Here is a 132,523-nt window from a genome sequence, read left to right on the forward strand (position 1 = left end):
CTCACTGGTACACTGTGTGTACGTGAGACTCACTGGTACACTGTATGTACGTGAGACTCACTGGTACACTGTGTACGTGAGACTCACTGGTACACGGTGTGTACGTGAGACTCACTGGTACACTGTGTGTACGTGAGACTCACTGGTACACTGTGTGTACGTGAGACTCACTGGTACACTGTATGTACGTGAGACTCACTGGTACACTGTGTGTACGTGAGACTCACTGGTACACTGTATGTACGTGAGACTCACTGGTACACTGTGTGTACGTGAGACTGGTACACTGTATGTACGTGAGACTCACTGGTACACTGTGTGTACGTGAGACTCACTGGTACACTGTATGTACGTGAGACTCACTGGTACACTGTGTGTGCGTGAGACTCACTGGTACACTGTATGTACGTGAGACTCACTGGTACACTGTATGTACGTGAGACTCACTGGTACACTGTGTGTACGTGAGACTCACTGGTACACTGTGTGTACGTGAGACTCACTGGTACACTGTATGTACGTGAGACTCACTGGTACACTGTATGTACGTGAGACTCACTGGTACACTGTGTGTACGTGAGACTCACTGGTACACTGTATGTACGTGAGACTCACTGGTACACTGTGTGTACGTGAGACTCACTGGTACACTGTGTGTGCGTGAGACTCACTGGTACACTGTGTGTACGTGAGACTCACTGGTACACTGTATGTACGTGAGACTCACTGGTACACTGTGTGTACGTGAGACTCACTGGTACACTGTGTGTGCGTGAGACTCACTGGTACACTGTGTGTACGTGAGACTCACTGGTACACTGTGTGTGCGTGAGACTCACTGGTACACTGTGTGTACGTGAGACTCACTGGTACACTGTGTGTACGTGAGACTCACTGGTACACTGTATGTACGTGAGACTCACTGGTACACTGTGTGTACGTGAGACTCACTGGTACACTGTGTGTGCGTGAGACTCACTGGTACACTGTGTGTGCGTGAGACTCACTGGTACACTGTGTGTGCGTGAGACTCACTGGTACACTGTATGTACGTGAGACTCACTGGTACACTGTGTGTGCGTGAGACTCACTGGTACACTGTGTGTACGTGAGACTCACTGGTACACTGTGTGTGCGTGAGACTCACTGGTACACTGTATGTACGTGAGACTCACTGGTACACTGTGTGTGCGTGAGACTCACTGGTACACTGTGTGTGCGTGAGACTCACTGGTACACTGTGTGTGCGTGAGACTCACTGGTACACTGTGTGTGCGTGAGACTCACTGGTACACTGTGTGTGCGTGAGACTCACTGGTACACTGTGTGTGCGTGAGACTCACTGGTACACTGTGTGTGCGTGAGACTCACTGGTACACTGTGTGTGCGTGAGACTCACTGGTACACTGTGTGTGCGTGAGACTCACTGGTACACTGTGTGTGCGTGAGACTTACTGGTACACTGTGTGTGCGTGAGACTCACTGGTACACTGTGTGTGCGTGAGACTCACTGGTACACTGTGTGTGCGTGAGACTCACTGGTACACTGTGTGTGCGTGAGACTCACTGGTACACTGTGTGTGCGTGAGACTCACTGGTACACTGTGTGTGCGTGAGACTCACTGGTACACTGTGTGTGCGTGAGACTCACTGGTACACTGTGTGTGCGTGAGACTCACTGGTACACTGTGTGTGCGTGAGACTCACTGGTACACTGTGTGTGCGTGAGACTCACTGGTACACTGTGTGTGCGTGAGACTCACTGGTACACTGTGTGTGCTTGAGACTCACTGGTACACTGTGTGTGCGTGAGACTCACTGGTACACTGTGTGTGCGTGAGACTCACTGGTACACTGTGTGTGCGTGAGACTCACTGGTACACTGTGTGTGCGTGAGACTCACTGGTACACTGTGTGTACGTGAGACTCACTGGTACACTGTGTGTGCGTGAGACTCACTGGTACACTGTGTGTGCGTGAGACTCACTTGTACACTGTGTGTGCGTGAGACTCACTGGTACACTGTGTGTGCGTGAGACTCACTGGTACACTGTGTGTGCGTGAGACTCACTGGTACACTGTGTGTGCGTGAGACTCACTGGTACACTGTGTGTGCGTGAGACTCACTGGTACACTGTGTGTACGTGAGACTCACTGGTACACTGTGTGTGCGTGAGACTCACTGGTACACTGTGTGTGCGTGAGACTCACTGGTACACTGTGTGTGCGTGAGACTCACTGGTACACTGTATGTACGTGAGACTCACTGGTACACTGTGTGTGCGTGAGACTCACTGGTACACTGTGTGTGCGTGAGACTCACTGGTACACTGTGTGTACGTGAGACTCACTGGTACACTGTGTGTGCGTGAGACTCACTGGTACACTGTGTGTGCGTGAGACTCACTGGTACACTGTGTGTACGTGAGACTCACTGGTACACTGTGTGTGCGTGAGACTCACTGGTACACTGTGTGTACGTGAGACTCACTGGTACACTGTGTGTGCGTGAGACTCACTGGTACACTGTATGTACGTGAGACTCACTGGTACACTGTGTGTGCGTGAGACTCACTGGTACACTGTGTGTGCGTGAGACTCACCAGTACACTGTATGTACGTGAGACTCACTGGTACACTGTGTGTGCGTGAGACTCACTGGTACACTGTGTGTACGTGAGACTCACTGGTACACTGTGTGTACGTGAGACTCACTGGTACACTGTGTGTGCGTGAGACTCACTGGTACACTGTGTGTGCGTGAGACTCACTGGTACACTGTGTGTGCGTGAGACTCACTGGTACACTGTGTGTGCGTGAGACTCACTGGTACACTGTGTGTGCGTGAGACTCACTGGTACACTGTGTGTGCGTGAGACTCACTGGTACACTGTGTGTGCGTGAGACTCACTGGTACACTGTGTGTACGTGAGACTCACTGGTACACTGTGTGTGCGTGAGACTCACTGGTACACTGTGTGTGCGTGAGACTCACTGGTACACTGTGTGTGCGTGAGACTCACTGGTACACTGTGTGTACGTGAGACTCACTGGTACACTGTGTGTGCGTGAGACTCACTGGTACACTGTGTGTGGGAGGAGAGATTTACCAATACTTTGAATGTTTATGTGTCATTTTGGATACTATTTTTTATCCTATCTTTCACATTTTAGAATAACACTCTTTCCTCAATAAACCATCGATTGTAATAAAGTTGGTAGAATTACCGACAATATGTAAAGTAAAAGGACACAAGTGCAACTAATGTGACATTTATTGTGGCAACGTTTCGCTCTCCAGGAGCTTTATCAAGCCATTACAAACAATACATGGACACAGAGGGTATATAAAGGCTCAGAGTGAGGGGCAATACTAGTGAGGTACCATTTCGATGTTCACTAGTGGTAGTAGTAGTAGTAGTAGTAGTAGTAGTGGTAGTGACAAAAGTAATACAATATGGTAGAACAATTAATTCGTACATGAGTAAAAGGATATAAAAGCTATTACTTGGGTAACATAAAAATAGGTTGGACAAATATAAACTGGAATGAGGCAGCTTGTTTCAGTGTTCACTCTCTGTGCTTTGTGTAGTATAACAGGAGAGACTATGTGATGGCAGGGTTTACTGTTTTCAGGAGGATTCTTGCTAAGACTTCGGAGATGGTGAAGCTGCCGTTGTTTTGTTTAATTGTATTCGAAACAGCGATCAGTGCTGATTCGAGGCAATTGCGTCTGGGGAAATTAGTTTCAAGCGTCACTTGGTTACGTTACGTGGACGATGTCCTCTTAATAACTCCAAAACGTTTTGATGTACGGGATCTTCAGGCAAGGCTCAACGCAGTTGAACCGGCGATCCAGTTTACACTAGAAGAAGAGTCCAATGACAAGCTACCTTTCCTCGACGTCCTCATTCACAAAGTAGACAACAACCTAAGATTTCAAGTTTATCGGAAACCCACCAATAAAAATGATCTCACACACTTCTATTCCAGTCAAGATACCAAGACCAAAAGAGGCATCATCATCGGGTTTTTCCTAAAAGCATACCGAATTTGTAGTCCTGAGTTTCTTGACGAGGAGTGTACATACATTCACCAAACATTCACAGAGTTACACTTTCCTTCTTTTTTCATCAAAGACTGCAAGAAAAGAGCTCTTCAGATCATAAATTCTCCACGCATCAACACCACTCCCAGCAAAGTTATAATTCTTCCCAACAGTCAGGTTGTACTGAACGTCTCAAAAGTACTTTCACAAGCTAACACCAGAGTCGCCATCGCTTCTAGCACTTCAATAAAGGATATAACCAGGACAAAATCCAAGCACCACGAACCAGTCAATGCAGGAGTTTACACTATACCCTGTGGAGGCTGTGACAAGATTTACGTAGGTGAAACAGCCAGAAATCTCGACACCCGCCTCAATGAACACATTTACGCATGTAGGAACGATAACCTGAACAACGCCTGTGTACAACACCGAAATTCCACCAATAATCTCATGAAATTCAGAGACGCCCAATTAGTGATCAAAGAAACTAATTTCCGCAGACGCAAGTGCCTCGAATCAGCACTGATCGCTGTTTCGAATACAATTAAACAAAACAACGGCAGCTTCACCATCTCCGAAGTCTTAGCAAGAATCCTCCTGAAAACAGTAAACCCTGCCATCACATAGTCTCTCCTGTTATACTACACAAAGCACAGAGAGTGAACACTGAAACAAGCTGCCTCATTCCAGTTTATATTTGTCCAACCTATTTTTATGTTACCCAAGTAATAGCTTTTATATCCTTTTACTCATGTACTAAATTAATTGTTCTACCATATTGTATTACTTTTGTCACTACCACTACTACTACTACTACTACTACTACTACTACTACCACTAGTGAACATCGAAATGGTACCTCACTAGTATTCACCTCACTCTCAATAAACCATCGAGTTTAGACAGATCCTGGTAGGTAGTTATATCTGAGCATGGTCAAGTTAAGGTTGGATCAGTGTGAAGCAACCCCCTGGGTGAGTGACACATCTGCAGCCACCTGGGTGAGTGACCCATCTGCAGCCACCTGGGTGAGTGACCCTTCTGCAGCCACCTCGGTGAGTGACCCATCTGCAGCCACCTCGGTGAGTGACCCATCTGCAGCTACCTCGCTGAGTGAGGTCATCGTGATGTAAGTAGCAGGCACAGTTGTGACACAGACATTCTGCTTCTGACTCTCGCCTCGACAGGTCATAGCAGCTCTCCTTACTTGTTCAGTCTCCCTACGATCCCCGTTGGGGAGGGGGACCTCTACCATCTCCACGATGTCTCATCGTGTGAGAATTAAGCCCAAGTCTGCCGTCGTCGACGACGCCAAGTTCTCGAAGATTACTTCACTGAAAGGAGCTTTCATCGTCACCTTTCTCGATGATGCTGAAACCGACAAAGTACTTACACATACAGCCATGAAGACCTTAGAAGACAGCGGCTTTACCATCTCCACGTCACCATACATGCTTGCAAAATGGTCTGTGGTCATGAAACGCCTTGACAGGCTAATCACGAGCATGTCTATCGAGGAAATTACGTCATCACTTGAAGACCTCAACACCTGGGCCAAGACTGACTCTGTTGTAAAGATCCCCAACGCTTCCTCGACGCTCAAGGTCACGTTTCTGGACGTTACCATGGCGACCAGAGCAGTCTGATGGCCTGGTTATCTCTTACTACTTCACCAATCCTCGACAGATTGAGCCTGAACGCTTCACTTACATAACACCTTGTTGGACATGCTACTCGTTCAATCACTCTATTGCCGACTGCCACGTGAAGAATAAGAAGATATGTTCCACCTGTGGGTCTGCAGGACACGATTTTCGTTCTTGCTGCTCCCACCTGCATCATCTCTAAGAAACTGAAAGAAGACAGTAAGAAGTCATCTGGAAACTCTCCTACATACGCTGCAATTGCCAAGATTCAATCTACAACATCCAAGATTCTACAAGCCACTGAACAGTCGTCACCACCACCTCTCACTACCTCACCTCCACCAGGCGATATCTCTACCAAATTCTATTACTGCATGATGTTTGCTCACATGCAAAATGCTGCAAAACCTGGCTCTTTCAACACGACTATTAGTGAGCTTCTTGCACTCAACAACATGCCATCATTTAACTTCCCTGCAAGTCCACTCTCAGCTGAGATTTTGAAAATAATTCCAAAGATCGTCAGTTTCGAAGCGCCAGATGACTTGAAGGAATTAATAATTGATAACGATGACGCATTCTCTTTTGAATCCTCCAATCAACATTCACCTGTGCCTCCACTCACTACTACACAAATGGACCAATCAGAAGCCACGATTCCACCACTCCCCATTGAAACCAACCAATCAGAGACCTTGCCACCAGCAACATCTTCCTACTCGTCCACTGAAGCCAACATTGAATCTTCACCTGCGGGACACCACCTTGAAAGAAGCTAACGTGTCAAGTAATTCTTTACGAACTGTCCAGTTTACCGCCTTGTCTTGTCGTTTAAATATTCGTTATGCAATTGCAAAAAAAAAAAAAAATAGCAATTGCACCTTGTATATATACTACCAATAATTCAGAGTCATGTACCTATATATCTGTTATATCTATGTGACTGATGGGTTAGTTTTATACCACTTCAAGAATATTCTATTATTCCACATACACTTTTTAAATTGCACCAAAGTGGTTGTGTCACTTACCTTTTATATCCTACCTCACTCTTCCCTCCCATCCTTTTCCAATATTTCTATCCTTACGCATCCTTCTTCCTTACCCATCTTACCAAAGACTGGTCATAAAAAGAAGAATCTTCACCTCCACCTTCATCACCGCATGCCAAGAAATCTAAACCCATGCCAACAACACCATCTTATGACTCTCGACATGATACAATTCAAGCTGATGAAGCTGATTCTTTTTATCCATGGAATGGAATCACTTTCTACACCACAGCTCACTAGTTTAATTTTAGTTTAATATGTTTATTATGCACCCCATACCCATCCTTTGGGCGGTAGTCAAAATATTACAGAGGTACATAATTGGTCCAGGGACTGGACTCCAAAGTTTTGATAGCTGAGCAAGTTACAGAGGTAATGAACTCACAATTACAAAGGTAATGAACTCACAATTTACAAAGGTAATGAACTCACAATTTACAAAGGTAATGAACTCCTGGTAGGTCTGGTCACAATCATGACAAGTTACAAAGGTATTTACAGATTACAGAGGTACGTAATACCTGGAGTTTACCTGGAGAGAGTTCCGGGGGTCAACGCCCCCGCGGCCCGGTCTGTGACCAGGCCTCCTGGTGGATCAGAGCCTGATCAACCAGGCTGTTGCTGCTGGCTGCACGCAAACCAACGTACGAGCCACAGCCCGGCTGGTCAGGAACCGACTTTAGGTGCTTGTCCAGTGCCAGCTTGAAGACTGCCAGGGGTCTGTTGGTAATCCCCCTTATGTATGCTGGGAGGCAGTTGAACAGTCTCGGGCCCCTGACACTTATTGTATGGTCTCTTAACGTGCTAGTGACACCCCTGCTTTTTATTGGGGGGATGGTGCATCGTCTGCCAAGTCTTTTGCTTTCGTAGTGAGTGATTTTCGTGTGCAAGTTCGGTACTAGTCCCTCTAGGATTTTCCAGGTGTATATAATCATGTATCTCTCCCGCCTGCGTTCCAGGGAATACAGGTTTAGGAACCTCAAGCGCTCCCAGTAATTGAGGTGTTTTATCTCCGTTATGCGCGCCGTGAAGGTTCTCTGTACATTTTCTAGGTCAGCAATTTCACCTGCCTTGAAAGGTGCTGTTAGTGTGCAGCAATATTCCAGCCTAGATAGAACAAGTGACCTGAAGAGTGTCATCATGGGCTTGGCCTCCCTAGTTTTGAAGGTTCTCATTATCCATCCTGTCATTTTTCTAGCAGATGCGATTTATACAATGTTATGGTCCTTGAAGGTGAGATCCTCCGACATGATCACTCCCAGGTCTTTGACGTTGGTGTTTCTCTCTATTTTGTGGCCAGAATTTGTTTTGTACTCTGATGAAGGTTTAATTTCCTCGTGTTTATCATATCTGAGTAATTGAAATTTCTCATCGTTGAACTTCATATTGTTTTCTGCAGCCCACTGAAAGATTTGGTTGATGTCCGCCTGGAGCCTTGCAGTGTCTGCATTGGAAGACACTCATGCAGATTCGGGTGTCATCTGCAAAGGAAGACACGGTGCTGTGGCTGACATCCTTGTCTATGTCGGATATGAGGATGAGGAACAAGATGGGAGCGAGTACTGTGCCTTGTGGAACAGAGCTTTTCACCGTAGCTGACGACTACTCTCTGTGTTCTGTTAGTGAGGAAATTATAGATCCATCGACCGACTTTTCCTGTTATTCCTTTAGCACGCATTTTGTGCGCTATTACGCCATGGTCACACTTGTCGAAGGCTTTTGCAAAGTCTGTATATATTACATCTGCATTCTTTTTGTCTTCTAGTGCATTTAGGACCTTGTCGTAGTGATCCAATAGTTGAGACAGACAGGAGCGACCTGTTCTAAACCCATGTTGCCCTGGGTTGTGTAACTGTTGGGTTTCTAGATGGGTGGTGATCTTGCTTCTTAGGACCCTTTCAAAGATTTTTATGATATGGGATGTTAGTGCTATTGGTCTGTAGTTCTTTGCTGTTGCTTTACTGCCCCCTTTGTGGAGTGGGGCTATGTCTGTTGTTTTTAGTAACTGTGGGACGACCCCCGTGTCCATGCTCCCTCTCCACAGGATGGAAAAGGCTCGTGATAGGGGCTTCTTGCAGTTCTTGATGAACACGGAGTTCCATGAGTCTGGCCCTGGGGCAGAGTGCATAGGCATGTCATTTATCGCCTGTTCGAAGTCATTTGGCGTCAGGATAACATCGGATAGGCTTGTGTTAATCAAATTTTGTGGCTCTCTCATAAAAAATTCATTTTGATCTTCGACTCTCAGTCTGGTTAGCGGCTTGTTAAAAACTGAGTCATATTGGGACTTGAGTAGCTCACTCATTTCCTTGGGTCCAGGGACTGGGCCCCCAAAGTTTTGATAGCTGAACTAGGTACAAAGGTAATGAACTCACAAGTTACAAAGGTAATGAATCCTGTAGGAATGGTTACGTTTATACATGGCTACAATCATGAACAAATTATAGAGTAATGAGCAATTCACACTTCCAAACCCGGTCACAACTGTAATGAGTTATTGGTTGCTGTTATCTGAACTACACAGTCACCCTACCAACAAGACAGTCAAGTTTACCACTGATCCCTCTTTCAAAGGAGCTGGTATCATTACACTTTCATCTGTACTACAGCATATTCAAGATAACTCTAAGATTCCCGGCAATCAACACCTGTTAACACGTCTCATGATCATCCCGATCCAACGATTTAAACGTCTTATGAATGGATCTGAAATCAACAAGATTGAAGTTATGGTTAAACAACGACATAATTCGAAGTGAACACCAACTCCATGAACTGACCAACAACGATAAGCTGGAAATATAAACACATATGCAGTATAATGTGATCCTTTATTGACAACGTTTCACCCACACAGTGGGCTTTTTCAAGTCACACACAGATCTACCTGGGGTGGAAGGTACGGGAGTATTTATAGTCATGTTCAGAATGTTGAGGTCAGGTGGAGAATGCTGCATCTGATGATCTACCGGGTGGAGTTATAGTCTTGGGTAGCTTGGCAGGGGTATTGGACAAGTTGTGAGTAGACCTTCTGCAGTGTTCTATGTTCTTATGTGGGATAGCGATGAAGAAGTTTCTTGGCGAGTGGTTCAGCTATGTTATAGAAGCCGTTGTTCTGGTTGAAATTGTTGGTTATAGAGATAAGCGATGATTCCAGGATTCTTCGGTATTGAGTGTTGTCTTCTGTGGCGATAAGTCTTGAGTTTCTGTAGTTAATTAAATGGTTGTGTGAATTGCGATGTTGTACACAGGCATTCCTTGTATCGTCAGTCCTGCTTGCATATTGGTGTTCTGAAATACGTGTTTGGAGGTCTCTTGATGTTTCGCCCACATACAATTTGTTGCAGTCATTACAAGGGATTATGTATACCCCTGCAACAAATTGTATGTGGGCGAAACATCAAGAGACCTCCAAACACGTATTTCAGAACACCAGGAGGACTGACGATACAAGGAATGCCTGTGTACAACATCGCAATTCACACAACCATTTAATTAACTACAGAAACTCAAGACTTATTGCCACAGAAGACAACACTCAATACCGAAGAATCCTGGAATCATCGCTTATCTCTATAACCAACAATTTCAACCAGAACAACGGCTTCTATAACATAGCTGAACCACTCGCCAAGAAACTTCTTCATCGCTATCCCACATAAGAACATAGAACACTGAACACTGAACACTGCAGAAGGTCTACTCACAACTTGTCCAATACCCCTGCCAAGCTACCCAAGACTCTATAACTTCACCCGGTAGATCATCAGATGCAGCATTGTGTACGAATGGTATATAATACCGACAAGATGAGATTAAGACACATGTGCAACATCTGCGTATCTTTATTGTAGACGTTTCGCCATCCAGTGGCTTTATCAATACAAATTCTAGGACATAACTTGAAGACAGTAGAACTATGTACAGAAGATGAGGTAATCAGTCCCTCAACCTAGGAGTAGGTGCGAAGAGCACCATAGTCGTGGAGATTCTGAAGCAGAAGAAAGGAGCCTGGCGCTTATATAGTAACGTCAGGTGTATCAGACGAGGGCATAGTCACTGGTAGGCGGGATTCCCCAGTGGAAGTAGGTCCTTCCCAAAGAGATGGGTTAGTTGTAGTAGTAGTTGTCGTAGTCGTGAAGGTTACGTACATGTACATCTCATCTTGTCAGTATTATATACCATTCGTACACAACTTGTCAGACACTGCAACATCATGGAATCTTAATTCTGAGGACATGTACATAACCTTCACGACTACGACAACTACTACTACAACTAACCCATCTCTTTGGGAAGGACCTACTTCCACTGGGAAATCCCGCCTACCAGTGAATTTGCCCTCGTCTGCTACACCTGACGTTACTATATAAGCGCCAGGCTCCTTTCTTCTGCTTCAGAATCTCCACGACTATGGTGCTCTTTGCACCTACTCCTAGGTTGAGGGACTGATTACCTCATCTTCTGTACATAGTTCTACTGTCTTCAAGTTATGTCCTAGAATTTGTATTGATAAAGCCACTGGATGGCGAAACGTCTACAATAAAGATACCCAGATGTTGCACATGTGTCTTAATCTCAGATGCAGCATTCTCCACCTGACCTCAACATTCTGAACATGACTATAAATACTCCCGTACCTTCCACCCCAGGTAGATCTGTGTGTGACTTGAAAAAGCCCACTGTGTGGGTGAAACGTTGTCAATAAAGGATCACATTATACTGCATATGTGTTTATATTTCCATTGTGTCGGTATTTTATACCATTTATTTCCAACGATGAGCTTCTCCCTTGTCGCCTACAGCCACCTGTCACCAGCAAGTCTCAATTTCTTCCATCAAGCGAGATGCAGTCAGCACCTGCAGAGTTCCTGTGCCTTCTACATCGTCTTCGTCTTCGTCAGTGTTTCTCCAGGCTTAGAAGTTGGGTCTAGTCCTGACTCTTCTCTCTCCGACTCAAGACATTCCTCTCACCGTCTACTCTTCGACATGTCCCCACTTCCCCTTGGGTCCTTACCTGTGAGTCCTCATTCACTCATTCAGTTGTGACTGACTCAAACTTGGAGGAATATGGGAAATTAGTGCTTTTTGATTTAGGCACGAAGGACAAGAGTCTAATCGGTTTGAAGTCTTCAGAGATACTCATTCGCTCTCATTATCTGCTACTCACCCAGTCACTGGCTTCTTCACTGACTAAATTGCAATTTGGCTTATTCGTTTAATGACAGTTGGGCTGTTAGACTGGTGCCATGAACTCTCTAAATAACCTCAATAAATTAATTCAAGTGTTTATCTCATAATGTCCGTTACCTAGTGAAGCATTGATATGTGTTTTGTTTCTCTAACACAGTTCAAGCCAATTACCGACTGTTCATTCCTACCGCCATATGTATTTATATTTTTGTTTGATGAAGAATATACTGTAATCTCTAAGCTTACTCAGTTTAAGTGGGCATTGCAGAACGGTTAGGCTTGATTTCCCTGCTAACACTGAGTTTGAGGTCAAGTTTAGATGGTTTTACGAAGCTTCATTAGACAACCCAGAAAAAAACCTTCGGATTCGCTTTCGTCATGACGAGGATAATTACGTTTTCGTTACTAACGACCCAACATTCATAGAAAAACTTCTTACTCATAAATATGCTAACATCCAACTCCAAGCTGCCCCACCAAGATCACCTAAAGTACTTATTGTTATCCACAATGTCAATAAGTACATGGATCCTAAATTCCTGTTGTCAGATCAAGTTGCAAACCCTCGTCGACTTCCAAATGATCTGATATTGGCTGAGTGGATTGGTCAAGGGACTCCACCATCATATATCTACTCTCGTGCAGCGCTTAACAGGAGTTACAAAATAGCTTTGTACAAACCACCTCACCGTAGATGCTACAAGTGTCAGCGCTGGGGTCACGTTGCTTTTAAATGCTTTAGTAAGTCACACTGGTGTGCAGTGTGTGCCAAGGCCCATCCTTTTCACCAGTGCTATGATATGATCAAGAAACACCAGACCGTTGCATTAGAATGTATCAATTGTAAGACTCCAGGAGTCACAGCTGCTCATGCTGACTGCAGAGCGAAAGCTGCCCACATCGCCAGCCGCAGGGCTCCCGCCTCACCCATCACCCCCCATGATGAGGCAATAGGCCTACCAGATACTTCATGTATGAATACCGACCCATGCCTGAACTCAGACAATATGGTTGAGCGAGTCACTCTGGGAGTACATCAACAGAGCACGATCACGTCTGCTATCAACACTAGTAATGCTGCTGGTGTTGACACCATCTGTCTGGCTGAGTCAGCTGTCAGTCATACACCTGACTCAGCTGATCGGGACTTCATACTTCCTGATGACGCTAGTCTTGCTGGGATGGTACACAACATGCAGCTGCGCATAACAGTACTGGAGAAGCAACAATGGTGTTTGAAACAACAACTTGAGCACCACGAGGAAAAACTTACAGAGGTTGCAAATGAGTACATCAACCCACAGATTGTCAGCCATTATGAAAATGAGTGTGGTGATGATGAACAAACTGATGATTGCAGTGGTGTTAATAATTACAAAAACGATGAATCTGATAGTGGTGTTTACAATCACAGTGAAGATGATAAGGGCAGTGAAGACCATCATGATAGTCAACCTGATGAGTGTAATGTATTGATAGATACTGAGTGTGGAGATGACCCGGTTGTTGATAATGGTGTATGTATCACTGGTCATAATGATGAGGGAAGTGATACATGTGATGATAGTGATGAGTGTAATAAAAGCGGAGAGGTGAGTGCGAGGGATAGCGTCACCTTCCATACATTCACAGACAAAGAGCGCAGTGACCTCTGTGTACAAAGACTCCCAAGAGGTCTCACTAATGGAAGTGCACTTAGGAGACTCATGGATAAGGATAATACTGATGATATTGATATTGATTATGTCTGTTTGTTATTTAGTAAGTTTTTTCATTTTGCTGAGAAATTGAATACTATCCCTGGACTTTTATAATGGAACCAAACTCGTATAAACTATCCATTTTAAGTTGGAATATTGCGTCACTTAGAAAAAGATTTTCTGACCTGCATCATAAAGTAACCACTGAATCCATTGATATTGTGTGTCTACAAGAGTGCAGAGTCCCTGAAAAATCCCAACCCCCTAAATTGCCATCGTTTGTTGCATATAACCTCAAATCTACTAATTCTTGTGTTCTATATATTAAAAAATCACTTCCCCATCAACTTCTTGCACATAAGAAAACAGAAGGGCTACAGTATCACGGTGTTAGGATTTATATTGGGAACTCTGCTCTCAACATATTTAATTTGTACGCTCCTGCTGATAAGTTTAATTACTTGGAGCTCCCAACTTGTGCTCAGTCTGAACCTACTCTCAGTTTGGTAATCGTAATGGCAATCAACTGTTGTCACTCTTAAACAGTCATGATAATGTGCAAATTGTAGGTGACCTTGAACCCACACAAATCTATGGAGGTGTCCTTGATCTGTGCCTGGGCTTCAACATTACTTCTGCCAGCTGTGAGTCTTCCATTCTAACAGATATAGCGTCTGATCATTTCCCAAGGCTAACCTCTCTAGATATTGGTAATACTATTCTCCCTGGTGGGATATTCAAACGGAAACGTCTTAATGTTTCCCCTGATCAACATGATGACTTTGTTGCACATGTGACTGACTGGTATAATTCCTATGAGTGTACCTCTGTCGAGACTTTTAACAATGACCTTGTGAGCAGTATTCAGAACTTCTTAGAGCCGCCTCTGAAACCTCCTACTACTCTAAATCCAAATGACTTCCATAATAATCATAAGTCTTATAAAAATCATACCTATTACAATGATTCTAAACTTCGAACATTGAAACGTACTGCTCGCAGACTAGGCCTAGCCTATAGAAACCATCGTACCCCTGAAATGCTGAGCCTCTTCCAAACTGCCCTTGCTGCTGCCAGAGAGCGTATGACAGAGCTGCGGCAAACAGACTGGGAACAATTTGTCAATGGTCTCAATGCTCACACCCCACTTAGCCGGGCATGGAGGGACATAAATAGAATTAAGGGTAACAGAACTGGGCAGATCGCGCACCCTCATCCCTTGCATAGGGCGAATGAATTAGTCAGTGCTTGGGCTGCTACATCTAGCTATGACAGTCTTCCCAGTACCACACAGGCGAAATTAATGGACAAATATGATGCAAGGGAGAGACTTGTTTGCTTTATGCTCAGCAAGGCAGATGACTGCAACATTCCTTTCACTAATTATGAACTTGATGCAGCACTAACTAAGGGCAACTCCACGTCGCCTGGTGAGGATGGTATTACTTACAACATACTCAGATTGCTGTGTCGAGTACCAGGTAATCCTTTACTTGAATTATATAACATGAGTTATGTCACTGGGGAGCTCCCTAAATCATGGACCAATAGCCTCATTATTCCCATTCCAAAGCCCAATCAACAAAACTCATTTCGCCCAATATCCCTTACTAGCTGCTTGTGTAAAACATTCGAAAGGATGATTCTTAATCGTCTTATGCACAGAATTAAGGAATTCTTGTCACCTCGGTTGCATGGCTTCATGCATGGAAGGAGTGTGCATCATTGCATTACCACCTTTCTCACTCTGCACACTGACAGCTCATACACTACGTTCCTTGACCTTAAATCCGCTTTTGATGTAGCCAACAGACATGTAATCATTAGTGAACTTGCCAGAATGGATGTTGGAGGATGGCTTCTCCGCTGGATTAAAGGTTACCTGTCCAACAGAAAGTCGTCTGTGTTGTTCCAGGGACATAGAAGTGTAACTAAAGATTTTGAATTAGGAACCCCACAGGGAGGTGTGCTTAGTCCCACCCTTTTCAACATTTTGATTAATGCCTTACTTAATGCCATGCCTAGCCAGCCCCATCATTATATGGTTAGTTTTGCTGATGACATAATGATTCACACTACCGGATTCTCCAACACCCAAAACATTCTTAATCATGTACTAGCCTCGTGTCAGGACCTGGGGTTAATAATCTCAGGGGATAAAACAAAGATACTCAACAGGCGTCCTCCTCGGCAGAGAGGCACAGTTCGTCAGATCCAGTTGCATGATGGGTCTCTTCTAGAATATGTAAGCAGATACAGGTATCTAGGCTTTGAGGTTCCACTACTTGGACCTGTTGTAACGAGACTTTGTCGCCAATACAAAGAAAGGCTGAGAGCACTTAGAGTTGTGGCAGGTTTTCATCCCAGGTATGGTGCTAATGTTAAAATTGTGAAAATGATGTATCTTGCTTATATTAGATCATTGGTTGATTATGCGGCGCCACTACTTGCACTCGTGTCTGACTGGAAGCTTGGAGGGCTGGAAAAACTGCAAAACGAAGCAATGAGGATCATCCTAGGATGCCCTCGTACTGCCAAAATTTTAAATATGCGGAAAGAACTTAATATTCCAAGCATTAGAGATCGTGTTACTGAAAGAAATATCCTTATTGGGGTCAATATGCTTAGGCTAGCCCATTCAAACCCCTGCACAGAAGCCCTCCAAACTTTCCTCAGCACTGGTGAACATCCTTCCAGATGGATCGAAAAAACTGGAACCGACCTCCGCATGAACCAGCTACATGATCTATATCAAGTTAGACAACAGAGACATTTCCCTGCTCCATGGGATATTACCCCATTCCAAACTACCATTCCTCCATTTCCCCCCAAAACTCTTCATAAATCACAACCAAAGCTTCGTCTTGAAGCCAAACATGATGCCTTAAGCTGTATTGATAACTTAGTCACACAGAACACTCTTTCACAAATTATTTACGTCGATGGTTCTGTTCACCAGTCCACTGGTGCAGCTGGTAGTGCTGCTGTTGTCACACAGAGTGATGGCTCTCATAAAGAAATTGGAGCACGCATCAATAACTGGGCCTCTACCCTTCAAACAGAACTGTTTGCCATACTCCTTGCACTCAAATGTGTCCATGTATCTAAGGTTGACACTTTAATTGTAACTGATTCTCTGTCATCCATAAATGCTCTCAACTCATTAAGTATAAATTGTGGCATGCTTGTGTCAGAAGCCAGACATAGATATGGTAAGATTGTGGACAGTGGAGTCAGAGTGCACATGCTGTGGATTCCATCTCACATTGGTCTTCAGATGCATGATAGAACTGATAAATTGGCTAAGCTGTATGCTTTCAAAGAGGGGGTAGATTACAATCTTGGGTTGTCAGTTAGCAGTTTGAGAACAATAATACGAAAAGAACTTCAAATGAACTTTACTGACTTAAGACTTAGGGAGATTGACACAAGTCAGTCCATCTATCATCATTCCATCATGCAGGAGGAGCCACATGTCAATGGTGCATCCAACAAGATAAGCAGACTCTTGGATGTCACTACTGCCCGGCTCCGGCTGGGTTACAAGTATCTTTGGCAGGTTAAATCACCACCACCAGATGTAGACCAAACGAAATGTAAACTTTGCCAGATGGACTATTGTCACACCTTGCGTCATTATGTACTGGAGTGTGATCAAATTAATGAATTTAGAAACAACTCACTCAGAAATGTTCAAGAAATGGCAAAGTATTTTATCCACAGTGGTATATTGCAGACCATTCTGGAGAAATACCCTGACTTTGCTAGCTGTAAATAAAGTATTACCACATGTGTGCACATGTGTGTGGGTGTGTGTGAGGGTGTGTGTGTGTGGGTGTGTGTGAGGGTGTGTGTGTGTGTGTGTGTGGGTGTGTGTGTGCGTGTGTGGGTGTGTGTGTGTGTGCGTGTGTGTGAGGGTGTGTGTGTGGGTGTGTGTGAGGGTGTGTGTGTGGGTGTGTGTGAGGGTGTGTGTGTGTGTGTGTGTGTGTGTGTGTGTGTGTGTACTCACCTATTTGTACTCACCTATTTGTGGTTGCAGGGGTCGAGTCTTAGCTCCTGGCCCCGCCTCTTCACCGGTTGCTACTGGGCCCTCTCTCTCCCTGCTCCATGAGCTTTATCAAACCTCGTCTTAAAACTGTGTATGGTTCCTGCCTCCACTACGTCATTTTCTAGGCTATTCCACTGCCTTACAACTCTATGACTGAAGAAATACTTCCTACTATCTCTCTGACTCATTTTTGTCTTCAACTTCCAATTGTGGCCTCTTGTTTCTGTGTCCCCTCCCTGGAACATCCTGTCTTTGTCCACCTTGTCTATTCCACGCAGTATTTTATGTCGTTATCATGTCTCCCCTGACCCTCCTGTCCTCCAGTGTCGTCAGGCCGATTTCCCTTAATCTTTCTTCATAGGACATTCCCCTTAGCTCTGGAACTAACCTTGTCGCAAACCTTTGTACTTTCTCTAGTTTCTTGACGTGCTTTATCAAGTGCGGGTTCCAAACAGGTGCTGCATACTCCAGTATGGGCCTGACATACACGGTGTACAGTGTCTTGAATGATTCCTTACTAACGTATCGGAATGCTGTTCTCAGGTTTGCCAGGTGCCCATATGCTGCAGCAGTTATCTGATTGATGTGTGCTTCCGGAGACATGCTCGGTGTTATACTCACCCCAAGATCTTTCTCCTTGAGTGAGGTTTGCAGTCTTTGGCCACCTAGCCTATACTCTGTCTGTGGTCTTCTGTGCCCTTCCCCTATCTTCATGACTTTGCATTTGGCAGGATTAAATTCGAGAAGCCATTTGCTGGACCAGGTGTCCAGTCTGTCCAGGTCTCTTTGAAGTCCTGCCTGGTCCTCATCAGATTTAATTCTCCTCATTAACTTCACATCATCTGCAAACAGGGACACTTCTGAGTCTAACCCTTCCATCATGTCGTTCACATATACCAAAAATAGCACTGGTCCTAGGACCGACCCCTGTGGGACCCCGCTCGTCACAGGTGCCCACTGTGATACATCATTACGTACCATGACTCGTTGTTGCCTCCCTGTCAGGTATTCTCTGATCCATTGCAGTGCCCTTCCTGTTATATGCGCCTGATGCTCTAGCTTCTGCACTAATCTCTTGTGAGGAACTGTGTCAAATGCCTTCTTGCAGTCCAAGAAGATGCAATCAACCCACCCCTCTCTCTCGTGTCTTACTTCTGTTATTTTATCATTAAACTCCAGAAGGTTTGTGACACAAGATTTGCCTTCCGTGAATCCGTGCTGGTTGGCATTTATACTCTTGTTCCGTTCCAGGTGCTCCACCACTCTCCTCCTGATAATCTTCTCCATAATTTTGCATACTATACACGTCAATGACACAGGTCTATAGTTTAGTGCCTCTTTTCTGTCTCCTTTTTTAAAAATGGGAACTACATTTGCCGTCTTCCATACCTCAGGTAGTTGCCCAGTTTCCAGGGACGTGTTGAAGATTGTGGTAAGTGGCACGCACAACATATCTGCTCCCTCTCTAAGGACCCACGGGGAGATGTTGTCCGGTCCCATTGCCTTTGAGGTATCGATGTCCCTTAGCAGTTTCTTCACCTCCTCCTCATCTGTATGTATGTCGTCCAACACTTGTTGGTGTATTCCTTGCTGGTGTCCCCATCTGGTCTGTCCCCCCAGAGTCCTTCCTGTCTCTACTGTAAATACTTCCTTAAATCTTGTGTTGAGCTCCTCACATACCTCTTGATCGTTTCTTGTGAGTTCTCCACCTTCTTTCCTCAGCCTTATCACCTGGTCCTTGACTGTTGTCTTCCTCCTAATGTGGCTATACAGCAGTTTCGGGTCAGATTTGACTTTCGATGCTATGTCGTTTTCATACTGTCGCTGGGCCTCCCTCCTTATCTGTGCATACTCGTTTCTGGCTCTTCTACTAATCTCCTTGGTTTCCTGGGTCCTATGCCTCCTGTACCTTTTCCATTCTCTGTTGCACTTAGTTTTTGCCTCCCTACACCTTCGGGTAAACCAAGGACTCGTTTTGGTCTTCCTATTATTTCTGTTTCCCTTGGGAACAAAACTTTCCTCTGCCTCCTTGCACTTTGTTGCCACATATTCCATCATCTCGTTTACTGATTTTCCTACCATTTCTCTGTCCCACTGAACCTCCTGCAGGAAGTTTCTCATACCTGTCTAGTCCCCCCTTTTATAGTTTGGCCTGTCCCCTTCAGTTCCTGTTACCTTCTCCACTTGTAACTCTACTATATAGTCAAAACTCAGAACCACGTGATCGCTAGCTCCAAGGGGCCTCTCGTAAGTGATGTCCTCAATGTCTGAACTGCTCAGGGTGAACACAAGATCCAGTCTTGCTGGTTCATCCTCCCCTCTCTCTCTGGTTGTGTCCCTGACATGTTGATGCATGAGGTTTTCAAGTACCACATCCATCATCTTGGCTCTCCATGTTTCGGGACCCCCATGTGGCTCCAGGTTTTCCCAGTCGATCTCCCTGTGGTTGTGTGTGTGTGTGTGTGTGTGTGTGTGTGTGTGTGTGTGTGTGTGTGTGTGTGTGTGTGTGTGTGTGTGTGTGTGCGGGGGTGTGTGGGTGTGTGTGGGTGTGTGTGCGGGTGTGTGTGAGGGTGTGTGTGTGTGTGTGTGTGTGTGTGTGTGTGTGTGTGTGTGTGTGTGTGTGTGTGTGTGTGTGTGTGTGTGCGTGTGTGGGTGTGTGTGTGCGTGTGTGCGTGTGTGGGTGTGCGTGTGTGGGTGTGTGTGTGTGGGTGTGTGTGTGGGTGTGTGTGAGGGTGTGTGTGTGGGTGTGTGTGAGGGTGTGTGTGTGTGTGTTGTGTGTGCGTGTGTGTGTGTGTGTGTGTGTGTGTGTGTGTGTGTGTGTGTGTGTGTGTGTGTGTGTGTGTGTGTACTCACCTAATTGTGGTTGCAGGGGTCGAGACTCAGCTCCTGGCCCCGTGTGTGCGCGTGTGTGTGTGTGTGTGTGGGTGTGTGTGAGGGTGTGTGTGCGGGTGTGTGTGTGTGTGTGTGTGTGTGTGTGTGTGTGTGTGTGTGTGTGCGTGTGTGGGTGTGTGTGTGCGTGTGTGGGTGTGTGTGTGCGTGTGTGGGTGTGTGTGTGTGGGTGTGTGTGAGGGTGTGTGTGTGGGTGTGTGTGAGGGTGTGTGTGTGGGTGTTGGTGTGTGTGTGGGTGTGTGTGTGTGGGTGTGCGTCCTTTTGTGTATGCATATATTTGTACGCTCGTGTGCACATGTCCGTGCGTGCGCCCTCGTGTGTGTATGTGCGCGCGCGCGCTAGTGTAGGTGTATGATCCACTTAATATTTGTATTTATAACTCATTACAATTGTGACCAGGTGTGGACGTATCAGTGGTTCATTACTTTGTAATTTGTTCATGACTGTAACCATGTATAGGAGTGAAGCTGATTCATTACCTCTGTAACTTGCCATGATTGTGACCAGATCTACCTGGAGTTCATTACCTTTGTAACTAGTTCAGCTATCATAACTTTGGGGTCCAGTCACTGGACCCATTATGTACCTTTGTAATCTTTTGACTACCGCCCACAGGATGGGTATGGGGTGCATAATAAAGATATTAAACTAAAGTGTGTGTGTGTGTGTGTGTGTGTGTGTGTGTGTGTGTGTGTGTGTGTGTGTGTGTGTGTGTGTGTGTGTGTGTGTGTGTGTGTGTGTGGTGTGTGTGTGACTCAACAATCAATATTTGCACCAATAACTCATTACAGTTGTGACCGGGTGTGGAAGTGTGAATTGCTCATTACTCTATAATTTGATTGTAGCCATGTATAAACGTAAGTAACCATTCTTACAGAGTTCATTACCTTTGTAAATTGTGAGTTCATTACCTTTGTAACTTGTGAGCTCATTACCTCTGTAACTTGCTCAGCTATCAAAACTTTGGAGTCCAGTCCCTGGACCAATTATGTACCTCTGTAATCTTTTGACTACCGCCCACAGGATGGGTATGGGGTGCATAATAAACATATTAAACTAAAAGTTTAAGTGGGCTTAGTGATGTAACAGTGGATCACGTTTTCCCTGTACTACCTGAATAGTGGCAGTGATTATGACAAAATAAGTGACCCACTCTGCGTGGTGACTAGACCTGCAGGTGATAGATTTGCAACTACTGCAAGGAGTAGTGAAGAGTATTAATCATACAGGAGAGACTCACTGACGTACTGTGGATGTGAGAGAAAAGATTCGGGTGCACTGAGTGTGGGAAAGACTGGTGCACTGTATGCATGAAGAGACTCACCGGTGCACAACGAGACTAAACTCCCAACAACAATGGTGAACATGATGCCAATAATTCCGGTGTAGCAGTAAGAGATCTCGTAGATGGTGTTGGAGTCCAACCTAAGAGAATAAATATTCTTTTATAATATATTCCCTCTCAAATCAGCTTTACTATTTCACAGTAAAATTTTATAGGTGTTTATTAATCATGAAATACTGTTTGAATAATTATTTTAAAGTTATTTCAGTGCTTTGAATTTGCAGACGTGTTGTGTTTACTGACTAGGCTCTCACACTGCAGTGTTATGTTACTAAGATATTTCAAAAGGGACTGATGATGATGAAGCGCTTTTGATTCAAGGAATTAGAGCTATCCTGCTTGGATGAAATCTACCTCCAGTTACAGAGGTGGTATTGAAGTGAGAGTTGCTGCAAGGTACGTTGAGAGGGAGAAGGGACTGGTCTTAGTGATGGTTGTGTTTAGTTTGAGTAAAAGTCGTAGTGCTAGTATTGTTATGAAACTCCTTGTATTCTGAGCTATGGTATTGCTGGTAGTGATTACTACACACACATTCCTTGTGTGATACTTCTTGAGGTTATCCCAGCATAAATTTTGTTTCAAAACTCACATGGAATTGTGTAAACCCCGGCATTGATTGGTTGGTGTTGTGTGTTTTAGTAGGTAAGAGATCATTAATGAAGTTGGAAGAACGGTATGCTATTTTGGTATCACTCTTTAGTAATGTAGTGTTTATGTTCTCAGTTAACAGTTATATTCTCGGCTAACAGGCAGGACGACGAATCTTTCCATTTTGCATTGTTATTTAGCTGTGTAGCGATCTTTTCTGTTTTTCTCCTACAGTGAGTGATAAAATGGGCCCGGTAATTGAATTAAAAAAAAAAAGTATATATATTGCAGTCTTTTAAATAAAGTGTGCTGGAGATCCCCCAAGGCTGTGGTGAAATGAAATGCAAAAGGTCATCTTGTTTATTATTTTTCTGTAAACCTTGAACTTCATTCAATATGCTGTTATTCTTTGAGTACGATGTCTAGAAAAGGTAGACAACCATTATGTTCCTTTTCTATGGTGAACTTAATGGGAATCTTTATGCAGTTTTTTGTTGAGGAGTCCTGCAGTGTTGATGGGTCTGGGGGCGATGACCTTAACCATGTGACACAGGCTGGTATGTATGGTTTCAATCTTTTTACTCCAGCTGCCATGCCGGATGATTGTCGGCATAAATCTATGCCCTAGGAAAACCATTTAAAATTAACAACGTTCAATAATATCATGGAAACCTTTGGTTGGTATATGAGGGTCTAAGTCGGGTATCCGTAACTTAAATTTTTGAATGAGATTTCCTTGTTCAGCATTCCCTCGCGATATGAGAACTTTTGATACGCAATTTCTCCGATACGTGCAGCTTTCTTTAGTACCCAGCATCAACATACATGAGCCCTTTTTTGCAGATACGAGAATCACATATGAGCGTTTTCGTGCAAAAACGAGTGTATAAACTGTGTTGCACATTAGCGGTAATGTGCGACACGAGAGGCCTCTCACGGCCTACACGTTAGTCTACCAGCGTCTCCTAGGTGTTGTGCTTCCGTTCTCAATATATTCATTTTTATCTTTAAATTTCTTTGTAATAAGTGATAATTATGGTCCCAAGAGTGAAAAAAAAAAGTTACTGAAGAGTGAAAAGAGGTTGGCAGGACTAGAAACACTGTAGCTGCTATATGTTCCTGCCATCACACACTGCGGAATGTAAATCTACGGTGCTATAACTGTTAGTTAACTGTGAGTTATTACACCTTTCGTAATTTTTTATATGAAACATACTTAATTTTTAACGTGGAAAGTAATGTTCAATACGTTTCCATGATACGAATTTTTACGTTGCAAACAATCTTATAGGACACATTAATCTCAAAACTGGGGGAGGGGGGGATTTACTGTCGTCTTCGTTTCCTAATAAGAGAAAAAACAAAGTGGAATCCTTTGAGGTTTGTTTCTGAGTGATGGTAGTATGAATGAGTCCGGTAGTTCATCACTGTCCAGAATATCTTAGTCTTGTACGTAATTTGTATATTAACACTGGATGGCATATTCAAGATGCGCTAAATATGTCTGGTACACTTTGTTATTAAAGTTTCTAGCTATGAAGCCTAACATTCTGATAGCCTTGCAGCTCTCAGAAAGGCATTACTTAATATTTTTGAGGTCGCGGCTTACATAGCGGCAACCTGTTGAGATCACTAAGAATATTCAATCTGCTTAGGATGCTGCACTTTTTCCCAGTATGGTGTTACCAGGAAGTTATTCTATATTTGATACTGTTCCTACCTCTAGTTCATTTATGTAAGCTTTGAACTAAGAACTGATCCATGGGGAACTCCACTCTTTACGGAAATCCACTCAAAAGTCCTCTTCGTAGAGTACCACTCTCTCATTCCTCCATGTGAACCTGACACTAACCCAGGCATGAAAGAGAAGAGAGAGAGAGAGAGAGAGAGAGAGAGAGAGAGAGAGAGAGAGAGAGAGAGAGAGAGAGAGAGAGAGAGAGAGAGAGAGAAAGATAAGCGAGTTAACCATACATGTATTACTCGCCTTTCATTCTCGGTGAAGTTGATATATATAGCATCTGTTAATGAGATGTTGATGACGGAGTGGCTGAGGGTGGTGTTAGAAAGGTAACTGACGGTGGTGTTGGCGAGGTGCTCCAGGCTCTCTGGGCATCCCTCAGTAGAGAGAGGCAGATGAGCAGGAGACCCTCCGCCTCGATACAACTTTCCAATAACTATCCATATGTTGAAGATTAGCGACGTGACGAAACCCACTATGGCGCCCTGCAGTAATAAAAATAATATTAAAAGTAGTAATAAAAATCATATTATTTATTACGAAGGACAGGTGTATTATGGCATGCACACCTTGTGGTAATGCGATAACCAATAGTGGAACAAACAAATGACAGCAGAGCTTATATGACTTGTATTTCCTTCATGAAAGAGGTAAACAGTTATTGACATTATGCACAGTAATGTAAGAGCAAGCATATAACACGGTGGTCAAAAAGAGGCAAATGCAACCACCAGACAGAGCACCATGAGTGACCAGCAGCCCAGACATGTCTGCCAAAGTTCGTGTCACAAGTGACCCACATTGCTTCACAGCTCCGGAGGGCTTTCCTGTGATTGGCCGATGAACATAGGTACTGATATAACGACGGGACACCTATTAGAGCGTTAAATCCTTAGCAACTGGTTCGTTAGTCGGGAGGCATGCCTATATGGGAGTGTGACAAACGCCAAATAAATTTTGACATACTCGAAACATGCCACATTATTATTATTATTATTATTATTATTATTATTATTATTATTATTATTATTATTATTATTATTGTAAATTAAGAAAGAAGATGAATTATTTACCTTTGCGTTGATCCAGGGAGCACAGATTCCAGCAATAAAGACGCCATTAAGAGGAGCGAAAAGCGCTGAAATTAGAGTGTTGGACACGAGGAAGATGCTGCCCAGCTTGTCCACCATCAAGCTGAGAGACAGGGCCACCAGACCGACTATTGCAGCTGGTGTGTACAGAAAGATAGAAGTTATCATAAGATAAGGTAGGATTTTATTTGGGTTTTTAACCCAGGGAAATAAGTCACTCTGCCTTTTTTTGGGTTATCCCAGGTTCTCTACACATATGCTGCTATGTATGATAATCTATGTTTGTGTATACCTGAATAAACTTACTTGCCGCCCAAGACAACTTAACAGAGTCAGTACGTTATCAGGGACTGTCTGTCTTATTGCCACTGGGATCCTTTAATCTTGTCCCATAGGATGTCACCCACAACAGTCGACTAACACCCAGGTACCTACTTACTGCTAGGTGAAAAGGGCAATAGGTATAAGGAAACATGTCCAATGTATACTCCCACAATGACAAGGTTTTGGTTTTCGATCTTTACTGCCAAAACTTCAACTACATCATTTGAGGTGTTTAGTAGTTCTGTGCATATGAGCGACTCTGTGACATACAGGCCAGCTCCCCCTTGTTGCCTGTTTAGTCTGTCGCATCTGAACAGGTTATAACCTTGGATCCATATTTCGTTGTCATAATGATCCTTTATGTGGGTCTCTGTGAATGCTGCAAACATTGCATTTGATGTAAGGAATTTTGTTGTTTTTTGACGGCTTTAGACCCAGTATGTTTGCAAAGACAAATGTCGTATTGGTGGAATTTAGGGGGGTTTTATTTGCTGACTCTATTATCTGTCGTTTTGGGGTAGAGGCCAATGTCCGTGCCTCTGTTCCAGAAGTGTTTTCAGGTGGTATAGGATTATTGTCATTTCTTGCCAGTCTTTTATCTCTTCTGGTCCTAAAGAACCTCTGTCCCTGGAGAGGTTGTGGCTCCTCACTTTTGTTTCCCATAGTCTGGCTGGTCTGTGTCTCCTAGTCCCCTTTAGATGATGTGCCTGGCAGTATGCATTGTAGCATTTTCTTTCATGGATTGATGAGTGACACATTTCTGGGTGAAATAAGTTGCAAGAAGGGAAGTTGCACTCTCCTGTTGTCATGTGGGTGCGGCATTTTTTGGGATGGTCAAAGGTGCATGTCCCACCTGCTTTACCAGATATACCGTGCCTGCAGATACCCAACGCATAGTATTTACATAGATTGTACTTTTGTTTGCTAAGATTTATTGTAGCTGTGTTCACTGCTTAGGTTGAAATCCCCCAGAAGCAAGATGTTTGGGGCAGAAGCTGAAAGATTTTCCAGTTGTCTATTTTCAAAAGCTGTTCCTGGAATTGTTAGGAAGTTGCACTCGGAGGCTTGTATACATATGTGCAATTGGGCAGGTATTGTGGTAGAGCGCCCCGTGTCTCGTGACGCCTCGCTCAACATGTGATTTTGATAATTCTGCTGAGAGAAGGAGGAAGCCCTTTTGAGAGGGCTAGCCATCTCTGAGAGGGATATCCCTCTCTGAGAAGGCTACCCTCTTTGGAGAAGGTCATTACCCCCCCCCTCAAGAGAGGGATATCGCCCCCTTCATAAACTGGAGATTTTTCTCCACAAACAGGGTTTACAAGTTACTCTAAATCCACAGACACTGTGAAAATTATTTCACCAATTCAGCACCATAAGAAATCCTCTTCCCAGCTAAAATCCTCACGACTGTGATCATAGTAATTGTAAACCGTCTGTCACACCTGTTTGTACCAGTTACTCGTCAACCTTCGCTCCGGTGTGTTTATATTAATACTTTTTGACAGCTCGGGGATTGTTGTAATTTGCTCAGTCACTGACAACGTGTGTTTAGGTGAACTAGCAAAAGGGAAGGCACAATACCGTGTGTCGTAGGTGTTATATATATAACGCTTAAAAGTTTTGAGTTTTGGTGACCTCCACAGAAAATGGAGCTGAGGATGTGTGGCAGATGCGCATTGTTTAACTCGGCCCTAATTAACCAACTTGGTTGTGGTTTATTCATATCAGTACCTTTAGTATCTAAATTCCACGATTTATCAACTGATTCATTAATTTCTTCCAGTAATGATAATATGCTGTGGAACATAGTCAGTGGTAATCCCAGTAGGAATATTTTTCTCCACTTGTATTAATATCAGCTCCTGTCTCACCCGTGGGTGAGAACTGACCATAAGCAAGTGATCTCCAGCTTTTGATAATAAGTGAACTAGTGTTTACTTAAAATGTTTCATACATAACAGTGGTAGTCATCCAATATGTCTTGTGTGACATATTGGAGGTCATAACAACCTGGCTGTCGGAAGTACTGAGGACATGCTTGATATAAAAACAAGATCCTTTCCTCCTTGGACATTTATAAAAGTGTTGTTGCATATTCAGCTCCGCAGTTCTTCTCTGTAAATTTACCAGCGAATTTATGTCCATTCTATGATATACAATATGTACATATGCGTCACATGATGTAAACGAGGCCTCACTAACGCTGTCTGTAACTGTGTAAGGGTAGTAATATTAATTAACAAATTATTTGTACTTACAAAGAAACTTGATAACGTTGGTGGCTCTGGCATCGCTGAGGCCTTTGAAGTATTTACGTTGTTTAAGGAAGTCCTCCCATACAAGACATGCCAACGAGTTCCCGCAAGATGAGTGTGTGCTGCTTGGGAAAGTACAAGAATGTTAAGTATTTCATATCACCCCGTATTTTATGCTAGTTTCGGTTTGCTAGTATGACCTTTCTTATCTAGCAGAAAATTGAAGTGAGTCGATATTTCTGATGTATGCCCTGTTATTTATGATATATTAAAATTTCCCAAACACTATACTGGTGACTTCAAATAATTATATTCAGAGTAAGTTTTGATAGTTCAGTATCTCCCAGGTGCACCCAATGCCTTGTATGATACTAAATATAAGGCGGTTAAAGAAATATATATTTTGACTCAGAGAAGTCATGACCTGCCTGAGGACACCGCCGTAAATTGCAGCAACGAAGAGCCCAGCCATTCCGGTAATGTAGTTCAATTTATCCGTTACTAAGAAGGTGAGAATCTGGTCACGTTTCTCTATTTTGCCTGAGGTGAGCGGGTCACAGTCTCTGTAGGTAGCGTAGGCGACGAGGCCGGAGAACAACAACACAACCCACAATATGTACAACCCCACCTGGACGGCAATAATCATTCTGCAAGAATATATTTCTTCAGAGAGGCTAGTGAAGACTCACTGATGTATTAAATATGAATAGGTAAATATATTTTTTTCTGATATTTTGTATTTTCTAATTAGCGTAACCTTAAATTATTAGTTCTCACAATACTTTGACAGAAAGTAACTTTCCTTGATTTATCAACTTGATATCTACAAGGACTTAGGGAACACCTGTCAAATCTTGATTGGGGTTATCTAGCTAATGATTCTATTGACGATGATCATACTTATGATTACGAAGGGATCTGCTTTTATGATTCTTTTCTTAATAATGTACACCGTGCTCAGAGTATATACATTCCCCAGAGAGAAATTAGATCTGATAATAACGATCCCATATGGGTTACCAGGAGGTAGTACAAGAATGGTATACCAGGAGGGGGTTACCAGGAGGCTAAAGCATTTATTAGGGGAGAAAAGGGGAATATATAAGCGCATCAGAAAGGGAGAGATTAACCTTACTGACCAATATGTTCAGCTTAAAAGAGAAGTAAAAAATGGGATTAGAAAGGCTAAACGTGACTATGAAATTAGAGTTGCTAATGAATCAAAGACAAATCCGAAGGGGTTCTTTCAAGTGTATAGGACGAAGGTGAAGGAAAAAGTAGGACCTCTGAAAATTGGGAATGGACAGCTGACGGATAACGAACTGGAAATGTGTTCCATATTTAATGACTATTTTTTGTCAGTTTTTACACAGGAAGACATAAATGAGATTCCAGAAATTAACAATTATTCAGTTCCTGACGAATTCAAATTGACTAATATTACTGTCACGAGGGACATGGTTATCAAACAGATAGATAAACTGAAGCAAAGTAAGTCCCCGGGGCCCGACGAGTTATTTCCCAGGGTACTTAAGGAATGCAAGATGGAACTTAGTCAGCCATTAACGAGTTTGTTTAATGCATCCATCCTTACTGGTGTTGTGCCAGAGTTGTGGAAGATGGCCAATGTGGTTCCTGTATTCAAATTAGGGGATAAGTCCACTCCTTCAAATTACCGTCCAATAAGCCTGACATCTATAGTTGGCAAATTACTAGAATCAATTATAGCTGACATTATTAGAAGTCACCTTGAAGAGCATAACTTGATAAGTGAATCTCAGCATGGGTTTACGAGAGGTCGTTCCTGCCTGACAAACTTACTGACATTCTTCAATAGAACATTTGAGGCAGTAGACAGTGATAAAGAATATGATATTGTTTATTTGGATTTTAGAAAAGCCTTCGATAGAGTACCTCACAAGAGACTCTTAAGAAAAGTGGCAGCTCATGGTATAGGAAGTAAAGGTAAGACACATATGCAACAGTTAGGTATCTTTATTTCGAAACGTTTCGCCTACACAGTAGGCTTCTTCAGTCGAGTACAGAAAAGTTGATAGGAACATAGGAAAGGAGGAACACTGCAGGAGGCCTGTTGGCCCATACTAGGCAGGTCCTTTACAATTCATCCCACTAACAAAACATTTGCCCAACCCAATTTTCAATGCCACCCAAGAAATAAGCTCTGATGTGAAAGTCCCACTCAAATCCAACCCCTCCCACTCATGTACTTATCCAACCTAAATTTGAAACTACCCAAAGTCCCAGCCTCAATAACCCAACTAGGTAGACTGTTCCACTCATCAACTACCCTATTTCCAAACCAATACTTTCCTATGTCGAAATATAAACACAAATGCAGTATAATGTGATCCTTTATTGACAACGTTATATACTGCATTTGTGTTTATATTTCCATTGTGTCGGTATTTTATACCATTTATTTCCACTTTCCTATGTCCTTTCTAAATCTAAACTTATCTAATTTAAATCCATTACTGCGGGTTAGAAGCAGAAGAGACTTGAAGACGATGTAATCAGTCCATCACCCTTAAAGTTTTGAGGTGGTCAGTCCCTCAGTCTGGAGAAGAGCATTGTTCCAAAGTCTGAAACAATATGAGTTGAAGTAACGAACGAACGAACGAAAGTTCAGGTAAGATCCCAAATGGGATGAGCGGGGAAGACGGGACAGACGAAGAATAGTGCTGGAGAGGAGTGTTCTTAGTTGTAGAAATAGAGCCAGGGCTTAACCCAGCAGCTAAGTCGATCGTGGGACAGACATTGAGAACACACATAGCAGGCTCTTCTGTTGCGACTCCGGTGGGTGAGTGGGGAAGTGTGGACAGACGATGAACAGTCGTGAGAGGAAGGTCTTGAGTTGTAGATGAAAGAGCCAGGGCTAAACCCAGCTGCGTGGCACTGCGAGGCTGTGTAGAGAGGGCATGTTGAGGACATAGAGGAGAGAGCAGACTGCAGACAGTGCTCGCCGACTGATATGCTTCAGGCTGAGGTGAAGAGCTGGTTTGGACGTCAGGTGTTGGGAAGGGTCTTGTGTGTTTGGCTACACTTCGCTGGTGATGGAGCCACTCTTGAGTCTTTTGAAGTCTCTCTTGAACATGTGGAATAGTTGCATTCTGAGGTTAGAGCAGTTCAGATTCGCCACGAGGTAAGATAGTGCGTTTTCAAAAGGAATTTGGTGAGGTTTGGTGCAGGTGTACTTAACAGCTCCTTCTTTCATTAAGTGGAGCATATCAGCTGCGCTCATTTCGGTTGGGAGGTTGGGGGTGGTGTAGAAGGTTAGAGACCCATTAAAGGCTTGGCTTAGGTAACGGTTACCTGTGGTTTCTTCTTCGACTACTACTTCGTCGTTGTCCGAGGGTTGTTCATAATGTTCTGGTACTATTTCGTCTTCTGTGACTGTGTTGAGAGGAGGCAGGGAGTGTTGGTCGGTCGTGATTTGTTGGGCTGGTGGTGGGTGGTGAGAGGTGGCAGTAGACGGTGGTGTTGGTTCTGGAGTAGAGTCTTGGTCAGAGATACGAGTAGGACCAGGGGTTGAGGTGAAGTTAACAATGTCTGGAATTAACTTGAGGAGGTCTTGTGATGGTGGCGAGTCTGGAAAGTTGAAGTTTGGCATGTTGTTTAGGCGAAACAGTTCATTGATTGTTGTGTTGAATGAGCCAGGGTTTGCAGCATTAGTAAGGTGTGCATACATCATACAGTATAGCACCTTGGATGGAGCAGCGTCAGGAAGAGCAGAGAGGGACTGGCTGGGTGGAGACGATTGTTGTGTAGCTTGAAGGAGTTCGGTGGTATCTGATTGAATTTTTGCAATGGCGGCGTATGTTGGCGATTTAGGGTTGTTCTTCTTGGTTTCTTCAATGATTTTCTTAGATAGGACTTCTTTACGTAAAGGGCATTTTGCTGCAAGGGTGTGGTGAGTACCCTTGCAGTTGAGGCAGGTAGGAGAGGTAGTGGTAGTAGAACATTCCTTGAAGTTTGTTTACAATAATTTAATACTAAACAAACACAGTGAAATATATTTTCTTCGTTAGGCTCAGAATGATTTTGGCGAAATTGTTGCATACACAAATTTTCTCTTGTCCTATATGGCAAGATGAACGTTGCTATTTAAGTCAAGATCACAAGTTCTGCCTATTCGGAACGATATATATAAAATATATATATATATATATAAATATATATATAAAATATATATATATATATATATATATATATATATATAAAATTATATATATATAAGTAGTCAAGTTTTCTTCTGGAGCATCCCTTCCGGTTTAGGGCCTTCCACTGGGGCATCCCTTCCGGTTTAGGCCTTCTACAGAGACATCCCTTCCGGTCTAGGACCAGCAGCTGGAGGGTCACCTTTTCACACCTAGGTGTTACTTCCGGTTTTGACCATGACCTCGCCCTCGAGACTACCTCCCCCTTGACCCCCCCAACCAATACCCCCGCCCACGACCCCCCCTTCGCGACCCCCCGCCGCGCGCCCCGCCCGCGCGCCCCGCCCGCGCGCCCGCCCGCGCCCTTCGCGACCCCCGCCCGCGCCTTCTGCTGCGCCTTCTGCAGCGTCGTCCGGATCGCCCCCGCGCCTCGAATTTTTTTCCGATTTTTTTCGATTTTTTTTTGAATTTCATTTTCTTGTGCTCTCCATCTCCTCGGATCAAATTTTTGAGGTTCCCCCTCCCACTTTCACCCCCCATCCCCCCAAAATTTCTCAATATCAAAGTCTCCACTTCCTCGGATCCCCCAACCCCAAAAAATTTCTCGATAATACAAGTTTTTGGATTCCCCCCCTATGGGGTTTTCGAAATTCTCCATCTCCTCGGATCAAGTTTTTTGGATCCCCCCTATGGGGTTTTCGAAATTCTCCATCTCCTTGGATCAAGGTTTTTGGATTCTCCCCTATGGGGTTTTCGAAATTCTCCATCTCCTCGGATCAAATTTTCTCGATAATACCAAGACTCCATCTCCTCAGATCAAATTTTTTGGATCCCCCTATGGGGGTTTCGAAAGTCTCCATCTCCTTGGATCAAGTTTTTTGGATTCCCCCCTATGGGGTTTTCGAAATTCTCCAATTCCTTGGATCAAATTTTTGGGTACCCCTCCTTTCACCCCAAATTTTCTCGACAATACCATGACTCCATCTCCTCGGATCAAGTTTTTTGGATCCCCCCTATGGGGTTTTCGAAATTCTCCATCTCCTCGGATCAAATTTTCTCGACAATACCATGACTCCATCTCCTCGGATCAAGTTTTTTGGATCCCCCCTATGGGGTTTTCGAAATTCTCCTTGGATCAAGTTTTTTTGGATTCCCCCCTATGGGGTTTTCGAAATTCTCCAATTCCTCGGATCAAGTTTTTGGAATCCCCCCTCTGGGTATAAGCATTCAAAATAGACTCCTCCTATGGGGGCATGCTTACTACAGGTCTAATGAAGGGTGTTTACTCGGCGGTCAGTGACGTCACGCGCACACAGGTTGAATCTTGTATACCCTTTTAATTAATAAGGGGACATAGCAGTGACGTCACGCGCACACAGGCTGAATCTTGTCGATCCTTTTAGTTCATTCAAGTTAATAAGGGGACACAGTACATCAGAAAGGCACATTTTTTCGTTAATACCCACAATTTCTTTACAACACAAGTCTAGACATTTTTTAACTATTTCATCTCAGGTCACTCCCCCACGAAGTAACCTCCTCCCCACCCTCCCGAACCCTCACACTCCAACCAACACCTCACAATTTTCACTCATAACCCCCAATTTTTCTCGTTTTAACCCTTTTAGTTCATTAAAGTTAATAAGGGGACACAGTACATCAGAAAGACACCACAACACTTATAACCACTTTTCGATAAATTCACTAGTCACAATTTTACATATTACGAAGTTAATACGCACTTTTACTTTGAACACCTTCAAAACACTCTCTTAAATCATTTGAATACTCACAAAAATACCTTTATACATTTCCAAACAACACTGAAATACTCCAAAACATCATTCGAACACCCCCAAAATCACCTCTGAATACTCCCAGAACACCTTCATAAGTACTCTTGCACATCATTTGAACACCTTCATAAGTACTCTCATAATCATTTGTACACCTTCAAAAAACACCTTTTGAATACTCACATAAACACCCTTGAACACCTTCAAAACACCTTTGAATAACCTCAAAACACCTTTGAACACCTTCAAAACACCCTTGAACACCCTTGATCACCTTCAAAAAAAAACAACATTTGAACACACTCAAAACACCTTTGAACACCTTTGAACATTTCCAAACAACACTGAAACACTTCCAAAAACACCATTTGAGTACTCCCAAATACACCACTGAATACTAAAACACCACTGAATACACTCAAAACACCACCAAAATCACCATGAAACACTTCCAAAAAACACAATTTGAGTACTCCCAATTACACCACTGAATACTACTAAAACACCGCTGAATTCAATCAAAACACCCTTCAACACCTTCAAAACACCTTTACCTGGAGAGAGTTCCTTTGAACACCTTTGAACATTTCCAAAAACACTATTTGAGTACTCCCAATTACACCACTGATTACTACTAAAACACCGCTGAATTCAATCAAAACACCCTTCAACACCTTCAAACACCCTTGAACACCTTCAAAACACTCTTGAACACCTTCAAAAACACCTTTGAACATTTCCAAAACACTATTTGAGTACTCCCAATTACACCACTGATTACTACTAAAACACCGCTGAATTCAATCAAAACACCCTTCAACACCTTCAAACACCCTTGAACACACTCAAAACACCCTTCAACACCTTCAAAAACACCTTTGAACATTTCCAAAAACACTATTTGAGTACTCCCAATTACACCACTGATTACTACTAAAACACCGCTGAATTCAATCAAAACACCCTTCAACACCTTCAAACACCCTTGAACACCTTCAAAACACTCTTGAACACCTTCAAAAACACCTTTGAACATTTCCAATCAACACTGAAACACTTCCAAAAAAACACAATTTGAGTACTCCCAATTACACCACTGAATACTACTAAAACACCGCTGAATTCAATCAAAACACCCTTCAACACCTTCAAAACACCTTTGAACACCTTCAAAACACCTTTGAACACCTTCAAAACACTCTCATAATCATTTGAACACACTCAAAACACCTTTGAATAACCTCAAAACACCTTTGAACACCTTCAAAACACCCTTGAACATTTCCAATCAACACTGAAACACTTCCAAAAAAACACAATTTGAGTACTCCCAATTACACCACTGAATACTACTAAAACACCGCTGAATTCAATCAAAACACCCTTCAACACCTTCAAAACACCTTTGAACATTTCCAAAACACTATTTGAGTACTCCCAATTACACCACTGATTACTGCTAAAACACCGCTGAATTCAATCAAAACACCCTTCAACACCTTCAAACACCCTTGGACACACTCAAAACACCCTTCAACACCTTCAAAACACCTTTGAACACCTTCAAAACACCTTTGAACACCTTCAAAACACTCTCATAATCATTTGAACACACTCAAAACACCTTTGAATAACCTCAAAACACCTTTGAACACCTTCAAAACACCCTTGAACACCCTTGATCACCTTCAAAAAAACAACATTTGAACACACTCAAAACACCTTTGAACACCTTTGAACATTTCCAAACAACACTGAAACACTTCCAAAAACACCATTTGAGTACTCCCAAATACACCACTGATTACTAAAACACCACTGAATACACTCAAAACACCACCAAAATCACCATAAACTAAGATCAACACCCACATCCCACAACACCCACAACCCACAACACCCACAATTTTTTCTCGTTTTATCTAATTTCATTAGAAAGTCACAACACCCACACCTCCCATTTTTTTCTCGTTTTAACCCTTTTAGTTCATTAAAGTTAATAAGGGGGCACACTACATCAGAAAAAGTCACAAAAACAACCCACTTATAACGTCTTTTCGGTATCTCTAGTTCGACAACAACACCCACATCCCACAACACCCACATCCCACATCCCACACACACACACACAGACACACACACACACACACATCCCTAACCTAGCCTAACCTAACCTAACTTATCCTAACCTAACCTAACCTAACCTAACCTAACCTAACCTAACCTAACTTATCCTAACCTAGCCTAACCTAACCTAACCTAACCTTACCTAACTTATCCTAACCTAACCTAACCTAGCCTAACCTAACCTAACTTAACCTAACCTAACCTAACCTAACCGAACCTACCCTAACCTAACCTTACCTAACATAACCTAACCTAGCCTAACCTAACCTAACCTAACTTAACCTAACCCAACCTAACCTAACCTAACCTAGCCTAACCTAACTTAACCTAACCTAACCTAACCTACCCTAACCTAACCTAACCTATCTTAACCTAACATAACCTAACCTAGCCGAACCTATCCTAACCTAACCTAAAATATATTGGAACACTTCCAAAATACATTAGAGTACTTCAGAATTACTTTGAACGACTCCATTTTTTTGGATATTTCCAAATTAGTTTTGAAAACTTTATCGTAAAATCGAACATTATTTTCTTGTTGGTAAACACACTCAACGGTAGAAATATTTACTCGATTTCCGAATAGAAACACTTTCCTCGCTCTGAGAGACTCATTGTGGGTCACCCCTTTCCCCCCCAACACCACTGGGTAATGCGGTTCACACCCAAGGTAGATTTAAGATAATCATGAACACCTGCGTCAACTCAGGACAGACAGACGCCATGAAATGCGGGTAACATCCAAGGTAGAAAATCATCTCTTTCCAGACCAACTGTCTATCCTAACCTAACCTAACCTAACCTAACCTAATTCCTAACCTAACCTAACCTCACCTAACCGAACCTAACCTAACTCCATCAATCACCTCTATCCTAACCTAACCTAACCTAACCTAACCCAACCTAACTCCATCAAACACCTCTATCCTAACCTAACCTAACCTATCCTAACCTAACCTAACTCCATCAAACACCTCGAATACTACCTAACTTAACCTAACCTAACCTTACCTAACCTACCGAACCTAACCTAACCTAACCTAACCTATCCTAACCTGTCCTAACCTAACCTAACCTATCCTAACCTAACCTAACCTAACCTAACTTATCCTAAGCTAACCTAACCTAACTTATCCTAACCTAACCTATCCTAACCTAACCTAACCTAAAATAACGAACCTAACCTAACTTATCCTAATCTAATCTAACCTAACCTAACTTATCCTAACCTAACCTAACTTATTCTAACCTAACCTAACCTAACCTAAAATAACCTAACCTAACTTATCCTAACCTACTCACTTTACTTTGAACACCTTCAAAACACTCTCATACATCATTTGAGACCCCCTTTTCTCAATATCTCTCATCCACAACCTTTATCATCTCACTACAGAACAACCCCAAGATTACTTCGAACACTCTCATAAAGCATTTGAGTACTCACATAAACACTTTTGAACATTTCCAAACAACACTGAAGCACTTCCAAAATATCATTTTGATTACTCCCAAATAAGATTTGACAGCTCTAATTTATCTACACTTACACATTTCATTAAATTACATCTCATCCCCCCAAACTCCTCCCTCATTCTCCAGACTTTACAACATTAGCACAAAAAAACTAACTCATACACTTATGACATGAGACATTACCATATCTAACACACTGACTAACTTTGAACCAACTCTGAACACCACTGATCTTCTTCAAAAAATGCTCTGCACATCATTTGAACACCTTCAAAAAAAAACACCATCAAACACCTCCGAATACTCCCAAAAAAACACTACTGATTACTACCAAATCACCACTGAATACTACCAATCACCGTCAAAATCACCAGAAACTAAGTTTAACATCACCTTCTAACATCCTTTTTATAGAAATCCCCTCAAATCACTATAACCAAGAAGTCCCTCCCCATTTGGCGCATGAAAAAAAAAAAGCATGAACACAAACCTAATACGCAAACACTTAGTACATGATCACCATCAACTGAAAACATATCTTGCACACACACATAATATAAGACAATCACCAACTACAATCACCCATGTTCACTTACCTCAAAATCACTAATATCACAGAAAACAATCATTTTTATAAACATTTCACACACACACACAAAAAAAAAAAAAATCATATTTGACAATATCTAAGCGCACTCACCTCACTACCACCAACACACGATGCCTCACCTCACAGGACCGACGAGCTCACCTCCAGTGACGTCACACTCCCATTGTGTTACTTGGTGGTTGGTAACATCACACCTAACCCCCCTTGTTTCAACCTGTTGTACCCTACATTATCTAAGAACACTATATCCAAGACGATTACCAGATTTTATGATCCCCAACACCAAGAACACAGAAAACACACATTTTTATAATTATTCACACAAAAATCACGATCACCAATTCCATATCATGTTTACCGTCATCTATCAACACTAATCACCAAGATCACCAAAAAATCTAAGATCATGCATCTCAAAACTACTATGATCACTGAAAACACTTATTTTAAACATTCGCACAAAAATAAGACATACACAAAAATACCACAACACTTCCACCAACATCTATAACATAACATGAGCACTATAACATATCACTATCACAAAAAAAAATAATACACAGACACCCATATATTATACATTTCAATTGCAAATTTAAGACATGAGACATTCACCTCCAACTAAGACATACACATCACCCCTAAAACTTCCTTCCTTATTCATTCCGTATATCTCCTAGAGCTGTTTTAACCCCGACGGACCCATCACGACGTAGGAGCCAGAGGAACCATCACCACTCCAACACCACCTACTACACTCTGGCTCCTACGTCGTGATGGGTCCGTCGGGGTTAAAACAGCTCTAGGAGATATACGGAATGAATAAGGAAGGAAGTTTTAGGGGTGATGTGTATGTCTTAGTTGGAGGTGAATGTCTCATGTCTTAAATTTGCAATTGAAATGTATAATATGTGGGTGTCTGTGTATTATTTTTTTTTGTGATAGTGATATGTTATAGTGCTCATGTTATGTTATAGATGTTGGTGGAAGTGTTGTGGTATTTTTGTGTATGTCTTATTTTTGTGCGAATGTTTAAAATAAGTGTTTTCAGTGATCATAGTAGTTTTGAGATGCATGATCTTAGATTTTTTGGTGATCTTGGTGATTAGTGTTGATAGATGACGGTAAACATGATATGGAATTGGTGATCGTGATTTTTGTGTGAATAATTATAAAAATGTGTGTTTTCTGTGATCTTGGTGTTGGGGATCATAAAATCTGGTAATCGTCTTGGATATAGTGTTCTTAGATAATGTAGGGTACAACAGGTTGAAACAAGGGGGGTTAGGTGTGATGTTACCAACCACCAAGTAACACAATGGGAGTGTGACGTCACTGGAGGTGAGCTCATCGGTCCTGTGAGGTGAGGCATCGTGTGTTGGTGGTAGTGAGGTGAGTGCGCTTAGATATTGTCAAATATGATTTTTTTTTTTGTGTGTGTGTGTGTGAAATGTTTATAAAAATGATTGTTTTCTGTGATATTAGTGATTTTGAGGTAAGTGAACATGGGTGATTGTAGTTGGTGATTGTCTTATATTATGTGTGTGTGCAAGATATGTTTTCAGTTGATGGTGATCATGTACTAAGTGTTTGCGTATTAGGTTTGTGTTCATGCTTTTTTTTTTTTTCATGCGCCAAATGGGGAGGGACTTCTTGGTTATAGTGATTTGAGGGGATTTCTATAAAAAGGATGTTAGATGGTGATGTTAAACTTAGTTTCTGGTGATTTTGACGGTGATTGGTAGTATTCAGTGGTGATTTGGTAGTAATCGGAGGTGTTTGATGGTGTTTTTTTTTGAAGGTGTTCAAATGATGTGCAGAGCATTTTTTGAAGAAGATCAGTGGTGTTCAGAGTTGGTTCAAAGTTAGTCAGTGTGTTAGATATGGTAATGTCTCATGTCATAAGTGTATGAGTTAGTTTTTTTGTGCTAATGTTGTAAAGTCTGGAGAATGAGGGAGGAGTTTGGGGGGATGAGATGTAATTTAATGAAATGTGTAAGTGTAGATAAATTAGAGCTGTCAAATCTTATTTGGGAGTAATCAAAATGATATTTTGGAAGTGCTTCAGTGTTGTTTGGAAATGTTCAAAAGTGTTTATGTGAGTACTCAAATGCTTTATGAGAGTGTTCGAAGTAATCTTGGGGTTGTTCTGTAGTGAGATGATAAAGGTTGTGGATGAGAGATATTGAGAAAAGGGGGTCTCAAATGATGTATGAGAGTGTTTTGAAGGTGTTCAAAGTAAAGTGAGTAGGTTAGGATAAGTTAGGTTAGGTTATTTTAGGTTAGGTTAGGTTAGAATAAGTTAGGTTAGGTTAGGATAAGTTAGGTTAGGTTAGATTAGATTAGGATAAGTTAGGTTAGGTTCGTTATTTTAGGTTAGGTTAGGTTAGGATAGGTTAGGTTAGGATAAGTTAGGTTAGGTTAGCTTAGGATAAGTTAGGTTAGGTTAGGTTAGGTTAGGATAGGTTAGGTTAGGTTAGGACAGGTTAGGATAGGTTAGGTTAGGTTAGGTTAGGTTCGGTAGGTTAGGTAAGGTTAGGTTAGGTTAAGTTAGGTAGTATTCGAGGTGTTTGATGGAGTTAGGTTAGGTTAGGATAGGTTAGGTTAGGTTAGGATAGAGGTGTTTGATGGAGTTAGGTTGGGTTAGGTTAGGTTAGGTTAGGTTAGGATAGAGGTGATTGATGGAGTTAGGTTAGGTTCGGTTAGGTGAGGTTAGGTTAGGTTAGGAATTAGGTTAGGTTAGGTTAGGTTAGGTTAGGATAGACAGTTGGTCTGGAAAGAGATGATTTTCTACCTTGGATGTTACCCGCATTTCATGGCGTCTGTCTGTCCTGAGTTGACGCAGGTGTTCATGATTATCTTAAATCTACCTTGGGTGTGAACCGCATTACCCAGTGGTGTTGGGGGGGGAAGGGGTGACCCACAATGAGTCTCTCAGAGCGAGGAAAGTGTTTCTATTCGGAAATCGAGTAAATATTTCTACCATTGATTGTGTTTACCAACAAGAAAATAATGTTCGATTTTACGAAACTTACCACAGGTCAGCTGTTTTAATAATCTTCCTGGCCTGCTAGTGTACTCGCATATAATCTAGTGATACCAGTGAATAGCAGAATACAGTGTTGTAGTAGCAACTAACCAGTATTATAATGGTACTTAGTGGAGTGGAGTGACTTTCATTAGTTTCTTTTTCTTGAAATACGAGACGTTACTGTGAATTTCATATAACCTGTAGTTACCAGCGGTCGCAATATACACAACGAGAAGCAATTATTATTACAGAAAAAGCGCCCTTCCTCCAAAATTTGCACCAGTCAACTATAGTGATAATATAGCATTTATTGTGGTGGAGACGGAAAAAAAAAAATAGAGAAGCTAGATACAGCGATTGATAAACAAAGGTGGTGGCTCGACCGTTCGTCATTGTAGGAGCTGCCAGCAGTCACCGGCTCTTCATCACGCAAGTTATACTTTTGTATCAATCAAATCACATATTACTCGGGTAGATAATTTCCAGTAGATCCTTCATGTGTTAGCTCAAATCACCGACCAGTATGGTTTAAATAAGTGACCCACTGATCAGATCAGATAGACTGGTCCGAACCCTTGACTGGTCCGAACCCTTGAATGGTCCGAACCCTTGACTGGTCCGAACCCTGGACTGGTTTCAAACGGTTTCGTTGTGCACCTAGCAGGTTATTAATAGAATATTCAAGAGGTTGCTAGTAGAATTGCAGTAAATCAACCATTCAAATCATTATGAAGCTGTGTGTAGTCTGTGGTCAGCCAAACAAACGGGCTTCCACATGCATAAATTGTCATTTCTGTGGAAATTGGTGTCACGCCCCTTGTGCAGATATCCAAGAACTAGCTACAAGCAGTATTAAAACAGGGAAGTGTTTTTGGGTATGCCCAAATGAGATAAATCTGTGGACTAAAATCACAAGGGTATTAAAAGAGGTCAACATCAAAGCTGCTTTCATAGAAAACCTGGAAGCTTTCTACAACAGATGGGAACATAAAAAGTCCGGGCTGAATGGTACTGCCCTTGATACTGGCCATGTAGTCAGAAACTGTAAGGCTGGAGATGATGTCCTGGTAGTCAGTAAATGGGGGGCTGATAGTGCTGTCCTGGGAGACAGTAATGGTGAAGCTGGAGGTGCTGTCCTGGGAGACAGTAATGGTGAAGCTGGAGGTGCTGTCCTGGGAGACAGTAATGGTGAAGCTGGAGATGCTGTCCTGGGAGACAGTAATGGGGAAGCTGGAGATGCTGTCCTGGGAGACAGTAATGGTGAAGCTGGAGATTTTGTCCAGGTAGTCGGGAATTATACGCAGGAAGGAATACATATGAATGACCTCATAGGGGACAGGAGCCATAGTAGGGAAACAAGTGTAGTCAAAGATAAGATAAAACCAATATTGCAAACTAGAAATACCGCAGGAAATAGCAAACAAGAGGACTCCACTAGCAATAGTGAGGATATATTACCAAAAACAAATGGTGGGAGCTCCATTGTTGGTGCTAGGGAGGATAGAAGTAAGACAGGGAAACATGCACCAACAGGGAATACAGTCACAGAAACCCAAGGCAAACGGAAACCAAGCCTGTGCACATACTATGCACTCGGTATCTGCTGGCATGGGAAATCTGGAAAAACAGATGGGACGTGCAACTATGACCACCCTAGGAAATGCCATGCCCATATGACAACAGGAAAATGCAAACTCCCTTCCTGTAAGCTTTTTCACCCTGAACTGTGTACCTCTTCAGTACAGGAAAGACTGTGCTATAACTTAAATTGCCAGGCATACCATCTAAAGGGGACAAAAAGATACAAAACATCCAGGCCATGGGAAAACCTGGGTAGCCACAGCCACTCAAGAGGGAGAGGTTTTTTAGTGCCAGGAAGGAAAAAAAACTGGCAGGAAATGGCAGAAATCGTACACCAAATCCAGTCATTCCTGGAGTGGAACCACAGTCGATGGCCTCCACTCCAAACCAACAGATACAGATACTAATGCCGGAAAAAAAATCCCCCCCCAGTACCAACAATACCACCAGTCCGATAACATTCTTCTTTGCAAATATACAGGGTCTAAAGCCAGCAACAAACAACAAAATACCTTTCATCCGTGGACTGCTTGCAGAGGCAAAGGCAATGTTCGCGGCTTTCACTGAGACCCACATAAAGGATCACTTGGACAACGAAATATGGATCCCAGGTTACAACCTATACAGATGTGACAGAGTGAACAGGCAAAAGGGGGGGGTTGGCCTGTACATTGCAGAGTCACTTGTTTGCACAGAACTGCTAAATGCCTCAAATGATGTAGTGGAAGTTTTAGCAGTAAAGGTCGAGAACCAAAACCTAGTCATTGTGATAGTCTACAAGCCTCCGGATGCAACATCCCAGCAATTCCAGGAACAGCTGTTAAAAATTGACCACTGTCTGGAAAATCTCCCAGCTCCTGCACCCAATATCTTGCTCCTGGGGGATTTCAACTTAAGGCACCTAAAATGGAGGAATATAGCAAATAATATTGTTGCAGTAATAACACCAGGAGGCAGCTCTGATGAAAACTCACACTCACGCGAGCTTTTAAATCTCTGCACAAAATTCAATTTAAACCAGCAAATAATAGAGCCTACTAGACTGGAGAATACACTAGACCTCATCTTCACTAACAATGATGATCTGATAAGAAATATCACCATATCAAAAACAATATACTCAGATCACAACATAATTGAGGTTCAGTCATGTATGCGCGGAGCCCCAGACCGACATAAGGAGATTAGTCACGAGGGAGCATTCACCAAATTCAACTTCAATAACAAAAACATAAAGTGGGACCAAGTAAACCAAGTCCTAACCGATATAAGCTGGGAAGATATACTAAGCAACACAGACCCCAACTTATGCCTAGAACAGATTAACTCGGTAGCACTCGATGTATGCACAAGGCTTATTCCTCTAAGAAAAAGGAGGAGTAGATGTAAAACAGAAAGAGACAGGCGCTCCCTTTACAGGCGACGGAAAAGAATAACAGAGCGGCTAAAAGAGGTCAATATATCTGAAATGCGTAGGGAGACACTGGTCAGAGAAATAGCAAGCATCGAACTTAAGCTAAAAGAATCCTTTAGGAGTCAGGAATCGCGGGAAGAACTAAAAGCCATAAATGAAATCGAAAGAAACCCAAAGTATTTCTTCTCCTATGCCAAATCAAAATCGAGAACAACGTCCAGTATTGGGCCCCTACTTAAACAAGATGGGTCCTACACAGATGACAACAAGGAAATGAGTGAGCTACTCAAGTCCCAATATGACTCAGTTTTTAGCAAGCCGCTAACCAGACTGAGAGTCGAAGATCAAAATGAATTTTTTATGAGAGAGCCACAAAATTTGATTAACACAAGCCTATCCGATGTTATCCTGACGCCAAATGACTTCGAACAGGCGATAAATGACATGCCCATGCACTCTGCCCCAGGGCCAGACTCATGGAACTCTGTGTTCATCAAGAACTGCAAGAAGCCCCTATCACGAGCCTTTTCCATCCTATGGAGAGGGAGCATGGACACGGGGGTCGTCCCACAGTTACTAAAAACAACAGACATAGCCCCACTCCACAAAGGGGGCAGTAAAGCAACAGCAAAGAACTACAGACCAATAGCACTAACATCCCATATCATAAAAATCTTTGAAAGGGTCCTAAGAAGCAAGATCACCACGCATCTAGAAACCCATCAGTTACACAACCCAGGGCAACATGGGTTTAGAACAGGTCGCTCCTGTCTGTCTCAACTATTGGACCACTACGACAAGGTCCTAAATGCACTAGAAGACAAAAAGAATGCAGATGTAATATATACAGACTTTGCAAAAGCCTTCGACAAGTGTGACCATGGCGTAATAGCGCACAAAATGCGTGCTAAAGGAATAACAGGAAAAGTCGGTCGATGGATCTATAATTTCCTCACTAACAGAACACAGAGAGTAGTCGTCAACAGAGTAAAGTCCGAGGCAGCTACGGTGAAAAGCTCTGTTCCACAAGGCACAGTACTCGCTCCCATCTTGTTCCTCATCCTTATATCCGACATAGACAAGGATGTCAGCCACAGCACCGTGTCTTCCTTTGCAGATGACACCCGAATCTGCATGACAGTGTCTTCCATTGCAGACACTGCAAAGCTCCAGGCAGACATCAACCAAATCTTTCAGTGGGCTGCAGAAAACAATATGAAGTTCAACGATGAGAAATTTCAATTACTCAGATATGGTAAACATGAGGAAATTAAATCTTCATCAGAGTACAAAACAAATTCTGGCCACAAAATAGAGCGAAACACCAACGTCAAAGACCTGGGAGTGATCATGTCGGAGGATCTCACCTTCAAGGACCATAACATTGTATCAATCGCATCTGCTAGAAAAATGACAGGATGGATAATGAGAACCTTCAAAACTAGGGAGGCCAAGCCCATGATGACACTCTTCAGGTCACTTGTTCTATCTAGGCTGGAATATTGCTGCACACTAACAGCACCTTTCAAGGCAGGTGAAATTGCCGACCTAGAAAATGTACAGAGAACTTTCACGGCGCGGATAACGGAGATAAAACACCTCAATTATTGGGAGCGCTTGAGGTTCCTAAACCTGTATTCCCTGGAACGCAGGAGGGAGAGATACATGATTATATACACCTGGAAAATCCTAGAGGGACTAGTACCGAACTTGCACACGAAAATCACCCACTACGAAAGCAAAAGACTTGGCAGACGATGCACCATCCCCCCAATGAAAAGCAGGGGTGTCACTAGCACGTTAAGAGACCATACAATAAGTGTCAGGGGCCCGAGACTGTTCAACTGCCTCCCAGCACACATAAGGGGGATTACCAACAGACCCCTGGCAGTCTTCAAGCTGGCACTGGACAAGCACCTAAAGTCAGTTCCGGATCAGCCGGGCTGTGGCTCGTATGTTGGTTTGCGTGCAGCCAGCAGCAACAGCCTGGTTGATCAGGCTCTGATCCACCAGGAGGCCTGGTCTCAGACCGGGCCGCGGGGGCGTTGACCCCCGGAACTCTCTCCAGGTAAACTCCAGGTAAACTAATTTGGAAATATCCAAAAAAATGGAGTCGTTCAAAGTAATTCTGAAGTACTCTAATGTATTTTGGAAGTGTTCCAATATATTTTAGGTTAGGTTAGGATAGGTTCGGCAGGTTAGGTTATGTTAGGTTAAGATAGGTTAGGTTAGGTTAGGGTAGGTTAGGTTAGGTTAGGTTAAGTTAGGTTAGGCTAGGTTAGGTTAGGTTAGGTTGGGTTAGGTTAAGTTAGGTTAGGTTAGGTTAGGCTAGGTTAGGTTATGTTAGGTAAGGTTAGGTTAGGGTAGGTTCGGTTAGGTTAGGTTAGGTTAGGTTAAGTTAGGTTAGGTTAGGCTAGGTTAGGTTAGGTTAGGATAAGTTAGGTAAGGTTAGGTTAGGTTAGGTTAGGCTAGGTTAGGATAAGTTAGGTTAGGTTAGGTTAGGTTAGGTTAGGTTAGGTTAGGTTAGGTTAGGTTAGGTTAGGTTAGGATAAGTTAGGTTAGGTTAGGCTAGGTTAGGGATGTGTGTGTGTGTGTGTCTGTGTGTGTGTGTGGGATGTGGAATGTGGGTGTTGTGGGATGTGGGTGTTGTTGTCGAACTAGAGATACCGAAAAGACGTTATAAGTGGGTTGTTTTTGTGACTTTTTCTGATGTAGTGTGCCCCCTTATTAACTTTAATGAACTAAAAGGGTTAAAACGAGAAAAAAATGGGAGGTGTGGGTGTTGTGACTTTCTGATGAAATTAGATAAAACGAGAAAAAATTGTGGGTGTTGTGGGTTGTGGGTGTTGTGGGATGTGGGTGTTGATCTTAGTTTATGGTGATTTTGGTGGTGTTTTGAGTGTATTCAGTGGTGTTTTAGTAATCAGTGGTGTATTTGGGAGTACTCAAATGGTGTTTTTGGAAGTGTTTCAGTGTTGTTTGGAAATGTTCAAAGGTGTTCAAAGGTGTTTTGAGTGTGTTCAAATGTTGTTTTTTTGAAGGTGATCAAGGGTGTTCAAGGGTGTTTTGAAGGTGTTCAAAGGTGTTTTGAGGTTATTCAAAGGTGTTTTGAGTGTGTTCAAATGATTATGAGAGTGTTTTGAAGGTGTTCAAAGGTGTTTTGAAGGTGTTCAAAGGTGTTTTGAAGGTGTTGAAGGGTGTTTTGAGTGTGTTCAAGGGTGTTTGAAGGTGTTGAAGGGTGTTTTGATTGAATTCAGCGGTGTTTTAGTAGTAATCAGTGGTGTAATTGGGAGTACTCAAATAGTGTTTTGGAAATGTTCAAAGGTGTTTTGAAGGTGTTGAAGGGTGTTTTGATTGAATTCAGCGGTGTTTTAGTAGTATTCAGTGGAGTAATTGGGAGTACTCAAATTGTGTTTTTTTGGAAGTGTTTCAGTGTTGATTGGAAATGTTCAAGGGTGTTTTGAAGGTGTTCAAAGGTGTTTTGAGGTTATTCAAAGGTGTTTTGAGTGTGTTCAAATGATTATGAGAGTGTTTTGAAGGTGTTCAAAGGTGTTTTGAAGGTGTTCAAAGGTGTTTTGAAGGTGTTGAAGGGTGTTTTGATTGAATTCAGCGGTGTTTTAGTAGTATTCAGTGGTGTAATTGGGAGTACTCAAATTGTGTTTTTTTGGAAGTGTTTCAGTGTTGATTGGAAATGTTCAAAGGTGTTTTTGAAGGTGTTCAAGAGTGTTTTGAAGGTGTTCAAGGGTGTTTGAAGGTGTTGAAGGGTGTTTTGATTGAATTCAGCGGTGTTTTAGTAGTATTCAGTGGTGTAATTGGGAGTACTCAAATTGTGTTTTTTTGGAAGTGTTTCAGTGTTGATTGGAAATGTTCAAAGGTGTTTTTGAAGGTGTTCAAGAGTGTTTTGAAGGTGTTCAAGGGTGTTTGAAGGTGTTGAAGGGTGTTTTGATTGAATTCAGCGGTGTTTTAGTAGTAATCAGTGGTGTAATTGGGAGTACTCAAATAGTGTTTTTGGAAATGTTCAAAGGTGTTTTTGAAGGTGTTGAAGGGTGTTTTGAGTGTGTTCAAGGGTGTTTGAAGGTGTTGAAGGGTGTTTTGATTGAATTCAGCGGTGTTTTAGTAGTAATCAGTGGTGTAATTGGGAGTACTCAAATAGTGTTTTGGAAATGTTCAAAGGTGTTTTTGAAGGTGTTCAAGAGTGTTTTGAAGGTGTTCAAGGGTGTTTGAAGGTGTTGAAGGGTGTTTTGATTGAATTCAGCGGTGTTTTAGTAGTAATCAGTGGTGTAATTGGGAGTACTCAAATAGTGTTTTTGGAAATGTTCAAAGGTGTTCAAAGGTGTTTTGAAGGTGTTGAAGGGTGTTTTGATTGAATTCAGCGGTGTTTTAGTAGTATTCAGTGGTGTAATTGGGAGTACTCAAATTGTGTTTTTTGGAAGTGTTTCATGGTGATTTTGGTGGTGTTTTGAGTGTATTCAGTGGTGTTTTAGTATTCAGTGGTGTATTTGGGAGTACTCAAATGGTGCTTTTGGAAGTGTTTCAGTGTTGTTTGGAAATGTTCAAAGGTGTTCAAAGGTGTTTTGAGTGTGTTCAAATGTTGTTTTTTTTGAAGGTGATCAAGGGTGTTCAAGGGTGTTTTGAAGGTGTTCAAAGGTGTTTTGAGGTTATTCAAAGGTGTTTTGAAGGTGTTCAAGGGTGTTTATGTGAGTATTCAAAAGGTGTTTTTTGAAGGTGTACAAATGATTATGAGAGTACTTATGAAGGTGTTCAAATGATGTGCAAAAGTACTTATGAAGGTGTTCTGGGAGTATTCAGAGGTGATTTTGGGGGTGTTCGAATGATGTTTTGGAGTATTTCAGTGTTGTTTGGAAATGTATAAAGGTATTTTTGTGAGTATTCAAATGATTTAAGAGAGTGTTTTGAAGGTGTTCAAAGTAAAAGTGCGTATTAACTTCGTAATATGTAAAATTGTGACTAGTGAATTTATCGAAAAGTGGTTATAAGTGTTGTGGTGACTTTCTGATGTACTGTGTCCCCTTATTAACTTTAATGAACTAAAAGGGTTAAAACGAGAAAAATTGGGGGTTATGAGTGAAAATTGTGAGGTGTTGGTTGGAGTGTGAGGGTTCGGGAGGGTGGGGAGGAGGTTACTTCGTGAGGGAGTGACCTGAGATGAAATAGTTAAAAAATGTCTAGACTTGTGTTGTAAAGAAATTGTGGGTATTAACGAAAAAATGTGCCTTTCTGATGTACTGTGTCCCCTTATTAACTTGAATGAACTAAAAGGATCGACAAGATTCAGCCTGTGTGCGCGTGATGTCACTGCTATGTCCCCTTATTAATTAAAAGGGTATACAAGATTCAACCTGTGTGCGCGTGACGTCACTGACCGCCGAGTAAACACCCTTCATTAGACCTGTAGTAAGCATGCCCCCATAGGAGGAGTCTATTTTGAATGCTTATACCCAGAGGGGGGATTCCAAAAACTTGATCCGAGGAATTGGAGAATTTCGAAAACCCCATAGGGGGAATCCAAAAAAACTTGATCCAAGGAGAATTTCGAAAACCCCATAGGGGGGATCCAAAAAACTTGATCCGAGGAGATGGAGTCATGGTATTGTCGAGAAAATTTGATCCGAGGAGATGGAGAATTTCGAAAACCCCATAGGGGGGATCCAAAAAACTTGATCCGAGGAGATGGAGTCATGGTATTGTCGAGAAAATTTGGGGTGAAAGGAGGGGTACCCAAAAATTTGATCCAAGGAATTGGAGAATTTCGAAAACCCCATAGGGGGGAATCCAAAAAACTTGATCCAAGGAGATGGAGACTTTCGAAACCCCCATAGGGGGATCCAAAAAATTTGATCTGAGGAGATGGAGTCTTGGTATTATCGAGAAAATTTGATCCGAGGAGATGGAGAATTTCGAAAACCCCATAGGGGAGAATCCAAAAACCTTGATCCAAGGAGATGGAGAATTTCGAAAACCCCATAGGGGGGATCCAAAAACTTGATCCGAGGAGATGGAGAATTTCGAAAACCCCATAGGGGGGGAATCCAAAAACTTGTATTATCGAGAAATTTTTTGGGTTGGGGGATCCGAGGAAGTGGAGACTTTGATATTGAGAAATTTTTGGGGGATGGGGGGTGAAAGTGGGAGGGGGAACCTCAAAAATTTGATCCGAGGAGATGGAGAGCACAAGAAAATGAAATTCAAAAAAAATTCGAAAAAAATCGGAAAAAAATTCGAGGCGCGGGGGCGATCCGGACGACGCTGCAGAAGGCGCAGCAGAAGGCGCGGGCGGGGGTCGCGAAGGGCGCGGGCGGGCGCGCGGGCGGGGCGCGCAGGCGGGGCGCGCGGCGGGGGGTCGCGAAGGGGGGGTCGTGGGCGGGGGTATTGGTTGGGGGGGTCAAGGGTGAGGTAGTCTCGAGGGCGAGGTCATGGTCAAAACCGGAAGTAACACCTAGGTGTGAAAAGGTGACCCTCCAGCTGCTGGTCCTAGACCGGAAGGGATGTCTCTGTAGAAGGCCTAAACCGGAAGGGATGCCCCAGTGGAAGGCCCTAAACCGGAAGGGATGCTCCAGAAGAAAACTTGACTACTTATATATATATATATATATATATATATATATATATATATATATATATATATATATATATATATATATATATATATATATATATGACATCTCTGTTTTACTTACCGTTTGTTCGATCACTGACCAGTGAGTTCATTTTGTACTAACATTGACTGTACTAACAGTTTCGGCTCTTGCTTTTTATTTGTATTCAGGTGTTTTCAGGTGACGTGCTTGTGGTTGAAGATGATCTAGCTCATCCATGTAAGTCTTATACTTAAATCTCTGTATGGAATCTGTCTTCAGCACTACTTCATCCAGGCCATTATTTTCTTGACTATCTAGAAACTGAAGATATATTTACTGATATTCCTGTGACTCATCTGTATCTTTAGCTTCCAACTGAGCCCTCGTGTACCAATTTCTCGCCTCTCAGAGAATCTATCACTATTCACCTTATCAATTCTTATTCTATGCGCCGGTAAAATGTTTTCTCTCTTTCTTCATAGTTCAGTTTTCTTTGCTTGTAAAGTTACATTTTCTAAAGTTTTATGACGTCTTACCATAGACGGGTTTCATGCTGGTGCTGCGTACTCAAACATGTGTCTGATACACTCCATATGTAGGAATACAAACTTTTAACTCTAGAATCAAAGTAATGCTCCTGGTTCCCGACTTGTGTTTTTTTTTTTCCAACAAGTCGGCCGTCTCCCACCTAGGCAGCAGTCGAGTCCTAGCTCCTGGCCCCGCCTCTTCACTGGTCGCTCTGCTTCCTGTCTGTGAGATATGACTCGATCCACGAGAGCTCCCTTCCCCCAATGCCATGAGCTACCACTTTCTTTAACAGTCTATGGTGCGGAACTCTATCAAAAGCCTTACTAAAATCTAAGTAAATAATATAAAATTCTTTATCGTGGTCAACAGCCTCAAAAGCTTTACTGAAGAAAGTTAATAAATTAGTTAGACAAGACCGGCCTCTTGTGAATCCATGCTGAGTATCATTAATCAAGCTATTTATTTATTTATTTATTTATTTATTTAAAAATTTGAGCACACACACAGAGGTACAACAAATACAGGTAAGAGCAGTATGCCAAAGCCACTTATACTATGCATAGCATTACGGGCTGGCTTAAAATTAACTTAAGATTAACTAAGCAATGATGAAATCAGTGATAAAACATTAATGTAAACAGATTACTATAAAGCACAAGTGAGTATTACAAAGACAGGTCATATGGTTGTATGCATTGTTGTACATTCAGTAGAATGGAGTATTCTGTTAGGTAGTGTATTTAAAAAATAATTAAGTTAAATTGGGTTTTAGGTTTAACATTTATGTGATATAATTGTGAGAAACATTTAAGATATACAATTTATAAGGTTCAGTTATTCAGTATTTATTTGGTTTTGGGTGAGTAAGTGATCTTTGAGAAGAGACTTGAATTTATAAACAGGTAGTGTTTCTTTTATATTTACAGGTAATGAATTCCAGATTATAGGGCCTTTTATGTGCATTGAGTTTTTACATAGTGTGAGATGGACACGAGGAACATCAAAGAGTGATCTGTGCCTTGTGTTATGGTCATGTGTTCTGTTGAGGTTGGCAAGGAGATGTTTGAGGGGAGGGTTAATATCAGAGTTAAGTGTTCTATGTATGTAATAGGTGCAGTAGTAAGTATGGATGTTTTGTATGGTGAGGAGGTTTAGTGTATTGAATATTGGTGGAGTGTGCTGCCTATAGTGAGAATTTGTTATCATTCTAACTGCAGCCTTTTGTTGGGTAATTAGTGGTCTGAGATGGTTACTTGTTGTTGAGCCCCATGCACAAATTCCATAGGTGAGATAGGGGTAAATAAGAGAGTGATATAGGGCCAGGAGGGCTGACTGTGGAGCATAGTACCGTATCTTCGATAGTATGCCTACAGTCTTGGAAATTTTCTTAGAAATTTGTTGTATATGTGTATGAAATTTGAGTCTATTATCAAGGTGGATTCCTAAGAATTTTCCCTCTGTTAGCTTTGTGATAGGTGATCCGTTTATCATTATGTTAAGAGGGACATCTGTAGCTCTGTTACCAAACTGAATGAAGTAGGTTTTGTCAATGTTTAGTGTAAGTTTGTTAGTTCTCATCCGGGTAGATATTTTCTGTAATTCGGTATTTACAGTATTGGCTAGCGTGACTGGGCTCGGGTGGGAGAAGACGTATGAAGTGTCATCTGCAAATAGTGTGGGTCTGAGTAATTGCGAAGCATTTGGTAGGTCATTTATGTATAGGAGAAAGAGAAGAGGGCCAAGGACACTTCCCTGTGGGACACCAACTGTAATTGGTTGTGCAGAGGAGTTTGCCCCATTTGCATACACACATTGGCTTCTGTTGCTGAGGTATGACTTGAGGTAGTTGAGGGAGTGCCCTCTTATACCATAGTGTGACAATTTTACGTGGAGCAAGTCATGGTCAACTGTATCAAAAGCTTTACGTAAGTCAATGAAGATCCCCAGTGGGACTTCTTTTTTCTCTATTGCAGTGTATATATGTTCTAGCATGTGTATAATAGCATCATTAGTATTTTTATTAGGCCTGAATCCAAATTGGCAGGGGTTGAGTATGTTTTGGGTGATAAGGTAGGAGTAGATTCGTTTATGAATTAATTTTTCGAAGATTTTTGAGAGAGGGTGTAAGTTGGATATTGGCCTATAGTTATTCAACTCTGGTCTCCTCCTTTGTGGATCGGGGTGACCCTTGCTATTTTGAGTACTGTAGGGAAGGTGGAGGATTCAATGGATTTGTTAAAGAGTGTTGCAATGATTGGTGATAGCACTTGTGACACTTTTTTGTATATAAAGGGTGGTAAGGTATTTAAATCTCCTGCCTTGTTTTTTAGTGTGTTGATAATAAGGGAGACTTCGTATGGGTTAGTCGGAGCTAGGAACAGTGTGTTCGGGTAGTTGCCGGTGAGGTAGTCATTTGGTGGGGTATCTGAGCTTGGGATTTTATTGGCAAGGTTTTGTCCTATAGTGGAGAAGAAATCATTGAGTCTGTTTGCTGTTTCTGTTGGTGGGAGTTGGGGTTCATCTGATTTTGCTAATTTTATTTCGCTATTTCGTGATATCTTTTTTGTTCCCAGAATTTCTGATAGGGTTTTCCAGGTCTTTTTTATATCACCTCGTAAGTTGGATAATCTGTTCTCATAATACAATTTTTTTGCCCTTCTTATCAGGCTGGTTAGGATTGACGAGTAACGTTTTGTTTGGTCTCTGGTTATGTGACCCATTCTGTACTGTTTTTCATATTGGTGTTTTGTATTTATGGATTTGAGAATGCTGGGTGTTAGCCAGGGACTGTTCAGTCTCTTAGCTGTCATCTGTTTAGTTTTTTTAGGGCAGTGCTTGTTATAGAGGTATTGGGTCTTTTTTAGAAAATTATTAATACATTCGTCAATATCTGTATAGATTTCTAGCTCAGTGTGCCAGTCAATGTTTGCTACTGCTGTAGTGAAGTTATTAATGGCTGCCTCATTGTGAAGTCTGAAGGTGACTTTAGTAGTGTCTTGGGATAATTTACCAAGAGTTGTTATGAGGAAAGTCGGGTAGTGGTCTGTGGTATTATCTGTAATTATGCCTGATTTTAAAGGGGATATGGTGTTGGTCCAGATGTGGTCAAGTAGGGAAACACTAGTCTCTGTAACTCTTGTAGGTTTTGTTACTGTTGGTAGCAACATACAGTTACTCATTGTGTTTGTGAATTCAGTAACGTGTGGGTCCTGGTCTTGCAGGAGATTTATATTGAAGTCACCTGAGAGTAGTAAGTGATCTTTGTTCATGCGTGCATCAGTTATCATACTTCCTAGGTTTTGACTAAATTGGCTAATGTTTGACTGTGGAACTCTGTAGATGTTTATCAATGTGAGAGGTTTTTGTAGGTATTTGGATTTGAATTTGGCTATTATATATTCCCCATATTCATCCCTTGTGCAAGTATTAGTGATACATTCTAGTTGGTCTGAGTAGTATATGGCTGTGCCACCCCCTTGTTGGTCTGGCCTACAGTTGTGTATGGCTGTGTAACCAGGAATGGCATAGACATCTGTACTATCAGGCTTTAGCCAGGTTTCAGTTAGTGTAATGATGGACATATTGGCATGTAAGGAATTTAGTAATGCTATGAGGTCATCGTAATGCTTGCTTAAAGATCTGATATTGTAGTTAAAGATAGTTATGTTGTTGTTGGCACTGAGAAGTGCCTTTGATTGTTCTGCAGTGTAGTAATTACAGTAACTGTTTGATTCATTTAAGTCATTAAATAAGAGATTGGTATCAGGATCAATGCTTGTAATCATAAGATTTGTAGTGAATCTATAGTTAGAATTAAGTATAAAACAAAGTAAATAGTCTTAAGCTAAAAAATAGCACCTGAATTATTTAACAAATGTAAAATAATGAGCTAAGGTAGTTTTTTTTTTTTTTTTTTTTTTTTTTTAAGCTAAAATAAAGGAGACAATATAAAAGGGATTAATACAAATATAGTGATGATCAAATAATGGAGCTTGGGAATATGATAGTAGGTAGTACTATAAAGGTAATTATTTAAAGTTAGAATTATAGTATAAAATAATAATATAAAAGGGACTAATATAAGTTGTGGTGAACAATAAAGTGGTAATCAAATAATGAGCTTTGGAATATAATGGCAAAATTGTGAACTTGTTCTACTTTAGCACCTGAGAATAGCACCTTGATTATTTTAACAATTGTGAATATATAAACTAGGGTAGTTATATAAAGCTAAAATAAAGGAGAAAATATATAAGGGACTAAAATTAAGTAATGGTAAACAAAGTTAAATGGACAGGTGGTCACTATGAAATAATATTGGTTTAGGAGTAAGATCTGATTTGTAATATTAAATAAATTGAGCAGTTTATTGCACAATAAAAGTAAAAAAAATGAGGTAGTTGGTACTAGCTAGCAAAAGATAGTTTTGGTACTTGCAAAAAAGTAATTGGAATATACACTAATTGCATACACAATGAAAAGTGACTAAAAAAACAAGTAGTGATAAACAAAATTAAATGGACAGGTAAGAATAATGAATATTATTAATTTGGAGTAAGATTTGACTTGTAGTTTAAAATTATGAGCAATTAATAGCAGTAAGAAAGAAGTATAGAGTATTGGAGGTAGTTGGCATTAGCTAGTGATGAAAAATAATAAAAATAATTATGCACAATATAATAGTAACGTACACTATATGCACCACACGTATATATGTATTAAGGGCACTTATCTAATCTGTTACAGAAATGTCAGCTTTTCTAAGGAAGGTAGAGAAATCGTGTTCATTTGAGATGGTATATTGTTGTCCTGTTGATGTTTCCCTTACTAGTATTTTCCCATCTCGCGTAAAACACTGGTGTATTTTGTTTTCCTGTTTAAGTTTTCTCAGCCTGAACAGAAGGTTTTGACGTTTTTTTGTTAGACACTCATTTATGTACACTCTATTTTTCATTGTAATTGCTGATTTAATTAGGTCCTTTCTTTTATCGTATGAATGAAGTCGGATCATTATACTGTGTTTACTTCCTGGTTTTCCTAACAAACGTGTTTCTTTGATTTCATTGTTTTGGACGATGACTTGTACGTGGTTCTGTATTATCCTGATAGCAGTTTCTTTGCACTGTGCTTGTGTTATGTCACTAGGAATGTGTGGACTGTTTATTATAACTGCATCAGACAACTTATCTTGTTCAGTTTTGTCGTCTTGGAAATCAAGGTATTCATTTAGTCGAGTGTGCATGTTCTGATTCCAGTCCTTGATTGCTTCTTCAACCTTCATATTTATTGTTGTTATTTGCTCAGTGTGACAGGCTATAGCTGCTTTTAGAGTATTTTCTGTGTCAACACTTCCCGATGTAATCTTCTCTTCAAGGTTTTGGATCTTATTCTCGAGGTTGATTATCTTGGATTCTCGTCGCTCGAGTGTTGCTTTGATATCTTTGATTTCATTTTCTAGAGCAACGATGTAGTCCTTGATATTGTCAGGAATAATCATACCTGAGTTATCATGGGTGAATCCTTTGAAGGGAGTGGAGTTGGAGGGGGAGTCAGCCATGTTTGTTGTTGTTGTTGTTGTTCCTTGGGTGGCGGCGGTGAGGGGGGTTGATGATACACCGGCGTCCTGCTGGGTAGACAAGTTGAGTTCTAGGGTCCTTGCTGTTATTCTTTTATTACTGGTGTTGTTTCTTCTGCGATATCCTTTCATAGTATCACTGAAGTAGATACTGTGTAGCAATGGAGGAGAAGGCTTGTTTTCTCGGAGCTTGGGTTAAGTGATTGTCTGGCAGCGGAGGCAGTGTTTGGGTTAGCAGGGCTGTCTTCCTTAGATCTTCTAATTTTGTCAAGATTTGGGTTACATTCTTAGTATTCTTGGGTCATGTTGTGGTCTACGTGGGTTCATGTAGTTGAACTTTCACTTAGGCCATCACAAGTTTTGATGAGCGATGTTTTTTTGAGAAAGAAGAGCTGGTAGGATACTGTTGCTGCCGCTGCCGCTGCAGTTTTGATGAGATGGCTTCTTATAATCTCAGCTATAATTGACTCTAGTAATTTGCCTACAATTGAGGTCAGTCTTATTGGGCGGTAATTTGACGGTAACAACTTGTCCCCTGTTTTAAAAATAGGAATTACATTAGCCATCTTCCACATATTGGACACTACACCTGTTTGAAGAGATAAATTAAAAATATTAGTTAATGGTTCACAGAGTTCCATTTTGAATTCCTTAAGAACCCTTGAAAAAACCTCATCAGGACCCGGTGACTTATTTTGCTTCAGTCGGTCTATCTGCTTCACAACCATTTCACTAGTGACTGTGATGTTACATAATTTATCTTCTTCTGGCCCACTATAAAAATTAATTACTGGAATATTATTAGTGTCTTCCTGTGTAAAAACCGAGAGAAAATAATTATTTAAAATCGAGCACATTTCATTCTCTTTGTCAGTAAGATGCCCATAGTTATTTTTAAGGGGACCTGTCTTATCTCTAATTTTTGTTCTATATACCTGGAAAAAACTTTTTGGGTTAGTTTTAGAATCCCTAGCAACTTTAATTTCATAGTCCCTTTTAGCTTTTCTTATCCCCTTTTTAATGTCCCTCTTAATGTCAATATACTGATTCATAAGATGACCCTCACCTCTTTTGATACGCCTATAAATTCCTTTCTTATGCCCTAGTAGATATTTCAGCCTATTATTCATACATTTTGGGTCATTTCTATTTGATCTAATTTCTTTATACGGGATAAACGTTCTTTGAGCAGCATGTACAGTGTTCAGAAAACTGTCATATTGATAGCTCTCTTCGTTACCCCAATCAACAGATGATAAGTGTTCTCTAAGCCCATCGTAATCTGCTAAGCGAAAATCTGGGACTGTTACTAAGTTATCCCTACTATCATACTTCCATTAAATGCTAAATGTAATTGATTTGTGGTCGCTAGCACCCAGTTCCTCTGAAATTTCTAAATTATTAACAAGGGATTCATTGTTTGCCAGAACTAAGTCAAGCAGGTTATTACCCCTTGTAGGTTCTGTCACAAACTGCTTAAAAAAACAATCCTGAACTACTTCTAAGAAGTCGTATGATTCTAAATTCCCAGTCAAGAAATTCCAATCAATATGACTAAAGCTAAAGTCTCCTAGAATTACTACATTATCGTGCCTTGTGGCCCAAACAATTTCCTCCCATAGTAGTCTCCCCTGGTCCCTATCTAAGTTTGGGGGACGGTATATCACACCTAAAATAAATTTTTCATGCCCCTCTGAAAATTCTATCCAAACAGACTCTGTATGTGTTACTTCAGACTTAATACTCGTTTTTATGCAACAGTTCAAGCGATCTCATGTATTTATCCAACCTAAATTTGAAACTACCCAAAGTCCCAGCCTCAATAACCCAACTAGGTAGACTGTTCCACTCATCAACTACCCTATTTCCAAACCAATACTTTCATATGTCCTTTCTAAATCTAAAATTGTCTAATTTAAATCCATTACTACGGGTTCTCTCTTGGAGAGATATCCTCAAGACCTTATTAATACCCCTTTATTAATACCCATCTTCCACTTATACACTTCGATCATGTCTCCCCTCATTCTTCGTCTAACAAGTGAATGTAATTTAAGAGCCTTCAATCTTTCTTCATAAGGAAGGTTTCTAATGCTATGTATTAATTTAGTCATTCTACGCTGAATGTTTCCTAACGAATTTATGTCCATTCTGTAATATGGAGACCAGAATTGAGCTGCATAATCTAGGTGAGGCCTTACTAATGATGTATAAAGCTGCAGTATGACCTCTGGACTTCTGTTGCTTACACTTCTTGATATAAATCCCAGTAATCTATTTGCTTTATTACGTACACTTAGGCATTGCTGTCTTGGTTTAAGGTTGCTGCTCACCATAACCCCAAGTCCTTTTCGCAATCTGTATGGTTAAGTTCTACATCATTTAACTTATAAGTGCTAGGGTTATGGACACTACCGAGCTTCAGAACCTTGCATTTATCTACACTGAACTGCATCTGCCACTTTTCTGACCAAGAATAGAGTTTGTTTAAATCCTCCTGAAGTTCCCTAACATCTACGTTTGAATCAATTATCCTACTTATCTAAATCTAAATTTATCCAACTGAAATCCATTATTTCTGGTTCTTACCTGGTTCGACACCCTCAGTACTTTATTAAATTGGATAAATTTAGATTTAGAAAGGACATAGGTAAGTACTGGTTTTCTAACAGAGTTGTAGATGCGTGGAACATGTTCATGTCTTGACAGACCATGCACCACTGATACCTTTATTCCAGAATAAACAACCTACTGGAAGGTTAGCCAGATGGACCTTGACTATCCAAGAGTTCAGTCCTACCTTTGAACACTTACCTGGCAAGTCAAATGTAGTCGCAAATGCTTTATCGCGACATGTTAGTATAATAACTGCAGACCCTCCATTTACTGCCGAGGATGTAAAAAATGCCCAAAGAACAGATCCCATGTGATCTGGCGTGTTTCGATTCCTGCTCCAGGAAGATCTTATTCTGACTGTGAAGTCACCAGCACCCATTAGTGACTTTGTCATGAGTCAAGAATTACTGTATCGCACAGCCGAGTCGGATACTCCAAGCAGAAGAGTATACCAATTAGTAATTCCACAGTCACTAGTGAATGTAGCTCTACAGCCAGTTCACGATGCACCAGGTGTTGCACACCCTGGTATGGATCATTCTGTGAAACAAGCCAGAATGAAATACTTTTGGCCACGTATGGCAACTGACATTTCCGAGTATGTTAAGAAATGTAGTGTCTGTATGCAGCATAAAGGAAATGTCAATTTTCCTAATCCAATCCAGGTGTATCCAACTACTAGCGAACCGTGGGAAAGAGTTGCGCTAGATTTGTTAACCAATTTTAAATGTTCCCTCCAAGGCAACAAACATCTGTGTGTTATGGTAGACCATTTCACCAGACATTGTGAGTTAGCTCCTATTGCAGATAAGACTGCCGAGACAGTAGCTAAAGCGTTTAAAGAACGCATTATCTGCAGGCATACCACCCCTAAGTCCTTAGTAACAGATAATGGAGGTGAATTCTGCAACGAGATTCTTGAAAATTTGTGTACCTTGTACAAAATCTCTAAGTCAACCATTGTTCCCCATCATCCTGCGAGTAATGGTTTAGCAGAACGAACCAATAAGAAAGTACTAGATGTTTTGAGAGCCACTATCAACCCCAATAGTGAAACCTGGGATGAAGTTATACCAGATGTTCGATGTGCCATAAATTCTGCTTACAATGCTTCCATAGGTGACACTCCACATTATGCATTGTACGGTGTAGACAAGCATTTACCTTATGAGTTGTTATATTCCATCCCGAAACCCAACTATAATCTTGATGATTTCATAGCAACTCGTACCAGCATAGCTCAAAGTGTTTTTAGAAGAATCCATGAAACACTTCATATATCAACAGCAGAATTTACTAGAGTAACTAATAGCCGTGCTAAGCCGACCAAAGTTAAAGTGGGTTCGAGGGTAATGCTGACTAATTTCAATAAAACATCCGCAATGCCTAAGCTCGATCAAAAGTTTGTTGGCCCTTATCGAGTAGTTGAACATATCAATGGCAATAAGTATAAGGTTAGAGAAATTAGTACTGGTCAGTATAAGGAATCGCATTTAGATCATATGAAATTAGTATGCGATGTCAAGGATGATATTTCTACTCAGACTAATGTGTCAGTCGCTGACAGTCCTCTTGACTCTGCACCCTCTACCTCTAATACTCAGCCAGATAATCAACCCGAATGACGTTATTCTTTGTGTACTCGACAAGTAATGAGAAACCCACAAGTATCTTTTGTAGATATTTGTTCATATCGCCCTCAGTCGAGGCATGTGTTAGCCATTGCAGAAGAATTCGATCCACCCAAAGATGATTACCATTCTGCATATGTAAATCTTACCCTTGCAGAGTTGGGTTTAAATGTACATAGCCTGTATAATTAGATGTTCAAGATGAATAAAGTTGTCAATTGTGTTTTTATTAGCTGATCAGTTTTTTTTTTCCCAAAAAAATTTTTGTGTTCACGTTCCCTCCGAATTCTGAGAATTTAGCAGTAATGATCTGAGTGTGCCAGATCTGCCTTTGATGTTAATTTACTTTCACCTTTGTAAATATATATTTATTCTTCCTCAGAATCCGTAGAGTGCATAAATACAGATCGATCGATCAATTCCATCCTTTATTATAATGTGACCTGTACTTATAATTTGTAATGCATTACGTTAACACCCATTATGATACCATCCATCAGTTCTAAGTTACATATGTCTTTGCTATTGTATAGAATCAGCCCAGAGCGACCTGCCTGTTCAGCCTATAGCATAGTATTGTATGTCGAGACGACATACATAACATGACCGAGCTGTCAGCATAGTTGCTGATCCCCTACATGTGTTGTATAGCTTATCTGAGTATCATAGTTAGTACCATCCATATGTTTTACATACACGACCCCTTTGCTAGCCCTAGTGACTAGTTTGTATGACGTCACGTGATGCCACATGAGTGCGTGAGATGCACTGCATCGGCCTCAGCTCCCCATTATCCAAGCAGGCGACAGGACAGGCAGTTTGGGCTCTCCCCCTTCATACTCTGCTAATATATGTGTTACCATCCAACAAGTGTGTTTAACTCAACCATCACATCTACGAACCCCCACTACATGCAATCTTTTGACTACCGCCCACAGGATGGGTATGGGGTGTATAATAAAGATATTAAACTAACTTCCTACATATTGTCAACTATTTTCTCACTGGCTATTAATATGCCATACATGGGGACTTCTATGTCTAGCCGATAATATTTCTATGATCTAAATTCTACTAATACCCTTTAACCTTTCCTCACGTTATCTTGTGTGCTTGTCACTGTATGGTACATTAAGAGCTACAGGTGTTATATAACCTACAAAACTGACTTGGTGTGAAGTTTTCGTACGTAGACACTGGACGGGCGTCACCAGTCCATCAACCCGCCTGGCATAATGAACAATCCTGTGATTTTGTGTAGCATTGTTGTTTAAGATTGTGTACAATGGACTCTACTAAATAATTATCGAGCTTGTATAACCCATAATTTGAGAGGTATACTGTATTCCTTTCATGTTTCAAGAGGGAAGATTCAATTATGTTTCTTTCCATGACAGAACTGTTTGGTGCTATAATCTGGGCAGCATCCCACCCCGGTGGGTGATTACATGCACTAACGTGGTTAAAGATAGTGTTCGACTCCTGCCCTGTCCTGACTATTTATGCTGGGCAATTCTGGTTTCCAGAAATTTACCTGTTTGACCAATATATGAGAGAGGACACAGAGTACATGGGACCTTGTAAACCCCCCCAACTTTGTTGGAGGGTGTGTTTTTAATCAGCCTTTGTTTCACTGTCCCCGTGTTTTTGAAAGCAAGGTTTATATTGATCGTTTTTAATGCCTCATGCAGGCAAGCCAGATTCTCATTGTATGGTAAAACTAGTACATTTTTCCTGGCCATCACTTCTTTAGGTTCAGTCCTGTAGAAAGTCTTTTTTGCTGACATTAGTGCCTTCTCGACAAAATCCTAAGGATATCTTAGTTTTGTGGCTATGTTGAATATCTTGCTGATTTCGTCATCTAGGTACTCTGGACTGCAGATGCGCAATGCTCTCAGTTTCGTGGTTGGAATAGTAGTGAATGTATGACGCCACATTGGTGGACTTCCTATAAACTGTGAATTTGAATTTCCTATCTACCCGATGAATTAAAACATCTAGGAACGGCAAAGTGTTACTTATTTCATGTTCTGTGGTGAACTTAATGGAAGGTACTTCCTAACATCTCTGCGATTCATCTGTGTCTTCAACTTCCAACTGTGTCCCCTTGTTGCTGTGTCTCATCTCTGGAACATCCTGTGTGTGTGTGTACTCACCTATTTGTACCCACCTATTTGTGGTTGCAGGGGTCAATCCCTAGCTCCTGGCCCCGCCTCTTCATCGGTTGCTACTGGGTCCTCTCTTCCCGCTCCATGAGCTTTATCATACCTCGTCTTAAAACTATGTATGGTTCCTGCCTCCACTACCTCACTTTCTAGGCTATTCCACTGCCTGACAACTCTATGACTGAAGAAATACTTCCCAATATCTCTCTGACTCATCTGTGTCTTCAACTTCCAATTGTGACCTCTTGTTTCTATGTCCCCTCCCTGGAACATCCTGTCTTTGTCCACCTTGTCTATTCCGCGCAGTATTTTATATGTCGTTATCATGTCTCCCCTGACCCTCTTGTCCTCTAGTGTCGTCAGGCCGATTTCCCTTAACCTTTCTTCATAAGACATTCCCCTTAGCTCTGGAACTAACCTTGTCGCAAACCTTTGCACTTTCTCTAGTTTCTTGACGTGCTTTATCAAGTGTGGGTTCCAAACAGGTGCTGCATACTCCAGTATGGGTCTGACGTACACGGTGTACAGTGTCTTGAACGATTCCTTATTAAGGTATCGGAACGCTGTTCTTAGGTTTGCCAGGCGCCCTGGTTGATGTGTGCTTCTGGAGACATGCTCGGTGTTATACTCACTCCAAGATCTTTCTCCTTGAGCGAGGTTTGCAGTCTTTGGCCACCTAGCCTATATTCTGTCTGCGGTCTTCTTTGCCCTTCCCCTATCTTCATGACTTTGCATTTGGCGGGATTTAATTCGAGAAGCCAGTTGCTGGACCAGGTGTCCAGTCTGTCCAGGTCTCTTTGAAGTTCTGCCCAGTCCTCATCTGATTTAATTCTCCTCATTAACTTCACATCGTCTGCAAACAGGGACACTTCTGAGTCTAACCCTTCCATCATGTTGTTCACATATATCAAAAATAGCACTGGTCCTAGGACCGACCCCTGTGGGACCCCGCTCGTCACAGGTGCCCATTGTGATACATCATTACGTACCATGACTCGTTGTTGCCTCCCTGTCAGGTATTCTCTGATCCATTGCAGTGCCCTTCATGTTATATGAGCCTGATCCTCTAGCTTCTGCACCAATCTCTTGTGAGGAACTGTGTCAAAGGCCTTCTTGCAGTCCAAGAAGATGCAATCAAACCACCCCTCTCTCTCGTGTCTTACTTCTATTACTTTATCATAAAACTCCAGAAGGTTTGTGACACAGGATTTGCCTTCCATGAATCCATGCTGGTTGGCATTTATACTCTTGCTCCGTTCCAGGTGCTCCACCACTCTCCTCCTGATAATCTTCTCCATAACTTTGCATACTATACATGTCAGTGACACTAGTCTATAGTTTAGTGCCTCTTTTCTGTCTCCCTTTTTAAAAATTGGAACTACATTTCCCGTCTTCCATACCTCAGGTAGTTGCCCAGTTTCCAGGGACGTGTTGAAGATTGTGGTAAGTGGCACACACAACATATCCGCTCCCTCTCTAAGGATCCATGGGGAGATGTTGTCCGGTCCCATTGCCTTTGAGGTATCAATGTCCCTTAGCAGTTTCTTCACCTCCTCCTCATCTGTATGTATGTCATCCAACACTTGTTGGTATATTCCTTGCTGGTGTCCCCATCTGGTCTGTCCCCCAAGAGGCCTTCCTGTCTCCACTGTAAATACTTCCTTAAATATCATGTTGAGCTCCTCACATACCTCTTGATCGTTTCTTGTGAGTTCTCCACCTTCTTTCCTCAGCCTTATCACCTGGTCTTTGACTGTTGCCTTCCTCCTAATGTGGCTATACAGCAGTTTCGGGTCAGACTTGACTTTCAATGCTATGTCATTTTTGTACTGTCGCTGGGCCTCCCTCCTTATCTGTGCATACTCGTTTCTGGCTCTTCTACTAATCTCCTTATTTTCCTGGGTCCTTTGCCTCCTGTACCTTTTCCATTCTCTGGTGCACTTAGTTTTTGCCTCCCTACACCTTCGCGTAAACCAAGGACTCGCTTTGGTCTTCCTATCATTTCTGTTTCCCTTGGGAACAAACCTTTCCTCTGTCTCCTTGCACTTTGTTGCTACATATTCCATCATCTCGTTTACTGATTTTCCTACCAGGTCTCTGTCCAACTGAACCTCCTGCAGGAAGTTCCTCATACCTGTGTAGTCCCTCCTTTTGTAGTTTGGCTTTTCCCATTCAGTTCCTGTTTCCTTCTCCACTTGTAACTCTACTATATAATCAAAAGTTAGAACCACGTGATCGCTAGCTCCAAGCGGCCTCTTGTAAGTGATGTCCTCAATGTCCAAACTGCTCAGGGTGAACACAAGATCCAGTCTTGCTGGCTCATCCTCCCCTCTCTCTCTGGTAGTGTCCCTGACATGTTGATGCATGAGGTTTTCAAGTACCACATCCATCATCTTGGCTCTCCATGTTTCAGGGTCCCCATGTGGCTCCAGGTTTTCCCAGTCGATCTCCCTGCGGTTGAAATCGCCCATTACCAATAACTTTGCTCTGCTCGAGTGAGCTCTTCTTGCCACCTCAGCCAGTGTGTCCACCATCGCCCTGCTGTTTTCTTCGTACTCCTCTCTTAGCCTCCTGCAGTTCTGTGGTGGGTTATACATCACTTTATGTTCTCCAGACTGAATTGTACCTACTATGTAGTCTCTTTCTCCAATCACGTTCATGCCTTCCATTTCCTCAAATCCCCATCGGTTTCTTATGAGCAGTGCAACTCCTCCCCCTCTACTCCTATCTTTTCTCAGGATCTGATATCCCAGTGGGAAGATTGCATCTGTTATTGTCTCAGCGAGTTTTGTTTCTGTGACTGCTATGATGTCTGTGGATTTCTCACTGATTCTTTCGTGCCACTCCTTATGTTTATTCGTTATTCCATCTGCCTTTGTGTACCAAACTTTCAGCTTCTTTTCTATCACTGTGGTCCTGCAAGAATATTGGGGTTGGGGGAGCGGGAGCCTTGGTGGGGGCCTATGGGGGGCTGTGGTGCAGGTGGGGTTTGTGATGATGGGGGTGGGGTCAGAATGCCCATAAGGGACAGCTGTTGAGATGAGGTTTGTGATGTGGGTGTTGCTGGAAGAGGGAGCAGTGAGTGGGTTGTGGTTTGGGTTGCTCAGTTGCGTTGGGATTGTCGTGGTTGGAGTCTTTCTGTGGGAGATTCTGCGGGGTGTGCTTGCTCTTCCTCCTGTGTCTGGGTCCTGCTCATCTTCATCATTGCCTCTCGTTCCTCCTTGCATCTCTGTGCCCTCTCTTTCAGCGTAGTCCTTTCTTCTTGTGTTCTGTCATGATCGAGGTTACTCTCTGGTACCCCTGTTTGTCCTTCAGTTGTGCTTTCTCTTGCAGAATCCTGGTTCGAACTGATCCTTCCTTGAAAATTACTTTGACAGGCCGTATCCTTCCACTCGCAAACCACCCAATTCTCCGAAAATTTGTCACCTGGGTCATATCGTCCTCACCTATTGATTTCATGATGCCTTCAATCATTTTTTCCTCCTCCTGTTTTATTTCTTGGAAGATGTCCCCCTTGGCTTCTTGGAGCCCGTAGATAAAAACTGACCTCTTCCTTTCCTCCTCCCACTGAGTCTCCATTTGCATCCTCTGAGGTGTTTTGTTTCCTTCCTTTGAAATGTTCTTGCCTTCAGTCCCTGTCCTATCTGAAACTTCTATTCTCAGGGAACTGTCTTTCATGATCAGCTGTTCCTTGCTACTGCAGTTGGCTGTTAGAGTCTTTGCATATAACATACCTTCATTGTCTTCAGACCTGTCATTTGATCTTAGTATGCTCCTCGTCTTTTCCCTGGTCCCACATGGGTCTGATAGGCCTTCGCATATAGCATATCTCCTTTGTTTCTTACCGTCCCCTTGTCTGTGCCTGACATAGAATTTACTGTTGTTGCATCTGAATTGTCATTTGTCCCTCTAATCCATTTTAGGTTTTTCAGTTTCTCTTCTAAGCACTGTATCCTAGTTTCTGCTGCTAAGACTTGTAGCTCCCACTTTCTGCACTCTTCAGCTATCCGCTCCTCCATTATCTTGTCAAGCTCTTCCAACTTCCTTCCCCACTCTTCCTCCCTTTTATGGAGCTCTAACTCCCAATCTTTCCTCCCTGGTTCATCCACCAGATTTCTGGTTTTCCGCCCTCTAGGGCCACCCATTTTTTTTATTACCACAGAAAGAAGCATATGTATTTTACCACAGAGAGAAGTTTATGTGTTTTCAGGGTGTGTGTGGGGGGAAGGGACAAGGCTAGAGGAGAGAGAAAATAAGAGGGGGAAGGCTAGAGGAGGAAGAGAGAGAGTAAGAGGGAGGAGAGTTAAAGGGTAGAAAGAGGGAGAAGGAGGAGGGAGGATGGGGGTGAAAGATAAGATTAGGGGGGAGAGAGAGAAACGAAAGGGGGAAAGAAAGGGTAGAGAGAGGGAGAGAGAAAGAGAGAGATAGATAGAGAGAGAGAGAGAGAGAGAGAGAGAGAGAGAGAGAGAGAGAGAGAGAGAGAGAGAGAGAGAGAGAGAGAGAGGAGGAGGAGGAGGGTGAGGGAAAAGGCTGAGAGAGAGAAATGCGAGGGAGAGGGAGAGAGAAAGAGGGAGGGGAGAGAAGGCTAACGAGGAGGGTGGGAGAGGGGGAGAGGTGGGGGAACGCGAGGGAGGGGGAGAGAGAATGATGGAAAGAGGGAGGGGAGAGAAGGCTGAAGAGGAGGGTGGGAGAGAGAGGGGGAGAGGTGGGGGAATGCGAGGGAGGGGGAGAGAGAAAGATAGAAAGAGGGAGGGGGAGAGAAGGCTGAAGAGGAGGGTGGGAGAGAGAGGGGGAGAGGTGGGGGAATGCAAGGGAGGGGGAGAGAGAAAGATAGAAAGAGGGAGGGGAGAGAAGGCTGTGTGTGTGTGTGTGTGTGTGTGGGTATGTGTGTTTGTGTGTGCATAAATTAACACTGGTAGTACAGCTAAAAATTACCTTTGCGCCATATGGAGTGTTGAAACAGAGGCTAGCCTTTGGTAATTATGTTGAAGGAAAGCAAGACTGGAGATAATTTGGTAGAAGCCGAACGTGACGGTCGACCAGAAAGTGTGACGCTCGTAGGGACTTGTGTTGAAGCTGTCGTCACAAACACATCATTCATTATTAACATAATTAATGAAGCTGCCATCACAAACACATTATTAATAATATGACTGTATATTAATTCACTTTTTTTCACTAAATACATGATGCCTAGGACTATTTTGATTATTTTCTCTTAGTGGCGACTCCAGAAGTTAGGTAAATGAATTATAAATTATTTAATATTAGGAAGGAAATAATGCATACATTTATTTAATAACAATGCATATTCTTTATATGAATAATAATTAGGTTTATATACATTGTTGTTATTCAGTCATCAACTAGCTGAGATGACTTGGATTAATTGATATTTGATGTAGATAAATACATTAATAGAAAGTTTAAGATATGAGGAACCAAGGCGTTATTATTAACAAAAAAATGTCCCCAGAAGATCAGACAAAGAGAATACTAAGGTCCTACAAAGATCTTACACATGCTACAGTAGTGTGAAAATTAACTGGAACAGGAATAAATTCTGTGATTATCTTAATGCAGATTGGGTTCTTTTCTTTTCAGATGAGTTTCCTACCAACTTTTGGGAACCATCCACCCTGCAACTCTCGTCAAATCATTATGAAGCTGTGTGTAGTCTGTGGTCAGTCAAACAAACGGGCTTCCACATGCATAAATTGTCATTTCTGTGGAAATTGGTGTCACGCCCCTTGTGCAGATATCCAAGAACTAGCTACAAGCAGTATTAAAACAGGGAAGTGTTTTTGGGTATGCCCAAATGAGATAAATCTGTGGACTAAAATCACAAGGGTATTAAAAGAGGTCAACATCAAAGCTGCTTTCATAGAAAACCTGGAAGCTTTCTACAACAGATGGGAACATAAAAAGTCCGGGCTGAATGGTACTGCCCTTGATACTGGCCATGTAGTCAGAAACTGTAAGGCTGGAGATGATGTCCTGGTAGTCAGTAAATGGGGGGCTGATAGTGCTGTCCTGGGAGACAGTAATGGTGAAGCTGGAGGTGCTGTCCTGGGAGACAGTAACGGTGAAGCTGGAGATGCTGTCCTGGGAGACAGTAATGGGGAAGCTGGAGATGCTGTCCTGGGAGACAGTAATGGTGAAGCTGGAGATTTTGTCCAGGTAGTCGGGAATTATACGCAGGAAGGAATACATATGAATGACCGCATAGGGGACAGGAGCCATAGTAGGGAAACAAGTGTAGTCAAAGATAAGATAAAACCAATATTGCAAACTAGAAATACCGCAGGAAATAGCAAACAAGAGGACTCCACTAGCAATAGTGAGGATATATTACCAAAAACAAATGGTGGGAGCTCCATTGTTGGTGCTAGGGAGGATAGAAGTAAGACAGGGAAACATGCACCAACAGGGAATACAGTCACAGAAACCCAAGGCAAACGGAAACCAAGCCTGTGCACATACTATGCACTCGGTATCTGCTGGCATGGGAAATCTGGAAAAACAGATGGGACGTGCAACTATGACCACCCTAGGAAATGCCATGCCCATATGACAACAGGAAAATGCAAACTCCCTTCCTGTAAGCTTTTTCACCCTGAACTGTGTACCTCTTCAGTACAGGAAAGACTGTGCTATAACTTAAATTGCCAGGCATACCATCTAAAGGGGACAAAAAGATACAAAACATCCAGGCCATGGGAAAACCTGGGTAGCCACAGCCACTCAAGAGGGAGAGGTTTTTTAGTGCCAGGAAGGAAAAAAAACTGGCAGGAAATGGCAGAAATCGTACACCAAATCCAGTCATTCCTGGAGTGGAACCACAGTCGATGGCCTCCACTCCAAACCAACAGATACAGATACTAATGCCGGAAAAAAAATCCCCCCCCAGTACCAACAATACCACCAGTCCGATAACATTCTTCTTTGCAAATATACAGGGTCTAAAGCCAGCAACAAACAACAAAATACCTTTCATCCGTGGACTGCTTGCAGAGGCAAAGGCAATGTTCGCGGCTTTCACTGAGACCCACATAAAGGATCACTTGGACAATGAAATATGGATCCCAGGTTACAACCTATACAGATGTGACAGAGTGAACAGGCAAAAGGGGGGGGTTGGCCTGTACATTGCAGAGTCACTTGTTTGCACAGAACTGCTAAATGCCTCAAATGATGTAGTGGAAGTTTTAGCAGTAAAGGTCGAGAACCAAAACCTAGTCATTGTGATAGTCTACAAGCCTCCGGATGCAACATCCCAGCAATTCCAGGAACAGCTGTTAAAAATTGACCACTGTCTGGAAAACCTTCCAGCTCCTGCACCCAACATCTTGCTCCTGGGGGATTTCAACTTAAGGCACCTAAAATGGAGGAATATAGCAAATAATATTGTTGCAGTAATAACCCCAGGAGGCAGCTCTGATGAAAACTCACACTCATGCGAGCTTTTAAATCTCTGCACAAAATTCAATTTAAACCAGCAAATAATAGAGCCTACTAGACTGGAGAATACACTAGACCTCATCTTCACTAACAATGATGATCTGATAAGAAATATCACCATATCAAAAACAATATACTCAGATCACAACATAATTGAGGTTCAGTCATGTATGCGCGGAGCCCCAGACCGACATAATGAGATTAGTCACGAGGGAGCATTCACCAAATTCAACTTCAATAACAAAAACATAAAGTGGGACCAAGTAAACCAAGTCCTAACCGATATAAGCTGGGAAGATATACTAAGCAACACAGACCCCAACTTATGCCTAGAACAGATTAACTCGGTAGCACTCGATGTATGCACAAGGCTTATTCCTCTAAGAAAAAGGAGGAGTAGATGTAAAACAGAAAGAGACAGGCGCTCCCTTTACAGGCGACGGAAAAGAATAACAGAGCGGCTAAAAGAGGTCAATATATCTGAAATGCGTAGGGAGACACTGGTCAGAGAAATAGCAAGCATCGAACTTAAGCTAAAAGAATCCTTTAGGAGTCAGGAATCGCGGGAAGAACTAAAAGCCATAAATGAAATCGAAAGAAACCCAAAGTATTTCTTCTCCTATGCCAAATCAAAATCGAGAACAACGTCCAGTATTGGGCCCCTACTTAAACAAGATGGGTCCTACACAGATGACAACAAGGAAATGAGTGAGCTACTCAAGTCCCAATATGACTCAGTTTTTAGCAAGCCGCTAACCAGACTGAGAGTCGAAGATCAAAATGAATTTTTTATGAGAGAGCCACAAAATTTGATTAACACAAGCCTATCCGATGTTATCCTGACGCCAAATGACTTCGAACAGGCGATAAATGACATGCCCATGCACTCTGCCCCAGGGCCAGACTCATGGAACTCTGTGTTCATCAAGAACTGCAAGAAGCCCCTATCACGAGCCTTTTCCATCCTATGGAGAGGGAGCATGGACACGGGGGTCGTCCCACAGTTACTAAAAACAACAGACATAGCCCCACTCCACAAAGGGGGCAGTAAAGCAACAGCAAAGAACTACAGACCAATAGCACTAACATCCCATATCATAAAAATCTTTGAAAGGGTCCTAAGAAGCAAGATCACCACGCATCTAGAAACCCATCAGTTACACAACCCAGGGCAACATGGGTTTAGAACAGGTCGCTCCTGTCTGTCTCAACTATTGGACCACTACGACAAGGTCCTAAATGCACTAGAAGACAAAAAGAATGCAGATGTAATATATACAGACTTTGCAAAAGCCTTCGACAAGTGTGACCATGGCGTAATAGCGCACAAAATGCGTGCTAAAGGAATAACAGGAAAAGTCGGTCGATGGATCTATAATTTCCTCACTAACAGAACACAGAGAGTAGTCGTCAACAGAGTAAAGTCCGAGGCAGCTACGGTGAAAAGCTCTGTTCCACAAGGCACAGTACTCGCTCCCATCTTGTTCCTCATCCTTATATCCGACATAGACAAGGATGTCAGCCACAGCACCGTGTCTTCCTTTGCAGATGACACCCGAATCTGCATGACAGTGTCTTCCATTGCAGACACTGCAAAGCTCCAGGCAGACATCAACCAAATCTTTCAGTGGGCTGCAGAAAACAATATGAAGTTCAACGATGAGAAATTTCAATTACTCAGATATGGTAAACATGAGGAAATTAAATCTTCATCAGAGTACAAAACAAATTCTGGCCACAAAATAGAGCGAAACACCAACGTCAAAGACCTGGGAGTGATCATGTCGGAGGATCTCACCTTCAAGGACCATAACATTGTATCAATCGCATCTGCTAGAAAAATGACAGGATGGATAATGAGAACCTTCAAAACTAGGGAGGCCAAGCCCATGATGACACTCTTCAGGTCACTTGTTCTATCTAGGCTGGAATATTGCTGCACACTAACAGCACCTTTCAAGGCAGGTGAAATTGCCGACCTAGAAAATGTACAGAGAACTTTCACGGCGCGCATAACGGAGATAAAACACCTCAATTATTGGGAGCGCTTGAGGTTCCTAAACCTGTATTCCCTGGAACGCAGGAGGGAGAGATACATGATTATATACACCTGGAAAATCCTAGAGGGACTAGTACCGAACTTGCACACGAAAATCACCCACTACGAAAGCAAAAGACTTGGCAGACGATGCACCATCCCCCCAATGAAAAGCAGGGGTGTCACTAGCACGTTAAGAGACCATACAATAAGTGTCAGGGGCCCGAGACTGTTCAACTGCCTCCCAGCACACATAAGGGGGATTACCAACAGACCCCTGGCAGTCTTCAAGCTGGCACTGGACAAGCACCTAAAGTCAGTTCCGGATCAGCCGGGCTGTGGCTCGTATGTTGGTTTGCGTGCAGCCAGCAGCAACAGCCTGGTTGATCAGGCTCTGATCCACCAGGAGGCCTGGTCTCAGACCGGGCCGCGGGGGCGTTGACCCCCGGAACTCTCTCCAGGTAAACTCCAGTGCTACGGCAGCTGTTGTTCTGTAAAGCTATCAGTGGCATACCTAAGGTATGGCATGTACCGTGGGCACTACTTGAAGGCAGCCACTGAGCAGCTTCTATTAAGGTCAGACAAGCCATCCTCGGATAGTAAAAAAAAAAAATCTTCAGATGTACGATCTGTGTTTGATTATCATTGGTGAGAAGCACTAGGATGGCTATATTATTAAACCAGTTAAATAAATTATTAGGGGGAAAATACAGTGCTGGGAGCTACATGACCACGTACCTCTCTGTACAATTACTCAGTTCATTCTCCTGCGCAAACTAGGGAGGTGGTCTAGAATTTTGCAACAATCACTCGCTTAACTTGGTGGGTGTACATGCAGCTAAGCAGAATACAATGATGGTCACGTTTTCTTGGAACCATGGAAGCTCTACATGTTCTCTCGTTCAGCGCAGGAAAAAAAATAAAAAACGCGGTGTGGTTATTAACTCGGAGTCCGAAACCAGATGGAGTGCAAGGACAACATTGAAGCCCATCAACAAGTACTTCCATCAAATACTTCAAGTTCTCAAGGACATGATAGACAATGGAAATGAGACCAGTGAAACAAGAAGTGACGCAAGGCAGCTGTATAACCACAGGCTGAGTTATGATTTTCTGATTTTTGTATATCCTGTTGGGGTTTAAATTTCACGTCGAGCTTCATTTATATTTTGTGTCACCAGTGCTGCCATCTTGCTGGCCTTAGGCCTAATTTCAGCCCATGAGATGCTGCATCTGTTCAGCGGTCAGTACACTGCAGTCAGTGGTCATGTGAGGTCATCCTGTCCTAAGCTGTCTGGGAATTAGTGTGGGGTGTTACCGAGCACCATGGTATGCTGTAGTGCTTTAGAATCTCAGGTTAAAGTGTTGAAGGAGGAGGTTCTACTTTTTCAGGAAGAAAACAAGAGGCTGAAGCTTCACCTAGATTGGTTTGGGAGTGAGTGTGAGGTGGTGGGGGCTGGTAAGAAGGAAATGGTTACCAGCAGTGAGTTAGAGAGTGGCAGTCGTTTTAAGTGGCAAGTGGTTCACAATTCAGGAAGAAGGAAGATAAGGAAGGTTAATAGAGATGTGAAGGTAGGAAATAGATTCTCTGTTCTCCAAGACGAGTGTACTTCAGTGGTTAGTGAGGTTAAAGGTACCACTGACTCCCCTGCTAATCAAGGTAAGAATATTCTGATTGTGGGGGACTCTAAGGTAAGATATATGGACCGTGTTTTTTGTAACAGAGATAGGAAGATCAGACAGAGAGTGTGCCTCCCAGGAGCTGGTGTTAGTGACATAGTCAGCAGGTTGGATATGTCAGGTAATGGGAACAAGCCCATTATCTGTCTTAGTGCTGGTGGAAATGACATCGAGAAGGGCAGGAGACAGGAGCTGCTGGATAAGTACAGGTCAGCCATAGATGTAGTCAGGTCTAAGGGAGGGATCCCAATCGTATGTAGCATCTTGCATAGAAAGGGAGTGGGCAATGAATGGATGTCTAGGGCAATTGGTATAAATTGCTTGCTAGACAGGTACTGCAAGGAACTTGGAATCTCATTCATTGATAATGGTGACAAATTCTATGGCAAATGTGATATGTATGCAAGGGATAAGGTTCATTTGTCTGGGGCTGGAGTGTGTCTTCGATGGATGTCACTGTCATGGCAATCTGGGTGTCATATGCAAAGAAAGACACGGAGCTAAGGCTTATATCTCTGCCTATGTCAGATATGAGGATGAAGAATAGAATGGGAGCGAGCACTGTGCCTTGTGGAACAGAACTTTTTACTGTAGCTGCCTCAGACTTTACTCTGTTTACTATTAGTCTTTGTGTTCTATTTGTCAGGAAGTTATAGATCCATCTACCAGTTTTTCCTGTTATTCCTTTATCTCCCATTTTGTGTGCTATTACACCATGCTAACACTTGTCGAAAGCTTTTGCAAAGTCTGTTTATACTACATCTGTATTTTGTTTATCCTCTACAGCATCCAGGACCTTGTCACAATGATCCAGTAGCTGGGACAGGCAGGAGCAACCTGCTCTAAACCCATGTTGCCCTGGGTTATGTAACTGATTGGTATCTAAGTGGTTGGCAATCTTGCTTCTTGGAATTCTTTCAAAGATTTTCATGATAAGGGATGTTAGTCCTATCGGTCTGTAGTTCTTTGCAATTGCTTCACTGCCACCTTTGTAGAGTGGGGCTATGTTTGTTGTTTTTAGTGAGTGTGCGATAACCCCTGTGTCCATGCTCCTTCTCCATGGAATGCTGAAGGCATGCGACAGGGGCTTTTTGCAGTTCTTGATGAACACGGAGTTCCATGAGTCTGGGCCTGGTGAAGAGTGCATGGGCATGTTACTTATTGCCTTTTCAAAGTTTTGTGTTAAGGATATTATCCGAAATTTTTAGATGACCAAATTTTGGGTCTCGTTCATAAAGAATTCATTTGGATTTTTGACCCTTAGTCTGGGCAGCAGCTCGCTGAACACTGAGTCGTATTGGGACTTTAGTGTCTCACTCATTTCTTGGCTATCATATGTGTATGTCCCATCCCTCTTAAGCAGGGGCCCAATACTGGATGTTGTTTTTCCCTTAGATTTGGCATAAGAGAAGAAGTATTTTTTTTAATTTCCTTTATGGCTTTTAGTTCTTCCTGTGATACTTGTCTTCTGTAAGATTCCTTCAGCTTAAGTTCAGTATTTGCAATTTCATTAACCAGTGCCTGCCTTCTTGTTTCAGATATATTGGCCCCTCTCAGCAGCTCTGTGACTCTTCACCTTCATCTGTATAGGGAGCATCTCTCTCTTTCTAGTTTATATCTTCTCTTTCTTTTTCTTAATGGAATGTTCCTTGAGCAGATCTCAAGAACCAGAGAGTTTATTTTTTCTAGGCAAAGGTTAGGATCTGTGTTGTTTAGGATATCTTCCCAGTTTTTCTCATTTAGGACATGGTTGACTTGTTCCCATTGTTTGTTTTTGTTATTGAAATTGAATTTTGTGAAGACACCCTCAGGACTGATCATATTTTGCTGGTCAGGAGCCCTGTACGTACATGTCTGTATCTCTGTTATGTTGTGATCTGAGTGTATTGTCTTTGATAAGGTTATTTTATGTATCAGATCGTCGTTGTTAGTGAAGATGAGGTCCAGCATATTTCCTAGTCTTGTTGGCTCTAATATTTAATCGTTTAAGGTGAATTTGGTACGGAGAATTAATAGCTCTTGTGTGTGTGAATTTTCATCTGAGCTGCCTCCTGGGGTGATCTCTGCTAAAATATCCTAGTAGCAAGATGTTTGGGGCAGGAGTTGTTAGATTTTCCAGACATTGGTCAGTTTTCAAAAGCTGCTCCTGGAAATGCTGGGAAGTTGCATCTGGAGGGTTGTATACACCCAAAATGACAAGGTTTTGGTTTTCAGTCTTTCCCATCTTAACTTCAACTACATCATTTTGAAGTGTTTAGTAGTTCTGAGCAAATGAGCGATTCTGTTACCTGTTTTGTCTGTCGCATCTGAATAGGTTACAACCTGGTATCCATATTTCGTTGCCAAAGTGATCCTTTGTGTGGGTCTCTCTGAATGCTACAAACGTTGCATTTGACTCCATTAGGAGTCCCTTGATGTAAGGGATTTTGTTTTTTGTTGATTGCTTTAGACCCCTGTATGTTTGCAAAGACAAATGTCGTTACATTGGTGAAATTTGGGGAGGTTTTATTTGCTGGCTCTAATATCTGTTGTTCTGGAGTGGAGGCCAATGACTGTGCCTCTGCTCCAGAAGTGTTTTCACTTGGTATAAAACTGCTGTCATTTCTTGCCAGTCTTTTTTCCCTCCTGGCCCTAAAAACCTCTTTCCCTGGAGAGGTCATGGCTCCCCAATTTTGTTTCCCATAGTCTGGCTGGTCTGTGTCTTCTTGTCCCCTTTAGATGATGTGCCTGGCAATATGCGTTGTAGCATTTTTATTACAACCCAGGATTCCAAATGGCCTGTTATCCCGGGTGTAATGGGAGCAAAATAAACACAGCAGAAAAAGTTTAGACTTATATTATCCTTCACCAATTTAGAACAGCAATATGTACACTATGTACAGTGATAAGTATAGTGCACTCCACGGTAAGCAAGGCAGAAATAGAAGCCACAAGATAGCAGACCGTGCTTCAACCAGCTCTAGAATGGGAATGACAAGGGCAGACAGGAGAGCGGTACCCACATAACCTCTGCGATTGCCAAAACCATCTTCTTATTGGCTAGAACCTGGTCACTAGTTGAACGACGGGGCCCCATCATCAACTCTTAGCAACCTGGTTCGCTGGTTGGGGGAGACAGCCTGTAAATAAGGGTGTGTACATGCGCCGAATAAAGGTTACGTACTCTTTGCATGCCACAATTTTCTTTCATGGAGTAACGAGTGACACATTTTGGGGTGAAATAAGTTGCATTAAGGGGAGTTGCACTCTCCTGTTGTCATGTGGGTGCAGCATTTTTTGGGATGGTCAAAGGTGCATGTCCCACCTGTTTTACTAGATATACCATGCCTGCAGATACCCTAGGCATGGAATTTGCATAGATTGGAGTTCTGTTTGCTTGTATTTGTTGCAGTTGTGTTCGCTGGTGGTGCATTTTTTTCTGTTTCCCCTCTGCCTACTGCCCCTGTATGGACATCAGTGCTTCCACCAGATTTTACTGGTAGAGTGTCAACACTATTCCCAGAGGCATCATCCTCTTTTGTTCCATCTCCAGCAGTATCGCTATTTTTTACTTCTGTAAATTGAATAGCATCGCCTTTATTTGTTTCATCACCAGGGCCAATATCTCCTTTTGGTTCTCTGTTCTCCAGGACAACACTGGCACCCTCAGGAGCACTGTCTTCCAAGACAGCCCTGTAAAACCCACCCATTTTATTTTCCCAGCTGTCATTCCATGCTGACATGCCTTCCAAGAAGGATCTTTTATTGGTATTCTTGTCTTTTAATATAGTTGTAATTTTCTCATACAGGTGTATCTCGTTTGGGCAGACCCAAAAACATTTCTCTGGTTTCATATCAGATGTGGTTGCTGGTTTAAAATCCCTGCACACCCCATGGGACCTTTTACCACAGAGATTGCAAGCAATCCAGGCATGCTTTCTTCTGTGACCCTTTCTGCAGACTATGCAGATTTTCATGATGCTGGTCATCTTAAAACACTTTACAACTTTCCTAGCTAGCTAGTCTATAATTTCTAGAAATATTTAGTTGTCTTTACCAGTTCTTCTGGTTTGGTTGAAGTGGCAGATACAGTTTAATATAGACAAATGCAAAGTTCTAAATGTTGGACAGAGAAATAACCATGCCACATATAAACCAAATGATGTAGATTTTAATATTACTGATTGCAAAAATGATTTAGGAGTTCTGGTTAGCAGTACTCTGAAACCAAGACAACAGTGTATTAGTGTTCGCAATAAAGCTAACAGAATCCTTGGCTTCATATCAAGAAGTATAAATAATAGAAGTCCTCAGGTTGTTCTTTAACTCTATATATCCTTGGTTAGGCCTCATTTAGATTACGCTGCTCAGTTCTGGTCACTGTATTACAGAATGGATATAAATGCACTGGAAAACATGCAAAGGAGGATGACAAAGTTGATCCCATGTATCAGAAATCTTCCCTATGACGATAGATTGAGGGCCCTGAATCTGCACTCTCTAGAAAGGCATAGAATTAGGGGGGGATATGACTGAGGTGTATAAATGGAAAACAGGAATAAATAAAGGGGATGTAAATAGTGTGCTAAAAATATCTAGCCTAGACAGGACTAGCAGCAGTGGCTTTAAGTTGGAAAAATTCAGATTCAGGAAGGATATAGGAAAGCGTTGGTCTGGTAATAAAGTTGTGGATGAGTGGAACAAACTCCCGAGTACCGTCATAAAAGCTAAGACGTTGTGTAGTTTTAAAAATAGGTTAGATAAATACATGAGTGGGTGTGGGGGTGGGTGTGAGTTGGACCTGACTAGCTTGTTCTACTAGATCAGATGCCGTGCTTCTTCCTTAAGTGCATGTGACCTTAAGCCTCGCATGGGCCAGTAGGCCTGCTGCAGTGTTCATTCTTTCTTATGTTCTTATGTACTACTCTCTCTCCCTCGTGGGTTGGGGCCCTGACATAGCCCACAGAGCAAACTATCCCACTGCTGCCACTAATATAAAATGTATTTGGTTATATCTCTGGTAGCGGTGAATGAATACTCTTCGGAGGTGACGTGTTACTTTAAGATAAGAGTTCGTTCGGATTTTTAACGCTGCAGGGTTAGCTACCCAGGATAACCTAATAAAGGCAGTCTGTCTTATTTCCATTGGGGTCCTCAATCTTGTCCCCCAGGATGCGACCCACACCAGTCGACTAACACCCAGGTACCTAGTTGCTGCTAGGTGAACAGGACAACAGGTGTAGGGAAACGCATCGAAATGATTCTACCCCACCAGGAATTGAACCCAGGCCCTCCGTGTGTGAAGCGAGAGCTTTTCCAGCCAGGCCACGGGGTCACGGGGTTCTTGGTTACAGACCGTGTGTTAAGCTTGCCCTGGGGCCCAAGTGTTGGGCCCCGGCTGTGGGAGAGAGAGGAGTGGGACTTCCTACTCGTAGGTTGAGGTAGCGCAGAGTGAGAGAGGGGCAGCATCGCACTGCCTGAGGCCAAGGCTAAGACCCACAAGATGGCAACACTGGTGACAAAAAATATGAATGTGGCCTGACATGAAATGTAAACCCCAGCAGGGTATACATTGCTCACCCACATACCCGTGGTCGTCCTCAACCATGTCAAGTGACTGAAAAAAAACTCAGCCTCTCTTGCAGGAATAGGGCACAAGTTCAAAATACATACATGCATACATACATACATATATCAATAACAACACTGCACTAGCCAAGGATTCGAACCCATGTTGTACTGGCCTGCCTCATGGTAAGCGAGAACCACATGATGCTTTAAACCACAGGACCACCCAACCTTCGCTTACCACGAGGCAGGCCAGTACAATATGGGTTCGAATCCTTGGCTAGCGCAGTGTTGTTATTGATCAACACCACTCGTTCGTGGTTACAATAATACATATATATATTTTTTTTCAACAAGTCGGCCGTTTCCCACCGAGGCAGGGTGACCCAAAAAGAAAGAAAATCCCCTAAAAGAAAATACTTTCATCATCATTCAACACTTTCACCTCACTCACACATAATCACTGTTTTTGCAGAGGTGCTCAGAACACAACAGTTTAGAAGTATATACATATAAAAATACAGAATATATCCCTCCAAACTGCCAATATCCCAAACCCCTCTTTTAGAGTGCAGGCATGTACTCCCATATAAAATAACTGGTTTCCCTGAATCCCTTCACTAAATATTACCCTGCTCACACTCCAACAGCTCGTCAGGTTCCAAATACCATTTGTCTCCATTCACTCCTATCTAACATGCTAACGCACGCTTGCTGGAAGTCCAAACCCCTCGCCTACAACACCTTTACCCCCTCCCTCCAACCTTTTTGAGGACGACCCCTACCCCGCCTTCCTTCCCCTACAGATTTATACGCTCTCCATGTCATTCTACTTTGATCCATTCTCTCTAAATGATCAAACCACCTTAACAAACCCTCTTCAGCCCTCTGACTAATACTTTTATTAACTCCACACCATCTCCTAATTTCCACACTCCGAATTTTCTGCATAATATTTACACCACACATTGCCCTTAGACAGGACATCTTCATTGCCTCCAACCGCCTCCTCGCTGCAGCATTTACAACCCAGGCTTCATACCCATATAAGAGTGTTGGTACTACTATACTTTCATACATTCCCTTCTTTGCCTCCATAGAAAACATTTTTTGCCTCCACATATACCTCAATGCACCACTCACCTTTTTTCCTTCATCAATTCTATGATTAACCTCATCCTTCATAAATCCATCTGCTGACACTTCAACTCCCAAATATCTGAAAACATTCACTTCTTCCATACTCCTCCTCCCCAATTTGATATCCAATTTTTCTTTATCTAAATCATTTGATACTCTCATCACCTTACTCTTTTCTATGTTCACTTTCAACTTTCTACCTTTACACACACTCCCAAATTCGTCCACTAACCTTTGCAGTTTTTCTTTAGAATCTCCCATAAGCACAGTATCATCAGCAAAAAGTAACTGTGTCACTTCCCATTTTGTATTTAATTCCCCATAATTTAATTCCACCCCTCTCCCGAGTACCCTAGCATTTACTTCTTTCACAACCCCATTTATAAATATATTAAACAACCATGGTGACATTACACATCCCTGTCTAAGACCTACTTTTACCGGGAAGTATTCTCCCTCTCTTCTACATACCCTAACCTGAGCCTCACTGTCCTCATAAAAACTAACTTAGCATTTAGTAACTTACCACCTATTCCATATACCTGCAACATCTGCCACATTGCTCCCCTATCCACTCCCGTATCATATGCCTTTTCTAAATCCATAAATGCAATAAAATCTTCCCTACCTTTATCTAAATACTGCTCACATATATGCTTCAATGTAGACACTTGATCTACACATCCCCTACCCACTCTAAAACCTCCTTGCTCATCCGCAATTCTACATTCTGTCTTACCTCTAATTCTTTCAATAACAATCCTACCTTACACTTTTCCTGGTATACTGAGTAAACTTAATCCTCTATAATTTTTACAATCTCTTTTGTCCCCCTTCCCTTTATATAAAGGGACTATACACGCTCTCTGCCAATCCCAAGGTACCTTCCCCTCTTTCAAACATTTATTAAACAAAAATACCAACCATTCCAACACTATATCCCCCCCTGCTTTTAACATTTCTGTCATGATCTCGTCAGTTCCAGCTGCTTTACCCCCTTTCATTCTCGCTCTCTCTCTCTCTGTATATATATATATATATATATATATATATATATATATATATATATATATATATATATATATATATATATATATATATATATATATATAAAGGGTCTAGCCCACACCTCACTATCACATCCCACAACAAAGCAACACCTGACGTGCGACTCATAAGAAAGGGAACACTGCAGCAGGCCCGCTGGCCCAACTAGACAGGTCCTTCACACAACCCACCAACAAACTATTCTACCCAAGAATTAAGAATTTTAAAATTTATTATTTTTCCAATGTATTATTAAATTCTTCCCAAATTCTATTAATTATAAATGGATCTAAATTATATAAACCAAAGGAAATATTCATATTATTGCCAAAACTGCTTTTTATGAAACAAGATTCAATATATTCCTGTCGACCATGGACTTGCTTGATACTACTTTCTCAAATTTTTGAAAATCAATTGGATGGTTAAAATCTCTCACATGAATAAATAGAGCATTGGAATCTTGTCCAGTTCTAATGCTATATTTATGTTGTTTTAATCTTAGTTCGAGACTTTTACCAGTTTGACCATAATAAACTTTATCGCAAATTTTACAAGGAATCTTATAGACACATCCGTCAGCATTTTGGGGGGAATTCTTCATCAAAAGTTTTTTACTGTATCAAGATTTTTAAATGCAACTTTGATATTAAAAGTCTTAAGAAGAGAAGGCATATCAACCAAGTTTTTACGGTAAGGGAGAACCAACATATTTTTAGTTGAATAAGGCTGGTTGTCCTTTTCTGGATTGTAAAAAGTATTTCTAGCAATTTTAAAAGATTTATCAATTATGTTTCTTGGGTATTTCAAATCATTACCTATTTCATAAATTTTGGATATTTCCTCATCTATGAACTCTGGACTACAAATACGTAAAGCTCTCAAAAACATTGATGAGAAAACAGACAGTTTAACTCTATCTTGATGTGAAGAATAATAGTGGACATAGGAACAGTTATTTGTAGGTTTTCTGTAAATTTTAAATTTGAATTCATTATTACCCTTAATAATTAAAACATCTAGAAAAGGCAATGAGTTATTTTCTTCAAACTCAACAGTAAAGTTTATAGAATGGGCTAAGCTATTTAATTTGCCAAGGAAATGGTGTATATCTACATACTTGGGCATAAGACACAAAATATCATCAACATATCTGAACCATTTAGCTCTATTAGGGAGGATTGTGTTAAGCAACCTTGTTTCAAAAAATTCCATGTATAGGTTACTAAGAACAGGTGAAAGAGGATTTCCCATTGCCATACCAAATTTCTGAGTGTAAAACTTATCATTAAATACAAATTTTGCATAAACAATGCAAAGTTTAATAAGTTTAATGATAGTAGAAACTGGCAATGGTAAATTATAATTAACGAGTTCTTCAGATAAGAAACTTAATAAATCATCAACAGGAACTTTCGTAAACAAGGAAGTAACATCAAAACTAACCATGTTAAAATCATTTAAGTCAGTCAAGGAGCTTAATTTATCAACTATATCTATGTTGTTTTTAACATTAAAGTTAGAAATTTTGCCAACAATACGGCTCAAAATATCAACATGCCATTTGGATAATTTATATGAAACTGATCCTATGGAGCTAATAATTGGTCTGACTGGATTCCCTGGTTTGTGTTTTTATTAGTCCATACATGTAAGGTAAAGATGGATTAGTGGAAGTAAATTTTTTTATTATTTTTTTTTTTTTTTTATTATCACACCGGCCGATTCCCACCAAGGCAGGGTGGCCCGAAAAAGAAAAACTTTCACCATCATTCACTCCATCACTGTCTTGCCAGAAGGGTGCTTTACACTACAGTTTTTAAACTGCAACATTAACACCCCTCCTTCAGAGTGCAGGCACTGTACTTCCCATCTCCAGGACTCAAGTCCGGCCTGCCGGTTTCCCTGAATCCCTTCATAAATGTTACTTTGCTCACACTCCAACAGCACGTCAAGTATTAAAAACCATTTGTCTCCATTCACTCCTATCAAACACGCTCACGCATGCCTGCTGGAAGTCCAAGCCCCTCGCACACAAAACCTCCTTTACCCCCTCCCTCCAACCCTTCCTAGGCCGACCCCTACCCCGCCTTCCTTCCACTACAGACTGATACACTCTTGAAGTCATTCTGTTTCGCTCCATTCTCTCTACATGTCCGAACCACCTCAACAACCCTTCCTCAGCCCTCTGGACAACAGTTTTGGTAATCCCGCACTTCCTCCTAACTTCCAAACTACGAATTCTCTGCATTATATTCACACCACACATTGCCCTCAGACATGACATCTCCACTGCCTCCAGCCTTCTCCTCGCTGCAACATTCATCACCCACGCTTCACACCCATATAAGAGCGTTGGTAAAACTATACTCTCATACATTCCCCTCTTTGCCTCCAAGGACAAAGTTCTTTGTCTCCACAGACTCCTAAGTGCACCACTCACTCTTTTTCCCTCATCAATTCTATGATTCACCTCATCTTTCATAGACCCATCTGCTGACACGTCCACTCCCAAATATCTGAATACGTTCACCTCCTCCATACTCTCTCCCTCCAATCTGATATTCAATCTTTCATCACCTAATCTTTTTGTTATCCTCATAACCTTACTCTTTCCTGTATTCACCTTTAATTTTCTTCTTTTGCACACCCTACCAAATTCATCCACCAATCTCTGCAACTTCTCTTCAGAATCTCCCAAGAGCACAGTGTCATCAGCAAAGAGCAGCTGTGACAACTCCCACTTTGTGTGTGATTCTTTATCTTTTAACTCCACGCCTCTTGCCAAGACCCTCGCATTTACTTCTCTTACAACCCCATCTATAAATATATTAAACAACCACGGTGACATCACACATCCCTGTCTAAGGCCTACTTTTACTGGGAAAAAATTTCCCTCCTTCCTACACACTCTAACCTGAGCCTCACTATCCTCGTAAAAACTCTTCACTGCTTTCAGTAACCTACCTCCTACACCATACACTTGCAACATCTGCCACATTGCCCCCCTATCCACCCTGTCATACGCCTTTTCCAAATCCATAAATGCCACAAAGACCTCTTTAGCCTTATCTAAATACTGTTCACTTATATGTTTCACTGTAAACACCTGGTCCACACACCCCCTACCTTTCCTAAAGCCTCCTTGTTCATCTGCTATCCTATTCTCCGTCTTACTCTTAATTCTTTCAATTATAACTCTACCATACACTTTACCAGGTACACTCAACAGACTTATCCCCCTATAATTTTTGCACTCTCTTTTATCCCCTTTGCCTTTATACAAAGGAACTATGCATGCTCTCTGCCAATCCCTAGGTACCTTACCTTCTTCCATACATTTATTAAATAATTGCACCAACCACTCCAAAACTATATCCCCACCTGCTTTTAACATTTCTATCTTTATCCCATCAATCCCGGCTGCCTTACCCCCTTTCATTTTACCTACTGCCTCACGAACTTCCCCCACACTCACAACTGGCTCTTCCTCACTCCTACAAGATGTTATTCCTCCTTGCCCTATACACGAAATCACAGCTTCCCTATCTTCATCAACATTTAACAATTCCTCAAAATATTCCTTCCATCTTCCCAATACCTCTAACTCTCCATTTAATAACTCTCCTCTCCTATTTTTAACTGACAAATCCATTTGTTCTCTAGGCTTTCTTAACTTGTTAATCTCACTCCAAAACTTTTTCTTATTTTCAACAAAATTTGTTGATAACATCTCACCCACTCTCTCATTTGCTCTCTTTTTACATTGCTTCACCACTCTCTTAACTTCTCTCTTTTTCTCCATATACTCTTCCCTCCTTGCATCACTTCTACTTTGTAAAAACTTCTCATATGCTAACTTTTTCTCCCTTACTACTCTCTTTACATCATCATTCCACCAATCGCTCCTCTTCCCTCCTGCACCCACTTTCCTGTAACCACAAACTTCTGCTGAACACTCTAACACTACATTTTTAAACCTACCCCATACCTCTTCGACCCCATTGCCTATGCTCTCATTAGCCCATCTATCCTCCAATAGCTGTTTATATCTTACCCTAACTGCCTCCTCTTTTAGTTTATAAACCTTCACCTCTCTCTTCCCTGATGCTTCTATTCTCCTTGTATCCCATCTACCTTTTACTCTCAGTGTAGCTACAACTAGAAAGTGATCTGATATATCTGTGGCCCCTCTATAAACATGTACATCCTGAAGTCTACTCAACAGTCTTTTATCTACCAATACATAATCCAACAAACTACTGTCATTTCGCCCTACATCATATCGTGTATACTTATTTATCCTCTTTTTCTTAAAATATGTATTACCTATAACTAAACCCCTTTCTATACAAAGTTCAATCAAAGGGCTCCCATTATCATTTACACCTGGCACCCCAAACTTACCTACCACACCCTCTCTAAAAGTTTCTCCTACTTTAGCATTCAAGTCCCCTACCACAATTACTCTCTCACTTGGTTCAAAGGCTCCTATACATTCACTTAACATCTCCCAAAATCTCTCTCTCTCCTCTGCATTCCTCTCTTCTCCAGGTGCATACACGCTTATTATGACCCACTTCTCGCATCCAACCTTTACTTTAATCCACATAATTCTTGAATTTACACATTCATATTCTCTTTTCTCCTTCCATAACTGATCATTTAACATTACTGCTACCCCTTCCTTTGCTCTAACTCTCTCAGATACTCCAGATTTAATCCCATTTATTTCCCCCCACTGAAACTCTCCTACCCCCTTCAGCTTTGTTTCGCTTAGGGCCAGGACATCCAACTTCTTTTCATTCATAACATCAGCAATCATCTGTTTCTTGTCATCCGCACTACATCCACGCACATTTAAGTAGAAGTTTTATTGTTTTATTGAAATTGCTGTTAACGGTTTCTAGGGGATTTTTTCTAAGTTTAGAATAGGTTTCAGTATCATCTAAGAGATTATTCACTTTTTCTTGGTAATCATTTTCTTTTCTTTGTTCCTTGATAATGTGAGTAGTCACGAATGTGCTTGGAATTTCTCTATTCTTTCACAGTGGTTGTTTTGCATATTCTGAAATCACCTGTTTACTGTGATCTTATTGCATATATATATATATATATATATATATATATATATATATATATATATATATATATATATATATATATATATATATATATATATATATATACACATACATGGACATGGACAAAAAAAAAATCTTCGTACAGGGAAGGGGAAAAAGGAGGAAAGGGTGTGCTAAAACATCGTGTCAACACATTGAGCCTCTGTGGACATCACTGCATGCCTTTCTGCATCTAGACGGATACTGCAACACATAAAGAGACCTCGCTGCGGCTGAGGTATGACATATCAGGGTATGGCCTTGTTTGGAACGGTGAAGCAGTCATCATGGAGTAGTCATTGCAGGGCTCACTCAACTTGGAGCACAACTTGCTGGTGCCCTCGAGTGAGGCATCATCAGTGCTCAGCATCTGGGCAGGACTTTTTCTTCCTGTGCGATACAGGTACTGTCACAGGGGCAGTCACTGCCGGGAACTTGGCGTAGCACAGCTTGGTGCCAGCAAGTGATTGAGTTGTAGTATGGACAATTCAAGCGTATCAAGAGTCGTAGCAGTGTACTCCATAACTGGACTGAGCAAGCTAGCTGTCAAAGCGACATCATACTCTGTACAGCTGTAATTATGTTCATTGAAGTCATGACATGAGACAGACAGTCACCTGCCGACAGGGCTACTGCGGCTTGACTACTGTCATCCTCTTGATCAGAGTTGGAATCAGAGCAGAGGTTAGACTGAGTGTCCCCACACTGGTTTCTACTCATAACTGTATTCTGATGGTCAGGAGGTGGAGTGATATGAGTCCAAGGTGAATCGAGAGCTGTAGCAAAGATGAGTCTGACGTGACGTCTACGAAAGGGCGAGCATAAGTACTATCTATACAAGGCACTAGGACAACTCAGGTAACTGATGCCTGGATTGACTAGTGTCAGTCGTCGAATGGTCACATTGGGGTGACATGTAACACGAGGGTGTTACAGTGGTCTGGGCTCAGACCACACTGTAGTCTACACACTCATCTGGGCTCAGACCACCTCATCGGAGCACATGGAAGACATGCACACCCGCACTGTACATACAATAATATTACAATATGGCTTGCACTAGCAAATGGTGCTTTTCCGTGCAAAAATCAACACTAAGGCATTCACCAACATGCAAGAACACTAGTAATGGAACAATAACTGACGGGAATTAACACATGACATAAAATGCTGAGCACTTTCAATGCTTCTTCTCTCAGTCATTCTAGACTTTACTGATAACACTTAAATTATTCTTCATAAAACTGCAAATACACACTGTCGACGGGACGCCATGGGGTGATGTCAGGCGTGACACAAGTGAAGTCATGAGGTAACATTGCTAGGTGTCGTCAGGCAGACGTCCTGGGGTAACATATTGAGGTGACATCCTGGGTGATGTCACGAGGTGATGTCATGGAGACGTCCTGGGTAACATCGTGAGGTGATATCCGGGAGTGATGTTCTGAGGTGATGTCGGGCAGACATCCTGGGTAACTTCGTGAGGTGATGTCAGGCAGATGCCCTGGGTAACGTTGCGAGGTGTCCTAAGAAGCAAGATCACCACCCATCTAGAAACCCATCAGTTACACAACCCAGGGCAACATGGGTTTAGAACAGGTCGCTCCTGTCTGTCTCAACTATTGGATCACTACGACAAGGTCCTAAATGCACTAGAAGATAAAAAGAATGCAGATGTAATATATACAGACTTTGCAAAAGCCTTCGACAAGTGTGACCATGGCGTAATAGCGCACAAAATGCGTGCTAAAGGGATAACAGGAAAAGTCGGTCGATGGATCTATAATTTCCTCACTAACAGAACACAGAGAGTAGTCGTCAACAGAGTAAAGTCCGAGGCAGCTACGGTGAAAAGCTCTGTTCCACAAGGCACAGTACTCGCTCCCATCTTGTTCCTCATCCTCATATCCGACATAGACAAGGATGTCAGCCACAGCACTGTGTCTTCCTTTGCAGATGACACCCGAATCTGCATGACAGTGTCTTCCATTGCAGACACTGCAAGGCTCCAGGCGGACATCAACCAAATCTTTCAGTGGGCTGCAGAAAATATGAAGTTCAACGATGAGAAATTTCAATTACTCAGATATGGTAAACATGAGGAAATTAAATCTTCATCAGAGTACAAAACAAATTCTGGCCACAAAATAGAACGAAACACCAACGTCAAAGACCTGGGAGTGATCGTGGTGGAGGATCTCACCTTCAAGGACCATACCATTGTATCAATCGCATCTGCTAGAAAAATGACAGGATGGATAATGAGAACCTTCAAAACTAGGGAGGCCAAGCCCATGATGACACTCTTCTGGTCACTTGTTCTATCTAGGCTGGAATATTGCTGCACACTAACAGCACCTTTCAAGGCAGGTGAAATTGCTGACCTAGAAAATGTACAGAGAACCTTCACGGCGCGCATAACAGAGATAAAACACCTCAATTACTGGGAGCGCTTGAGGTTCCTGAACCTGTATTCCCTGGAACGCAGGCGGGAGAGATACATGATTATATACACCTGGAAAATCCTAGAGGGACTAGTACCGAACTTGCACACGAAAATCACTCACTACGAAAGCAAAAGACTTGGCAGACGATGCAACATCCCCCCAATGAAAAGCAGGGGTGTCACTAGCACGTTAAGAGACCATACAATAAGTGTCAGGGGCCCGAGACTGTTCAACTGCCTCCCAGCATACATAAGGGGGATTACCAACAGACCCCTGGCAGTCTTCAAGCTGGCACTGGACAAGCACCTAAAGTCGGTTCCTGATCAGCCGGGCTGTGGCTCGTACGTTGGTTTGCGTGCAGCCAGCAGCAACAGCCTGGTTGATCAGGCTCTGATCCACCAGGAGGCCTGGTCACAGACCGGGCCGCGGGGGCGTTGACCCCCGGAACTCTCTCCAGGTAAACTCCAGGTAATGGGTAGACATCCTGGGTTTACGTCAGATAGCATGGCCAGACATCCTGGGTTACGTCAGGGAGCATGGTGACATCAAGCAGACATCCTGGGTGACGTCATGGCAGCATGGTGACATCGTGGGGTGACATCAGGCAGCAGACAACAGCATGTGACTTGGACATCAAGTGGCTTCGAGTGACCTGGAGTTTACCTGGAGAGAGTTCCGGGGGTCAACGCCCCCGCGACCCGGCCTGTGATCAGGCCTCATGGTGGATAAGAACCTGATCAACCAGGCTGTTACTGCTGGCTGCACGCAATCCAACGTACGAGCCACAGCCCGGCTGGTCAGGTACCGACTTTAGGTGCTTGTCCAGTGCCTGCTTGAAGACTGCCAGGGGCCTGTTGGTAATTCCCCTTATGTATGCTGGGAGGCAGTTGAACAGTCTTGGGCCCGTGACACTTATTGTGTTGTCTCTTAACGTGCTAGTGACACCCATGCTTTTCATTGGGGGGATGTTGCATCGTCTGCCGAGTCTTTTGCTTTCGTAGTGAGTGATTTTCGTGTGCAAATTCGGTACTAGTCCCTCTACGATTTTCCAGGTGTATATAATCATGTATCTCCCCCGCCTGCATTCCAGGGAGTACAGGTTCAGTAACTGCAAGCGCTCCCAGTAAGTGAGGTGTTTTATCTCCGTTATGCACGCCGTGAAGGTTCTCTGCACATTTTCTAGGTCAGCAATTTCACCTGCCTTGAAAGGTGCTGTTAGTGTGCAGCAATATTCCAGCCTAGATAGAACAAGCGACCTGAAGAGTGTCATCATGGGCTTGGCATTCCTAGTTTTGAAGGTTCTCATTATCCATCCTGTCATTTTTCTAGCAGATGCGATTGATACAATGTTATGGTCCTTGAAGGTGAGATCCTCCGATATGATCCTCCGACATGGTTTTTCGCTCTATTTTGTGGCTGGAATTTGTTTTGTACTCTGATGAAGTTTTAATTTCCTTATGTTTACCATATCGGAGTAATTGAAATTTTTCATCGTTGAACTTCATATTGTTTTCTGCAGCCCATTGCAAGATTTGGGTGATGTCCGCCTGGAGCCTTGCAGTGTCTGCAATGGAAGACACTGTCATGCAGATTCGGGTGTCATCTGCAAAGGAAGACACGGTGTTGTGGCTTTCATCCTTGTCTATGTCAGAAATGAGGATGAGGAACAAGATGGGAGCGAGTACTGTGCCTTGCGGAATAGAGCTTTTCACCGTAACCGCCTCGGACTTTACTCTGTTGACTACTGTGATGAATGGTTTGGAAAACCGACAAGTTGAAGATTGAGACACTTATGCAACATATGGGAATCTTTATTCAGGAAACGTTTCTCCACACAGTGGCTTCATCAGTCCAATACAAAGCAGAAGGTGTAAGGAGAGGAGGAGTATGAGGTAATCAGTCCCTCAGCCTGAAGTCGATGTGTTCAGTCCATCAGTCTTGTAGAATATACGGCATAGGGCCGTAGACATGGCTTATGTACTGTTGTCAGGTGAGGCGAAGCAGGATGAGGCAGGGTCATAGTGGTACCATCCACTAGTCGAAGTAGGTCTTCGTCCAAACCATTCATCACAGCTGTCAGACACTGCAGCATCATGGGATCTTGTTACAAAATATTATTCAACACTTGTCCAACCTTTGGACGAAGACCTACTTCGACTAGTGGATGGTACCACTATGACCCCGCCTCATCCTGCTTCGCCTCACCTGGCTACAGTATATAAGCCACGTCTACGGCCCTATGCTGTATATTCTACAAGATTGATGGACTGAACACATCGACTCCAGGCTGAGGGACTGATTACCTCATACTCTTCCTCTCCTTACACCTTCTGCTTTGTATTGGACTGATGAAGCCACTGTGTGGCGAAACGTTTCCTGAATAAAGATTCCCATATGTTGCATAAGTGTCTCAATCTTCTGTTGACTACTACTCTTTGTGTTCTGTTTGTGAGGAAATTATAGATCCATCTACCAACTTTTCCTGTTATTCCTTTAGCACGCGTTTTGTGCGCTATTACGCCATTGTCAAACTTGTCGAAGGCTTTTGCAAAGTCTGTATATATTACATCTGCATTCTTTTTGTCTTCTAGTGCATTTAGGACCTTGTCGTAGTGATCCAGTAGCTGGGACAGACAGGAGCGACCTGCTCTAAACCTGTGTTGCCCTGGATTGTGTAATTGATGGGTTTCTAGATGGGTGGCGATCTTGCTTCTTAGGACCCTTTCAAAGATTTTTATGATGTGGGATGTTAGTGCTATCGATCTGTAGTTCTTTGCTATTGCTTTACTGCCCCCTTTGTGGAGTGGGGCTATGTCTGATGTTCTTAGTAACTGTGGGACGACCCCAGTGTCCATGCTTCCTCTCCATAGGATGGTAAAAGCACGTGATAGGGGCTTTTTGCAGTTCTTGATGAACACGGAGTTCCATGAGTCTGGCCTTGGGGTAGAGTGCATGGGCATGTCATTTATCGCCTGTTCGAAGTCATTTGGCGTCAGGATAACATCAGATAGGCTTGTGTTAACCAAATTCTATGGCTCTCTCATAAAAAATTCATTTTGACCTTCGACTCTCAGTCTAGTTAGTGGCTTGCTAAAAACTGAGTCATATTGGGCCTTGAGTAGCTCACTCATTTCCTTTCTGTCATCTGTGTAGGACCCATCTTGTTTAAGTAGGGGCCCAATACTGGATGTTGTTCTCGACTTTGATTTGGCATAAGAAAAGAAATACTTTGGGTTTCTTTCGATTTCATTTATGGTTTTTAGTTCTTCCCGCGATTCCTGACTCCTATAAGATTCCTTTAGCTTAAGTTCGATGTTTGCTATTTCTCTGACCAGTGTCTCCCTGCGCATTTCAGATATATTGGCCTCTTTTAGCCGCTCTGTTATTCTTTTCCGTCGCCTGTAAAGGGAGTGCCTGTCTCTTTCTATTTTACATCTACTCCTCCTTTTTCTTAAAGGAATAAGCCTTGAGCATACATCGAGTGCCACAGACTTAATCTGTTCTAGGCATAAGTTGGGGTCTGTGTTGCTTAGTCTGTCTTCCCAGCTTATGTCGTTTAGGACTTGGTTTACTTGGTCCCACTTTATGTTCTTTGGTGAAGGCTCCCTCGTGACTGAACTCATTATGTCGGTCTGGGGCTCCGTGCATACATGTCTGAACCTCGATTATGTTGTGATCCGAGTATATTGTTTTTGATATGATGTCATTTCGTATCAGATCATCATTGTTAGTGAAGATGAGGTCCAGTGTATTTTCCAGTCTTGTAGGCTCTATTATTTGCTGGTTTAAGTTGAATTTTGTGCAGAGATTTAAAAGCTCGTGTGTATGTGAGTTCTCGTCTGAGCTGCCTCTTGGTATTATCACTGCAACAACATTATTTGCTATATTCCTCCATTTTAGGTGCCTTAAGTTGAAATCCCCCAGGAGCAAGATGTTGGGGGCAGGAGCTGGAAGATTTTCCAGACAGTGGTCAATTTTCACCAGCTGTTCCTGGAATTGTTGGGACGTTGCATCCGGAGGCTTGTAGACTACCACAATGACTAGGTTTTGGTTCTCGATCTTTACTGCTAAAACTTCCACTACATCATTTGAAGCATTAAGCAGTTCTGTGCAAATAATTGACTCTACGATATACAGGCCAACTCCCCCCTTTTTGCCCGTTCACTCTGTCGCATTTTGATACACAGCTCTGGTAAGTAATTCCCATGGAATTCACAGAGAAACGGCAGAGAGGGAGTGAGAGTTGAGTGGTGGTGGTAGCTTGGGTGGCATATGGTGCAGCAAAGGTTTGCTGCATCCTCCTCACCCAGACACGATTCTGCTTCTGACTCTCGCCTCGGCAGGTCATAGCAGTTCTCCTTACTTGTCAGTCTCCCTACGATCCCCGTTGGGGAGGGGAACCTCTACCATCTCCACGATGTCTCATCGTGTGAGAATTAAGCCCAAGTCTGCTGTCGTCGACGACGCCACGAAGCTTGAGCTTGCAGCCTCACTCAACACTTGTCTTCACGCCAAATTCTCGAAGATTACTTCACTGAAAGAAGCTTTCATCGTCACCTTTTTCGATGATGCTGAAGCTGACAAAGTACTTACACCTACAGCCATGAAGACCTTAGAACCTTACCGTCTCCACGTCACCATACATGCGTGCAAAACGCTCTGTGTTCATGAAACGTCTTGACAGGCTAATCAGGAACATGTCTATCGAGGAAATTAAATCATCACTTGAAGACCTCAACACTTGGGCCAAGACTGACTCTGTTGTAAAGATCCCCAACGCTTCCTCGATGCTCAAGGTCGCGTTTCTGGACGTTACCATGGCGACTAGAGCACTGTCTGATGGCCTGGCCATCTCTTACTACTTCACCAACCCTCGACAGATTGAGCAGGAACGATTCACTTGCATAACACCTTGTTGGACATGCTACTCGTATAGCCACTCTACTGCGGATTGCCACGTGAAGAATAAGATATGTTCCACTTGTGGGTCTGCAGATCACGACTTTCGCTCCAGCACTTCCACTGTTGCTCCCACCTGCATCAACTGTAAGAGTGATCACCATACTCTTGCAGCCAAATGTCCAGTACGCAAGGATATCCTCTCTAAGAAACTGAAAGAAGAAACTAAGAAGTCTACAGGAAACTCTCCTACTTTTGCTGCTATAGCTAAGCTTCAAACGACCACTACCAAGATTCTACAAGCCACTCAGCAACCTCCACCGCTCACAGCCTCTCCTCTACCAGACGATATTTCCACAAAATTCTACTACTGCCTGATGTACGCACACATGCAAAATGCAGCTAACCCGGGTTGTTTCAATACAACTATGAATGATATTCTTGCCCTCAACAATCTGCCATCATTCAACATTCAGCTAGTCCTGCTTCAGCCGATGTTTTGAAGATTATCCCAAAAATCGTCAGTTTCGAGGCACCAGATGACTTGCAAGATTTGATTTCTGCAGAAGCCACCGGCTCTACTTCGCAATCCACCAATGAGAGACCACCATCTCCTTCAGCCACCGCCACTGCCAAGAACCAATCAGAGCCCTCAATGCCTCACGTGCCTCCACCTTCCTCCACCAATGAGAAACCGCCTCCAACGCCAGCCACCACATCCATCAAGACACGAGCAGCGTCCTCGTCTTCCAACCCCAACAAAACTGACCAATCATCGACTTCACTTGTCGCTCACTCTAAGGATAAACAACACTATAATACGATACGTGGAGTCTCCTTCTTCACTACTCCTGAGTATCCTAAAGAAATGGATGCAAAGACATTGATCCCCCTCCTCCAGAGCGACGAAGTCAAGTTCATCTGTAGACCATCACGTGCTCTCTTCCTTAGAGAAGTCATCAATCTCCTTAATGCTCCAGAGATCGACCCAGACCGCAAATTTAGACTCATGACCATGCCAATACCGAAGTTCCAGACTCTTTCTAATGGGACAATAGCTTAACACACCTCAAGCCGACCTCCACCAGTACAACTCATCCTGCTTGCTGCCTTCTGACACTCCCAGCTCCTGCCGCTGCCTTCGCCATCCTCTCCTAGTGAGCCAAGTACCGACATCATTCAAGCCTCTCCATCTATGCCTCCAGTACTTCGGTACCACATGTCCCAAAGTGGTTGGGCCACTTGCCTTGATTCCTCCTCTTCCCCTCCTTCCCATCCTTTTCCAGTATTTCCATCCTTCCTTATCCTTCTTCCTTCCCATCTTACGACAGCTCTCGTCGTCTTCTTCGATTCTTCGACTCCTCACCCAAGCATTCCCACTTGGAGATCCCAGGATAGATTCACTACTCTGGACATATAAATACCACAAAACTCACCTCTGGCTTGCTGAAAATAGCCATGATGAGCTGAAACAACAGCAGCAACATACTGGCGATGCTGAAACATGACTTGAAGCAGCATGGGACACTGTGGAGTACCAGGTAATGCCACTAAGATTTCTCAAGGAAATTCAGTGAAACGGCCTGAATCCTGAGTGCACCTGTATCTGGATGCTGAGAGTGGCAGACACAACATCAGGAGATGGATGCTGCTTGTACGAGTCGATGAAGGAGTTACATTTTCATCTTCCCTTCCTCCGGGCAACCACCATGGCTGCAACCACTGTTAGCCACCAATATTACCATTTCTTATTGTTGATGGAGAATGAATACTCTTCAGAGACAACAACTTTGCTTTATTCGGTTCTTTGTACACGTGGTGTGATAGCTTGCCCTGAGGGACATGCCAGGGCCCCCAATCCATGAGGGAGATAGAGGAGTAGTAAGGGCTGAAGCTAGACCCACAAGATGGCAGCACTGGTGACGCAAAATATAAATGCAGCTCAACGTGAAATATAAACCCCAACAGGATATACATATCATATAGTATCGAGCCACATTTATATTTTGCATCACCAGTGCTGACATCTTGCGTGCCTTAGTATAACAATCTGGCAATATTTTGGTGTAAGTCTCATTGTTGTACGATTATTTTACAACAAATTGTAGTCATTACAATGAATTATAGTCGATCAAGGTGCTTATTATTATTTATTATTATTAAAGATTCGCCGGTATTCTCCCGGCCCGGGCCTTTTCCAAGTGGTGGCCCGGCCTTGGCTCCCTCTTGAGGGAATGTCTGAGACCTAAGGGGCCATTCAGAGTTCCCGCGCGCGGAGCAAAAAAAAATTCGAAAATATATGAAAACTGAGTTATTGTTACCAAAAAATAGCTGAACTTTCTGGCTACACGCTGGTATAATTATTATCCTTGTACGATGTTTCTAAAAGGAATTACAGCCATTTATAACAGGCATGGTGACAGCGCTGACGCAACATATTGCGTGAGAAGCGCTGACTCGGCTTTGTTTACGTTTTTGTTACGTTTTTCCCCGTGTTATTTTTATCGTTTTCTTATATCTTTGTCTAATATAATACAAATTCACCATCTGAGATCATTCCCGAGCGGGCGAAGCTAATATGGTCACGGCACCAATCGGGAACCCCTGGGAATAGTGCACAAAATGGCCGACACCTCCAGCCAACAAAATATTCCATACCCACGCTAATATCAATTATAAGGCTTATTTATCTATCACAATTGATCTATTATGATATAATGCAATATAATAATAGCATATAAACATAAAAAGTACACCTTAAAAAATAATATGTAGCATAATATGACGCCCCATGGAAAAAATTTCTATCGATATTTCCCCTGAAGGTGAAGAGAGGGTCCGACCTCTCTCATCAGTGATGAGAGAAAACGGATTTACAATGGTTAACTGTAATAAACACTCGTAGGTCACGCAAAAAGTGTAAAATAAAGCGAATTTTTCGGGAAAAAAAAATATTTCCCGGGCACCTGGGGTGCCGCGCGCTTCGGCCTATATCTCGAAAGTAACTTATTTACCTATTTATGGATTCTCTATCCTTATTTATGAATGAATTGACTTGATTTTCACAACAAACATAGAAGAATGATTGCTTTACAAGTTTTGTGGTACCTTTCTGAACTATCCCAAATATTTTCAGATTTGTGTGGGCAACAAGACCGACAACCTCCAAAATGTCAAAAAAGTTATGAAACTTTATTTTTTTTTAGCATGAACGTAAGATTTATTATATAATTGGAGCTTCAAATATGATGGAATTAGAAGTGTTCTATCAGCAGAAAGTGTCAAAACCACTTTTCCAAGTACCACTGAGTACTTGAGTACTGCCAAATGTAATTTTTCGTAAATTTTGCATATTTCATTTCCTTTTTGGCCGATATGATTGAAACTTCAGCAAACGCTCTTTAATATAAGCTTCTAATAGTACACCAAAAATGAATGTAATCGGTTCATAAATAAAGGAGTGGTCTCCGAAACCTTCAATTCCCCTTAATTAAGTCTCCCATGGGAGGAGGCACAAGTACCTCCTCATCTTTGGGACCAATTGTCCCCAGGCCTAGCCACAAGCTAGGCCTCTCTGGTCTGCCATCCCCGCCCCAAGGGGCCTAATGGGAATGACAGTTTTGTGAGCTGCAAGCTCTGGCTCAGGCACCTACCCTACCCTAGAAGGGCTGGGCATGGTGTCGATGGATCATGGCGCTATAAAATGTTTCATAATTATGCTAATAATAATAGTAAAGTAAATTTACCTATCACAATTATACTAATAGGACATAAGACATAATATAAATAACATAAAAGCATAATAAACACTCCCAGATTAATAAAAAGTGACATAATACATAGGTTGAAAAGTGGTCGGGTGTAGGGATATTTATTTAGCATGATAAAAAGGATTATATACTGTTCTATTTTATCCCTCTGGAGCCTTTACCATTACAGAAAACATAGTGTAGTACTGGAGTAACTAAATGTTTTGTTAGTGGGATGGATTGTAAAGGACCTGCCTAGTATGGGCCGGCAGGCCTGCTGCAGTGTTCCTCCTTTCTTATGTTCTTATCACTCATCGTATGCATAAAACTAAAAAAAAAAAAAACGTAATTTTCTCGATTTTTTTCCCAAGTGATCAGTTACGTACGCGTTTTTGCTGAATATCTCTGAAGTATGTTATTCACTTATTTCTTGAAAGTGCTCCATTAATAATGTAATATTTGATATGATTTTCACAGCAATCATAAAACAATGAATATTTTACAAACTGGTGGTGAGAATTTTTATATCCAAATATTTTGGGATATGTGTAAGGGTAAAGGGCAGATATTTTGCTAAATGCCAACTTTATTTTGGGGGGGAATGAGGATAAGATATTTACAATATTTAGCATCATGAGAATATGTTTTGTAAGTAGGAAGTTCCCAAACAACTTTTCGCAGTGCCAGTATGTGGCACTTAGCTGCCAAATGCCATTTTGTGGAAATAATTTTTTTCATTTTTTTCGGTGGTTATCTTATTGAAAATTAGTCAATCTACAGAGAATGGACGCTTCTTAAAGTACACCAAAAATGAAAGACATAGGAATATAAATAACGAAGCACATTGTTAGGGCGGTGCCACCCTAAACATTGTGAGAGATGCTATATCTGTCTCACTTACCCTGCATTATAAAGACAACAAGCCTACTACTACTACTCTCTCTCCCTCGTGGGTTGGGGGTCCTGGCATGGCCCCCAGGGCAAGCTATCACACTGTCTGTACGAAGAACCCAATAAAGCAAAATTGTTGCCTCCGAAGGGTATTCATTCTCCACCAACAATAAGAAATGGTAATACTTTGCTAGGATTTTGAACATAGTACTCATTCACACTGACCATTTTCAAAAGAGGTTGTAGGATCCTAGCAGGAACTTCCACAATGCTGCCCTGGATATGAAAGCCCTCCGAGAAAAAAGAGTCTCTGTCAAGAATGGAATATTGAAGCTGAAAGACATCAGAGATAAAAGAAACAAATGGCTGATGAGAACTCGAGAGATGCTGGGTTAACAACCAAGGAGGAAGTGGAAAGATTCATGAAGGGAACACACGGCCATCTTCCCAGAGAAATGGATGAAAGTTTTCCTCGTTTGCACGACACTGACGTAAAGTTTGGGTTCCTTCTTGATATTGAAAGACTGTTACGGCGCCGACAGCAATGACCTAAAGAAGTGCGAAAATTTGGGCAAACTGTACAGCTCTGATGTTGATGGACAGCGGCTAAATAAAGAAATTTGGGATTGCAGAATGTTGCTATCAGGTCGGTCCAACAAGAAAATATCAAGACCTAAAGAGCTTTTCGAATTTATTGTTCAGTATGGAGATGAGAGGGTCTTTCTCAATCTTCGCATTGCTATTCATACAATGTTAACCATCGCAGTTTCCATCGCCAGCTATGAGACATCATTCAGCAAATTAAAACTAATACTTTCGTATTTGAGAGCCTCCATTTGTCAAGGCAGACAAATGTGATCTTGTTCTGCTGAGTGTAAAAAGAGAAGAAAGTAAAAAAAAAAATGAATTTGAGTACATCATGGACCAATTTGCATCAGTGAAAGCGAGGAAGGTGCAGCTGTAATTTTCTTGTGGTGCCATGATTTGTTAATTCAAAGATTAACGAGCTTGACTTGTATTTTTGAGCTGATTTCATAGTACAGTTATGTAAAAGATGGGTGTCAGATACTGGACAGGGGCACAATTTCAGTGTTTGCTGTAAGCAATATTTTCCATAGATACACCTCTGAAGGCTATTCCTGAAAGTGTGCTCTGTGAGTGAATGTGATTGCGCCAAATTCTCCCTTTCAGTTCATGATTACTGCTGAAATTTATGACAGATACTACACCTAGGAAGCGTGCAAGTATTGTAGCTGGAAATAAATGGTATAAAATACCGACACAATGGAAATATAAACATATATGCAGTTTAATGTGATCCTTTATTGACAACGTTTCGCCCACACAGTGGGCTTTTTCAAGTCACAGCAGATCTATTTGTGACTTGAAAAAGCCCACTGTGTGGGCGAAACGTTGTCAATAAAGGATCACATTAAACTGCATATGTGTTTATATTTCCAAGTATTGTAGCTCTTAGAAAATATGTTGATTTGAGTATCAGACAGATCACTGACAATTTGAGCATTGTAAAATCAACTGTTGGTCGGATTCTGATGAAAGCTGACAACACTGGTGATTGTGGAGTGCTGTGTAGAGGAAGATATGATAGTAAATGCAAGACAATACCTCATGATTACAAGATTATCGTAAGAAACAGTGTAAAGGATCCCAACCAAGCTAGTAGAAATCTACAGAGAGAAGTGACTTCAGCTGGTGTAATTGCTGATTATTTAACAGTTGGACGAAGGCTCCTTGAAGCTGGCAGAACTACCAGAGAGCCGGTAAAGAAACAATTATTGACTGCTGCTATGAAGAAAAAATGGCGACGGCTTGTTATTGTTGAGGGAACGATGAACAGTGACAAATAAAAGGCAATCCTAGCAACTCATTTACTTCCCACTGTGGATAGAGACTTTAGTGATGGAGAAGGCATTTTCCAGCAGGATCTTGCTGCATGCTACACTTCCAGGAAAATGATAATATTCTTCGAAGAGAGTAGGCAGGATCGCGAAACAGGGCTGTTCAACTGTGGAGAAGCTAATTGCTGCTGTTATTAGGACCTGGTACCACGATCAAGAACGGCTTCATCTCTCCAGTACATACGTCTCTTTTCTCAAGTCTCTATATTAGACCGACAAAGTCTCTGGTGGACTCAAGGATACTCTAGTATTGCACATGTCTTATTCATCAACTTGTTGGTATATCTTATACCTTTTATCGAATTATAGAGCGGGAATATTAAAGAATTATGCTCACCACCTTGTTATTTGGGCTCAAAATGCAACTGTTCGAGGAGGCCGTGTTTGTAAATAGGTTGAGCTACTTTCTTGAGTATAACAACATCGTCCAGCTTACTTCACAAACACAGCTTTTTCATAAATATTGAGCTAGACGAGAGAGATTTACCTGTCGTGCTAAAAATTACATTAGTCAATATGACCAGTTAACTTATCAGTCGGTCAAATTTGGTGACGAAACATTAAACGTACACAAATAATCTGAAACAACTGATTAACATACAGTACGTAATAAACACAGCTGAGGAACTCACTCAAGAAACTGAATGCGGCCTCCTCTGTCAGCGATGGTCCACACCTTACCAACACCACCCAGGTCAATGGTGCAGATGATAACCACCACCAACAACCCACCGAACATGATCACTGTCTGTAGCACATCAGTGTACACCACAGCCCTCACACCTCCCTATGGACAAAGTTATAATAAAGCTCAGGGCAGGTATATTTCGAAAGATAGTGTCACGGGTAGAAGGATATCTCATATAATTTTTACATGACTAATATGGAATCTCACATAAAACATTTACAACATTCCAGCACACGCACACACACACATGATGCATACAGAGAGCTTATGGATATCTTCCTATCAAAGTTCTTGCACAGCTCACTTCTCTCATTTCTCGCATTTTTTCTTCAGACGTAATATTTATATTGAGATCACTGGTACTTAATATGGATATTTTATTCTGCAAATGCAAGACCACAGCTTCGGTCCCTGCTACTCCTCACACATTGTGTTACGTTCTGTAATTAGCAACATAATTATGCTTACACGGTCTTCACTTGACTAAACTATTTAAATACGTCCCATATGTTATACTCACAATAGTGGTGTAGAAAGTACAGACTGAGCCTATGACTAGTGTGGAGACCCAAGTGGATAAGTGGGTGACGGAAGACATGATGAGTGCTGGCGCGTACATTCCCATAGCCATGTAGGTAAAGGAGACTAAAAACACACATATGGTAGCCAGCTTCCGCAGCATCTTTGACCCAAACCTCAGCTCTAAATACTATATAAGGAGCGAGAAACCAAAAATATTTAGATTTTCATATAGCTGAATTTACATGCTGATATCCTTCCTAAGTTTATTTCATATCCCAGCCAATTCTAATGTCTAAACCACCCCCAGATGCGACCCACAACAGCTGACTAAAACTCAAGTATCAATTTACTATTAGATGAATAAAAGCAGCAGATGTAAGAAAACTTATCCATATTTCTCACACTGCCTGAGAATCAACCTCGATTTAATTCATTTTTTAGCCGATCACTCTACTATTTAGCAAGAAGGAAATAAAATAATGTTATAATCGTACGTTGTATTTATTAATATATAAACCATATATCAGCAAAGGATATTCATTAGGTTGATAAACTGACCTCGTTGATGGAGACGAGTTTGAGATTGTAAAAAATCGGGAGAATGATCTGGCCCACGAAGATAGACCCTGGGATGTAACCCAGTATGATTGTAGTCAGCTGTGTGCCGAAGAAGTATATCTCCGTCGGGTTACCTGTGGAAGATGTGACTGTTACTGGCCAGGGCCGAGACGATCACACCAATATAAGAACATAAGAACATAAGAACGAAGGAACACTGCAGAAGGCCTACTGGCCCATGCGAGGCAAGTCCAAGTCTCCTACCGGCTTAAGCCAATGCACTCAACCCAGTCAGGTCAGGTCGCATTGACTTAAGGGAGGAACACGGCAACCGACCTGGTAGCACAAGCTATCAGGTCCAACTCACTCCCACTCATGTATTTATCCAACCTATTTTTAAAGTTACACAACGTTCTGGCCTCTATCACTGTACTTGGGAGTTTGTTCCACTCATCCACAACTCTATTACCAAACCAGTACTTTCCTATATCCTTCCTGAATCTGAATTTTTCCAACTTAAAACCATTGCTGCGAGTCCTGTCTAGGCTAGATATTTTCAGCACACTATTTACATCCCCTTTATTTATTCCTGTCTTCCATTTATACACCTCAATCATATCCCCCCTAATTCTACGTTTTTCTAGAGAGTGCAGATTCAGGGCCCTTATTCTATCCTCATAGGGAAGGTTTCTGATACATGGGATCAACTTCGTTATCCTCCTTTGTACATTTTCCAGAGCATTTATGTCCATTCTGTAATACGGTGACCAAAACTGTGCAGCATAATCTAAATGAGGCCTAACCAAGGATGAATAGAGTTGAAGAACAACCTGGGGACTCCTATTATTTATGCTTCTTGATATGCAGCCAAGGATTCTATTAGCTTTATTGCGAACACTTATGCACTGTTGTCTTGGTTTCAGATTACTGCTAACCAGAACTCCTAAATCTTTTTCGCAATCCGTAATATTAAGATCTACATTATTTAGTTTATATGTGGCATGGTTATTGTCCTGTCCAACATTTAGAACTTTGCATTTGTCTATATTAAACTGCATCTGCCACTTCTCCGACCACTGCATCAGTCTATTCAAATCTTCCTGGAGTGCTCTAATGTCCTCGTCAGGATGAATTCGACACCCTATTTTGGTGTAATCGGCAAACTTGCTGATGTCGCTCTTTATGCCCTCATCTATGTCGTTTATGTAGATTGTGAACAGCAGGGGCCCAACACTGACCCCTGTGGAACACCGCTCGTGACGCTTCCCCATTCTGATTTCTCCCCATTTATGCAAACTCTCTGCTGCCTATTTGTCAACCATGCCTCTATCCAGGAAAAAATTTCTCCTCCTATTCCATGTGCCTTAATTTTCCTCAATAGTCTCTGATGTGGGACCCTGTCAAAAGCCTTATTGAAGTCCATATACACAATATCATATTCATTACCATGATCTACCTCCTCAAATACCTTAGTGAAAAAAGTTAATAAATTCGTAAGGCAGGAACGCCCCTTTGTAAAACCATGCTGAGATTCGTTGATTAATTCATGCTTTTCAAGGTGGCTACGAACTGCCTCGGCAATTATTGATTCCATAAATTTTCCCACTATGGAGGTTAGGCTTATTGGTCTATAGTTCGAAGCTAAGGACGTGTCACCTGCTTTGAAAATAGGTATCACATTTGCTATTTTCCACTTATCTGGCACCATGCCAGTTCGTAGTGATATGTTGAAAAGATTAGCCAAAGGTTTGCTAAGCTCCTCTTTACATTCCTTTAGAACCCTTGCATACAGTTCATCAGGGCCTGGGAATTTGTTAGGTTTTAATTTATCTATTTGCCTTAGGACCATGTCACTTGTGACCCTAATAGTGCACAGTTTATTATCGTCCTGTTCTACATAATTTATCATTACTGGAATATCGCTGGTATCCTCCTGTGTAAAAACTGAGAGGAAGTATGTGTTAAAAATTCTACACATTTCCTTATCACTGTCAGTGAGCTGACCCGAGGAACTTTTGAGTGGGCCTATCTTGTCCCTGATCTTACTTCTGTATACCTGAAAGAATCCTTTTGGGTTAGTCTTCGATTCTCTTGCAACTTTAACCTCATAATCTCTTTTTGCTTTTCTAATTCCCTTTTTTATTTCTCTCTTTAACTGAATATATCGATTTCTTAATTGCCCCTCTCCTCTTTTGATACATATTTTCGTAACACTGGCTTGGGAAGAAAAGTTTGGTTATGGTACATAATGGAATCAGTATGTGTGTTTGTATGTGTACTCACCTAGTTGTACTCACCTAATTGTGGTTGCAGGGGTCGAGTCACAGCTCCTGGCCCACGCCTCTTCACTGGCCGCTACTAGGTCATTCTTCCTGCTCCATGAGCTTTATCATACCTCTTCTTAAAGCTGTGTATAGATTCTAAATCCACTGCATCACTTCCCAGACTGTTCCACTTCCTGACAACTCTGTGACTGAAGAAATACTTCCTTACATCCCTGTGATTCATCTGAGTCTTCAACTTCCAGCTGTGACCCCTTGTTGCTGTGTCCCATCTCTGGAACATCCTGTCTCTATCCATCTTGTCAATTCCTCTCAGTATTTTATATGTCGTATCATATCCCCCCTACCTCTCCTGTCCTCCAGTGACGCCAGGTTGATTTCCCTTAACCTCTCCTCATAGGACATTCCCCTTAGCTCCGGGACCAGTCTTGTTGCAATGCTTTGCACTTTTTCTAATTTCCTTAGGTGCTTGGCTAGGTGTTGTTTAGAAACTGGTGCTACATACTCCAATATAGGCCTGACATACAAGATGTACAGGGTCCTGAACGATTCCTTATTGAGATGTCAGAATGCTATTCTTAGGTTTGATAGGCGCCTGTATGCTGCAGCAGTTATTTGGTTGATGTGCCCCTCAGGAGATGTGACCGGTGGTATACTCACCGCATGATCCTTTTTCTTGAGTGAGGCTTGTAGTCTCTCGCCCCCTAGACTGTACTCCATCTGCGGTCTTCTTTGCCCTTCCCCAGTCTTCATGACTTTGCAATTGGTGGGTTCAGTTTTTGGACCAGGCCTGCAGCCTGTCCAGATCCCTTTATAGTTCTTCCTGGTCTTCGTCTGATTGAATTCTCATCAACTTCACATTATCTGCAAACAGGAACACTTCTGAGTTTATTCCTTCTGTCATGTCGTTCACATATATCAGAAACAGCACCGGTCCTAGGACTGACCCCTGCGGAACCCCACTTGTCATAGGCCCCCTCTCTGACACCTCGTCAAGTACCATGACTAGCTGTAGTCATCGCGACAGGTATTCCCTGATCCATTGCAGTGCCTTCCCTGTTATCCCTGCCTGGTCCTCCAGCTTTTGCGCTAATCTCTTGTGTGGAACTGTGTTAAATGCCTTCTTACAGTCCAAGAAAATGCAGTCTATTCATGCCTCTTTCGCTTGTGTTACTGCTGTCACCCTGTCATAGAACTCCAGTAGGTTTGTGACAAATGATTTTTTTTGTCCCTGAAACCGTGATGGTTGTCGTTGATAACCTCATTCCTTTCTAGGTGCTCCACCACTCTTCTCCTGATAATCTTCTTCATGAATCTGCATACCATACATGTCAGTACACTGGTCTTTAATTTAATGCTTCGTGTCTGTCTCCTTTCACAAGAAATGGGACTACATTTGCTGTCTTCCATACCTAAAGTAGTCGCCCTGTTTCGATAGATGTTGACGTGGTACACATAATGTCTCTGCTCCCTCTCTCAGGACCCATGGAGATATGTTATCTGGCCCCATCGCCTTTGCGGTATCTAGCTCGCTTAGCAGCCTCTTCACTTCTTCCTTGGTTGTATGTATTGTGTCGAACACTTGATGGTGTATCCCATCTCTCCGTCATTCTGGAGTCCTTTCTGTCTCCTCAGTTAACACTTCTTTGAATCTCATGTTGAGCTCCTCACATACATCACGGTCATTTCTTGTGATCTTCCCTCCCTCCTTCCTTCCTTAGCTCCTTGACTGTTGGTTTCCTCCTAATGTGGATGTACAACAGCTTCGGGCCAGATTTGGCTTTTGCTGCTATGTCATTTTCGTATTGTCATTGGGCCTGCCTTCTTACCTGTGTATATTCATTTCTGGCTCTATGGCTGCTCTCCTTATTCTCGTGGGTCCTTTGCCTTCTATACTTCTTCCATTCTCTATCACACTTGGTTTTGGCCTCTCTACACCTTTGGATGAACCAAGGGCTCATCCTCTCTTTCTCGATATTTCTGTTACCCTTGGGTACAAACCTCTCCTCAACTTCCTTTATTGTTGTCACATATTCCATCATCTCATTTACTGACTTCCCTATCAGTTCTCTGTCCCACTGAATTCCGGGCAGGAATTTCTTCATGCCTGTGTAGTCTCCTCTCTTGTAGTTTGGCTTCATTCGTCCTGTCCTTCCTGCGGTATAATGCTCACCCCAAGATCTTTTCCCTTAAGTGAGTTTCGTAGCCTTTGGTCCTCTATCCTATACTCTGTCTGCAGTCTTCTTTGTTCTTCCCCAAGCTTCGCGACATTGCACTTGGTGGGGTTAAACTCCAGGAGCCATTTGTCAGACTATACTTGCAGACTGCCCAGATCCCCTTGTAATCTTACCTGACCCTCGTCCACTTGTATTCTTCTCATTAGTTTCACATCTTCAATGAACAGGGACACCTCTGAGTCTGTTCCTTCCATCGCATCGTTCATATATGCAAGAATCAGCACTGGATCTAGGACTTACCCTTATGGAACCCCACTCGACACGTGTCCACTCCGACACCTTATCAGACACCAACACTTGTTATTTCCTTCCTGTCAGGTATTCCATAATCCACTATGATGCTTTTCCTATATTCCTGCCAGCTCCTGTTGTTTTTGAACCATTCTCTTGTATGGTACTGTGTCGAAAGCCTCCTTACAATCCAAGAAGATGCAATCTACCCATTCCCCTCTCTCCTGTCTTATTTCTGCTACCTTATCGTAGAACTCATGCAGGTCTGTGACACAGGATTTCCCACTCCTGATGCCTTGCTGAGTGTTATGTATGAACCCATTCCTTTTTCTGTGCTCCACCAATCTTCTCCTGATAATCTTCACCATGACTCTACATACTATACAAGTTACTGAAACTGGTCTGTAGTTTAATGAAGCCCGTTTGTCTCCTTTCTTAAAATCTAGGACTACATTTACTGTCTTCCACACCTCAGGCAGTTGCCCTGCTTAGATAGATTTATAAAAGATTACTGCTAGTGGCACACACAATTCCTCTGTCTCTCTCTTAGGACCCATAGTGAAACGAAGTTACTACCCTAGTCCCACCCTTGGGTCGACAAAGCACCAAATGATGCCATATTGTCTACATAAAATTTATGTGCAGAGTAAATATTATGCAGGATATTTAACTCTAGGTGAATCTGATGGATTTTCTGTGAAGAATGCCACGTTATTGATAGGCAATAACATTCTGAAGTCTACGAAATGTCCAGAACATATAGTCACTAATAATTTTCTGATGTTGGCCATAACTAGAGCAAAATTCTAAGGGATGTCTGTCGAGAATGCTGATCTATCCTTGGGCGACTCAGACGTAGGGCTAGACAAATTATTTTACGAGGGCCTCGTATATCTAGTGAAAAGTCCCCGATCAAGCCTTCCCATTCCAGGGTTGCAGAATTGCCAGATATTTGTTTCCATGCGCGAGGGACTGTCCTTTCGGGAAGAACAGCGAAGAGATCTTTCCTTAAACTTCGCTTTACAGGCTACCACGGGTGAATCCCACTCGGATTGCCCAGTTAAATATGAAATTAAACACGACCTCAGAGACTGGTAAGGAGGTAGGGAAGGGGAGCCCAAAATTAGACAGACTGATAGTTCTTAAGAAATTCGGGACACAAATTTCGAATATAGCTCACAATTCTTCGTCTTTAGGAGGTCATTTGGAAAATACAAAAACTCTTTATGGAATATTAAAAGAGTTTTAGTGGCCAAAAGTAAAGCAAAATGTGAAGAATTACATCCTCTCTTGTAGAGAATGTCAACAAGTAGGTAAACCTGGACACTCCATTAAACCCGCACCACTTCATCCCATACCAGCAGATGGAGAACCCTTTGCCGAGCTAATTATTGATTGTATGGAACCATTACCAAGAGCAAAATCAGGAAACCAATATATATTCACTATAATGGATAAGGCTACTAGGTATCCGGAAGTAGTCCCAATGTGTAGTATAAACACCAAGGCCATTCTTAAAGTTCTTACTAAGTTTGTTTCCTATTTTGGCATTCCAAAGTCTGTCCAAAATGACCAGGGTACTAACTTTACAGCTAAAGCTTTTAGAGAGGCTTTAACTAGGCTGGGTATTAATCATCACTTGCCCACTGCCTTTCATACCCGGTCCCAAGACACCTTGGAAAGATTTCATCAGACATTCAAAACCATGATCAGAACGTTTTACATCCATTTTCCTACAGACTGGGATGAATCACTTCTTCTGTTGCTGTTCGCAATGAGAAAAACGGTGCAAAAATCAACAGGGTAATCTTCAGGAACAATGTAAGAGGCCCTCTGTGAGTTCTCAAGGAAGGATGGATGGGAGAAGACGCCTGCATAGCACTACACAGCCCTTCTTCAAGGTTGCAGGTGGCCCATGACTTGGCTAAGGCTAACTTAAAATTTGCTCAAAACGCTATGAAACAGAGGTATGACAGAAACACAAAGTTTTGCTCCTTTAATTCAAAAGACAAGGTGCTGCTACATTAACCTGCACCTGGCCACACCTTATAAGCTAGATTTATGGGACCACTGTAAACAATAAATAAAATTTCAGATGTAAATTATGTGGTAGCTCTCCTTGATAAACCCACGAAAAGTAATATTTACCACATCAATCAGATTAAAATGTTTCATAGCCCACCTCAAGTCAAAGTGATGAATGTGTCCTCTGCCGCTGTAGATGACCCTGATACCTTGCACACCATTCCAGAAATTCAAGTAACACTCCCTAACTCAGTCCTCCTCCAGAACCCTAGCTCTTTAATGTTGGAACTTTTACAGATGAAATAACAAGCCTAACGACTCTTTTACAAACTTATCCTGACATATTTTCAGATGTTCCAAAAACATGTACCCTTGGATATCATGATGCAGATGTCAGAAATACTAAGCCTATTAAACTCTCCCCCTACAGAGCTAATCCTGAAAAACAGAGGCTACTTCACTACTTCTACTAGTGAGAATGGCTGGAGTTGAGAGGGACCTGACCTTCCAACGACAACATTCTTACCTCTACTAGTGCCCTACATCTCACCTCCTGGCGTTATATAAGGCTCAATCCTGTCACTTCAACTCCATATTGTTTCAGACTATGGAACAATACTCTTCTCCAGACTGAGGGACTGACCACCTCAAAACTTCAAGGGTGATGGACTGATTACATCGTCTTCAAGTATCTTCTGCTTCTATCAACTTTTCTGTACTCGACTGAAGAAGCCTACTGTGTAGGCGAAAAGTTTCGAAATAAAGATACCTAACTGTTGCATATGTGTCTTACCTAACAAAGCTGAAGCAACATGGTTTACTTATGGTAAGTATTGACAGACTTGTTTGAGCTGCTGGTTGATATAGTGCACTCTCTCTGGCTTCTGCTTTTGCCATCTTTAGTCACCGTGTGGTGCACTTACTATTCATCCTCTGTACATAGTCTACATAAGTGTACATACTTATATATATCTGGCAAATTATATATGGTGAAGGAAATAAAAGTTATATAGTACTGCTGACTTTGCTCCACTTTGAAATTCATTATGAACAGGTCGCAGGCCATACTATACCTGTGCTCGTAATAGTTATCCTTCCCATTTCATAAAATTGCATTCTCACGTACTAAACGGACTTCTCTCCCAGACTCTCTACTCCTGAGCAGTCTCCTGTTCTCTACCTTCCCTATAATTTCAGTCTTTTTAATCTCAACCACTCTCTCCATTCCTTAGACATCAAACTTACCTTTCACATGACTAACAAAAGACTAGTTCGTATCTTTCCTTCCGCTATAGATGCTCCTAGTGTCTACACTATTTCATATTCCTCTTGTCCCCTTCGGTACTTTGGAGAAACTGACCGCTCTCTTTCTGACAGACTCAAGAAGCACAAAAGTAGTGTTAGGCTTACCGACACCAACAGTGCAGTCATCCTATTCGCTAGTCTTCTGCTAAAACTGTCTAACTGTCTACCCTACGTCTAACTTTCACAGTCGCCGTCTTATTGAATCCTTCCTTAACACAACTTTCCTTGTATGAATCTTAGTCCTGGCTTTGTTTCTGTAGATGCCTTCCTTTCTCATTACATTGTCAAATGCTCCATTCTTCAGAACATACGTGACAACCTGATTGTTTTTTCTCCTCCTTCTACTACCTCTTCTCCTTTCCTATTTTTCCCTTTTCCTGTTTTGGGTTTCCTTTCTTCTGCCTTGGGTGTTTTGTCCTTTACTTTCTTCCCTGTGTTTTTGGTCTTGCCCCTTGTGGGCACTTAAGCTCTCCTGCAGTGCTTCTCTATATCGGTCTTTAACTCTACTATTACTTCCTTTCATACTACCTTTGGCTCCCATCTTCACTTTTGCTTCCATTTTCTCTCCCCCTTTCTATTATTGTCCCACCAGCCACTCTTCCTATTTTACACTACCACTACTTCTACTACTACTACTTCCACTACCAGCCTAACTTCTACCACTACTACTTCTAATATTACTTCCACAACCTGCCTTACCTCTACTATTACTACTACTCCCACCTCTCTTGTTCCGTCCCTGCCAGATGGCCTACATATACCTGCTCCTTCTCTTCTTTCTGTCAGTGCGACTTTGTAAATGGTCCAAATGGACCGCAACGTCGTGGTAAGCTTCTCTCTCCTATGTGCAGGTTATCTGTGTATTGTTCCAGTAATATTGTTCTTTAATATTATCTATTTGAAGCTACACGAGTAGAGTTCTGTGTGTCATGTCCCATCATATACAATTTATTCATCAAAATAGTTTTTAAAGTTTATATTGGATATAACATTTACTCCCTCATCTTCGAAATCATTCTTTTAATGAAGAATTGTGATGAAAAAATTGTAATAGTCTTTCAGCTCCACTTTTTCTTCAGTTTACAGCTGTGGCTTCTTATTCCTGTTGTAGGTATCAAGAAATCTTTATGTAGTCTTTGGTGCCTTTTATGACTTTGTTGTTATCATGTCATCTCATTTTCTTTAAGGTAGAGTGAACATCTTTAAGGTTATGATAAAAATATATTTTTTGTAGTGCTGGTAATCATTGTACAGTTCTTCTTCAGACTTTTTCTAACATACACGTGGGTTTCCGGTGTGGAAACCAAACACTGATGTATATTCCTTCTGATGAGTCAATAAAAGTTAGAACATCACTGGGGCAATCACAGACTATTGTGGCACCCCATTTGTGACATCTCCCCACGAACACATTTTTTATCGGTGTAACTATTAGCATTTTACTCTCAAAAAGAATCTCTCATTCACTGTAATAATATTCTTTTCATTCCTCTTGTATTATACTATTTCCAAATTAGAACTCTATCGAAGGCTTCTTAAAGTCTTGACTAATACTATCCGCTCACCCATTTCTTTCCGGAACAAATTTCTCTGTCATTATCCTAATAACTTCACTGATTTGATATACATGAATTTGCATGTATATCAAATTTAATCAACCTTACTCAAATGCTTGTTTCCTTTCTTCAAATACTTGTCATCTGACCAAAGCCTTCCACTGGCTTACCGGTCCACCCCTTTAAAAAAAGGACATTGAAATGCGTCAATTATCAAATAAAACTTACGTAAATAATGTAAATTCATATATACAGCGACAAAAATTGCTGGTTCCTTTGCGGATGACACCCGAATTGCCATGACAGTGTCCTCCATTGAAGACGCTGCAAGACTCTAAGCAGACATCAACAAAACCTTTAATTGGGCCGCTGAAAACAATGTGAAGTTCAGTGAAGAGAAATTTCAACTACTCAGACATGGAAAACTTGAGGAAATTAAGACTGTATCAGGGTATACAATAAATTCTAACCATACAATAGAGCAAAAATCTAATGTGAAGGACCAGGGAGTGACAATGTCACAGGATCTCACCTTCAAAGTTCACAACAATGTATCTACCTCATCTGCTAGGAAAATGAAAGGATGGATAATGAGAATCTTCAAAACTAGGGACGCCAAGCCCATGATGATTCTCTTCAAATGATTTGTTCTCTCTAGGCTGGAATACAGCTGTACCTAACTCCCCCCTTCAAGGCAGGCAAAATTGCTGACATGGAGAATGTACAGAGAACTTTCACGGCACACATATGTACGATCAAGCACCTAAATTACTGGGAATGGTTGATTTGTATTCCCTGGAACGCAGGCGAGAAAAATACATGATAATATATACATGGAAAATCCTTGAGGGATTAGTACTAAACTTGCACATGAAAATCACTCCCTACGAAATCAAAAAACTCTCTGTAGAAGATGCAATATTCCACCAGTTAAGAGCAGGGGCGCCACGAGTACACTAAGAGACAACACAGTAAGTGTCAAGGGCCCCAAGACTGTTCAACTGCCTCCCAGCATACATAAGGGGGATTACCAATAGACCCCTGGTTGTCTTCAAGAAGGCACTGGACAAGCACCTAAAGTCAGTACCTGACAAGCCGTGCTGTGGTTTGTACGTCGGTTTGCGTGCGGCCAACAGTAACAGACTAGTTGATCAGGCCCTGATCCACCAAGAGGCCTGGGCAGTGGGGACGTTAACCTCCAAAAAACACCTTCCAGGTATTATGTTTCTGTAGTCTGGATCAATGATCGAGAATATAGAGGTGAACATTCCTCAGTGCTGTCAGGCTGAGACTGGTCACCTCATCTTTGCCTCTTCACTGCATCTCATGTCTCCGATATTTAGTCATCTGTGTTCGACTGATGATGTCCGCTATGTAAGCGACACATTTCAACAATAAAAGATACACAACTGTTTACCTGGAGTTTACCTGGAGAGAGTTTCGGGGGTCAACGCCCCCGCGGCCCGGTCTGTGACCAGGCCTCCTGGTGGATCAGCGCCTGATCAACCAGGCTGTTGCTGCTGGCTGCACGCAAACCAACGTACGAGCCACAGCCCGGCTGATCAGGAACTGTCTTTAGGTGCTTGTCCAGTGCCAGCTTGAAGACTGCCAGGGGTCTGTTGGTAATCCCCCTTATGTGTGCTGGGAGGCAGTTGAACAGTCTCGGGCCCCTGACACTTATTGTATGGTCTCTTAACGTGCTAGTGACACCCCTGCTTTTCATTGGGGGGATGGTGCATCGTCTGCCAAGTCTTTTGCTTTCGTAGTGAGTGATTTTCGTGTGCAAGTTTGGTACTAGTCCCTCTAGGATTTTCCAGGTGTATATAATCATGTATCTCTCCCTCCTGCGTTCCAGGGAATACAGGTTTAGAAACCTCAAGCGCTCCCAGTAATTGAGGTGTTTTATCTCCGTTATGCGCGCCGTGAAAGTTCTCTGTACATTTTCTAGGTCGGCAATTTCACCTGCCTTGAAAGGTGCTGTTAGAGTGCAGCAATATTCCAGCCTAGATAGAACAAGTGACCTGAAGAGTGTCATCATGGGCTTGGCCTCCCTAGTTTTGAAGGTTCTCATTATCCATCCTGTCATTTTTCTAGCAGATGCGATTGATACAATGTTATGGTCCTTGAAGGTGAGATCCTCCGACATAATCACTCCTAGGTCTTTGACGTTGGTGTTTCGCTCTATTTTGTGGCCAGAATTTGTTTTGTACTCTGATGAAGATTTAATTTCCTCATGTTTACCATATCTGAGTAATTGAAATTTCTCATCGTTGAACTTCATATTGTTTTCTGCAGCCCACTGAAAGATTTGGTTGATGTCCGCCTGGAGCCTTGCAGTGTCTGCAATGGAAGACACTGTCATGCAGATTCGGGTGTCATCTGCAAAGGAAGACACGGTGCTGTGGCTGACATCCTTGTCTATGTCGGATATGAGGATGAGGAACAAGATGGGAGCTAGTACTGTGCCTTGTGGGACAGAGCTTTTCACCGTAGCTGCCTCGGACTTTACTCTGTTGACGACTACTCTCTGTGTTCTGTTAGTGAGGAAATTATAGATCCATCGACCGACTTTTCCTGTTATTCCTTTAGCGTGCATTTTGTGCGCTATTACGCCATGGTCACACTTGTCGAAGGCTTTTGCAAAGTCTGTATATATTACATCTGCATTCTTTTTGTCTTCTAGTGCATTTAGGACCTTGTCGTAGTGATCCAGTAGTTGAGACAGACAGGAGCGACCTGTTCTAAACCCATGTTGCCCTGGGTTGTGTAACTGATGGGTTTCTAGATGGGTGGTGATCTTGCTTCTTAGGACCCTTTCAAAGATTTTTATGATATGGGATGTTAGTGCTATTGGTCTGTAGTTCTTTGCTGTTGCTTTACTGCCCCCTTTGTGGAGTGGGGCTATGTCTGTTGTTTTTAGTAACTGAGGGACGACCCCCGTGTCCATGCTCCCTCTCCATAGGATGGAAAAGGCTCGTGATAGGGGCTTCTTGCAGTTCTTGATGAACACAGAGTTCCATGAGTCTGGCCCTGGGGCAGAGTGCATGGGCATGTCATTTATCGCCTGTTCGAAGTCATTTGGCGTCAGGATAACATCGGATAGGCTTGTGTTAGTCAAATTTTGTGGCTCTCTCATAAAAAATTCATTTTGGTCTTCGACTCTCAGTCTGGTTAGCGGCTTGCTAAAAACTGAGTCATATTGGGACTTGAGTAGCTCACTCATTTCCTTGCTCTCATCTGTGTAGGACCCATCTTGTTTAAGTAGGGGCCCAATACTGGACGTTGTTCTCGATTTTGATTTGGCATAGGAGAAGAAATACTTTGGGTTTCTTTCGATTTCATTTATGGCTTTTAGTTCTTCCCGCGATTCCTGACTCCTAAAGGATTCTTTTAGCTTAAGTTCGATGCTTGCTATTTCTCTGACCAGTGTCTCCCTGCGCATTTCAGATATATTGACCTCTTTTAGCCGCTCTGTTATTCTTTTCCGTCGCCTGTAAAGGGAGCGCCTGTCTCTTTCTATTTTACATCTACTCCTCCTTTTTCTTAGAGGAATAAGCCTTGTGCATACATCGAGTGCCACCGAGTTAATCTGTTCTAGGCATAAGTTTGGGTCTGTGTTGCTTAGTATATCTTCCCAGCTTATATCGGTTAGGACTTGGTTTACTTGGTCCCACTTTATGTTTTTGTTATTGAAGTTGAATTTGGTGAAAGCTCCCTCATGACTAGTCTCATTTTGTCGGTCTGGGGCTCCATGCATACATGTCTGAACCTCAATTATGTTGTGATCTGAGTATATTGTTTTTGATATGGTGACATTTCTTATCAGATCATCATTGTTAGTGAAGATGAGGTCTAGTGTATTCTCCAGTCTTGTAGGCTCTATTATTTGCTGGTTTAAATTGAATTTTGTGCAGAGATTTAAAAGCTCGTGTGAGTGTGAGTTTTCATCAGAGCTGCCTCCTGGTGTTATTTCTGCAACAATATTATTTGCTATATTCCTCCATTTTAGGTGCCTTAAGTTGAAATCCCCCAGGAGCAAGATGTTGGGTGCAGGAGCTGGAAGATTTTCCAGACAGTGGTCAATTTTTAACAGCTGTTCCTGGAATTGCTGGGATGTTGCATCCGGAGGCTTGTAGACTACCACAATGACTAGGTTTTGGTTCTCGACCTTTACTGCTAAAACTTCCACTACGTCATTTGAGGCATTAAGCAGTTCTGTGCAAACAAGTGACTCTGCAATGTACAGGCCAACCCCCCCCTTTTGCCTGTTCACTCTGTCACATCTGTATAGGTTGTAACCTGGGATCCATACTTCGTTGTCCAAGTGATCCTTTATGTGGGTCTCAGTGAAAGCCGCGAACATTGCCTTTGCCTCTGCAAGCAGTCCACGGATGAAAGGTATTTTGTTGTTTGTAGCTGGCTTTAGACCCTGTATATTTGCAAAGAAGAATGTTATCGGACTGGTGGTATTGTTGGTACTGGGGGGGGATTTTTTTTCCGGCATTAGTATCTGTATCTGTTGGTTTGGAGTGGAGGCCATCGACTGTGGTTCCACTCCAGGAATGACTGGATTTGGTGTACGATTTCTGCCATTTCCTGCCAGTTTTTTTTTCCTTCCTGGCACTAAAAAACCTCTCCCTCTTGAGTGGCTGTGGCTACCCAGGTTTTCCCCTGGCCTGGATGTTTTGTATCTTTTTGTCCCCTTTAGATGGTATGCCTGGCAATTTAAGTTATAGCACAGTCTTTCCTGTACTGAAGAGGTACACATTTCAGGGTGAAAAAGCTTACAGGAAGGGAGTTTGCATTTTCCTGTTTTCATATGGGCATGGCATTTTCTAGGGTGGTCATAGTTGCATGTCCCATCTGTTTTTCCAGATTTCCCATGCCAGCAGATACCAAGTGCATAGTATGTGCACAGTCTTGGTTTCCGCTTGCCTTGGGTTTCTGTGACTGTATTCCCTGTTGGTGCATGTTTCCCTGTCTTACTTCTATCCTCCCTAGCACCAACAATGGAGCTCCCACCAGTTGTTTTTGGTAATTTATCCTCACTATTGCTATTGGAGTCCTCTTGTTTGCTATTTCCTGCGGTATTTCTAGTTTGCAATATTGGTTTTATCTTATCTTTGACTACACTTGTTTCCCTACTATGGCTCCTGTCCCCTATGAGGTCATTTATATGTATTCCTTCCTGCGTATAATTCCCGACTCCCTGGACAATATCTCCAGCTTCACCATTTCTGTCTCCCAGGACAGTATCTCCAGCTTCACCATTTCTGTCTCCCAGGACAGCACCTCCAGCTTCACCATTACTGTCTCCCAGGACAGTATCTCCAGCTTCACCATTTCTGTCTCCCAGGACAGCACCTCCAGCTTCACCATTTCTGTCTCCCAGGACAGTATCTCCAGCTTCACCATTTCTGTCTCCCAGGACAGCACCTCCAGCTTCACCATTACTGTCTCCCAGGACAGCACCTCCAGCTTCACCATTACTGTCTCCCAGGACAGCACCTCCAGCTTCACCATTACTGTCTCCCAGGACAGCACCTCCAGCTTCACCATTACTGTCTCCCAGGACAGCACTATCAGCCCCACATTTACTGACTACCAGGACATCACCTCCAGCCTTACAGTTTATGACTACATGGCCAGTATCAAGGACAGTACCATTCAGCCCGGACTTTTTATGTTCCCATCTGTTGTAGAAAGCTTCCAGGTTTTCTATGAAAGCAGCTTTGATGTTGTCCTCTTTTAATACCCTTGTGATTTTAGTCCACAGTTTTTCCTCATTTGAGCATACCCAAAAACACTTCTCTGTTTTAATACTGCTTGTAGCTAGTTCTGGGATATCTGCACAAGGGGCGTGACACCAATTTCCACAAAAATGACAATTTATCCATGTGGAAGCCCGTTTGTTTGACTGACCACAGACTACACAGGGCTTCATAATGATTTGAATGGTTGATTTACTGCAATTCTACTAGCAACCTCTTGAAAATTCTATTAATAACCTTAAATGAAGCTCTAGCTATTTGTATTTCTGTTTCTAACTCTTTTTGTATATTGGACAGCTTACCGTCACGTTCCTGATTTTTAATGTTTGTGTTTATAGGGCGCCTACAACCCCATCCGTTTACAGTCTGCTTTATTGTCCAACGAAACTGTTTGAAACCAGTCCCGGGTTCGGACCAGTCAAGGGTTCGGACCAGGCAAGGGTTCGGGCCAGACGATCTGCTCTGATCAGTGGGTCACTTATTTTAAAACATACTGGTCGGTGATTTGAGCTAACACATGAAGGATCTACTGGAAATTATCTACCCGAGTAATATGTGATTTGACTGATACAAAAGTATAACTTGCGTGTTGAAGAGCCGGTGATATCTGGCAGCTCCTACAATGACGAACGGTCACCTCCTTGTTTATCAATCGCTGTATCTGGCTTTTCTCTTTTTTTTTTTTTTTTTTTTCTTTTTTCCGTCTCCACCACAATAAATGCTATATTATCACTATAGTTGACTGGTGCAAATTTTGGAGGAAGGACGCTTTTTCTGTAGTAATAATTGCTTCTCGTTGTGTATATTTCGACTGCTGGTAACTACAGGTTATATGAAATTCACAGTAACGTCTCGTATTTCAAGAAAAAGAAACTAATGAAAGTCACTCCACTCCACTAAGTACCATTATAATACTGGTTAGTTGCTACTACAACACTGTATTCTGCTAATCACTGGTATCACTAGATTATATGCGAGTACACTAGCAGGCCAGGAAGATTATTAAAAAACAGCTGACCTGTGGTAAGTTCTGGCGACTTCTGGCACCTGCCTCTATAGGCTTATCACTTCATTTACAAATTCACCTGTTTTCAAATGACACTTTATCTTTTGCAAACCTGCCTTTAAACAAGATAAATCAGGGCCAAAAGTTTGAATTGATGAGAGGAAGCATTCTCCAGTTATCACATTGGAACAAATAATTTCTGCTTATTAAATTGTATTTTAAAATTGACAAATATGCACCTACACAGCTTAAACTTTAGTAGACTAAATGCAACAGTGATTTAAGTTAGATGCCACATAAAAGATAATTTCGCAAATTAATGCACGAATAAAATTTGAGGAATATATATATATATATATATATATATATATATATATATATATATATATATATATATATATATATATATATATATATATATATATATATATATATATATATATATATATATATATATATATATATATATATATATATATATATATATATATATATATATATATATATATATATATATATATATATATATATATTCAAAAAATGAGCACTTATACAGCCTAGTCATCCTCCAAGATACTTCAGCATCGAAAATTTAATGCCAATCAAAAAGGCATTCTGAAGTTTAGGTACAGAAACTCCGAAGGAGAAAATGGAATTGTGGCAACTACAGATATCCCCCGAACTAACCTATAATAGATACGGCAGAGATCCATCCTCCAAATAAAGAGATGGCTACAGGTACCGGAGACATGGTCCTGCCTCCCAACAGGTACTCCTGTGTGGAGACTTTACCCCGACTCTTGATGGCGCTGATCATCCCGATGACAACGGACACCACCAGCATGAGACCGAACACCGTGTAGTCCACGGGGGTAAACTTTGCCTCCTTCGCTGTTATTACTGGGTCCCCTGTCGCTTCCATCTTGGTGCCACGTACAGAGGACACTCCGTATATATATATCTAAAACAAAAAGTTCGGTAAGTCTTCAGTTTAAGAGTGGAATAGACTTAAAATATTATTCAGGTCTTTATTGAAAATGTGAATGTTGATAAAATAAACTAAGTTCATTTCATTGACATTCTGAACCAGAAAAGGTTTTAAAATGTAAGCTGATATACATTTTATCACATCAGAGAAGGAAAAGAGAAGGTGCATTTGGTAGGGTATTGGAAGTGAGGACCAGTGAAGTAGGTGAGGTAATGGAAGAATTATGCTTTCTTAGATTACCTTAATTACTTTGACGCGGCCCAGTAGCAGTCTCACAGTTGGTGAAATGATATTGATCTCCCTTGGTTCTGTTCACTGGTGTCTTATATCCGGATTATAGCAATATCCATTCATGTTATTTTCTATGTCTTACTTTTATTGAAGTCACACTTAAAGTTTATCACGATTATCAACTGCGAAAGTGGTCAAAAGCAGTTTTAAGTATTGCCACTCCCTTTTTTTAATAGTATAAAACGAGCTGTAGCTATTTTAGAAAATAATTCTGGGCGAGTGAAGACGCATAGTCAAGTTTCTTTACACCTGTTGCCCCTCCTCACCCAGCAGTAAATACGCAGCTAAAGACAAGTGAACAAAAACTTGGAATATTTAATTTGTCTTTATGTATCATTATTATTGCATTCAGGGGAAGCGCCACCCGTAGGGATCATGCGCCGCCTGAAGAGCGGGAAGCATATCGGATGAACCCAAGAAAAGGGATGTCCGGTTTAGGTTAATCAAGAGCCCCTTACCGGCGTCAAGGAACGTACCTTGAGGGATTTTATCTCCTAAAATGTCTTAAATGTTTTCCCATTTGTCTTTCAATACAACTTGTAAGCATCACATTGACAGTTTTCACCAGTAAAACAGAAATCTGGATGTTAGTCGTTTTTTTTGGGTCTGTTCTTGCGATGGTGGTTGTATACCTCAGGGAAGGTTGGGCTTTGATATAAGCTAAGGCAGGGAAAGAGCTCACAGGCTGCAAATTTAGCAATTACAAGAAAAAAAATCTGTTGTGTTAACTGAAGTGCAATGTAGGGACGCTCTAGTTAAATTACTTTAGCTTTCCAGAGTCTATTAGTAAAAATTATAATACTGCAGGCAAATACAGAGCAGTTCCAGTGCCTCACATCACATGACTACTAACTTCACAGTTCATCAATGAATTTGCTAGTTATCTATTAGTTCAGTATATAGTATATCCTCCTCCTGGTCACTGTTCTCACAAGCCTTGACAAACCACAACTGACTCGCTAGATGGCTCTAGCCGTCCTTGAACACTTTGCTAATTCTAATACACTTGAACTCATTCCAATTTTCTTCAGCCATAGTCAAGTACGACGCACGAAGCAGATGTTAAATGTCGCCATACAACATCAACAATATGATGTATTTTAAATCCATCTTCGCAACAAAAGATTATTTGTTTCTGTAACAGATGATTCTGTGAAATATAACATTATGATTTATGTATTGCAAATATAACCGAGAACTTTTCTTTTGATCGGCTCCAAACTTTCCACACTGGTGCATTTTACTAAGAAGTTGGTTATAATTGCAAATAGATTGTGTATTCGTAAATCTGTTAGTTTTATATTAAAAGTTGTTAGGAATCTTTCCATGTGATAACTCGAGAATGCTTCTTCTGAATTGCTTTCAACTTTCAACGCTGATGAATCTAACAGAAAGAAAGGTTCGCTTTAGTTCACTCTGTGTAGGTACAAGTTCACTAATTGGTTTCTATGCCATAAAAATTAATGCATCTTGTGTTCGGCTTTATTGCTGGTGATTTTTTTCAAAGGAAAGCTGGCATTATTTACCTGTGTAACTCTCAATCTACCAATTTTAATAAACAAATTAAGATATTGGTTTATCCTATCGGCTTCAAACTATGAAAGGTGACATATCTTACTTAGAAGGTTCTAATTTTATTTTAATATTTAAGCTGTGTATTGTGGGTAGACGTGGCAGAACTATTGTAGTAAGTTTTCTGGACAAACTACAAATGTAGTTATTTTCTTATGGGATTATAGAAACTGAATATAACTATGTACTGTAAAGAAATGAAGAAAAACTTGCCTTTTTCAAGGGGTGAGCTCACTCTCCTCTTTCCCTCGTTCCGAAAATGCATAAAGCAGTTGATCTAGCCGGTATTTTTTTTTTTTTTTGGGGGGGGAGGGTAGTAAAAACTATTTCTTTTTACAGAAAGTAGAACATTAAAACTCAAATATAACTACGAATAGAAAGCCAGAAAATAATGAGAATTTGCCTTCTTATGGTACAATTACAAGTGTAAGTGTTTTCTATGCAGTGAGGTATGTCTCAACACTTTGCTTTGTGGCGTTGCTAGTAAGTAATGTGAATGTATGTACAACTGAACAGACTTACAGCTTAGCCTCTGCACCGATAGCTTAACCTCTGTACAATTATCGGCACCATTGTACGCTTTCAAATGACAACCTAGCCTGTGTACAGCTAGCAGCAGGGATGGTGGAGACAGAGTTGTGAGCAGGAAGAATGTCAACAGCCATGACATTCGATTCTGTAATAACAGTCCCAGATTACTACTTAGATGCATCTAAGACTCTAAGTGAATATAAACACTGTGTTTAATAAGATCCTAGTACAGCTTGCAACTGTATCCCGATTTCACTATAACGGAACGAGTAAGTCACTATTATTGTACTTATATTTTATTAAAATTTGCAAAACTGGTCATCATGGATCTGCATAAGGAGATTTTTTCATGTCAAATAAATAAACATACAAAGGTACATGGTATCCGAACTGTTCTATAACACAATGATGATCTAGTGATCACTGGATAAAATGCTGATAACACCACGTTCCACCGCTCCCCAAGTGGGCGAGGGCGCAGTAATAGTAGTGCTGGTAGTAATAGCGTGGTAGTAACAGTAATGAGGTAAATGCTCTTTTTTCGTGTATTGTTCTATTCACAGTACTGTGACCACCAATCGTTGTTGTGGCTGAAACAAACTATATGAATGACCTGTTATTTCAATAAACGAGTACAGGAACATATGTGTCTAAGAGTCAGCAATACCTGCTTAATACATGGAAGCTGCTTCTCACCTCTCAAGCCTTACAGTAAGATGCAGCTAATCCTACACGAGAATGACAAGAATAGGATAAATAGTCTCGAGGCTGCCACTATCCAGGTGGCAAATAATACACAATGTACATAACCAACACATAGTGTCTTCTTCATATACAGTCGGTGAATTCTTCCAGCAACACGTTCACCTTAAACCAGCAAATAGTAGAGCCTACAAGACTAGAAAATACGCTGGACCTCATCTTCAATAACAATAACGATCTGATAAGTAATATAACTGTATTAAAGACAATTCACTCAGATCACAACATAATAGAGGTACAGACATGTATGCACATGGCTCCGGACCAGCAAAATGTGAGCAGTCATGAAGGAAACTTCATAAAATTCAATTTCAATAACAAAAACATACAATGGGATCAAGTAAACCATGTCCTAAATGACCCAAGCTGGGAAGATATCGTAAACAACACGGATTCGAACATCTGCCTTAAAAAATGAATTCTGTGGATCTTGAGATCTGCTCAAGACACATTCCATTAAGAAAAAGAAAGAGAAGATGTAAACTAGAAAGAGAGAGATATTCCCTATACAGACGAAGGGAAGCACTAGTCAATGAAATTGCAAATATCGAACTTAAGCTGAAGGAATCTTATAGGAGACAAGAATCACAGGAAGAACTAAAAGTCATAAAGGAAACTGAAAAAAAAATGCTTCTTCTCTTATGCCAAATCTAAGGGAAAAACAACATCCAGTATTGGGCCCCTGCTTAGGCGGGATGGGACATACACATATGATAGCCAAGAAATGAGTGAGATACTAAAGTCCCAATATGATTCAGTGTTCAGCGAACCACTGCCCACTCTAAGGGTCGACAATCCAAATGAATTCTTTATGAACAAAACCCAAAATTTGGTCATCCCTAAAATCTCGGATATTATTCTAACTCCACAAGACTTTGAAGAGGCAATTAATGACATGCCCATGCACTCTGCCCCAGGCGCAGACTCGTGGAACTCCGTGTTCATCAAGAATTGCAAGAAGCCCCTATCGCGTGCCTTCAGCATTTTATGGAGAGGAGCATGGACCCAGGAGTCATCCCACATGCACTATAAAGAACAGACATAGCCCCATTCCACAAAGGTGGCAGTAAAGCAATTGCAAAGAACTACAGACCGATAGCACTAACATCCCATATCATAAAAATCTTTGAGAGGGTTCTAAGTAGCAAGATAGCCAACCACCTAGATACCCATCAGTTACACAACCCAGGGCAACACGGGTTTAGAGCAGGTCGCTCCTGCCTGTCCCAGCTACTGGACCACTATGACAAGGTCCTGGATGCTGTAGAGGATAAACAAAATACAGTTGTAGTATACACAGACTTTGCAAAAAGCTTTTGACAAGTGTGACCATGGTGTAACAGCACTCAAAATGCGGGATAAAGGAATAACGGGAAAAGTTGGTAGATGGATCGGATCTACTACTTCCTGATAAATAGAACACAAAGAGTAATAGTAAACAGAGTAAAGTCCCAGGCAGCCACGGTGAAAAGCTCTGTTCCGCAAGGCACAGTACTCGCTCCCATTCTATTGCTCATTCTCATTTCTGACATAGACAGAGATGTAAGCCAAAGCTCCGTGTCTTCCTTTGCGGATAACACCCGAATCACCATAGCAGTGACCAGACACCGCAAGACTCCAAGCGGACATCAACCAAATCTTCGAATGGGCCACTCAAAACAATATGAAGTTCAGTGAGGAGAAATTTCAACTGCTCAGATATGGAAAACTTGAAGAAATTAAAAATGTGTCAGGGTATACCACAAATTCTAATCATACAATGGAGTGGAAAAGTAATGTGAAGGACCTGGGAGTGATAATGTCAGGGGATCTCACTTTCAAAGACCACAACAATTTATCTACCTCATTTGCTAGGAAAATGATAGGATGGATAATGAGAACCTTCAAAACTAGGGACGCCAAGCCCATGATGATTCTCTTCAAATCGCTTGTGCTCTCTTGGCTGGAATACTGCTGTACACTAACTGCCCCCTTCAAGGCTGGCGACATTGCAGACCTGGAGAGTGTACAAAGAACTTTCATGGCACACAAAAGTGCGATAAGGCACCTAAACTACTGGGAACGGTTGAAGGTCCTTGATCTGTATTCCCTCGTATGCAGGCGAGAGAGATACATGATAATATACACTTGGAAGGTCCTGGAGGGATTGGTACCAAACCTGCACACGAAAATCACTCCATATGAAAGCAAAAGATTCGGCAGGAGATGCAACATTCCCCCGATGAAAAGCAGGGGCGCCACAAGTACACTGAGAGACAATGTAGACAGCCTGTACTGTCTGCACAGACAGCCCATGCTGTCTGCCAGCTTAGTTCATATTTCGCGCCACTCAGGTGCTGCACTCTGTAGCCAGGCCTCCCGGTGGGCACGCCAGCCTGCTGGCCCTTGCCACGCCCTCACTCACACAGCGGCCTAGCAGGAAGACACAAGTACTGCCAGCTCTCTCTCGTGGGATGGCCCTGCCCGGGCCATGGGCACAAACACACAAGCCTGTGTACCCACCACGATTTAACAATAAACAAAGAAGCCTCCAAAGAAGACGTCTTTATCATTAACCACCCGCTTGCAGCACCTACCAAACAAACCCATTAAACATTGGTAGCAGCGGTGGTCGCAGCAGTTGTGTTTGCCCTGAGAGAGGAAGGAAGGAATGAAGTCATCTTCTCTTCATCATCCCATACAAGAAGCATCCGTCTCTCAACAAGTTATCCTGATGTCGTGTTTGCACGTTTGAGCATCCAGACACAGGTACAAGCAGGATCCAGGCCGAAATTTGCCGAAATTCTCCGAGAATTGTAAGTGACCCCACGCTACAGCGTCCCACGCTGTTTCTCAAGTCACGTGTTCAGCGTCACTTGTATGTTGCTGCTGTTGTTGTTCAGCTCAGCACAGCTGTTTCAGCAAGACAGAGGTGAGTTTTGTGGTGATTTCTGCGTCCAGTGTGAGCTTCTCCACGTGTTTGTGGGTGGGGAGGAGGAGAGGAAGTGGCTGTTCCTCACCTTGCCCATGCTCGCCCTACTCACGCTCACCCGTCTACCATACACTCACCACTGCTCACTCCCTCTGCTGAGTTTTCTGCTGTTTGTGAATTCATTGCCAGAACTGTGTATCCGAGTGCCCGAGGCCACTCGAATCTACGTGGATCAGCATGCCACATAGATCACGACGCCACGTGGACCCCGACGCCACGTGGGTGTGGGCGATGTCACGTGGATCTACCAGCCACGTGAGTTGCCAGATGTCCCAGGCCACATGCTGTGGTCTGCTACCCACATCACATTGACTTCACCCACGATGTCTGCTGACTTCACTGCTGCTGACGTCACCTCGCAACATCACGCCTGACATCACATGATGTCACATCGAGTGTTTCTAGTAATTATTTCAGTATTGTCGAGAAGATTGAGAGAAAATATATGTCGTGTGTTAATTAATTCCTCTCAGTCAGTGTTCTCACATTTTAGTATGTCTTAGAGTCAGTTTTATGCACAGAAAAGCATCATTTGCTAGTTTAAGCCATGTTGTACCGCGGGTGTGTAAAGTTTCCGTGTGTCCAGTGAGGTCTGAGCCAGACCTGAGTAGCACCACTGTGCTAAGTCACCCGATGTGACCAGTGCGTATGACAGCTGATGTCAAGACAACCCTGAGTGACCGAGCCCTCTTGTACAGAAAGCTTTATGCTCGTCGCTCGTGATGTTCTGCAGAATCGTACCTGCTACGATTCCCATCGAGATTTGTTTCACTTCACCTCCAGACCTTCAGAGTGCAGTTATATGTAGAGAAACAAGTCTGGGGATGCTTAGACTAACCTCTGCTATAACCCCAACTGCTGAGAGAATGATACTTGCCAAGCCGCAGTTAGCCACTGTCGGCAGGCGCTGTGTCAGCCTCGTGTCACAAGCTTCAGTGAGCAGCCTGCACAAAGAAGATGTCACTTTGACTGCTAGCTCTCTCACTGCAGTCTGGTGTATGATGTTACAACTCCCAGATGTTTCGCCCAGTCGTCTCTGCCACGACTCATTCCACAACTCGCTCCACGCTCGCAGGCAGTGACAGCCCAGCGACAGTACCAGTCGAGAAGTGTCCTCCTGAGTCGCTTGCCAGAAGTCCTGCCCAGTTGCCGAGTTTTGTCGACGCCTCACTCGAGGGCACCAACATGTCGTGCCCCAGGTTGAGTGAAACCTGCAGCGACTCCTACGATGTCTGCTTCACCGTTCCAGAGGAGACCGTAACCTGTTACGTCACAGCTCAGCCGCAGCGATGTCTCCTGTGTTGCAGTATCTGTCCAGACGCAGGAAGGCATGCAGTGATGCCCTTCGACGCTCACTGCCTATGACCACAATGTTTAGCACACCCCACATGCTTTTTTCTTCCCTCCCTGTAGGAAGTTTTTTTTCCATGTCCATATGTATATATATGTTTTTATTTTGTGTTCTGTGCCCTGTTCCTACGAGAGAGAGACCGAGTTCCTTTTACCACCAGTATCGTCGCGTCGGGACGACGCGCGGTAGGTGGCTGAGCATATGTAGACAGCCTGTACTGTCTGCACAGACAGCCCATGCTGTCTGCCAGCTTAGTTTATATTTCGTGCCACTCAGGTGCTGCCCTCTGTAGCCAGGCCTCCCGGTGGGCATGCCAGCCTGCCGGCCCTTGCCATGCCCTCACTCACACAGTGGCCTAGCAGGAAGACACAAGTACTCCCAGCTCTCTCTCATGGGATGGCCCTGCCTGGGCCATGGGCACAAACACACAAGCCTGTGTACCCACCACGATTTAACAATAAAAGAAGCCTCCGAAGAAGACGTCTTTATCATTAACCACCCGCTTGCAGCACCTACCAAACAAACCCATTAAACATTGTCTTTATCATTAACCACCCGCTTGCAGCACCTACCAAACAAACCCATTAAACAACAACACAATAAGTGTCCGGAGCCCAAGACTGTTCAACTGCCTCCCAGCATACATAAGGGGGATTACCAATAGACCCCTGGCTGTCTTCAAGAATGCACTAGACAGGAACCTTAAGTCAGTACCTGACCAACCGAGCTGTGGTTTGTACATCAGCTTGCGTGCGGCCAGCAGTAACAGCCTGGTTGATCAGATCCTGATCCACCATGAGATCTGGTTTCAGACCGGGCCGCGGGGGCGTTGACCCCGAAACCCTCTCCAGGTAAACTCCAGGTGTATTACCATTCAAGTCTCAGGTACCAGAGAACAAAACCACGTAGCCTTCACCATTACAAAATTGCTCACCCACACCATTCTAGAAAATCGAGTTCCATGGAATTTTACTCAGTACAGATACTCAGGTCCCTAACCCACCAGTGTAACCTGTACTTTTCTCAACTGTGCCACTTTGAGTTCCTCTGCAACTCAGATACCTTTTATTCTCATGCATCTCCCGTGTCACCTCACACTATCCTCCTCTTAGTACCCACATGTAAGTTCTTTATAAGGAGAAAGTGCGGATTTTCCTAGACAGTCTGATAAGCTCTCGTTATTCTAAACCTGGTTTCAGTGAAGCCTTGTTTACGGGTGTGTGCATTTGTGTGTGTGTGTGATAAGATGAGATAAGATTTCGTTAGGGTTTTTAACCCCGGAGGTTAGTCACCCAGGATAACCCAAGAAAGTCAGTGCGTCATCGAGGACTGTCTAACTTATTTCCATTGGGGTCCTTAATCTTGTCCCCCAGGATGCGACCCACACCAGTCGACTAACACCCAGGTACCTCTTTGCTGTTAGGTGAACAGGACAACAGGTGTAAGGAAACGTGTCTAAATGTTTCCACCCGCCGGGAATCGAACACGGGCCCTCTGTGTGTGAAGCGGGCCACCTCCTGTGTTAGTTAGTTAGTTAGTTAGTTACCATTTTGTCCTAGGCACATGTCGATTAGACACTAGGCCTGTTGTGTATGAGCACGTGTGTGTGTGTGTGTGTGTGTGTGTGTGTGTGTGTGTGTGTGTGTGTGTGTGTGTGTGTGTGTGTGTGTGTGTGTGTGTGTATGTGTGTGTGTGTGTGTGTGTGTGTGTGTGTGTGTGTGTGTGTGTGTGTGTGTGTGTGTGTGTGTGTGTGTGTTACCATTTTGTCCTAGGCACATGTCGATTAGACACTAGGCCTGTTGTATATGAGCACGTGTTTGTGTGTGTGTGTGTGTGTGTCTGTCTTAGTTACCATTTTGTCCTAGGCACATGTCGATTAGACACTAGGCCTGTTGTATATGAGCACGTGTGTGTGTGTGTGTGTGTGTGTGTGTGTGTGTGTGTGTGTGTTTGTGCGCTCGTTTTGCCAGTTATCAAAGGCACTTGTCGACAGACACTCGACCTGTATGCTTTGACTCTGTAAACGACCGCCAGGTAGGGAGAGCCCCAGAGGAATACCCTGACTTTCTTCACATCATCTTGCAGGCAGAACAAGTGGCACTGCCGAAATAAGATAACCTGAAGTTGTCAAGAACAGTCCAACCAGACTGCAGAGCAGTACGCAGGACACAGCATAGGGCAGGAGACAACATAGTGCAGGACACAGCATAGGGCAGGAGATAACATAGTGCAGGACACAGCATAGTGCAGGAGACAACATAGTGCATGACACAGCATAGGGCAGGAGACAACATAATGTAGGACACAGCATAGGGCAGGAGACAACATATGTACTCACCTACTCACCTAGTTGAGGTTGCGGGGGTCGAGTCCGAGCTCCTGGCCCCGCCTCTTCACTGGTCGCTACTAGGTCACTCTCCCTGAGCCGTGAGCTTTATCATACCTCTGCTTAAAGCTATGTATGGATCCTGCCTCCACTACATCGCTTCCCAAACTATTCCACTTACTGACTACTCTGTGGCTGAAGAAATACTTCCTAACATCCCTGTGATTCATCTGTGTCTTCAGCTTCCAACTGTGTCCCCTTGTTACTGTGTCCAATCTCTGGAACATCCTGTCATTGTCCACCTTGTCAATTCCTCTCAGTATTTTGTATGTCGTTATCATGTCCCCCCTATCTCTCCTGTCCTCCAGTGTCGTCAGGTTGATTTTCCTTAACCTCTCCTCGTAGGACATACCTCTTAGCTCTGTCCTGATCCATTGTAGTGCCTTCCCTGTTATCCCTGCTTGGTCCTCCAGTTTTTGCACCAATCTCTTGTGTGGAACTGTGTCAAACGCCTTCTTGCAGTCCAAGAAAATGCAATCCACCCACCCCTCTCTCTCTTGTCTTACTGCTGTCACCATGTCATAGAACTCCAGTAGGTTTGTGACACAGGATTTCCCGTCCCTGAAACCATGTTGGCTGCTGTTGATGAGATCATTCCTTTCTAGGTGTTCCACCACTCTTCTCCTGATAATCTTCTCCATGATTTTGCATACTATACATGTCAGTGACACTGGTCTGTAGTTTAATGCTTCATGTCTGTCTCCTTTTTTAAAGATTGGGACTACATTTGCTGTCTTCCATGCCTCAGGCAATCTCCCTGTTTCGATAGATGTATTGAATATTGTTGTTAGGGGTACACATAGCGCCTCTGCTCCCTCTCTCAATACCCATGGGGAGATGTTATCTGGCCCCATTGCCTTTGAGGTATCTAGCTCACTCAGAAGCCTCTTCACTTCTTCCTCGGTTGTGTGCACTGTGTCCAGCACTTGGTGGTGTGCCCCACCTCTCCGTCTTTCTGGAGTCCCTTCTGTCTCCTCTGTGAACACTTCTTTGAATCTCTTGTTGAGTTCTTCACATACTTCACGGTCATTACTTGTTGTCTCTCCTCCTTCCTTCCTTAGCCTGATTACCTGGTCCTTGACTGTTGTTTTCCTCCTGATGTGGCTGTACAACAGTTTCAGGTCAGATTTGGCTTTCGCTGCTATGTCATTTTCATATTGTCTTTGGGCCTCCCTTCTTATCTGTGCATATTCGTTTCTGGCTCTACGACTGTTCTCCTTATTCTCCTGGGTCCTTTGCCTTCTATATTTCTTCCATTCCCTAGCACACTTGGTTTTTGCCTCCCTGCACCTTTGGGTAAACCATGGGCTCATCCTGGCTTTTTCATTAATCCTGTTACCCTTGGGTACAAACCTCTCCTCAGCCTCCTTGCATTTTGTTGCTACATATTCCATCATCTCATTAACTGGCTTCCCTGCCAGTTCTCTGTCCCACTGAACCCCGTTCAGGTAGTTCCTCATTCCTGTGTAGTCCCCTTTCTTGTAGTTTGGCTTCATTCGTCCTGGCCTTCCTGCTTCTCCCTCCACTTGTAGCTCTACTGTGTATTCGAAGCTTAAAACCACATGGTAACTGGCCCTAAGGGGTCTTTCATATGTGATGTCCTCGATATCTGCACTACTGAAGGTGAATACTAAGTCCAGCCTTGCTGGTTCATCCTCTCCTCTCTCTCTTGTAGTGTCCCTTACGTGTTGGTACATGAAGTTCTCCAGTACCACCTCCATCATCTTAGCCCTCCATGTATCTTGGCCCCCATGTGGGTCCAAGTTCTCCCAATCGATCTCCTTGTGGTTAAAGTCACCCATGATCAGGAGCTTTGCCCTGCATGCATGAGCTCTTCTGGCCACTCTAGCCAGTGTGTCAACCATCGCTCTATTGCTCTCGTCGTACTCTTGCCTTGGCCTCCTGCTGTTCTGTGGTGGGTTATACATCACTGCTATTACCACCTTGGGACCTCCAGAGTGAAGTGTTCCCACTATGTAATCACTTTCTTCTCCGCTATCTCCTCTCTCCAGCTCATCAAAATTCCAGCGATTTTTGATCAGCAACGCCACTCCTCCACCCCCCCCTGTTCCCTCTGTCTTTCCTCAGGATTTGGTATCCCGTTGGAAAGATGGCATCTGTTATCATACCTGTAAGCTTGGTTTCTGTGAGAGCTATGATGTCCGGTGATGCTTCTTTGACTCTTTCATGCCACTCCTCCCACTTATTTGTTATTCCATCAGCGTTTGTGTACCATACCTTCAGTTTCCTTTCCAACACTGTGGTTTGGGGGGGCCTGTGAGGGTGGGAGACCTGGTGG

The 132,523-nt window shown here is 42.3% G+C and overlaps 1 protein-coding gene across 1 annotated transcript; it reads right to left on the minus strand.

Moving 5' to 3' along the window:
* Positions 1 to 21,796: 21,796 nt before the first annotated feature.
* LOC128684616 (sodium-coupled monocarboxylate transporter 1-like) lies at positions 21,797 to 121,593 on the minus strand. Its single transcript, XM_070104547.1, has 12 exons — positions 121,505 to 121,593; positions 120,601 to 120,773; positions 120,060 to 120,333; positions 102,960 to 103,093; positions 102,400 to 102,588; positions 101,824 to 101,978; positions 68,186 to 68,326; positions 28,349 to 28,567; positions 27,924 to 28,042; positions 25,324 to 25,478; positions 24,497 to 24,735; positions 21,797 to 22,004 (listed from the first exon to the last, which is right to left on the minus strand). Exons 3-12 carry the CDS (start codon positions 120,292 to 120,294, stop codon positions 21,797 to 21,799), a joined length of 1,794 nt encoding a protein of 597 aa, XP_069960648.1. The 5' UTR covers positions 120,295 to 120,333; positions 120,601 to 120,773; positions 121,505 to 121,593.
* Between the last annotated feature and the right edge of the window lie 10,930 nt (positions 121,594 to 132,523).

Source organism: Cherax quadricarinatus, chromosome 5, assembly GCF_038502225.1.
Source record: "Cherax quadricarinatus isolate ZL_2023a chromosome 5, ASM3850222v1, whole genome shotgun sequence".
Taxonomy (NCBI): Eukaryota; Metazoa; Arthropoda; class Malacostraca; order Decapoda; family Parastacidae; genus Cherax; species Cherax quadricarinatus.

Excerpts from the sequence above, each read along its gene's own strand:
- LOC128684616 (XM_070104547.1), bottom strand. The coding sequence starts at position 120,294 with ATGGAAGCGACAGGGGACCCAGTAATAACAGCGAAGGAGGCAAAGTTT. Across the intron at positions 101,979-102,399 it reads GTACTTTCTACACCACTATT|GGAGGTGTGAGGGCTGTGGT; the intron begins GTGAGTATAACA and ends CTTTGTCCATAG. Across the intron at positions 22,005-24,496 it reads AACTTCACCGAGAATGAAAG|GTTGGACTCCAACACCATCT; the intron begins GCGAGTAATACA and ends TTATTCTCTTAG.